General features: G+C 43.7%; 2 protein-coding genes, 1 non-coding gene and 1 pseudogene across 3 annotated transcripts; 1 reads left to right on the forward strand and 3 right to left on the reverse strand.

The window, feature by feature from the left end:
• Positions 1 to 8,695: 8,695 nt before the first annotated feature.
• Positions 8,696 to 87,640, reverse strand: TDRD9 (tudor domain containing 9). The gene is made up of 36 exons (XM_033138755.1): positions 87,444 to 87,640; positions 68,989 to 69,089; positions 64,440 to 64,540; positions 61,900 to 62,121; positions 61,278 to 61,400; positions 59,820 to 59,900; positions 56,718 to 56,885; positions 49,922 to 50,025; positions 44,066 to 44,136; positions 43,142 to 43,196; positions 41,019 to 41,103; positions 40,175 to 40,232; positions 36,396 to 36,500; positions 35,612 to 35,709; positions 34,046 to 34,177; positions 32,471 to 32,630; positions 32,070 to 32,133; positions 31,290 to 31,353; positions 30,406 to 30,450; positions 28,446 to 28,499; positions 24,470 to 24,586; positions 23,684 to 23,791; positions 23,407 to 23,507; positions 22,107 to 22,280; positions 21,023 to 21,134; positions 20,072 to 20,284; positions 18,794 to 18,883; positions 18,402 to 18,662; positions 17,411 to 17,566; positions 16,527 to 16,597; positions 13,295 to 13,404; positions 13,029 to 13,125; positions 11,887 to 12,025; positions 11,495 to 11,613; positions 10,047 to 10,119; positions 8,696 to 9,233 (listed from the first exon to the last, which is right to left on the reverse strand). The coding sequence occupies exons 1-36, from the start codon at positions 87,596 to 87,598 to the stop codon at positions 9,132 to 9,134; spliced, it is 4,089 nt and encodes a 1,362-aa protein (XP_032994646.1). The 5' UTR covers positions 87,599 to 87,640; the 3' UTR covers positions 8,696 to 9,131.
• On the reverse strand, positions 54,015 to 54,582 carry LOC117040763 (annotated as a pseudogene).
• TRNAI-GAU lies at positions 68,613 to 68,686 on the reverse strand. The gene has a single exon. It is a non-coding gene; the product is annotated as a tRNA-Ile (tRNA).
• Positions 79,805 to 83,230, forward strand: RD3L (retinal degeneration 3 like). The gene is made up of 3 exons (XM_033138733.1): positions 79,805 to 80,479; positions 81,116 to 81,422; positions 82,590 to 83,230. The coding sequence occupies exons 2-3, from the start codon at positions 81,124 to 81,126 to the stop codon at positions 82,885 to 82,887; spliced, it is 597 nt and encodes a 198-aa protein (XP_032994624.1). The 5' UTR covers positions 79,805 to 80,479; positions 81,116 to 81,123; the 3' UTR covers positions 82,888 to 83,230.
• Positions 87,641 to 110,937: the final 23,297 nt, after the last annotated feature.

Below are 110,937 nucleotides of genomic sequence, written 5' to 3' on the forward strand. Positions count from 1 at the left end.
TTCCATGTGCCTTTATAGAAAAAAGAAAGAAACATCAGTGTAATTATTGACAAATTCATAGTTAATAAGTTCCTTCAACAGTCCTTAGTGGAACTACCAGGGATGACTTGTTACAGGTGGGTAGCCGTGTTGGTCTGCCATAGTCGAAACAAAATAGAAAATTCTTTCCAGTAGCACCTTAGAGACCAACTGAGTTTGTTCTTGGTATGAGCTTTCGTGTGCATGCACACTTCTTCAGATACACTGAAACAGAAGTCACCAGATCCTTAAATATAGTGAGGGAGTGGGGAGGTGTATTACTCAGAAGGGTGGTGGGAATGGGTGATCAGCTGATAGGTGTGGAAAACCTGTTAACGACTGCAATTAGTCTTGCAGGGAAAGGCAAGGGGTGAGATGGCTAAAGATAGCATTGTTATGTATAATGAGATAAGAATCCAATGTCTTTGTTCAGACCAGGTTTCTTCATGGTTTTAAGTTTGGTGATTAGTTGCAATTAGTTGCAAAAAGAGAAGTGGCTGAATTGCAACTAATCACCAAACTTAAAACCATGGAGAAACCTGGTCTGAACAAAGACATTGGATTCTTATCTCATTATACATAACAAAGCTATCTTTAGCCATCTCACCCCTTGCCTTTCCCTGCAAGACTAATTGCAGCCGTTAAGAGTCGTCAACACACACACACACACACAGAGAGAGAGAGAGTATAAACACTTGCTCCACTTTTCAGCCAGCTTTGCATGCCCTTCGCTTGATGCAACATGAAGTGAGTGCGGCCATCATAATCTTTCACAGCTTAAGTTTTCTACCCTGCAAAAAAGAAACGCTGTAATGTACTTTTCAATAAGCTGAATTCACCTCATCAGGCCAGCAAAGCCAAAACTGAAATGTTGTAAAGGAGATTGTAGCTCAAAAGGTTACAGGTTCCGTATCTGGCACCTTCAGGAATAAAAGAACCTGGAGCCTTAGAAACCAGGGCAGGTGGGTAGATTTCAGCCTTGTAGGTCGTATTTTGTGGGGGGGGGGGGGGTTTCCAGGAACCCAAAGAACCACCAGCCAGAGTCAGGTGCAAAATAGTGGCTCAGCCTGCTGACATACATTAAGTGCACTTCCAGATCACCTGTTTATTGAACATTCATCCCGATTTGTTTGCAGGATGAATAATTGGCATAGGCTATTTAATGTGTTTGTTCTGATCAGTTTGAAGGAAGATTAGGCAACATTCCCTATTTCCATGAGCATTCAAGCTGTTTAGTTTGCAGGGAGATTAGACAATGTTGGCTATTTAATAAGCATTCGTCCCGATTTGTTTGCAGAGTGGTTAGAAGATTTTGGCTATTTAATTAGCACATATTCCACTTACTTTTCAAGGAAGCTAAATGATGTTGCATCAAAGTGAGCATTGTCCCACACTCCCCACAGTATTTGCCTGCCACTCCCATTAACAGGAAAATATTGGTATTCAGGGTAAGTTGAGTTAGTTGCGCAAGATATTCCGGTCAACAGCAATTATGCAATCTGAATTTGCTGGACTGTGATTGAATCACACCACAAAATAGCAATGGTTTGAAAACGCCCGTAGAGGAAGTCACAATTACAAATTGAGTATTTATCATTCTTCTGAGCAGGCTTCTGCTATTTTTATTTAACACTTATTCCATTGTTCTCAATGTATTCAGGTTACCATTTCTTGCTGCAACACAAACCATAGATGGAATTTGAGCTTCTAGCTCCTAAAGAACAACAAGAAAAATTAAAATAAAGATTATGTATACATTCCATTCCATTAAACAGTAACTGTATGGTATTTATATTTAAGGGACACGGGTGGCGCTGTGTGTTAAACCACAGAGCCTAAGGCTTGCTGATCAGAAGGTTGGCGGTTCGAACCCCCGCGATGGGGTGAGCTCCCGTTGCTTGGTCCCTGCTCCTGCCAACCTAGCAGTTCGAAAGCACGTCAAAGTGCAAGTAGATAAATAGGTACCGCTCTGGCAGGAAGGTAAACAGTATTTCCGTGCGCTGCTCTGGTTTGCCAGAAGCAGCTTAGTCATGCTGGCCACATGACCCAGAAGCTGTACGCCGCCTCCCTTGGACAATAAAGCGAGAGGAGCGCCACAACCCCAGAGTCGTCTGCGACTGGATCTAACAGTCAGGGGTCCCTTTACCTATTTATATTTTATTTATTTATTAAATTTCTGTAGCACCCTTCATTCAAGGATCACAGGGCAGTTTACAATATAAAAACACAAAAATAACATAACATAGTAAGAAATGAAAACAATAATCCCTCCACACAGAGTTTTAAAAGCCATAGATTAATACATCTTATCTGTGAGTACAACAGATATTTATATAAATATGGCAACACAGATATGTTACTGTATTGTTGTTTTAATTAACTGACACATTTGTCATGAATTGTGTTATTGCTGGGAGACACTGAGACTTTATTTTAGTAAAAAGCAGCACACTAATGGAATGAACAACAAATAATATTAGTGAAATTCCGAAATGAGAATGAGTGTGAGCAAAATAGGAAAAAGAAATACAGGGTTTTCAAGTTAATGTCATTACCATTTGAACTACCCAATACAATAACCAAGTTTTTCAGTCTACTTGGCATTTGTCTGAATTATTTATTATTTCTTAAATTTGTATTACCACCCTTCATCCGAAGATATCAGGGCAGCATAAAAATCAAAATTAAAAAAACCACTATTTTATATTCTCAGGTTTTAATCAACACACTGTGGCTGGTTTTTTTGAGCTGCTTTGGAACTGGAGCCTTATTTGCCCCTACGGGTTCCCACGGTTGCGCCCTGTGAGAAAACATGGAAGCAGAAAAGACACCTGAGGCTGCTGGCTTCAGAGAGAGAAAGATTTATTTTCTGCATGCAGAGGCACTTGCGGTGTTCAGACATCCAAGCAAGTACAAAACTAGTCAATTTTCAGACAGTTCTTATATATAGACAGTTCTCTGGCTCTCCCCACCCCAGGAATCTGCCTCTTGTACATCCTTGTCCATTTAAGGAACATTTCCTGTTGTACATTTCCTGTTGTACATATAAGGCAAAAGGACATTTAGCCCTGAGATGGTTCATGCGCTCTTCAGCAAGGCCATCCTATCTCTGACCTAGACAGTTCCAGATGGCCTTGCTCTTCTTTTAATAGTTGTTGATACGTTGCCCATTTGCTATCCATATTTTTCTTTTTGACAGATAACACTTCTAATGGTGCTATACACCATGGTGTTTTTGGCTCTAATAGTCTTCTGTGTCTATCCAAGACTTTATATAGTGCCCTTCTGATTATATGATTTAAAAAATATTTGTGTACCACTACTTTATTATATGCTAAATAGGCATGCCAGCCGAATCTGTTGTTCCATCCCTCAAGATCCAAAACATCAGTATTTTCTAGCATGATCCATTCTCTAGTCCAACACAAACAAGTGGCATCATAATAAATTCTCAGATCGGGGAGCAAGTGCTAGTGTTCTTAAAACTTAATCCTTTATATCCCCAGGTGTTGTTTTGGGTTTTTTGCTTATAAGTTGCTACATAAAACAAAAATCCACTAATTTTTCATAATTTCCTACTTAAAATTATCATCACAGAACCCAGCACAGTCTACTACAGTATTATAATTTTAACAAATTCTTCACCATGCACTTGTCCTTTTCATCACCCGTCTGGTTCCATGGGTTGAAGCCACAGATCCTTTCAAACACATTCTGCTCCATCGCTTGCTGAAACTCTTCCAGCAAATCGGGGTGGTTGTTTCCAGCAAATCGGAGCAGTTGTTTGGTGCATTGCCTCATCCTTAAGTTTCCAGTACGATTCCCTCCATGGGAGGCTGAAGAAAAGCCTTCACCTGACACCAGGAATGTAGAGATTAGATAAGCCTTTCTCAAAGTTATTAAAATTAAGGTCTAAGTGAAATCATGGTTTTCTTGATCGCCTCCCACACCAGTTCTATTTAACTGCTCCCCTCCTGTTCCCCTCCCTCGGATGCTCAGCGACAGCCTTAGAGGAGAAATGTCATCAATGGAACTCACAGCTCGCTAAGGAACAGCAAATTTATTAAAGTGATGACCAAATTTATAAACCTGCATGTGACAGGTTCTGGCAGATTGAGTGGATGAGACCAGTAGTGGGAGGCAGTTTCTGCACATGTTGTGGAGGGAAGTGAGGGACAGATGGCGCTTATCAACCTAGGAAGGTAGCCCATCTAGGAGATGGAAAGCTCTGATCCTAAACCTCTGCTGCCTCGCTGGATATATTTGGGAGGCTAAGGAGTAAACCCTACAAAAATCCCAAGTGGAGTCCCTAAACACACACATACAAAACACAATGCAACTAGCAGTGTATAGGTATAGGCATATTTTTGTACCTTGCTACACTAATGCAAGGACCCAGGTGGCGCTGTGGGTTAAACCACAGAGTCTAGGGCTTGCTGATCAGAAGGTCGGTGGTTCAAATCCCTGCCACGGGGTGAGCTCCCGTTGCTCGGTCCCAGCTCCTGCCCACCTAGCAGTTTGAAATCATGTCAAAGTGCAAGTAGATAAATAGGGACCAGAAACGGTGTTTCCGTGCGCTGCTCTGGTTCGCCAGAAGCGGCTTTGCCATGCTGGCCACATGACCCGGAAGCTGTCTGCGGACAAACGCCAGCTCCCACGGCCTACAGAGCGAGATAAGCGCCGCAACCCCCAAGTCAGACACGGCTGGACCTGATGGTCAGCGGTCCCTTTACCTATACTAATGCAATATGAAAATACTCAGTTTTGGAACAAAGTGGTTATAAAACTGTTTTACACCTCTCTTGCTCTGACTACATTAATCCATTTCCCCTTATTTATTATTCAGTTATCCTGTCTCCAAGTGTAGTTTTCCAGCTATGACAAATTAGTTACTTTTATTTTATTTTTTAAGGCCTCAAAGAGACTTGTGCAGTAGAAAAAATCCTAAACACAATTCGAAAACATACAATATCATCATCAATGAATACTACAATTACTATCAATTACTATACAGGTCGTATTGCACTCCTTTGCAAATGTCAAAAATGTTTTCTTCCATAGCACTTAATTGTTGGAGTTGCAATAAACTTGGTACATATTATCATTTATGGTTGGGAATGTCAGTTGGTGCAGAATTTTTGGGATTCATATTACTGAAGAAACGGTTGTTTGTTGTCCAGAATTAATGTTACTCGAATTTTTTTGGGATACCGATGTAAATATATTTTCAAAAGAATTGGTCTTATTTATATATGGGCTTGGCAGCAGGAATAGTAATTGCAACTCAGTGGAAAATAACCCTAATTCTTACACTGGATCCTTGGTACCCCTCACTCTGGAATATAGCTATAATGGAGGAAATTGTTCATAATTTGAGATTTCAACAAGGACTGGAACCTCCAGACACTTTTAATATGATTTGGCATTCCTTTTATGAAATATACAGGAGAGCCATCATTTTTAAGACAACCCTCATCACAAGCCTGGCAAATCTGGAACTATACTTGATGATCTGATCAAATTGATAGCGTTTATTTAGACATTATTTTAACTCAAGTGCAGCAACTCATTCTATGTGCCCATTTTATCCCCCTCTTCCCCTCAAAGTGCTACAATTACTAGAGTGCGCTCTTGAACTTTCAGCTCTGTGACTCTCAGTACCCTTAACTAACTTCAGTTCCCAGGATTCTTTGGTCGGAGCCATGACTGTTTAGAGTGATACGATATTGCTTTCAAAGCATAGTGCAGATGGGGCCTAACTCTTGCATTCTGGTTACAGGTAGGTAGCCGTGTTGGTCTGCCATAGTCAAAACACAATAAAATAAAAAAATCCTTCCAGTAGCACCTTAAGAGATCTCTAAGGTGCTACTGGAAGGAATTTTTTATTTTATTTTGTCTTGCATTCTGGTCATCCTTCCTGCTGGCAGTTGATGAAAATCCATTCTGTCCACCAGGTGGCAGCAGATTCCCAGCAGAGCAGAAAATTGTATTTCCCTTGAATTTCTGTTTGGTGATGCTGCTGGGAGGACCAGGCTGCGGGTGATTGCAGTCAAACCTACCGGTAACTATGCACGACTGCTAGTTATTGCATGAAGGGGTTAAGGACCAGAGAGTTGTAGTGAGACTCGGGTTATGTCTAAGCCTTTCTACCCCCCCTCCCTCTGTGCATCATATAACCATTGAAGAAGGATGTGTGTAAACTTGCTCCTGAGCTTACAGCACGTGTTTGGAACTATATTCTGCATTTTCTAGTCAATAGTATGTTGCCTGTATTATCATTGCTGCAGCATGGAACAATGCATGACTGAGACCTTGAATCTGTAAGTAAAATATTTTTACCTTAACTGTGTGTGAACTGCTCATTGCAAGAGGGGTAGAAAGAGGTCAGCTGCTGTATGGAGCTGAATGAGAGGTTTAACAACCTGTATTCCTAAACCTTTAATGGGCTGCTTATTTTGTGATTTAAACTGGGGCTCTGTGTGTTAGCCCCCACGTTTTGAATCCACTCAGCCGTTTCTTTTTGCTCTTCACACGCAAACGCATATATTTCATAAATTCCATTTCCCCCCATACAGGGCAAGGTCTTCTGAACCCTTCTGCTTCCTCTCCAGGGAGAGGAGTCATCAATCTCTCCAGACCAGGCAAGGCAGGTAACTCCTCAACTAGAGGCTTTGCAAATGCTGCACAGACCTGTGTTTTAAACTCTGCTGGGGACTGTTTTGGCCTAAGAGTGAGTCAAGCCCCGATTGTGCTTTTTTAAATTCAGACAGTCAGCCATTTTTTCTTGGTAGTCCCACACGCGTGGGGCTTGCAGGATTAACTGGTATTCCCAGTTATTTCCCAGCAGTAACAATGTACCTCTTGTTTCTTTTGGAAACAAGGTTCTAATTATTACATCAGGCAGTTGGTCTTCAACAAACGGAAAACTGATAGGATATTTGTGTTTTAATAGATCAAACAGTATCTTGGATCTAGAGAGTATCTTGGATCTAGAGGTGTCCATCTACTATAAGACTTTTTCCAGACTTTATATGCAATGCATTGAGTCAAGGGCAGCACATCAACGTAATCTATGTCTCGTTTCTTGTGCAAGGAAAGGAGGGTATCTTGCTCTAGAGTACAATTTCTGGAACATCTGGATTAATTGAAAATTGGGTCACTGAAATATTGCAAAAACAAGTAGCTGGCCACAAGTTTGGGGTTTTTTCTTGTTACTTATTGGCTTTGCCTCAGAAAAGGTAAATCCAGATTTTGGGGCGGGGAGGGGGTGAGAGTTACAGGCTGGCATTTGGAGGCCAATGATGCCATGCTGATGCTGTTCTTTCAGTCCGTCAAAGCCCTGCCCCACAGGTAGGCCTTCATTGGCCGATTTAGATTTTAAATTTAGGCAACCTATCCTGTCACCCTCTGTGGCTGCAACCATCACCCACCTTAAAAGGTAAGTGGTCTTTCCTGCACTGATGGGAGAGAACTGACCAGAATCCCTCCCAAGATTGATTGCAGTATTTTTCCTTTGGTTGCCAAACCACATTCTGTGGTCTGTACTAAGATTATGATCTTGCTAATCAGCTCTAACTGATTCTATAAAATTGCCCTTTGTGTTTCTTGCTTTAGTGTTGCTATTTGTTTTGGTTATATTTCCACTGCAAACTTCTATAAAGGCATGTCTCTCTCTCCCCCCCCCCTTCGAGCTAGGAAGAAACAAATTACAATTTCCATCATGCTGTGTGAATGGAAAAAGGAACAACAGATTTGATATAATCTACGCTGTTCTATTTGCCCCAAATGTATTTTAAAAGACACAAAAATCAGAGTGTATTAAAACTCATTGGATTTATTTTTTCAAAGCAACTTGGCAATTGCAGATATGGCTAATAACAGAAAGCAAATATTTAAATGGAACACTTAAAACTTGAAATGCAGTTTAATCCAAAGGCAAAACCAAAACGTTATCCTCCTATTTGGCCGCTGTGAATGCTAACTACGAGCTAAACTGAAGCTGATTAATTATATGCACTTCACATTCTTTAAAGAATCTGTCGCAGCTAAACCCTGCTGTCAAAACTAAAGATTCCAAGAATCTTAGGCATAGAAACTTGTATGCATGTTTATAGCAGGGATAGGGAACTTTTGTCCCTCCAGAACCAGTAAGACCAATCGTCATGGCTGATGGGAGCTGTAGATCAACAACATCCGGGGAGGCCAAAGGTTCCCCAAGCCCTGTTTTGAGCTCAAGAAGAGAAACATCATGGGCAGGGTTAAATGGAGAAAGTTGTGGAGGACTCCTCCTCCTGGCACTGCCCACCATGGCAACAACCCACTCTGCTCCCACTCTTCCTACAGCTGCCTGGCTCCATCCCTTCAACTTCTGTACATCAGGCAGAAACAGTTTGCTTTGTGGGGCAGAGTCATTACATTAGCTCCCCGGTGACAGATGGGTCACTGCTGCTTACTGGGAGGGAAAGTGGCAAGGGAGGTTGGCACGGTGCAAACATGCAAGCAGGAGCACCAGATTGGCTCTGCCTGTGCGTCTGCACTGCACCAGACCCCTTGTCATCTTGCCCCTCTCACAGTAAGCAACATTGATCCACCTGCCAGGAAACTGGCGCAGCAGCTTCACTCTGAACCCTCCTGACACTGAACCCTCCCCTCCCCCAATGCCAGGAACCAAGAGTGATCAGGGCTCTCAGGTGTATGAAAAAACCTAAGCGTGTACAGTCCCCCCACCAACCCTGGCATTCAGAACTTTACTGAATGCATATAGGTTAGAGAGGTGAAGCCAGGTAGCCTAATGTTAGGGATAAGCCTCATGTGGCTAATAAGTGAGCAGCACTGAAGTTCTTCCAATTTCAAAAACTGTACTGCATAAACTTGTGTCATTTTCTGGGGGCTTCTTGTTTGTTTGTTTGAATTAGGAAAACAAGACAAACAGTTAAACTGGTAAGTCACATTTTTAAACACATCTTTTATATTTTTCTATAACAGAATAGGTTTTTTTAAAACAACAACAACAACAACAACAACATTCTGATCCTAAACACGCTTAATTGGAAGCAAATTGCACCAGGTCTAATGGGACTTTCTTCCAGTGAAGGACGATGAGTGCTGAAGCCTTAGGCATTTAACAAAATCAACTTATGCAGCTGGTACAAGGAATCAGTCCTCGCTCGTGCATCTTGTGGTTCACACTGGTCAATGACAATGCTTGACTGTGGCTAAATGAGAAAGAAAAACATGAGAACAATGTCCAAACAATGTAACTTAGTACATGCAAGTAATGAACATTTTCTTGTTTGTTCTTTTAAAGTGAAGGTTTAATGCTTTGAATGGTAGGGAAGGTTTTCTGGTGAGGTTGAAGGGGGGGAGGGGTGTCTGTTCCATATCTTTTTTCTCCTGGGCAGAGCTTATAACTCACAGAGGAGGATAGATGGATAGATGGATGGATGGGTAGGTAGGTAGGTAGGTAGATGTGGATACAGAATGTTAAAATTATCTCTAGCACTTGGCAGGATGGTACAGGCACAACTACAAACTAACACAACGACATAGGGGTAGAGATGGACATGTCTGTATATTATTTTAATTAGTATGTTCATTTTTGAACATAAGCATTTCTTGACTAGAGAACTGCATCGCAAAATCTGGGGAAGTGTGTGAATTTTGAATGATGGCTGCAGTTCGGTTTACATATTTTTTTTTCAGAAAGTGTTTAGTTTCATTTTGGGGGACCTTTTTAAGCTGGTCACTACGTCTCAAAATTCAGAGAAGAGTGGAATGCAAAGGATAAATGTGCTCCCATCCACTCCGAAGTCCAGGTGCTGTGGATCAGGACAGGTCACACTGAAATTCACTGAAACAAATTCGTCATGTATCCCCAACCAGAACACCCCAGATTCAATCCCTGGCATCTTCAGTAAAACAGTCATGTAGTATGTGGTCTGCTGGAGACTGTGCAGAGTCACCATACCTGAGGCTAGAAGGGTTGGGACTGCTGTTATTGAGGTCCAAATTTGGAAAGCAAATCTTACCTGACTCCATTCATATGGCTTCGGATAGAATTTGGGAGGAACAACTTCACGAGGTTTTGATTTGCAAATCAGGCTGAGAGAGTGGGGAGAAGGAAAGTAAAGAAAAATCTTATTAGTAGGACAGACATTTAAAGCACTCTTATACCACTTGAACAGTCATGGAGAATCTACATGTGCAAAACTACTATTCCCAGGATTCTTTGTGGGGAAAGTCAAAACTACTAAGTGGTGTAAGACAGCTTTATATGCATGGTGTGACTGAAGCCCAACAGGCCTCTAACAGTGTTTTTGCCTTGCAAGGGGAGGTGAGTAGCCAGGCTCCCCAGCAGGTGGGTAGGCAGAGGCTACACAAAGGGCAGGAAGGAGATTCCAGGGCCCACCAGTTGCCAACCTTACTTTGTTGGGAAGCAGCTCAGGGGGGGAAATTCAGCGTCATACAGAATCTGGTACCCTAATTATGGGAAGGGGAGGCGTTAAAGGGGTCCTTAATGAAAGCCAGAAAGCCCACTTCCAACATTCCCCAACTGTAGCCAAATCCTGCCCCCTTCCTAACCTTCATTAGGAGGACAGCTCCCCCTGCCCCTTTCTAATTCTAGCCCCGACTGAGCTAATTTATTACGAGTATTTTGACAAGGCAAGCATTTAAAACATCATAATTTAAGTTGATCTCCCAGTGCCAATGTTTGCATCAGCCGAGTGTGTACACGTGCATGTGCCCGAATTTGTCTAGGCAGATCTAATCCTAGCTATTTTGGGAATGTTTTGTCGTGTGTGACAACTCGATTACTACAGACTCCCCGTCTGCCATCTCCTGTCTCCCTGAGCTGTGCAAAGTACGGCAGTGATACGTTTTAATTCATCCTGTCTAGACATGTTTTTCAAACGCGCAGTTTCCCGTTAAGTAGTGATGACATATGGTAAATACAATTAACTTAAAACTGCAGATGCACGGATGCCCCGAATACATAATGATACATTTAGGTTCTTTCGCTTCTACAGGAACAGCTAATCACCCATTCCTACCACCCTTCTGAGTAATACCCCTCCCCACCCTCTCACTATATATAAGGGTCTGTTGACTTCTGTTTCAGTGTATCTGAAGAAGTGTGCATGTACACAAAAGCTCATACCAATAACAAACTTAGTTGGTCTCTAAGGTGCTACTGGAAGGAATTTTTTTTTTATTTTGTTTCTCCAGGACTGTTACATTTGTGCCCAGCCTTCTCCAACCTGGTGCCCACCAGATGTTTGAAACCACAGCTCCCACCATCACTGATCCATGACCCATGCTGGATGGGGCTGGTGGGAGTTCTAAACATCTGGAAGGCACCAGGCTAGGGAAAGCTGAGTTAGCGCTTCGTTAGATTTGTAATGCACGCTCTTCTCCTGCTGTGTGCTATAAAAATGAATGCAACTTCCTATGGCAAGAAAAAAAGAAGGTAATTTACCCTAAAAGCTTCTGGCGAGCAGCATCCTGCAACTGTGCAATTCTCTCTTGCCCAAAATGCATCAGGCCATTTGGGCCATCCGAGACCAGCTTGTTAATGGCGATCCTTATAATGTTTATCTGTGAATAAAAGACGGTCGTTTTTTTGAAAGCAGCAGAGATGGCGACTGGTTGAATAGTTGAGCTTTTGAGGAAACTACTTTTCTGATTCAAACTTTTAAACCAGATCTGTTAAAAGAATTTGTTAGCTTAATCGTCTACCCAAATACAGGATTACTTTCCAAGGTGTGGCTCAATCTCATCGCACATAAATTAGCCAAGGCAGTTGGGTTCGCTTCCAAGAAACCTGGGGGGGGGGGCAGCATGAATGGGATGAACTGGTGCGGATTTTACCTGGGTTATGTCATCTGCATCAATCTTCACATCAAACATAAACTCCATGTCATGGTCGGAGAGGATGGGGACTCCCAGCGAGTGGTTCCATCCCAAGCCACAAAGGACACCAATGTATCTGCTTCTGCTTTCATCAACCCTAATGAGAGCAACAAGCCTTTTAATGACCAAGTAATTTATACAGTAAACTGGCCTGTGATCCTCAGATGAGGGGCGGTATATAAAATAAACAAGTGTAGGAACTTTATATGACATCATAGCCGAATACTGCTCGCTTGCACACAATGGCCCTGTTTGTATGTAACTGTAAACCATAAAGCATGAATGAGCAGTGTTCTAGGCATGCTGAATCGCTCCCATTTCACTCCGAGAGCAACAAGCTTGGTTGTTTTCCCCCGAATGACCCATGATCCATAGGCCAGGAGCAAACCTTGGCTTACCACTATGGTTTGTCTGGAGAGAGACAAACCACGAGTGCCGGTTCACACCTTAAAGTAAGCACATTCGTGGTCTATTGCCCCAAACTCAAGGAAAGGAGGACCTAGACAAGAATGATTCAGCAGCATGCTCATTCACAGTAAGCCATGCAGATTTCTTGAAATCCTATCCTTCCTGATCCCTTTACACCTGAGCTTCTGTGATTTGGGCAAACCCTACCCACAGAGCTTTCACATCTTTCTTTAGACAAATATGATTCCCAGGATAGCAAATTTTCAGTATCACCTTCTGAACTTTAAATATGGCAGGTTACAAGCTTTTAAATTCGGCAACATTTGCGAATTAATTGCTTTAAATATGCACATGCCTGGGAGTAAGCATAGCCCTGGATTTGAAAAAAAAAAAGATAAATGTTTACTATCAGTGTGGGGGAATGCATTTATGTCACACAACATGAAGTCTTTGGAAACAGTTACAGGTAGGTAGCCATGTTGGTCTGTCATAGTGTGTATCTGAAGATGTGTGCATGCACACGAAAGCTCATACCAATAACAAACTTAGTTGGTCTCTAAGGTGCTACTGGAAGGAATTTTTTGTTGTTGTTTGGAAAGAGTGTTGTACATTCTGTCGGGGAACTATAAAGGAAGCCGCACAAGCATTTGTTAAGTTGACTGCGATGCCCTTGCTTAGAAATGTGCACATACCTGAGATCTATCACAGGAGCAAACAGCATGGCAAGCAGTGCTGGAAGTCCTGGAATATGAGGCATCAGAGATGTCTCCCTTAGCAACATTGTGGATCCTGTTATCAGAAAACAACAGTAGCAGTGATAATAATATTTGGCCATTTTAAAGAATGCAATGATTTTGCAAATGTAAGATCCAATGGTAACAGAACTACAGTGCAGGCACAAGTGATCGATCAGCTCTTTATCAATGCTCTATTTACCCAGGAATAGTACACCATTTACCTGTTGCGTTTACTGTCACAGAGGCAGCAACCAGCATCTGTTGAAACGAGTCTTCAGGAGCATCAACCACCACCACCGAGTTCACACTCTCCTTCTCCACGAAGACTGCTCTGGGGGGGGGGGGAGGAGAGGGAGAGAGAAAAGCAATTCAGTTCATTTAAATACCAGCCTTGCACAGAATTCCTAATATGGAGCAGAAGAATTCCAATGCCGTGAAATTGTCACTGACTAATTAGCGAAATTTTTCTCTTAAACACCTTTCCTACTAAAAAGGTTCTATCAAACATCTTTTCTTTTTTTCTTTTGCATGGACAAGTATAATGCAAATCTGAAACTCGCTTATACAAAATATAGTAGGTCGAAAATTGCAATCATCAATTGATAATGATTTGTTATGGTGATGTACTACATATCCTTTGGGGTTTTATCACTTTCGTTTTTTCTCTCTCCTCTCTCTCTCTGAAGCAGGCATAGGCAAACCCAGCCCTCCAGATGTTTTGAGACTACAATTCCCATCATCCCTGACCACTGGTCCTGTTAGCTAGGGATGATGGGAGTTGTAGTCCCAAAACATCTGGAGGGCCGAGTTTGCCTATGCCTGCTTTAAAGCCACCTTTGTATGTGTTGAAAATCATCCTCATCTTCTATGTACAAGCATTTACATAGAACTTCTGCTGCCAAGGGGCATCATTCTTCAGTCTTCCCTGTGGAGGAAAGGGCTTCTCTTCAAGACAGTTCCTACTGTGGCATCTGTGCACAATCCCTTGCTAGAAAAGGCACATCTGAGCACAGCTATATGTGCCTGGGTGACCTATGATTTGATTACCACAATGCATTCTCCCTGCGGATACCCTAGAGGAGTGTTTGGAACCTCCAGCCGGTGGCAAAATGCTAGGGCTATTTAATGTCACGCTAGTATCTTAACAGCTTAGGGCTGCAATATGGTGTTGCCATCACTCAAGGCTGCCCAGCTGGCGTTTCCCCATAACAGGACCTTCTTGGTAGCAATTCTCCATTTGTGGGATCCCCTCCCTGGTGAGATGCACCTGTTTCCTTCATTGTTCACTTTTAGGGGGAACTTAAAAACATTCCTGTTTCCCAGGCATTTGATGGCAGAAAGATACTAAATAGGCTGGATGAGATGGTTTTAAAAAATATTTTTAGTTATTTTAAACATGTTTTATGTCCGTTTTAATTGTATTTTTCAAACATGTTGGTGCTTGCTGCGCCCTGAGCATCTTTGGGAAGATGGATGGAATAGAAATTTAATAAATAATAGTAATTATTATCTGAAAGAACACCATGTGAATCCGCCTAGATGGAACAGATCATCTTCGTTGGCCCTACTGAAGTAACTTTAGCTGGCAGGAATGTGCGACAAAGGCTTCTTTGCAGCTACAATGTTAAGAGAATTTCACACTAAGCAGGTATTGTAATTCCTTCTGTCCATGTGTTCAGAACAGTGTGTTGCTGGGTTAAAAAAAAAAGTTTGCAAGTGAGATGGCTAACCCTCCGAAGATTTATAAGTTGGTGCAGATCGGGACTTTTAAAAGTGGAAAAATATATGAAATATAAAAAAGAAGAAGATGGCGACCGCCTAAATGTGACTTTTGGATTTCAACCAGCAAGGGCGAAGGAAGGAATGTGGAGTACAGACTTAAAACCACACAGCGATACTGTTTGTTTGGACTTATCTTACTTGTTGGATATGTCAGCGGCTGCGAAAATATTGGAATGTGAAAGCAAAGCAATAGTTATGATAATAGAGCCTCTGGAATTTGAAGCATGGGAAGCCTTAAATAAAATTTAAAGTAATAATTTGGACAATTTGGAACCTTTTTTTTGTTTTATAATTGGAGAAATAATTTGGAATGTAATTTGGAATGTTTCATACGATTCTGTTTTATTGGAAACCTCAATAAATATGATTTGTAAAAAAAAAAAAAGTTTGCAAATTATACGTGTTTACTGTCCTATTTTCTGACATGTTGCTTTGTGCTTTGTTTAACGTTCCCTGGCTGCTGTCATGAAGCTCAACAGAGGTCTAGAACCTTGCAGGGGGCAGGTAACTGATTTGCTTTGGAAGAGTGAAGTCTCAAGGTGTGAGAAAACCCTCAGGAAAACCTTTGCACTTCCTACTTAAGAGGGACTGTGTTCTTAGACAGGAGTTTATTCACTTGCACACAAACCCACCCACCCTGTGAAGAAGCAAAAATCCAGAAGCACAAAATACCTGCACACCTTGAAAAAATGCATGTAAAATACAAGCTCAGACCTGTAAACTGCTACTCAGGTTGGGACCAAGTAAATAATTTAATCTCATGAGCCCTTAATGCACTGCAGTTGTCTAAATGAGATTAGGTGCTTGAGTGAGGAGGGGTGTTTAGGAGGGGAGGGTCAGTGAGATGCAGAGAATGGCTGCCCACTGTTAACATTTAAATACTTAAATATTGTGAAATCAGGTACAAATGGGCTCTGGGTCTTAATTAACCGCAACAAAGGACTACATCAGGAAACGCAAATACGGAACACATGAAATAGCTGGTGTGAAATCACATAATGGAACATGGCAATAGTACGACCAAAAAAAAATGTGTAAAATTCTGCCTGTAAGTGGAATGTGAGATGATAATGTCACAGCTGGCAGAAGTCAAACTGCAGAAAAACTGAATTGGCTCTGGCTATGACAAATTCATGTCAGAATGGACATTGGTTTTGGAATTTTCTCCCAAAGGAAGGTGAGACTAGCCCCATCCCCGATGCTGTTTTAGGTGAGCACTGAAAATGTTCTTATTCTGCATGGATTTTAATGTATTATTGAAGCTTTTAACTCTGCTTCGTTGGATTTTAAGGTTTTAGTTTTACTTTATTTTGTTACCTGATAATCAATTTTTGGCTTGGTTCTTTTTGTAAAACTGCTGGGGTGGGGGCTTATTAGGGCAGGAATGCAGAATTAAATAACCTGAATAGCAAAGCAAGTATGCCGCCTTTTTCTCCAGAAATACCACTTCAATGAAGGCCAGGTTTATGCAGATTTGGCAAATTAATGCATTGAAAGTCACACAATTAATTGATTATGCTTTCGTCAAATTTGGAGGCAGCCCTAATGAGAATTATGAGAGCCAAGGGACATAATTTTGTACATGAGCTGGAAGGACATTGATAGTAAGTCCAGTTCAGCCTGAATGTCACGGAGTGGACCTTGAACAAAGCACAGTACATGCCATCCTACCTAAATCTGGAGATTCTGGTCATGCTGCTGAATTTCATGCAGTAGGGGTTGTATGGGCCAATAAGCCTCGCCTTAGGAGGAAAAAAATTAGAGCAGAACATAAAACACCCAAATTAGTCCATTTCAGATTTTCTTCTTATGGTAGTAAAGTGTGGCTCATGTTTTGGGGTAGGAAGGGTAAATATGGAGGCATCAAAATAACCCCCTCACCCCGACCCCTTAAAATCAGTTCATGAGTAACATGAAACCACGGTTTACTGGTGCAAGGGTGAGCCTGGGGGTCACACACACCCTTCTTTCAGCACAGCCACCAAAAGACTCTGCTTGAGATTAACCACAGTTAAGTGTGCCATCCATTCCTTAAACATAGTTAAATTTAACTAAGGTTTATTGAATCAATCCATCTTCTTAAAACTATGACTTGACGTTCGCTTGGTTTCAACAAGCAAACAGCGAAGACTAACCACACTTTGTCAAGTTTGGATGGCATACAAGATGTTGCTGAAACAAAATCCTATTTGCGGGGAGCGTGAAACTTGCTCCAGTTCCTTCTCATACACACTAAACCATGGTTTAGCAGTACTGTCAATGCGGCCTCTTAGAGCTCAGAAAACCCAAAGCATAAAAACGGCTTGCACGAAATCTCAAGTTTGCATGAACATTATGCGTTTTGTCATTTCGCTCAGCTGCTCTCACACGTTTCTGTAGCGATGGAGCGATCTCCCACCCCCAAAGTAACCTTCACCAGCCACGTGGTTTCAGTGATGAAGAAACCTGGTATTAATAGACACTTTGATGGAAAAGCAGCATTACGTCCTTCAGGGCACCCACATCATACCACTCTGAAAGCAGGGGAAAGTAATGACCGTGCCTCTTAAGCTTACCTTGCAGTTTGGCGCACTAAACTTATTGGCAGAGGCGTTCTCCAAGAGCATTTCAATCAAGCGATTCTCCTCGTCACTCGAGCTCCTCTGGAGAGAAGCATCCCTCTTCCTTTCTTCTGGCTTTGAAAACAGTTCTTTAAGATTTTCGTGGCTGATCTAAGGGAAATTCAAAAGAAAACATTTTGAGAATTATTGGACGGGGGCAGAGGTAGGAAAGAGACTTAGTTATACTTCACAGGGCATGAGAACTATACTTAAGCCAGGCATCCCCAACCTTCGGCCCTCCAGATGTTTTGGACTGCAATTCCCATCATCCCTGACCACTGGTCCTGTTAGCTAGGGATCATGGGAGTTGTAGGCCAAAACATCTGGAGGGCCGCAGGTTGGGGATGCCTGACTTAAGCTTTGCTTTGTTGGGAGGTGAGCCTGGGGCCAGACTCCCCTTCTTCAGGGTATAACACTGAGTGGGAGAGTGGACAGCCCTCAGAGCCATTCCCCAGAAGCACCATAAGATGTGTCTGTAGTCCCTGTCAACTCGTAACCTAAGGCAGTGGACTCCAGTTCAGAAGCCGTAACACAACCATAACATCCCCTGCTGCCTTGGAGTCAATAAATGCTAAAAGTAGGGTGGGGCTCCTTTCAGCGAAGATGGAGCCAGTTGCTAGGACAAAATAACAAAATCAGAGTTGATAGATGGTCATCATCTATCTGCTTCAACCCCCTGTCATGCAGGAGGTGCAACTTGTATTTAAGGCTTGGTCTGAGGGACTGTTGGTGCTGAAGCGATGTCTTGAGTTGTGCTCTCCAGCCTGAGCCCAGTGCAGAGCTGTCCAGGGAAACTTTTCCCTTGCAGCTCCGCCGACATCAGAACTCACAGCACGACAGAGGTCAATTCTGCAATGCCTTGCCTTCAATCTTCCTCTCCCCCCTGCTCTCGCAGCTTCAAAAAACCCTAAAATGCCAAGACTTCCTGTACTCGAGAAGGACACACTTTGGATTCATAGGAGTCTTCCGCCAGCTCGGCGTGGCCTTCCTGAATGAGTATATCGCGGACGTTCACAATGTCCAAAAGCCCAGAGTACCGAAGCACATCGACAAGCAGGATGCTGTGCACGATCGAGAAGACCTTCACCAGCAGAGCACAGCCACTGACCAAGGAAGCAAAGCTCTGGCTTGCAGCGTGACTCCACTGCTCTCCAGATACAAGGGACTGGGCAGAAGGCCGCATTCTGCGCAGCTTGAATTCCAGAGCCTACACCAAAAAAAAAACAAAAAAAAAACACCAAACACGAATAATAGTAATTAAACACACACACACTCCTCCCTCCAAAACACGTAGCAGTGGCACGGTTCCTTGATTCTTAGAACAAAAAGGAATGTTACCTGGAAAGGAAGCTCTCGGAGATGGCTTGGAATCTCTCGCAAGTGTCCCAGAGCCACTTTTGATCTATTGCCATAATCTACATAGAAAACCTGGACGGTAAAACAACAGTAATGAATAGAAGGACTGGCAATTATTTCCAAAGCACAGAAGAAAATGGGCTTACAAATTCAGAGTAGCCGCCTGGTGCAAAAATTAGGCCCATTATTGCATCACGTGAAATTTTATGGCTAAGGCAGCCGTTTCAGCCAGTGCCCCCTTTGCTTAACATGACCGTGTGGAAGCTGCCTTGAATAGCTTCCCATGCAGCTGCAGTAGCTGATCCAAGGGCAAAGTGATTTGTGTGCAACGACGAGGCTGGGCGCCATTTTCCCCCACTATGAAACAACGGCAAGAATGTTTTTAATTGGTCAGGGAGCACCGAGCAGAAGTGAAGAGCCAATCTGCATAATGTGAGCATCCAGCACACCAGTGGGTCGCTGAACAAGTGCAGCTGTCACCAGGGCAAAGGACCATGGAGAACAACTCGGTGAGACAGCACAACCATTGTAGGCAGAAGATTCTGGGTTCGATCCCTAACTTCTCTAGGCAGACATGGAAAGCACTCATGCCTGAAACTCTGAAGACAGTGTGGTGTAGTGGTTAAGAGCGGTAGACTCGTAATCTGGGGAACCGGGTTCGCGTCTCCACTCCTCCACATGCAGCTGCTGGCTGACCTTGGGCTAGTCACACTTCTTTGAAGTCTCTCAGCCCCACTCACCTCACAGAGTGTTTGTTGTGGGGGAGGAAAGGAAAGGAAAATGTTAGCTGCTTTGAGACTCCTTAGGGTAGTGAAAAAGCGGGGATATCAAATCCAGACTCTTCTTCTTCTTAAGACAGAACAATGGTCCAACTCCATATGATAATGGCAGTCAACACGGTGCCCTCCAGATCCCTGACCACTGGGCCATGATGGCTGGGGCTAATGGGAGTTGGAGTCCAACAACAACTGGACAGCCCCATGTTGACTACTGCAGCTTAAGGAAACTTACTAGATTCCCAAGGATGCAATTTCTTAAAATGGTCGTGCGAAGTCAACCCAATTTGCCAGCATGAAAAAGTCTGCCCAACTATTTAATATATGTTAGCCTTCTCCAACCCCTCCAATCACTCTCTCCCAGCATTTACCAATCCTGCCCTTCCCCTGTTTTCTAGAGACCTCAGAGTTGATTCAGAGCTGCGTGTGCTTCCTTGGGTTTGAATTAAGCTGCAAACACAAGCATGCTTTAAAAAATATGTACCTCTGCATTCTCTCCAGATACATATAGGACTTGGGCTCTGTAGTATCTCTCATCTTCCCACTCAGTAAAGGGCGCCAGGCATACCAAATCTGGATAGGGGCGGACTAGCAGAGGGGTCAGCTGTAGCTGGTTGATCTCAGCAGTCACGTTGTTGAGCACAGCCATATTTTTCTCGTCAATTCTGTAACCCCAAAAGTGCCCAACTTCTACCACCTGAAGAGAGGGAAGGGAATAGATAGATAAATAAATGATAGATAGATGTTGAGTGTGTGGTCAAATTCTTACTTAATCATCCAGGATATCCAGCCAGCTGCTTTGCTGCTCCCTTTGCAGAAACAGGAAAGCCAGCAAAGGGTCAACAGTTAACTGCAGCTTCTCATTACGTGAGAAATGGGAAGCCACCATTAATGGCTTTTAAAGGTAGGGATAGGTGAAGAAATTTGGCTGAGTCTGCTTTTTAATGTAAACCTGCCCAGCAGCAGCTGACAGGGTGGTATTCCTTGCCTGGCTTCCCGGCAACTGCACATGGCTAGCAAGGCAATGGCTAGCCTGGCACAGTGCGGGCACAGCTAATCCCATGCTCGTGATGCTAAGCATGCACTGAGCTCCCTCCTGCCTTGCCCGTCCCATAACAAGGAGCATAAAACAGCATAAAACAAAAAAAATGTGTATATTAGGACAGCTGCACACTGAAATGCTTTCATGAGCACTTAACAGTTGACAGCTGATGCAGAAATGAGGGAGACCTCAACCAATGATTGGGGGGGGGGGATGAGAAGTGCAAAGAGGACTTATGCTGGCAAAGGAGTGGTCCTGGACCTAGTAATATGACCTAGACCCCAAATGGTCTAGACTCTGAATGTACACTAACAGCTGCATGACCTAGACCCCAAATGGTCTAGACTCTGAATGTACACTAACAGCTGCAGCATAGTTTTATGACATTTGTACCTCTGTGACACTGATAGATAAATCGAGGCTGCTGATGGTCTGCAGTTTTTCCAAAGGACTACTGAACTTCTCCATGGGAGACACTGTGTGTTTCTGAAAGTCCACATTCACTCTAAAAAGAAATGTGAAGCACAAAAGCAAACAGAACAGAAATCACTCACTGCTACCTTCTGCAGACTGCTCCCTCGATTGAAATGTTTATAGCGACTGGCCTAGGCAGAACAGAAGACTACGACTCCCATCATCCCTCTCCACAGGTCATGCTGGCTGGGCTGATGGGAGTTGTAGTCCAACAACATCTGCAGAGCCACAGGTTCCCCATCACTGGTTTAAGTAACCAGCAAACCTCAAACGATCTCTTCTCCTCTCATGGGCAAGGCCAGATTAGCCCTCAACGTAACAAAAGCAAAAACACTTGGCTTTTTAAGGCTGGAGCATCTAGTGGAGTTGAACAAAGCTGATTTGTTTTAAATACATTGAAAATGTTGTTCATACACTTGGCCAATCACCTAATAATAATAATAATGGCTCTGTTCCATTTTCAGAGCTAACCATGATGCAGTGTTGCATCTAGGCTGATTTTAAATGTGAACCATGGTTAGTTCTAAACCAGAGCTTGAAACCAAGTTAGAAACAGCTGGTTTGCAAAGCCTGGCTAGGTTAGCATTACCAGCTGCAATCACAACTGATGGAAATTTGCAAGTGCTATGTTTACATAGACGTGAATGATTACACAGCTTTCATTTTCATAGGTTTCTCTCCAATATTTTGTAAATCTAAATTTTAAAAAGCTAATACATCTTTTAAAAAAAGAAACAGAGCGTGTTCTATGAAATGTAAACCACTCTCCCCCATTTCCTTGACTTTTTAGGCACCCATAATAACTTGCTCTTTTCTTTATGTTCAGATTTCGGGATTATGTTTTTGTCTCACAAAGTTTCTGAACCCAAAGAATGAGCTGAGCAGAATTCACACCGTGCACTCACCGCTCCCGCCCCTGTTTATTTGCCAACAGAATAAATTTATGCAAAAGAGGCGCATGAGAATTTGCATTAATTTGAAAACTAATGAATCTGCATCATACTGGGAACCCCGCGCGAGCATGTTTGGTCCTCCTTCCATTTTCCCTTCAATCTCCTCCGGGGAATGTATATTAAGCTCCATTGGAGTCCGCAGCTGTGACATCTTAAGGGCCATATATACGGCAGAAAGTGTTTTAAAGCGTTCGGTTGGATTCCGGGAAAATTCTACAAAGGCTCTACAGGGAGAAAATGCAAAGTAAAAACAAGGTATATTCTGTGGGTTAGAACGAAGAAAATACTATGGCGGTAGGGCGTGTTGAATTTTTCAATGTTCAAATTCCAAAAATGAAGGGTGCTAGAAAGTTGTAATGTGATTTAAGAGATTCAAAGGGTATTTTGGTTAATATAATTTAGTTTTGCTTGGCAAGTAAAATGTGTGTAAAATCACAAAGAAATCATTCAAAATGATTGCCAAGTACTTGCAGTTATATATGACAGGCACACCAACCCAGAACATTTCAAACCCTTATGACTGTGAAGATACCTTTGAAAACGTGTAGGCAATCTTTTTACATTAGGTATTTATATATAGCCTTTTTGAAATATTTATCCTGGGGTAGTTGACTATGCAAAGTGAAATTAATAATAATAATAATGATGATGATGATGATGATGATGGACATAATAAAACAATTAAAAGAAAGAAAACAATTAGGACAATACACAAATTAAAATAGCAATTAAGACAGCGAAGTAGCAAATTAAATTCCAGCCATTCAAAAATAATACATCCTCCCAATAAAGGCAACAGCCAATTAATGTGCGTTCGAATGACGCACAGTGGCGCATGTGCACACGGTGCTGAACCGAGAAGCGACTTGAAAACATCGCTAAATGCATCACTAAAAGGGGGGATGGGGTGGGCTTGTGTGCACTCCGCCGATCATATGTCAGTGAGGGTGGAGGAAGCCCCAAAGAGACCAGAGATCCAGCTGGGCTTTGTTTAGGCTGCTCAGTCTCCCCGCCTAACAGCTGGTGTGTGGGGTAGCACAGCTGCAGCCGCTTTCCCATGTATCCTCCTGCCAGCCCCAGAGCTTCAATTCTAGTTGTGGATATATTTGGAAGCAGTATTTTTGGTATGGATTGAAGAGAGAAAAACAGAGAGGGCATTTAGAGGGTGCTCCCAACTTTACGCAATTCACTTACATGCATGGGGCCCCAGAACGTAACCCCCCAATTAAGTAGGGGGACACCTCTAACAGCAATATTAAAAATGCACAAGAGAGAAAAATGTTCTGCCCTGCCCATGATTAGCAAAACCAGAATGAATTATGCCCATGTTAAAAACGGAAGTTCACCTACTTGGTCCCATGATAGGAAATGGATTTCACTTGGCCACACTGTCTGAACAGGGACTGCAGTTGCTTATGGTAGAGGAAGCCGTATGGGGGAATATTCTTCAACTGTTAAGAAAATGTATGCCTTCAGATAGGTTAAATTTATACATTAAAAAACAACAACAGTGTGAGATAGATAGATATGAGAGAAATGTGATTATTAAAACAACAGTATTGGGGAAGAGGAAGGGACACTTCAACATGGCTTCACAAGGCAGAGTCAAAACTTAGTTAAGCTGTACCATTACAGTGGTTTTGGGATCTTTGCCAGACAGCTCCCGGACGGCGATTTCTTCATCATGTTCCGCCAAAGTAAAATAATTTGGATAGAAAGCTCCAGCCATTACAACCTAAGAAAGAAGGAAAAGTTAACAGCCACAGGAGAGGCGGCAGTTCTCCTGCACTAAGCCATTTGTCACACTGCTATGACACGTGCGTGATTACTTAATCACATGAGCCAAACTCTCTGGTTTCGTGGGGCTTGCAAATGTGTTTGCAGTTACGTAAATGCAATTTGCAACAACAGCAGAAGAGGTTCCACTTTGAAACCAAGCATTTATTTTTAAAACAAAATAAAATAAAAAAGTCCTTCTAGTAGCACCTTAGAGACCAACTAAGTTTGTTCTTGGTATGAGTTTTCATGTGCATGCACACTTCTTCAGATACACTGTGCATGCACACAAAAGCTCATACCAAGAACAAACTTAGTTGGTCTCTAAGGTGCTACTGGAAGGAATTTTTTATTTTGTTTTGACTATGGCAGACCAACATGGCTACCTACCTGTAACTGGAATTATGGAAGGCCATTTATTTTTAAGTCTCACAGATTTTCACTGAGACTCAGGTGTGGGGGGCCCTGACTGACTCCAGCTACAAAAGCTGAGGCTGCTGAACAGAATCTTGGGCTGGGGTGCTTTGGAAATTGTTGAGTTTTGTTGTGTATTTTTTTTTAAAAAAGTTTTATTTTACATATGTATATTACGTATTTGTATCTGGAAAAACATCTCTCAAACATCCAGACATCTCACCTGCAAAATGAATCGCTGCTTATACACATGGTCTTGATCCATAGCAGGGGGGTGAGGGTTGACCTGCATGTTAAACACGCCCATTCTCTTTTTCAGTTCCTCATACAACTCAGCCACCTAAAAAAAATCACATCTGGATATTAAGCACAATACATTCCAAGACCACCAAAAGGAGATTTCATTAAGGAAAACATCTCCCTCTCTTCTGCACAATGCAAAAACAAACAAACTCACACCTTACTATTTTATATTTTTTTACAAGATTTATAAAAAAGCTCACAGAAAATGCAAGTATAAAATATACGCCAAACGTAATACAATTAATGTAACAGCACAACACTAGAAGAGGATTTCTTATCTATTTATGTCACAGGCACCAAGGGCCTAGGCCAAAAGCTAAACTAATATTGGTAGGGGAAAAAACATTGTGGTTTATCTCCACATCCTAAAAACAGGGTTCCAGTCAGCGGCGTTGCAAGGGGGGCGGAGGGGGTGGGCCGCCCCGTGTTCCAGGGGAGGGGGGTGACACTTGGGCCGGCCCCACCCCGCCCCGCTGGCGGGCCCCGAGCAAGCCGTGGAGTGAGGCAGCCTCGCCCTACAGCCTGCTCACAAACCTGCTTGGTGGCCTGCAAGCAAGCCGCGGAGGCCGCTCCACCCCGCGGCCTGTGCGGGGCCCACCCGCTGGCGCCACTATGGGGCTGGGCCGCCCCTGCTGCTCGAGCCGCCGCGGAAGCAGCAGCGCCAGCCCAGGCGCATTGCGCACGTGCGAAATGTTACGCATGCACACTCTGTCTGGGCCGGCGCTTCCACGACGTTGCGAGCCCGCCAAGTGAAAAGGCGCCTTGTGGGACTGCCACGCGCGATCGGCAGCTCCCCACAAGCCGCCTTTTCGCTCGCAACGTCGCAGCACCAGCGGTGGAGTGCACATGCGCAACATTTCATGCATGTGCACTGAGTCCTGGTGTTGCGTCATGACATCACGGTGCCTCCGTTCGCCGCCCTGGGTGGCGATGAGGCTTCCTCAGCGTCTGGTTCCAGTCAGCCACAACCCAAATTTAAAGGCCATTCCCACCACCTTGACCAGTTTGCCAATTGGTACACCGTGGCTTCCAAGCATGCTCCGTCCCTCACTGGACCCCAAAGTGTTTTTTTGTGGGGGTGGAACTTAATGATTTTTTTACAATATTGTTTTTGTGCTTCTACAAGCCTTAGGATTTCCCCAAACATGCCGATACCCCTCTCACTTTTCAGTGGCCTTATTATTTTGGCACAATTTTCACTGGCAATCACCATTTGAGTGTGCTGTACATCTTATGAATGAGGGAATCCTAGAAGTTGAAGGAGGGAGGAGCCCTTTGCTAGGAACGTATGTCCTTAATAGGATGGCACCAAAATGGCCCACGAGTATTGCAGCCCTGTTTGTGGGCCACATGCTTCTCAAGGGAGGAACTAAACCGGAATTAGCCTCTTGCCTTAAGCACCAGTAACTGCAACAGCTTCATCCAGCTTTTATTTTGAGCTTCACTTTGCTGTCGCACTTGCCAGCAGCAACACAACTCCTCTCTCAGCCGCCATGCTTATTACTTGTTGCAGAAAAATGCCGCACCCAAGTCATCTTGGTGTTAAAAACAGTGCCTGTCCCACCAACAGGAGAGTTGCGTTGCAGCTGCTGCCAGCATGGGGAGCAGTGGAATTATTTTTAAATTATCTTTTTACAAATTATTTGCAATTTTGGAGTAGCACGTTGGTCTAAAAACTGCGGCAGGCCAAGACACAAAACTGCTTTGCCACAAGAACAATTCGTCGTGAGAGGGTATATTCTGAGTCCCACATTAAACGCTGCAGCAGTTCTCTGCAAGCTGCACTGAGAAGTTCCACTGCGTTCCTGTGTGTTGGATCAAAGGGCTTGTTTGCTTGGAGCAATGTTCCCAATTAAACTCTGAGCGGAGGAAAGGCATGTCCCTGCCAATGAAGGTTCCCCATTATTTCCTCTTTCAGGGTGCAACCCGTTACGTTCAAGCGGGGATACACAATTTCCGTTAAATGCTGGGGGTAACCTTAGTAACCGAGCACCGCGATTCAAGGGCACTCATTAGCGGCCTTTGTCTCTTGTTTGCAGCAGGAAATCTGAACAGTTTTTGCTAAGTTACGCATTGGCTTCTGTGGGCCTACATGAAACAAACTGCATCCGATCACACTTTCTTAAAAGCAGAACACTGTGGGGAGCAGGGAATGGCAGGGCAGGAAATGTCATTACTGGCTTAGTTTTTGTTTAATTTTTTTAAGAAAAAAAGGTGAAGGTACTCACCATGAAGTTGTTACAGGAAGTGCCATACTTTTAGCATTTGGGGGGTGGGAAAGGTGCCAGTGGTCTGTACTCTTGAGTACTTCCAGGAAAAAAGCACTGAGCTCTAGGAAATTAAACTTTTCATTACATTATCTTCCTTACTGAAAATGCCCTCTCCTGTTGAGGGGGCCTAGTAGGAATTTTTCCACCTGGCAAACTGGCGCTGGCCATTTGGTTTTCGCCTACCTCGTAGCAATCATCACAACTTTTGTAAGGTTTGGTGGTTAAGCACTGGTAAACCTTGGTTTTGGGGAGAGGAGGTGTAGCCATCACCTGTCCCTCCATGTTAAAGGGTATTCCGTTAAAAGGATCCGGGTGTGTGGATCTTTGTCCGAAGCCCGGGTAGGGCTAGGGCCATGCCACGATCCCATTGGGGACCCTGGGGGAGCTCTACTTCAGTGTTTTTCAACCTGCCTGGTGTGCCGTGGGAAAAATGGAAAAATTCAAGAGAATTACTTTATATATAGTCAATATAGGCACAGAGTTAAATTTCTTAACATTTTCTAATGGTGGTGTGCCTCGTGATTTTTTTCATGAAACAAGTGTGCCTTTGCCCAAAAAAGGTTGAAAAACACTGCTCTACTTGATGTACATCAGCAGGTTTCCCTCCATTGGTGGTTGACTCTTACTAGACTCCCTGCATGGTGGGCAGGAGTCAGATATAGTCGGTTCAATTCTAATGTCTAAGCCAGTGATGGCAAACCTAGCACTCCAGCTGTTTTTGGACTACAACTCCCATCATCCCTAGCTAACAAGACCAGTGGTCAAGGATGATGGGAATTGTAGTCCCAAAACAGCTGGAGGGCCAAGTCTGGCCATCACTGGCCTAAGCCAATACCACTCACATTCTGGAACCGAAGAAGTTGTGGCCTAAATTTGCCCATTTAACCTAAAATACTGTGTCCTGGTGTTATTATTCAACATAAGGGGGAGGCCTCAGGGTCTCGCAGCAACAACAACAACCACCAATAAAATTTATATATCACCCTTTATCCAAAGATCTCAGGGCAGTTTGCAAGATAAAAATGCAACATGAAAGCACAAATAGTTAGAACAAAAACAAAAAATGTAGTGTTGGGCTAGGACCAGGGCCCAAATGATGGCTCTCAGCACAACCTACCTCAAAGGGTTGTTGGGAAGATAAAACGAGGAAAAGTGGGGTAGCTGTGTGTGAAACCTAGAGCTCCCTCTGCAGGAAAGCCGAGGTATAAATGTAATGGTGAGACATAAATAAATGAAGCAAAAAAGCTGATCAGGAGGTTATCATAGGAACCCCATAGTCTGGTCTCACTTTGGAATTGTAAAATGTGATGTTTGTCTGAGGGGAGCTGCTTAAGAGCTCCTGGCATTGAAATGAGTAAGCGACCAACATCCCAAAAACAATGCGGGTGCTTGTATGGATTTCATGTGGATTATGTACGAAGGAATTTACACATGTGTGTGTGTGTAATACTCGCACATGCACAGCAGATACAGCTGCTGGGCTCATGTCTTGCTTGCGGGATTCCTGTAGGCATCTGATCAGCCAGATTGTTGGGCTAGATGGACCTTGGGTCTGATCCAGCAGGGCTCTTCTTGCCCAGGTACTTTGTATTATTGGGGGAAAGAAAAGACGCACATTCAACTCACCTCTCTAATTCTCTTGATGTGAATATAGTTGGAACGACCCCAGTCAAGCTCATCCTGCAGGAGAAAGCCAGGAAGCTAAGAGGCTAAAAAGCATGCAAAACCTCTTCACTCTCCACCACCTTCAGCAAAAAGGAGGCATTTGCAACTGGTCCATTCCAGTCCAAGCGGTCCATGGAAAGTTTCTTCAACCCCTTACACCCATCTGTGCTCATAAAGCATCCCATGGAGGTAATCTGGGATGGCTCAGTTGGTAGAGAATGAGACTCTTCATCTCTAGGTCGTGGGCTCAAGCCACACATTAGGCAAAACATAGATTCCTTCCTTGCAGTGAGTTGGACTAGATGACCCCCAGGGTCCCTTTCCAACTCTACTACTCCATGAATCTATGAGCTCATGTCAGCACCCAAACTTCCAGGATGTTGCCAGTAGGGATGGGTGGATACGTCAATTTGTCCCTGCCTACTGAGATCAAGCAGGCACTTTTACTGTACTTTTTTGGCCCCTGCCGAACACTGTCTTGCTTCGACAAACCTACCCAGATGCTTAGAAAGTTGAGGCAATTTGAATCTGTTGCAGTATTTTAACAGTTGTAAGGTTGTGAATTTTTATTGACTTTATTGTTTTATCTTCTGTGAACCACTTTGAGGTTCTTGGGGGTTTTTCACAATCAAGCAGTGTATTAAATTTTATGAATTAATTATAAATATGAATTTTTTAGCTTCTCGTTCTTCCAATCCTCCACATCTCCACATCATTTTGATTTATTCCCAACCCCCAAGTCCTCATGCAAATTCATCAGCATTTTAGGATAAAACTCTGCTAATTATACACATGTTTGCTAAGCAATTTCTTCTGAAATAATAATGCTTTTTCATATGGAGGTAGCAGTGGCTCCCATATAATCGGGGAAAGTGTATCTGTTCACTAGGGATGGAAATTCGGTTCAATTTGGGAAACTGCATTTCAAAAGTGTGTGTTAGGAGAAAGGCACACTAAAATGCTTTTGATGACTTTGGATGGCTTTATTTTATTTATTTTTAATGAAGAAGAGTTTGGATTTGATATCCCGCTTTTCACTACCCGAAGGAGTCTCAAAGCGGCTAACATTCTCCTTTCCCTTCCTCCCCCACAACAAACACTCTGTGAGGTGAGTTGGGCTGAGAGACTTCAGAGAAGTGTGAATAGCCCAAGGTCACCCAGCAGCTGCATGTGGAGGAGTGGAGACACGAACCCGGTTCCCCAGATTACGAGTCTACCACTCGTAACCACTACACCACACTGGCTCTCTGTGTGCAAACTGATGTGGCTATATGGAGAAATAAGGAGAGCAGAGTTTGAAAAAATGAGGTTGGGGGGGAGAGAAACCAGAATTGACAGATTTGGCCATGCCTGCTGTTCACCCAGGTGTTTGGAGGAATCTGATGAATGTTGAACTGAATTTTCCATTACAACAGATATTACAAGTCAAAATTACATAACTGCAAAGGAAAAAACAGAAGAGAGTGCAGAACGAATGCAAGAAGAGGACAATGTTACATCATAAACAAGCTTCTTTAGAGAAGGCACAGAGAGCAAAAGACGGTACGAGGAAAATAATGTATTGTAAAGTCAAAGGATCAGTCTGGTGTTAGGATCTAGCCATAAGGAGTTATGATTGTTCGAGGTCTTGGCATAATTTCTGGTTGCTGCAAGCTTTTTAATGTGTTGTTTTATTTTAACTTTCTGCTGCTAACATAGTGTTAGCATTTTATTCATGTTCTTATCGGTTGTGCATGGCAATGGCTCTGGTTTTAAACTCCTTCCTGGGATCCTGAATGTGGACCTAAAAGCTCAATAAATAAACCAACCACATTTCTGAAAGCCAGGCCTGGTACTACTCAAAAGGAAAGGATGGAGATAAAGCTAAGTTTGGGTGCCCAGCAATTAAACAGTCCAGACCTGACAGACAAGTGAAACTAACCTTAGGGTGTCTCAGTTTTCCTTTCTTCTTGCTTTCCTGCCATTCCTAAACAAGAAAGAAAAGGGGAATAGGTTTTTTTTATTAAAAAAAACAACCACACAATTTGGTAGTTTGCACTTCAACATAGCCTGGGCACAAAATACTCCACATGCATCAAGAGCGAGACCCGGGCTTTGTATAAACAACACACATTACGCCCCCAACTTCCCCCAAGGAATCTTGGGTGCTGGGAATTCCCTAAGAAGAGGGACTGAATGTTAACCTGCTCTCGGAATTGTGGGTCTGCGAGGGGAATGGGGTGTGTGTGTCTCCTAATCACTCTCAACATCTGGATCGATTTACAGTCTCCACGATTCTTTGGGGGGGGGGGAGCCATGACTATTTGAAATGGTGGGCAGTAAATGCACAGTAAACCCACCCAGCATGCTTTCCTCACTTACCGAGCTTTGGGAAGGGGACAGGAGAGCTCCAAGAGCATCCCGGAGACGTTGCACCACCTTCCCAAATCCTGGAAAGCAAGGTGTTCCTTACCCCAGTGTCTGGGAAAGAGGTGAGAGGGCTCTGGGAACATCCCAGAGGCTAATAAGGAAGGCGCTTACTCGCTTACAGGGAAGGTCGCACAACGGCTTCAGGAAGATCTCAGGGCCTTCCCAGATTTCAGTAAGCAGTCCTCTGCCTTATGGGGGGCGGGGAACAGTTCCAGAGGATCCTGATTTCGCCTTTGTGTGTGGACCCCTGGAAGCAAGCCCCCCCAACTAAGTGGTGGTCCCACTGCACAGTGTAGAGATGGCACCAAAATGCTTGCTCCCCCCCCCTTAATGGTGACACCAGTTATTAGTAGCAAATGGGAACATAATTTGCGGGTAGTGGAGGAAGACAGTTACCTTAAAGGCATCCAGAAGCGCAATACAGTCACTCTTGCTATTCCCAGAAAAATGCCGTTTATTCCTGTAAACAATTCACTGCAAACTGTTATAAAGTTAAAGAGCAGTCGGCACGTTTGTTGTTTTACAACACCATTACTTTTTTAAATACCGGTAAGTTTTTGGCTACTGCCTCTGAAACACGAAAGGAACACCAGTATGCAAGTAGCTGTTCTGCTAAAATAAAACAGCAGATTACGGTAAGTAACGTCCGTTCAGAAAGAAGATCCACTGCAACCAGACTTGGCTGCAAGGAAATTATGTTCAGGATTGCAGCCTCGACTGCAAAGTTTTAAATGTTTTTCTTCAGCCAAAATGGAAAATAGGTGAAGATACATAAGATAGAATCATAGAGTTGGAAGAGACCACAAGGGCCATCCAGTCCAACCCCCTGCCAAGCAGGAAAAAGATGGCGGATCGAAATATAACTTTGGTGTGGCTTCATGTTTTTTTGTTTTTGCGTAACAGGTCCAAACACACCAATTTCCTAGCTCTCCCCCCCCCCCCAGTTCATATAATAGACATTCTGTTCCCCTGCCCACCAACCTTCGAACAGCAGGGATTCACCCACCTCATGTGATACTAACATACATCATCTGAAAACAAAGCAAGCGTGCCATTTTCTTCCAACTATTTTTGTATTTATATGTGAGCTTATGTAGATTTCACTGGCTAACTGACCCACTGAAATTTTCTTTTAAAAAAAAATCAAAAATCAAATGACAGCCCATGGAAAAGTACCTGTATCCATCAAGATGCTGCCTAAAAGGTATTACAAAGAAGTTGTTCAAAGAGAGGGCAGCAGCTGAAACAAAGAGAAAGAAATGGGGTTTAATTCTAAAAATTGTGCTCCACCTTCTCCTTCACAAAAAGAGGTCTAGGATCCAAATTTTACTTCCATGTCATCCCTGACCACTGATCCTGCTAGATAGGGATGATGGGAGTTGTAGTCCAAAAGCACAACTCCCATCATCCCTTCTGTAAGCTCCTTTAGACAACAACCTTACTTAAAATTAAAAAGCACAATGACCTTTAAAGCACCATGAATACTGAGGTTACCAGGAAAATCTTTAGTAACCCAGGTATGCAACTTCCAGCTTAAGCCATTAACTATACTGTACTTACTCTGTTGCCCAACTTACCTATTATAATGCATTCTTCCAAGCACCCAAAGACATGGCCAACAACCATTAGTTTGCCAAGGTGCTGGTTCACGGGTAGCTGTGCCAACACCCTGCCTAGGAAGGTCAGCTCACCATCGTAAGGGTTTTTTGCTTCTGAATGGACAGCGAGTGCTCCTATCTATAGCAAAACGCAAGCAAAGATAGACGTTAACGGGAAACTGGTTTGCCAACAATCACGAAGCTCAAGGCTAAAATTACCGGTAAGAATCCCCTAAAATATATATTCCAAACCTGCAGATACTTATTAACGCCAGGCCTGCGCTATTGTACCCGTCCAAACCCACATACAACTGATGAATTAAGAGGGAACATGAACTCTTCCAGGGCATGTCGGCCTCGTCTTCTGATAACTTCAACACTTATTGAGTGCTTTATCCATTTCACAATGATGTGGTGCATGTTGGTTGTGTTCCTCCCTCCTCCCAGAGGTCTCAAGAGTGGCACACGGCACACTTTTTTTAAAAAAAAGAACCACCATTACTGTGAGCTTTCTATGTGAACCGCCCTGAGACCTCTGGGTATAGGGCGGTATATAAATTCAATAAATTAATAAATAATAATAATAATAATAATAATAAGTTTTTAAAAACTAAAAGAAAAGATAATGCAACAATACTGTAAAATTCAGTAACAGTCAGAAACCAAAGTTTTCAGTCTGGAGAAAATAAAAGTGCTCTGCTCACCATGTTCTTCTTCCTTATGCCTGCTTTTGCAGTTGTCAATGTTAAAAACAATACAGTGGTACCTCAGTTTACGAACTTAATCCGTTCCGGAAGTCCGTTCTTAAACCAAAACCATTCTTAAACCAAAGTGCGCTTTCCCTAACGAGGTCTCCCGCTGCCGGTGCCCTTCCACCGTTCGGATTCCGTTCTTAGAGCGAGGTAAAGTTCACAAACCGGGACACTACTTCTGGTTTTGTGGAGTTCGTAAACCGAATCGTTTGTAAACAGGGCTGTTCTTAAACCGAGGTACAACTGTACTATTTGAGCATGTACAACAACAACAAAAAAAGAGTTATTTCAACCGATTAGCACATGGGTGGGAAAGTGTTCTCAGACTGAGGGCCACAATGCCTTCTGGGGGCCACATGCCAGAGGCGAAAGTGGGCACAGCAGCTAATATAAATTTCACCTTTGTACAGCAGACTACATTCTACATACCGACACCCTTTATCCTAAATCCAAACAAGCAAGAAGCGTTCAGTTCATGGAGACATGGGGTGCCATTCAACATCATGGTGTTACGACCTTTCCACTGGAACAATCCTCCCCCACATGCTGCTCCAGGGGTTATTCCAACCCCCCACCCCGGAGCCAATTCCAGGGGACACGTGGGGAGAGGATAGGATTGGGCAAGGCAAGTCCCTGCAGAGAGCTTCTGCTGGGGGGGGGCACATTAGGTGAATCTTGCCCACTGAAGCCAAGCAAAAAACACGTGGGCCCAGGGAAGGGCATGGCTGAGGGATAGTGGATGTCGCCTGGGGAAGCGTTGCCCGTTTCTGAGGTTTAACGTATCAAAATAGAAGGGCCCAACCTCCTTGAGGTGCAGAACGGTGCGCTCAATATCGCTTATGCTGGGAGGCGACAGAGCGGTTGCTAGCAAGGCCCTTGGTTCACCCATGTCGAGCAGCTTCACCTTCAGCACGGTACTTTCCAGGGGGCGCCGCTGAAAGGAAGAATAAGAGCACAGTGACGACAAATGTGATTCTGTGTTGCAAATCTCTTCGTGGGCAGCTGGAAAGATGTTCGCCTTTACTTTCTGGGCTGAGCAAATCATATGGGGGGGGGGGAGGAGGCACAGTAAATCTCCTGGCTGTGTTCACACATCACTTCAAGCTGTGACTAAATGTGAATGCGCAGCATGCAAGCGCATGCTCAGGTCGTGGGTGCTTTGCTACTCTTCCGCTCCTGCCACGCTGCCAGGAATATGTCGTGGCCTGGCTTAGCGTTACGGCAGAAACCTGGGCTTGTGGTCCGTTTTCTCCAGGCAACCCATAAACAGCAAGCCATGAAAGCCTCTTTCGTTTTGTATATATTTATTAAATTTGCATACTGGCCCTTCATCTGTACATCTCAGGGCAGTTAAAAAAAGATAAGAAACACAAAATACATAATAAAAACAAGAACAAACCTTGGCTACTTGCTTGTGGTTTGCTTGGAGAGAAAACACATGTGAGTTCTGGTTTGGACAATGCATTAGGCCAGACCATGTCTAAACCACAGAGCCTAGGGCTTGCCGATCAGAAGGTCGGCGGTTCAAATCCCTGCGACGGGGTGAGCTCCTGTTGTTCGGTCCCTGCTCCTGCCAACCTAGCAGTTCGAAAGCACGTCAAAGTGCAAGTAGATAAATAGGTACCGCTCTGGCGGGAAGATAAACGGCGTTTCCATGCTCTGTTCTGGTTTGCCAGAAGTGGCTTAGTCATGCTGGCCACATGATCCGGAAGCTGTCTACAGACAAACGCCGGCTCCCTCGGCCTACAGAGCGAGATGAGCGCCGCAACCCCAGAGTCGTCCGCGACTGGACCTAATGGTCAGGCGTCCCTTTACCTTTACCACATTTTGAAGTGATGTACAAACCAGGGCCATCAATCTCCTGACAGACGTAGCAAGCAGGAAAGACAGGTTGCTCACCTGTAACTGGCTCCTTGGACATCTGCACTGTCCCACATTGGGGTTCGGTGCCTCCTCAGAAGATTGAAACCTTCTTGAGCTAAGTGAGGAATTGTTTTGTGAGGAAGCCCACCTGCGAGCCCCAGGGCACATACTCAAAGGGGCACGTCAACCCAATATGCATACCAAAACACAGCTACCCCTCAAAATTTGCACTCCTCCAAACAACGTGCACAAAAGTGCATTATATTTGAGTAAAGTGTGTATAAATATGCAAATACCAAAATGCACTATATTAGGGGAAACGGTTTGCAAAAATGTTTTTATATTACTCAAAACTGCATGCAAAAACGTGTTTATTGGGGAAGATCTGCAGTAAATTGCTGCCAAATTCTCATGGGAAGAAATTCACAAATTGTTGCAGAAATGTGGAGAACTGAATTTAGGATTTGGAAAAATGAGGAACTGAGAGAAACCAAAATTGGCTTACCATCATCTCAGGCAGGGTGGTTTCGGGTATACAGTTTTCCCAGAAGTCCTTGTACACTAGCCTGTAGCAGTATCCTTTAGAAACACGTCCAGCACGACCTTCACAGGAAAGACATAAGCTGCTTTGACTGATTACGTTTGCACTTAAAACTTCCTTAACAGTGCTACTCCTGAGAGGAGTGTGGATGAGTATATATTATTTATATATCTCAATCCCAGCTTGTGTGAGCAAGCTCCAAACTTAGCAGAGTCACATTCCCTTTTAAAACACAGCAGAAAACGGTTGCATAGGCTTGCTAAAGCCTCTAAGAAATATATATTCCTGGTATATTCCCCTTCTTCCCTCTTAAAAGCAAAGACACAATACAGTACTGATTATTAGATATAAAAGAGTTTACTTTCAATCATCCATGAGTCACAGTACAGGCTCAAAGAGGCAGATAAGTTTAGAGAAATCTATTTACATGTGGTGAAGCTGCTTCCATAAGGGAACAGGCTTCACCTCTGCTTCTCTCAGCTGTAAGCTGAGAGAGAGCATCCTGCTTGTTCAAAGGACGAGGCAAAATGGGGAGTCTTCTTTGGGATCTTGTTCCCAGGTAAGACCACACCTACTTCTGGTTCCTGTAACTCAGTCCAGGTAAACAGGAAGTTAAGCCTGGAGGACTGAGTTACCTTCATGTCCACTCTAGCAGTGTTGTGTTTGGCTGCTCTGTGTTTACATCCCACAATAACTTTACATCAGCACCATCCTTGCTGCAGCATTTTATACCCTGAAAACAACTTACCTCTCCTCTGATTACTGCTGCTTTTAGAAGCCCAGCACAGCCTCAAGCTTTGATAGTTGGTCTCTTCATCACAAACAAGATTTCTGGTCAAACAGAAATCAATAACTACAAAAATAAATAAATAAGAACGAACAAAGTTTAGGGAATAAAACTGTGCTTCTGCAATGCAAATGTTTGTTGGTTTAATGTAAGATAACACAATACAAAAGAGAGGTAGAGACTATGCAAAACAGAGGAGCGATGATCTGAAATGGCATGTTGCATTACAAGAAACTGTGTTCAACTTGGCTCAGCTGGAGGCAGTCATAACTTTTCATGGTCAAAATTTGGGGGGAAAGTGTGGCTTATATTCGGGCTGTCACATGGAAGACAGAGCAAGCTTGTTTCCCCCTGCTCCGGAGGATAAGACCCAAACAAAGTGATTCAAGTTACGTGAAAGGAGATTCCGACTAAGCATCAGAAAGAACTTTATGAAGGCAAGAGCTGTTCAGCAGTGAAACAGACTTCCACAATATGTGGTCGACTCTCCTCCTTTGGAGGTTTTAAAGCAGAGGTTGGATGGTCATCTGTCATGTATGATCTAGCTGAGATTCCTGCATTGCAGGGCGTTGGACTAGATGACCCTCAGAGTCCCTTCCAACTCTAGAATTCTAAAATTCTATGGTTCTAGGAGTCTGCAGCCCCCAACATCCCTGATCACTGTGGCCAGACTGGCTGGGGATGGTGGGAGTCAGAGTCCAGCAACTTCTGGAGGTCCACGGGTACCTAATCCCTGGGTTAGTAAGTTTGATGGTAACTGTGGAGGACCCGGGTTCAAATCCCACACAGACATGAAGCTCATATCAGTCACTGGCCCAGAATGCAAGCAATGCTATGCCAAACCATGACTTAGAATGAACAAGCAAAAAGATGTGGGTAACTCTCTAATTCATCTCAAGGGGCAGCTGTGAGAGGATAGTAAGAGGAGACAGAGAGTAAGAAACACGTATGCCTCCCTGAAGAGTAAAGATGGAGAATTCCAACAGAAACAGGAGCAGAAATTGCCAGTGTTCGCTTATTCGTCCCGTGTCCAGAATGAAAATCATTCCACTGAATACAATCTGCATTCACTGCTGTTGCTTTCAGTCTGCAAACAATAATTTAATTAATTAGATTTCCTCTTATTTGCATTGCACTTCCTTTGCACTCAAGTGAACAAAGTGGAACAACATTATGACAACGTAATTTCGCCACAGCAGAGAATGAGTAATGCGTGGGGGGTTTTTTTTGCAGAAGATTAACTGAAGCGGAACTGAAGCAGTGTTGCATGGGATAAATGCAGGGCGGAACAGGATATGATGGCTTCTTACGTCCCTGCTGAAGAATCGTAAGAGTGGGATAAACATGTGATTAACTAAAATAAGTGGCAGCAGTCTGAATCTCCTGCAAACTTTACACACACACACGAAAAGATATTTGTGTTTGATTTTGCTTGCATTTTAAAGAGGTAATCTCCTTTGCAGAAGATATATCTTTTTTTAGCTGCTAAACTGAAGACCAGATTTAAAATGGATGGAGCTATCTTTTCTAAAAGATACGCTTTTCAGCATGCAGAAGATTCTGACTACCCACTGAAAAAGCCTGTCCTCCTTTTAAAGAATCAAGCAACTGTGAATGGATTAAGACAAGGGCACAGACATTCTCCTCCTTACCTCATGGCTGGTGCTGCTGCTACCACCAGAGGTCATGAGAATATTGTCAGCTAAGCTTGGGGCTGCTGCCAGCGCAAAGGTCAAAAACAGCAATACTAAACCACCAGGCAAAATCAAGGAAGTGCCTGCGAGGAGGTGGGGGGGGGGGTAGGATGGAGAGTGGGATGTGAAAACAAGCCGCCTTCTCTCCTAGCAGGGACAGGGAGATCCCTTTTGTCGAGAAGCTGCTAGTGCCAATCGGAAGGTCTTGATCTTGCATTTGTGTTGCTCCGCATAATTGTTTAGATGCTTCATGCTGCTGCCAAACGTCAGCTCACACTTTATGGGCCTCAAAGCAGGTTTCCTCTCTAGCTACACAAACACACACAAATTCATCACTGCAACACAGCATTCGAAAGAGCTAGTTTTTAAAAAGCAATGCTCCTATCAGATTAGGCCTGTTGGTGCCTACAGCTCTAAAGCAAGGCTGCACATCTTGAGCATTAGAGCCCTTTCGTGCTGGTGTGATCATGTTTTTCTGCAACTGGCTGAAAGCAGACTTTCAAAAGATCACACAACACTTCATATGGTGCTATGTCATCAGGCAAGACCTTCCCCATGGTGAAGATGCTTGCTGTAATGTTTACTCATGATGCCTCTTATTCAACATAAGATCCCCTGCAAATTTAGTTAGAAGGTTCCTCTTCAAGGCTTCTTCCCCTTGCTTTCTTTTCTAAGGGTACTAAAGCACTAAATTGCAACTTAGTCTTCTCTCTTCTGAGCAGCCTGTGTGCTCTTCAATTCCTGGTTAAGTTTTCTTCACTTAAAAATGTAATTCAATGTAACCTATAAATAAGGCATGCATACTCAGTCAATAAAACGAGAGTCAATGATGCCGTATCTCCACTAGGCAGGAAGCAATGACCTGATAAGACGATAAATGGAGGAAACTTCAACTGAACAGTACAGTAGCGCTGAAAAGTTCGGCAGTCTTCCATTGACAGGCTGGAGTGACAATTCCATTTGAAGTGGACAAAATCTTCGCAAATCAGACGTGAAAGAGAAACACAGATACTATATATAGAACACACTAGAATGCACCAGGTTGCCAACAATATTGCCTGAATTCCCTATTTAAAGAAATGTGAGCGAACCAAGGATGGCAGTTCCAGACTAAACATCTAGTGTTGAAGCTACCAAAGTTAAAAAAATACAAAACACACTTTAATCTCACAGAAATCAAAAGCAGTTAAGAACCCAACTTGGGTCACCCATTTGCATACTTAGCATTCTTTGGTGTGAGGAATTGCTGTACAACCCAGAAGATGGAAGAATCTAAGTGCTGCTGAACTCTGATACTTTAAAAACAGTGTTGTAAGTGTCACTGGTTTCTGCACAAGTTTGGTATGGCTAATGGCCTCTGCCTTGTGACCATTATACTCCATGTGACATTATAATATTTGGCTTGCCAACAGCTGTCAATCTGTACTTTTAAAAGCTCAAGTTTCTAGCCCCTATGGTTAAAAAAAATGCAAGCAACTTGTCTGCAAAAGACTCAAAAAACCAGGCTTCTGTATACGTGAGGAGCTTCCTTATTTCTACTCAACACATCCTAACCACTGCATGAATACAATAAATGCTACTCCCAACTTCTTTACCTTTCTGGTGCTTACCAAACTAGCACCCAAAGCAACTGCATTTGATTTTATGCAAATTGAATGAATCACAGTAAATTAAAATAATATACCTAATTTAATGTGAGTAGTTATTGCCAAAAGCCATAAATAACTCCCTCTTCCTGACTTTCTCTCAGAACAAAATACAACTTTTCCTTGGGGCAGAATTTGAATTTTTGGCACAGAGAACACTCCATCCTAGTTTTAAATGTGCCTTTGAGAGAGCTCCGAGGCAAGGAGAAAAATACTTTAGCAATTCTGCCTTGCACAGTAAAACAGGGACCCAGGGACCTTATGTTCAAAGTTACTCTGAAACAAACAGCTCAAAGGGTTTTAAATGTTGATTTATCAATAATGCTAGGAGAAAAGAAAAGCAGAACATACAAATATTAATTTTTATTCCTATGACCATAATGCATCAAAACATGCTTACCGTATTTAACATCCGGAACTGTTACAGAGCTCTCTGCAATGTTTGTAGACAGAATGATCTACATAAAGGTTTTAAAAAAGAGGAAATAAGAAATGATTTATTTAATGATTTACATGATTTATTTAATTAACGGCATTTTAAAGGCTGCCCAACAATACAATTTACTAGCCTTAATATAAAAAAGCAAGCCTTTTAAAAAAAGAAATAATAATAATAATCACAGCAAAAATTATTACTGTTATTTATATACAGCATATATGACCAAGTAGAATGATAGAACTTTAGAGCTGGAAGGGATCCCAAGGGTCAACTAGTCCAACCCCCTTTCAATACAAGAATCTCAGCTAAAGCATCCATGACAGATATAAGAGAGACAAATACACCATCAGCAAAAGCAAAACCATAAACTGCGCCAAAAGATTAATTTCAAAGCCTGGGAGAAAATAAAAATCTGTTCACCAGGCATCCAAAGAACCATAATAACGTGGGCAGCAGGCAAGCACACTTTCTAACCAGGAGCCACCACCAAGAAGTCATTGTCTCCAGCAGCCATCCAGTGCCTCTTATTTGGATAAGGCACCTGGAGAAGGGGCTCAGAAACTGACCTCCTGTCCAGGTAGGCATCTATGGGAATAGATAATGTTTCAGGTATCCTAGCCCCAAGCTATTTAATGAGAAGACTATGTGGGTTGCATGTGGATCGTCTGCAATAGCTACTTTTTTAAAAAAAATTAAAAAACTAGGCATCTTAGCATGTTTGTAAATAAGCCTTGAGATGCACGCAAAAAGAGATTTATGAGTTAACAAATACCGTACTACTGAAGCCATTGTTCAAAAATCTCACCTTTCGGTAACCAGGAACTGGAGCCAAGAACACATTATTCTGTTCTTCTAAGGTGACGCTGGAATGCAGCGGATATACTTGCAACCTAAGGAAACGCATTTGAGAAACTTGCAGCTCTTCCAAACCACCTTATTGAGCATTCAACTCCACAGTATTTTTACAAAGTTTGCCGGGAGGTAATACGATGCCCACTGCATAGCTGTCAAGTTTCGGATTTGAAAATAAGGGATCAGCAGCCTCACCTATCCCAGGGACAGTCACATGGCAGTGGTGGGCGGAGCCAGAAGCAAAAGTGGGTGGCACTGGTGTGAATGCGCGCAGTAGGCTTACTGTATTTTGGAAACGCTGCCCGTGGGCTACGACGCCTGTAAGCGCGGGAAATGGCTCCCGCTTGCTTTGAGGCTGCAAGGAGGCAAGGTCTTCCCAGTCCCTGGCCAGCAGGGGGTGGGAGAGGAGCTGCTTCCTTTGAAAAAATGGGAAATTAAAGGGATATAAAAAAATAAGGAATAGCAGTGGGAAACTGCTTGAAATAAGGGAGATTCCCGTGGAAAACGGGATACTTGACAGCACTGGCCCACTGTTTACTGAGCTATCGCTGTGATTTGTTTGCACTGATATTATACCACCTCGAGAACCATTATCCCAGCGCACTTTGCTGCCACCTGCCTTAGTGCAGAAAGTCCTGCGGGGCGGAGACAGGTTTGTTGCACAAGAGCACCAACCCCACTTTAACTGTGCAAGCTAAATTTGACCGCATACAACTGAAACCCACTGGCAAAATAGCGACATTCTGGAAGTGGCGCCAGTAGCAATGGAAGGGCACAACCAGACACTGGCGCTGCCGGTCCCATGGTATGGAACAAACTTCCAGCAGAGATTTGGCAGGCATCCTTGCTTTTGACTTCCAAGCATCTCTCAAAGACTTTTTATTCCCATAAAAGGGCCCAAGCAGTTGTTTAAATTTTTCTTAAGTTGGTTTAACGATTGCTCTGTGTTGCTTTTGCAGTTTTTTATGTTGCTACACATCACCCTGACGTTTTGCAAGAGGGCAGTAAATAAGACTGGATCTTGTGCAGGGGTTATTTTCCGGGGGGGGGGGGTAGCGTGTAAAGCCGAAATCGCATATAGCCAGTCCCCTAGAACTACCCCTGCACAAGCATTCTTACCTTCCAGGGCCGTCTGAGATCTCACAAAGGCCTCCAGAGCCATGTAATACCTTGCCAGAGTTTACAAGGTCTCTGACTTGCTTACTGGGCTCTGGGAAACTCACACGGGCTCTGGAGGCCTTTGCAAGATCTCGGATGGCCACGCAAGGTAAGGCAGGTGGAGAGCAGGTTCGGAAAGAGTTTTTAAGCTCACTGCCTTACATGCATTTAATTTGTGTGATATCGGCCGGCCACCAAGCGCATAAAGCTGCGTTCACACAAGTAAAATGAGTACAATTTGCGCTCCTACTGTGAATAAACAAACAAGCGGCCCACAGTTGTAAAAGCGAACATGTAGGGTAATAGTTTCTTTCACCCTTCTGCTGCCCCAAACAGGATCTCTCAAGCTTTCTGTGCGATTACACCAAACTCTTATCTTCATCAAATGTGGCTGTGCAAATACCAGGCACTTAAACCACATCCACCCTCTCCCCATGGAATTGGGAACTATAGTTTGTTAATGGTGCTAGGAATTATATTTCTGTGAGGGGTAAACTACAGTTTCCAGCACTCCTTGGAGGAGTCATATGTTTTAAATATGTGTTAAATGTAGGGAGTGCATGCGGCCTTCGTTTAATTTTGTCCTATCCACGTAGCTTACTGCAGCTAAAGGCAAATATATTGGGGGGCAGGGAGAGAGAATGACCTTAATCCAGTGTTTTTCAACCACTGTTCCGTGGCACACTAGTGTGCCGCGAGATGTTGCCTGGTGTGCCGTGGGGAAAATTGAAAAATTACTTTATATATAGTCAATATAGGCACACAGTTAATTTTTTTTAACATTTTCAAATGGTGGTGTGCCTCGTGATTTTTTTCATGAAACAAGTGTGCCTTTGCCCAAAAAAGGTTGAAAAACACTGCCTTAATCTACAGGACTAGCACCACAGCACCTCTCACCATAAACAGATTAAGACTCACCTCTTGTGAGCCATGATCGTGAGAAGCTCATGCATGCGATTTATTTCTGCCAAACCTGGAGGGTGAAAAATAACGGATAAATAGCGCGCTGCATGTTTACTCGGAGCTAAAGAAGTACAAAATTGTTTATAGTCGTCCGGAAGATTGTTTATTCAACTGCAAGCGGCTTTCACCCCGAACAAACGTCATTCACACTTTTTGATTCTCCAGCCAAGTGCTAGGATTGTGGTTTACATTCGCATTTCACACCCCTGCTATCACGCTGTGTCCGTTGGATTCCCTATGACCTTCACCTAAGTTGTTAACATTTACTGCCCAGGATGTTCCAGACTTGGTTAAGAGGTTGAGTGGTGGTTGCCATATCTTGGAGCGTGTGTTCGGTTTCTAGAGCCTCAAATTAAGCAGGAAGATGGTCTCAGTTGACCAGGTGACGGCCGAAAGCTAGTATTTGCATCAGGCCTGACCAATTCAAAGGCTTCATACTCCTGGCCAATGGCAAAGGCCAATCTTGATGAAGCTGTTCCCTTTAGTTCCTGATGAAGGAGCCAAAGAATGAGCACACATAATCCACATTAGCTCATCCGGCTAGGCCCATTTGAAACTGGGAGTTTAAAGCGAGAGCCCATACATAAGAGTGCCTAGATAAGGTCCCAAGTTTAATAATCCCAGTTTAAATCTAAAAAGAGTGTGGCGGGGGGAGATCAGGTAGCAGGAAATTTGAAATACCTCTGCCTAAATCCTTGGAAAACCACTGCCAGGCAACTGGGCTATAAAGAACAAATAGTCTGGGCCATGTGTAAGGTTATCTGCCTAACTCTACACAAAGAAACCACAGCCCAAACGACAAAGATTTGGTGACATTTCCTCACATGTTAACAAACAGTTTCTCCTCCATCCAAAAAATAAAATAAAAACAAACCTCACCAGGTAAAAATGCCAGCACACTGCCACGCTCAGACATGAAGTCCAAACTCTGAATTTCTGCATGTGGTTTTCTGGTTTTAGGAAAAGAGACAGTATGCATTAGTTTCACGTTAGAAGCAACAATGATCTACTTTTCCAAAAAAAAGGCCTAAGGAACAGATTCGCTCACAACGCCAACGAGGGAAGCTTCCCCTTTGTGTTTAATGTTATTCGACTAATTGAACAGATGTGTTTACAAACTGTTACCTGGAGCTACAATTTCTGTAAAATACATGCATGAAGAAGCTAAGAGCAAGAAGCCTACAACAGCCTTAAGAGAAAGAGAAGCGTTCTTTTCCCCCATTATATTTCAAAATCTTGTTGCGTAACAAGCTTTTACAAACTCCCTCTTTACATCTCAGCAGCTCACACTGGAATGCATCTCCCAGAGATGGCAATGTAACAAATAGAATAGTTTTGATTTTTTTGGAGCAATTCTAGCACTCAAAAACAAAGACATATGCTTTTGAACTGTGTATCTACATTTTATTCACAATAGGAATCTGAGTGGCCTTCCCCATTTCCTAGCCAACCACCTCAGTCAGCATGGCCTACGGTCAGGGATGGTGGGCACTGTAGAACAACAACATTTCAAGGACACCAGATCAGGGAAATGGGTGCTCTGCAAAGTGGTACAGACTTTAATGTTACCTATCAGCTAACCATTGATTAGTGTGTTGCTGCAGTCCCCAGCACTCTCAAAATCTGAAATGTGACTGGTAGCGGATCTAGGGGTTCTGAGGCAGATTCTCTCCCCCCCCCCAATCACTTGCCACCTGGCCCCCTTTAAAAATGATTTTAGGTAACTTTTAATAGAACTCAAAACGGCACTCCGCAAAAACTATAAAGCTAAATCCATCTGACAAAAGTCACTCCCGCCGCCCCAATTATTAGCTTTTCTGATCAATTGGGGGGGGGGGGGAATGGACACTGCAAGCCTCTTTATAAGGGAATACAAAAGAAATCAGTTTTGCAAATCTCTTCCGCTTCATAGGAATAATTAGACCTCAATATGAAATGCTGCAGATATTCACTTCATTTACGGCATCCAGAGGATAAAGGTAAAGGGACCCCCTGACCATCAGGTCCAGTCGTGTCCGACTCTGGGGTTGCGGCGCTCATCTTGCTCTATAGGCCGAGGGAGCCGGTGTTTGTCCGCAGACAGCTTCCGGGTCATGTGGCCAGCATGACAAAGCCACTTCTGGCGAACCAGAGCAGCGCACGGAAACGCCGTTTACCTTCCCGCTGGAGTGGTCCCTATTTATTTACTTGCACTTTGATGTGCTTTCGAACTGCTAGGTGGGCAGGAGCTGGGACCGAGCAACGGGAGCTCACCCCGTGGCAGGGATTCGAACCGCCAACCTTCTGATCAGCAAGCCCTAGACTCTGTGGTTTAACCATAAGCACCTGGTAGCAGGGGCCATAAGCACCTGGTAGCAGGGGCCTTGCAATGCTGGAACATTCTTTTCACCTTGTTAAATACCTCCTTTTAGAATAAAAAATACTAAGGGAGGGATGGAAGTAAGTCTAGGATAATAATGACTTCCTTTTTTAAAGGAATATTTATTTGTTTACCATTCTTCAGTTCCCAAAAAGCTTCCAGAAAAGCGAACAATGAAAGCCAGTTATTTAAAACAGCCCTCTCCAACCTCGATTCCTGCAGATGTTCCAGGACTCCAACTTCCATCAGCCCCAGCCCACATGACCATGATGGGAGGAGTTGGAGGCCAATAACACCTGGAGGGCCCTAAACTGACTACCGCTGAGGTTGAGGAAACGTTCGTTTCTAACAATCTGGTTCCATTTTCCCCAGTCAAGGGCCATGCTCTGGGAGTGAATGTAGGGTCCCCTCCAGACATCCTTTTCATGGCACCCTCAAGACAATTTGTGCTCATGATCCTATTTTCAGTACTGTTTCGGGCAAACATATGACGTTCATTTCCGATCAAGTGCGTGAGTGCATATCCAGTAGCTCCCTGCAACTTTTTATACACCACAAATGTTCTGCTTAATCCCACCCCCCCATCCCCTTTTATTGTGTTATATTGCATTATTGCTGTCCGGAGAGGCACCCTCGTTTATTTGCTTTCTTCCTAAAATTATTGCAACAACACTGAGGAAGCACCGCAAAACAACTAATCGGGTGGTTTTCAAAGGGGCAGGGCTCCCAGCTGTCTGCAGAGGATTTGGAGACATACAGAAATCAGTTTGTGTCTTGGTTTCGCCATTGCTCTCGCACCAACAAGCGCATGCAACAAAGAATGCACCAAATATTCCTTCGTGGGGGTGGAGAGGACTAGTAAAGGTAGGCAGAAAGAGTTACAACATCCCATTCCAATCAGATGGCTCCAGTCACCTCAGCTTTCTTCATCTGTCAGTCAACCACCATAACTCAGGGATAGCACATAGGCTTTACATCAGGGGTGCAGAACCTCAAGCCCAGGAATGTAGGCCCCAGGCCTCCCTATATGGCGCTTAGGACTCTCCTCACGTGCCCCCACCCCACAACCTCCTCACCCACACCCTTCACTACATTGCCAGATTTAGGGTGTTGCAGGTGGTTCCCCCCATATAGGGCACCAAGCTGAGGGGGTGCAAAATATTAAGTTATTATTAATAATAATACCACCTATACTTATACAGGTAAAATACAAGTAAATATATGGATAAACCGTACCAAAAGAAATTATTGTGAAAAATAAGAAATTTCCTTGCTCAGGGCCCCTTATTACCAGTCTGCCCCTGCTTCCCTAGTCCGAAAATTTTTACACATCACTTGGGAAGACAGGTGAACTAATACCAGTGTACTGGAAGAAGCAAAGATCACCAGTGTTGAGGCAATGATTCTTCAACATCAACCTTGTTGGACTGGTCATGTTGTGTGGATGCCTGATTATCATCTTCCAAAGCAACTACTCTATTCTGAACTTCAAAATGGAAAGCGTAATGCTGGTGGTCAACGAAAGAGGTTTAAAAACCCTCTCATGGCAAATCTAAAAAAATGTAGTATAAACACCGACAACTGGGAAATACTGGCCTACAAGTGCTCCAATTGGAGAACAGCCTTTACCAAGGGTGTCATGGACTTTGAAGATGCTCAAACTCAGGACGAAAGGGAGAAACGCGCTAAGAGGAAGGCATGCTTGGCAAGCTCTCACCGTGATCAACTCCTACCTGGAGACCTATGTCCCCACTGTGGAAGGACGTGTGGATCCAGAATTGGCCTCCACGGTCACTTACGGAACCCACTGTTAAAACCGTGTTTATGGAAGACAATCTTACTTGGCTACGAGTGATCGCCAAAGAAGAAGTCGTCCTATTTAATACCCTCTGCTCAAATGTTTTGCACAACTGGAATGTCTGTAGGCTGCCTTGATGAAAGAAAGAGGGGGAGGTATCAGTGTGTGCAGAAACTACTGTATGAAGGTGAAATCTGAATTGTTGCTTTGCCCACTTTGGCCTCTGGGGTCGCCAATGATTGGCCTGCAGCCTCCTAAAGGTTCCCCGGAAGGGAATGTGGCTCTCTGTTTGAGAAGGGTGCCCCTTCTCTGTTTCAAATGCAGAAGCTGCCAGGTCCAATTCTTAGCATCACCAGCTAGGGCTGAGAAAGAAACACACACGCCTGAAATAATGGAAGGCCAATCACTGTCAACCATACTAAGCTAGGTGGAACAATCTTCCCAACCCTGAATAAGGCAATTTCCCATCTTCGCAGCTGCAATCTAAAACCTACTTGTTCTAGTGTAATTTTCCTTATCTCGATGAGATTATGACAGTAAAAAAAAAAAAAGTATTAGGATTGAGGTTAACAGCAGCTATTTTAAAAACAGTATTTTCTTCTGACTTGAAACTAGGTCAGATATCCAATGGAGGGGGGCAGTGCAGAGAAGCCATATTTCTCCCCCCCCCAAAAAAAGTGTCATACATTACCACGAAACAAAGCAATTATCTGTCCATGAATGTTTCCCCCTCTGTTTAATTTCTTATTATGAAAACGGCACTCTGATAAATACAAGGCAACCCTGGAAGTCTTGCAAGAACAAATTACTAGACTGTAAAAAAAAGAAGTTGACAGGGGACTCTGTTCTTTTGTACCGGTAATACATCTTAACAAGACGGTACTAAAAATCTCAATAGAATGCAATTTTAGGTTAGGAGCCGGCCTTATGAGGCTTTCAGATTTTTGCAGTCACTGCATGCCAGGCTACTCAAAACGATGCAGAGCACAGCAGATTACATTGCCTTAATTCGTTCTGCACTCTGAACTAACATGGACATTAAGTATCGAAATAAGATAAGATGAAAAGAAAGAGAGAGAGAGCGCTCAGGAGAAAGTGCATTGGGGTCCCCCCCATCCATATAAGAAGTTTTCGTTGCAATTTTTTCTCTCTGAAGATTTCATCCATAAACTACACACACAGAGAGAGATACAATCTTGCCCCTCAGCTATCAAAGCAAACTCTTCCATTTGACACAGCTTAGAGAGACACTCATACACAGATGTCCTTTTAAATGCAAACAATGCATTAAACAAAATCTGTAAACACGTATTAGTCTATGTAGAATTTGCATTAGCGTACAAAAACAGGCAAGAAGCAGCAGCAAGTATAGGGACATATTTTGGAATTTGGTGTCAAGACTTCGGATTTCCTAATCCATGTTTACATCCCTAATCTGGATCTGGGCAGGGGGGGAAATCAGGTGTGGGGGGGAGAGAAATGGTTGGCATATTTTATACCCACTCAACATAGGAGAGATGAAACATACAACTGGAAAATGTCACCAAGAAAACAAAGAACAGACATGCCCTTGATACTGCCAAGTCCAACCATTCAGAGGCTGTGCTAGTGATGATGCCCATCCCAGCTCACATATGGATGGAAATCAATAGAGCAAAAGACAGTCATGGGAATATGAATCTGCACAAAACAAATAAGGCACCGTGAAAATCCCTGAAACGAGGGGGAATGGACTTTAGTAATTATGTAAAAAGTAAGGCTAAGCGCATGAAGTGAATACAGGAAAAAACTAAAGAACTAAACAAGACCTTAACGGGATGCCAGCTACAAACCTTGTTTCACTGAACTATTCTGTTTCTTCAGAAGGAAATAAGATATTTAAATGACTAAGGTTCAAACGCAAAAAGGAGCAGTAATATAGGGTTGAGAACACGACTGTAAAAGTTCTAGTACTGCATTTACCAAGAAGGTTTGATGCAGAATTTAGGAATTCTGCATTAAAGGGGCTTGGTCACAGGAAAACTCGAGAGTGTTCCTCCAGAACTGACCCACAGCTGCAGGGAATGCTGGTTTCGTTATTGGGGAGCATTTAAGTCCCCACCTTCACAGTGCACTGAAGGAACCCTTTAAGGAACCCAGTAGAGGCTAGTCCATTAGGCTGAATGGGGCACTGCACCCCCAACCTCAGTCTGCCCTCAGCCGGGCAACACCTGCCTGATTTCTTACTCATAAGTCTGGGGGTAGCACTGCCTGTCAGCTTCTTTCTCCTCTGCCTCAGTGTTGCCCTTGTAGAATTCACTAGGAAGGAAGATGTGGACAAAACTGGAATTAGCTGGCTCTGTCATTGTTGAAGCCACCTGGAGCAGCTGGGGCAACCCAGTCAGCTGGGCGGCATATAATAAGACCATCATCTCTGGCGCCACCTACTGTTGAACTCCCTGCCTTCTGCCCTACCAGACACCATCCACTGCTGACAAAGCACCAATTTCCTGGTTGGAATGCTCCAAGGTCTCTTCTTCGGAGGCGCAGAGCCCACCTGTGCAACTCTGCACAGGGGGCAGGAAGAACAGAATCTCACCTGCTCTCTTTCATTTCCAACTCGTCAAACCACTGGATCAGAGAAACTGCAGCTCTGTACATCTCTTCAGGTATGACCGGGTCCTCAGTAACTTGCATAGGAATCTAGAGGGTAGAGCAAAAGAGATGGGGAGTTACTATTACTCTTGCTATTTATTTTTAAAAAATGCTGGCATAAGGAGGTGGGGCGGCACAGAAGGAATTATGACACCTTCCCTGCCTGAAGGGTCTTGCAAACAATGGTAAATGGACAGGGGATGCAGAAAGGTCAGTGATGTTAAGAGAAAACTATATGAAAATATATATATATGGTGTCTAACACCAAGTAAACTGGCAAAAATGTGTAAATCAAAATCTAAAGTGTTGGGAATGCAAAGAGAAAGAAGGTACTTTCTATCGTATGTGGTGGTCTTGCAGAAAGGTTAAAGCTTACTGGTAAATGATATATAATGAATTGAAAACGATGTTTAAAATAACATTTGGGGGGGAGCAGAAGCTTTCCTTCTGAGAATTGTAAGGGTAGAACTACTTAAACAGTATAGAAATTTATGTATGTATGTGACTACAGCAGCAAGAATGTTATTGGCCCAAAAATGGAAAGTAGTAGTAGTCCCAACGAAAGAAGAATGGATACAAAAACTCATGGACTATGCAGAAATGGCAAAACCTACTGGAAAAATAAGAAATCAAGACAACAAACTTTCTATAAAAGAATGGAAATGGTTTATTGAATATGTACAAATAAATTGTGAACAGATAAGGACATTGGCAGGATTATTGCAATAACCTGCAGTTTCGTAAGAGTAAATATAAAAGAATCAGTTAATTCAGAATATGCAGGAAATGATAAATATAAATTTAATCACAGAAAGAGTAGAAAGGAAGTAGAGTTTTGAAATGTTAAAATGACCGTAAAACTACTGAAATGTATATAACTGAAAATTACAAATAAAAATAAAAAAAGAGGTCAGGGATGGGTTGTGAAAGGCAGGGATGAGTGAAGGAAATCAGAGGAGACGTAGGACAGAAAGCAAGGTGAGACAGAACGGTTCACAGGATGGTAGCTCGGTGGAATAGCACCTGCATTGCATGCAAAAGATCACAGGTTCAATTCCCAGCATTCCTAGGTAGAGTGGGGGAGTGCCCCATGTTACGAGAATCCTGGAGAGCTGCTGCCAGTCTGTGTAAGCAATGCAGAGCTAGATAGACCAAAAAGTCTGTCTCCGTATAAGGCTGATATAGTTTGTTAATTGGTGTTGGGAATTATAGTTCGGTGATGCCCAAAATTCGGGAGGGGTGTGTGTGCTTAAATGCATAGCCATGGTGACAGTGGGTTCCCCCATCCCCCACCCCTACCCCACCAAGATACCGAAGGTTGGCAGCCAGAGAATATTTTATGATAAACGGAATTCCTGATACATTTCAAGCACAGCTGCTTTCCCTGTGGAAGGATTTCTAGTATGATTTTATTCTCTTCCCAATTGTGCCGAAGTTGACAGGCAGGAAGTACAAAAGGGCACATTCTGCTCCGGATTGCAGAACATAATGAAGCTGCTTCCATCGTTCTTTGGTAAGATATAGTCTATTTATGAGAAAGGAGCTTTTAGGTGAACATGAAGAAACTTGCAATTCTCAGCCAACACAAATCTTCCATCAGTACATTTTTCAAAGCCTAATTCACAATGTTAATTAACTGAAAGTCTGCTAAAAGGAGATGCGATTTGACCTGAGTGAACAGCCTTTGTTACCCTTGGCTAAAGAATGAATTATTTTCTAAGGTCAGAGAAACCTGGCTAATCAACATATTTAAAAATTGTGTGTAATACAAGTAGACTGATAGTGCAACAATGCTTTTTAAAGAGCGTTTGCTGGTTTTTACAAGTTCAAATTATGTACAGTTGTACCTTGGTTCCCGAACACCTTGGTACTCGTACGTTTTGGCTCCTGAATGCTGAAAACCCAGAAATGTTCCAGTTTTAGAACATTCTTTGGAAGCCAAACGTCCGACGTAGCTTCTGATTGAGTGCAGGAAGGTCCTGCAGCCAATTGGAAGCCACGCCTTGATTTTCAAATGGTTCCGGGAGTCTAATGGACTCTGGGAACGGATTAAGTTTGACAACCACTGTACTAAACTTGGTAGTCCCGAGACAGAAAAGCTGTGAACAATTTTTTTGGCGTACGTAGCACAGGCTATGCATGGTGTCCTACAGAGATGTGAATGCAGAATTGCAGAGCTGGAAGAGACCCCCCAAGGGTCATCCAACCCCCTGCAATGTTGGAAACAACAAATCACAATATAAAGTATGCTAGACTGTTAGCAAACAGACAAAAAACCATGTTGCACAGCGGAGATGGGGAACCTGCGGCCCTCCCAATGACGTTGTACCCCAACTGCCACCAGCCCGTGAGCATGGCTAATGGTCAGGGATGGAGAGAATTGAGATCCACAACATCTGGAGAGGTTCCCTGACCCTGTTGCTCAATGACCATTAACCCAAAGCCTTGTGTGAAGATGTTAGTTTCATCTGAACAGTTGCATATATTTAACCTAAGGCAGCGAGACTAGATGGTCGGGATGGGTTGGTGAACCATTTTATGAAGGCTACAGGCCGTTTCATCTTCTATCTTTCCCAACGATTATTCCAGTCTTACTTGTTAGAATGTAAAAGCCATCAGTTTGAGTTTCTCTGCTTCAGTAGCTTTCAGAGCTCGAGTTTCCACCTTCCTGAAGCTTCCACGCTTTTTTCTTTTTTGCTATCTCCAAAGACAAGAGCTGCCAAGGCGTTTTACCAGGGAAGTTCACAGTTTGACAAATACAAGAGTCCACAAGTGGTATCCCGGCTGCCAGAAGTAACCCATTCAAAATGGAATCTGATGGAGACAGCTTTACCGAACACAATGCAGGCTTCTTACGAGCCCAGCACAGAAATAAAAAATAAGAGAGAATCATTTTAAATGATTTTGCCTTTTAAAAACCAAAGTACTCCCAAGTTGCTCTACTCTCAAGGAAAAGCAGCTGCTGGGATCCAACAACAATTCATGCAAGGAAGCCTGTTCACCCAGGCTCCCCCCTAGGGGTGATCCAGTTATGTTGATTCATTATAATCCGATCTACTGATTTGTGACGCGCTTTGCATTTGGTTTTATTGATGAAACTTTATTGCTGATTTCTGTGCTGCTCATCACAACAGCACTTTTTCTTAATGTTGATGGTACAGAACATTTTGCAAACAAGTACCAATAAGTAAATGAGGTGGGGGTTTTTTGAAAGAAAGAAAATAACGAAACTCTCCTCAGATAAGAGAAATAAAACTTTTGACATGCTTTGTGTTTATGTAAATCTTTCCATGTTGCAAGCCACCTTGAGCATGGTTCCAACTTCTTTTCTGGCGATCACTCGTAGCCGAGTAAGATTGTCTTCCATAAACACGGTTTTAACGATGAGTCCGTAAGTGACTGTGGAGGCCAATTCTGGATCCACACGTCCTTCCAAAGTGGGGACATTGGTTTCCGGGCGGGAGTTGGTCGCGGTATGGTTCTAACTATGGAAAGGTAGCATACAAATAGCAGGGCTTCTCTTAAAAGGAATCCCCCCCCCCCAGACCAGTGGCGTTCCTGAGTGGTGACAGCATTCTGCTACTGGCAAAAGTAGTCGAGGGGGTTTCAAGCACCGGGATGTAGACACAAACTAAAAATGGAGCCTTGTACAGAGTAACCAATGACAAGCAAGTAGGTCTGCACCCTGTAGGCATAAGGAAAGGGGGTGGTGCAGTATTTTCACTGAAAACGAGTATTCCAAATTTGTGCATCATTCTAACTTTACCTCTTCCGAGCTGCAACTCCCATAATACAGAAATTTAACAAATAATAATAATAATCACGCTATTCCTCCTCATATTCATAAAAGTTATACTGGCATAGCTGCCTGGGGTAGGTGGGACTTATAAACCAAGGGCACGAGGTTGGGAAAGGCTGCTCTAAGCTTTACTTAGCACTGATGCTTTCTGCTCAGCCTCAGAACCTGCCTATGCAGTGTAGTGCAACATCAGGCTCCAAGCCTTTGTGTACGTTTATTTTTTATTTTTTTATTTTTTTTGACAGGAAATATCTATAATATCAGAAGTCTACAGAAACACTTTGTTAAGCAGCCGCAAATCTTCTACATAACAGATGTATCCTGATGACAACTCTTAAATTCTCCCAGAATTACCATAGAGCTAGTTGCATTCACTTTCATATCACACGTCCAGAGCTGCATGTTTACTCAAACTGAACAGACTCAGGTTTTCATCAGCTATGCATGAGGAGGACACAGGCTTATATTAACATTTATTTAAATTTGCTGAAGAGTTTATGAGCCACACAATGGTCTCCAGCATGTAAGAAGTCAAAGAGTTATTCTGTACACTTCTCCTCTGTATGGGACTTGGATGACACTCGAGCATTACACTCCTCTAAACGTTCCCGAGCTTTCACACATTTCTCAATCTGTTCACAATGCTCCCTGACAGTAGTTAAAGGATCCACAAGCTCCTCTTCCTCCTCCTCCTCCTCCTCCTCGGGGTCCCTGCTCCAGCCCTCCAGCGCTTTCTCGTCCTGCCACCCCATCGCCGCAAATCTCCCTCAAGCCTCGCTCCGCTTCCCCAGAAGGACGCCGAAGGGTCACCCCCTTTGTGTACGTTTATGAAAACACAAAAAGAAGCTGTAGCTGTTCTAACCCATCTGTGCCAGATTTCCACAGCAGCCAGCCAGCCAGCCAGGCTAGTAGTTGCAGCACCATGGATAGCTCCCATAGCTCTGACACAGGCCAGAGGTAAAGGGAGAGACTGTGGTTCTTAAAGGGCCAACCCGCTGTTCCCTGCGTCACTGGGCAGAACAGGTAGCCGATTCGTGTGACGAGTCAGGCTCAGAGGACAAGCATCTGTGTAGGCTCCAGACCACCAGCGCTGAACTCTGTTGGTTCTCAACACATCAGCATGAGGAGCCTGATCCAATTCTCCAGTTGGAGGCTGAGTAGTATCCGTGGACCCACCTCCTCTGACTGTGAGGCCAGAGCACCAGTTTCCAACTGGCATCCAACCCCATTACATAAAGTTGCATCCAATGCAGCGCCACTAGTACAGCGGCACTTACTCTCCTTCCAAAATGCTTCTCCAGAGTGTTGCCCAATCCTCTGGGGCTGATCTTGAGGGTGGGCTGGGGGCCGCTAGCTCAAGTGCCCTGCATCAGCAGAACTAAAGTGTTCGATACCGCCCACAGCTGTCAGCTTATATATGTGTGTGTGTGTGTGTGTGCGCAAAACCCTTCATAAAATAGCAAACGAAGCTTGGTGCCTTTTCTCCTAGGAAAACTGCACAAGGGCTCCACCACTATTATCAAAGCTGCTCCAGAGTTGCCCTAAAGGTACTGTACAAAGCACAACTGCCTGTACCATCCTATTTGTTCCTCCCTACTAAGCAAATAAGAAGGGCCGCAAGCCAGGAAGGGCGGAAGGGGGAGTGAGAAGAGGGGAAGGAAATACAGCAGCAATAATGGGAGGATTAAAGCTGTACAATCTTTTCAGAAGGCTGTGTTTTCAGAAGGTAGAGGAGCCAGGATCCTAAAGCAGCCCCTTTCCCTTACATGAAGGTGTCAGGATTGAAATCAAATTGGTAAGGAAACCTAATTGACAGAAGCAGTAACACGTCTGACAGATCCAATCCTGGAAGTTTTTTAAAAAGCAGATTTTCCAAATGCACAAATTCTCCATCAGACACCCCACCCACTTAAAAAAAGGGGGGGAGATAGTCGGTGTATAGTCTACTATACAACAACTACCTGCCTTAGGTCAGCAACTAACAGGTGCAAAACAAGAATTTTATGAGGAAGAAGGTGACAAAGTGTTACCTGCTGAAAGGTGAATGTGAAGAAGAAGAGGTTCCAGCCAAAGAAAGAAAAAAAAATGTTTTAAAATACAGTTTGGGCTGATTCTTTTAAGTACGGAAACTGTGTGTCCTACCCTTATATAATTTTTGTGTGTTATGCCCGACATTGCTTGTCGTTTAAGCAATTGATAAACATGTAACACCTAATGTGCCTGATTCCCCCACACGGTTTCAAACTGCACATTATCAGCTTCCCAGCTGCAAATCCCCCCAACTACACACATTTTGTGTCCAACCACACACTAAAGAAACCTCGATCTGACCCGATAGGGAGAGACTTCCTAGTCAACTTTCCTGACTCTCTTACTTGCCACGCATCACCAGGAATCTTTCGCAAACATCCAGAAGGATTATATAAGCGTCCCTCCCTGTTCTGTCCATGGGTGTTGCCAACACGCTGCTGTCAAATACATGAATGCTGACGGGACATTGTTATAACAGGACAGAGACTCTTTGTTCTGCGTATCGGGACTTCGATGACTGCAGGAGTCTATCAGCTTGCCTTTGATCGGCACTCTTGCTTGTTAATGGATACGCCTGCCTGGAGTGTACAGCCAATTAATTTTCTCCTCTCCCACTGGCCCCTTCCCCCTCCCCGCTGAATTAAGTCCGAAACCATTAAATCAATGCTTCGGCGGGATTCACTTGTTAGATCACATTACACTGACAATGCAGAATCTGAAACTTGGTTTAAAATGAAGATGTTATGTTGGGGAGGGGGGGAATCTCTACTTTAAACCTCTCTTACCTCCTGAAGCTACTATGCACATGCCAGAAGAGGGGAAAATTATTGGGGTTTTAAGCCCATCTTGTTACCCTTAATACCCCGAAGTTATTCTAGACAGAGAGACCAAAGCCAGTTGTTTTCCATACCCTGATATGACTGATAATAGGCCTCAGGTCATCAAGGTAATATTCTTCAATAGCATAAGGCTTGCCTTCTACTTCAAACACATATGCCGGATACAGCCTGTTGCGGACTGGGATAGCAAAATAGTCTGCAAATTCTTGGCAGTTGATTGTCGCAGACATCAGAATTACCTGTGGAAAGGGAGAAGTATGAAAACGAGCTTAGGAAGGCTTTACAGCTTGAATTACTACTGTGTACTGAATTTTTTTTTTGGGGTGGTGAAGAAGAAGAAGAGTTTGGATTTGATATCCCGCTTTATCACTACCCGAAGGAGTCTCAAAGCGGCTAACATTCTCCTTTCCCTTCCCCCCCCACAACAAACACTCTGAGGTGAGTGGGGCTGAGAGACTTCAGAGAAGTGTGACTAGCCCAAGGTCACCCAGCAGCTGCATGTGGAGGAGGGGAGACGCGAACCCGGTTCCCCAGATAACGAGTCTGCCGCTCTTAACCAATATACCACACTGGCTCTCCACTGGTGGTGGTGGTGGTATTGTTTTCGTTTGTCAGTATGTTATGCATTTTTATGTTTTCATTTTGTAAACTGCCATGTGTTCCTCGGATAAAGGGTGCTGTGGAAATTTAATAATGATAAAGCTGTTTGCATCTGACACCGTGTGTGTGTTTTGAGAAGAGATGTGGGTATAGTTTCAAACGTTGACTACATTTGATCTTGTACATACAAGAAAAAAAAGCACGACGCGTTTACTCAATGTGCACAATAGGAAGATTAAAAAAAAAACCTTGGGGCACAATATTGCTGCAACACGCGTGTCTCTTGTTAATAGATATGAAGTGTCACAAAATCAGAGTCGGAAGGCGGGGTGCTGCTTCCAAATGTCATTCTGCTAGTGTCATGCGATCCCCCTCTTGTGTAAATGTCATCTCTAGGATTCGTCACCAACATGATCAGGCCACAAAATGTAAGAGCAGCCCTGCCAGTGGCCTCTCTAGTCCAGCATCCTGTTCCCAGAGGCATCTGGTTTGCCAGTGTGAGAAGCTCCCAAGTAGGACTGCTCAATTGCAATTCCCAGCAACTAGTATTTAGAGGCTTACTGCCAGTTAAGGAGGAGGTTTCTGCATGCACTGTAAAAAGTAGTGAGGGGCAGATGGGGCTCGTCAAACTGGGAAGGTAGCCCAGCTAAAACAAGGAAAACTCTGGTCCTAAACCTTGATTATTTATTATTATTATTATTATTATTATTATTATTATTATTGCCTGCAGGATATCCTCAGGAGAAGAAAAGGCTAAGTAGTAAGCCCTACACAAATCCAGAGTGGACTCCCTAAGGCAGTTGGATGGTGCCTTGTATGCCTCCTTCCGGCAACTCCTGCAGCCAAGCTGGTGCCAAATGTATAGCCCTGCTTTCCTTTGAACCACATCAATAACAATAATAATTAAATTTATATCCCGCCCATCTGGCTGGGTTTCCCCAGCCACTCTGGGCAGCTTACAACATAAATAAAAACACAACAAAGCATCAAACATTAAAAAACAAAATATCCTATAAGAGCAACAAACAAATCAATAGAAACAAATAACAACAATAAACAATTTGCAGTTATACCCAAATTAAAATAACCGCCAACCACAACTGAACATTTAACCAACATCAACCCAACAAAAAACATATAACAAAAATTAGAACTGTTTAAAACAGTTTAGCCAGTTGCCCCAACCCAAGAGTGCATGCCTGAGAAAGTAATGTGGGGGATTTCTAGATCTGAATAACGAAGGACCCGACTTCCAGTTTTGATGATGTTGCGTCCTGGTGGCACGTTTTGGCGATCCTCTGATACATACTTGGTGCATATATCTTTCCCCCACTATAATATGCACCTCCAATGTTATTTCCTTGTTCTTTGCAAACGTTGCAAGTAGCAACAGAACGTATTGCAGCAGAGTGGGCAGAGGGGGTTGGAACGAGGCTTGTTGTCTGGGCAGCCCAGGACCTCCATATATACTGCCCAGGTTTGAACCCCGGAGAGGTCACTCCGGTGCTGCTAACACAGCAGTTTGACCACCCTCAGAGGTGCAATCTATCGTCTCTTGAGACAGACAGATTTCAACAACAACCTCAACCGTTTCCAACAGTGGAGGTAGAATATAGCCTTATCCTCCTATAGCTGCCTCCGTTGTGCCTCTGTCTACTACAACAGCCTCTCCCAACCTCTGAATGTTTCGCACTGCAACTCCTATCAGCCCCAGCCAACACAGCTGTTGTATTTGTAGTCCAAAACTTCCAGAGGCCCCCCCAATCAGGGAAAGGCTGTCCTAGAGCAACAGCTACCCATCACCGTTGGGTGCCTGAAGCAGCCCTGGAAGCCTGTTAACTTTTATCAGAAGAGATGGCATGATTTTCAATAGTTATTTACGCAGCACATCAATGCTTTCCACCATTTTGCGGCCTTTTCATCCAACAGCAAAACTGTTCGAATCAGTTTTCATTATCGCTATTCTATGAACAGAGGGTTGAGCCGGAAAATATTGCAGAAGCACGAGGGGTACTCTGAAGCCTGCAGATGCTCCCAGAGGGACATTATTCCAGGGGAAACAGAATGCCCAACCGTGATGCACTCCAGCTGAAAACTCGCCAACCCCGATGTGAAGGGATTGCTCCGGGGCATTCCCAGCTGCGTCCCCTGGCTTTGAATAGGCCAGATTCAGCTGTGATGCCCTTTTCAGCTGGAGAACGAATGATAGTTGGCAGCAGATGGCATTGGTGAGAGGAAAAACAAGGGAACCTGGGAGGCGCAGGACTGGGGGGTGGGGGGTAGAGAGAGAGAAAACGTGTGCAAGTTGCAGGGTGGGCCTTAATTGACTTTCAAAAGCAACCAGATATCTCAGGATAGAGCTGTTTGTGATGCAAGCCAGATGTCCTTTGTCCCTGTATGCTGATGTCTAAGTCCTGTGCTGTTACTACTTTCGAGAGCCTGGTAGGCTGTTACACGACACCCCAACACCAAAACGCCAGCATCGCAGTATTAGGAGATTATTTCCATGCCACAGAATTACAATAAGCCGATCTCACGTTTTCAGAATGCATTAACTTGTAGTTTAAATTTACCTTCACAAATCGCGAATTGGTGCGCAACAGTTTACGGACCACCAGCAGTAAGAAATCCATCTCTTCAGTACGCTCGTGCACCTAAAGGGGGGGGGTCACAGCAGATGAGAGGGCTTAACACGAGTGACGTGAACTTTAGAGCTGGACTGGGCTCAGAGGTCAGCGTTCTCCCTGGCTAACTGTCAGGAGATCAGAAGGGTACCCCTCTGGCATGCACATTTCTCTTCCTCTTATCACCCCATCTTTCCTGGTTGCAGCTAAAAAGGTGCAGAGTTACCATTTGACCGTGGACCGGTTCAAAGTATGAAAGGAAAATAAAACAAATGAAAGGCAAAAAACGCAGTAGCCAGATTACTGGCTGGGGTGCGATTTAGGAACCACTTCACCCCTAAAGAAACTGCATTGGCTGCCATTTCATTTCCAGGCCCAATTCAAGGTGCTCACATTAATTTTTAAAGCCCTAAACAACTTAGGCCTGAAATCCTGACCCTACAGACCCTCCCAGGTGTTAAGAATAGCAGTGTGGCCCTATTGGTACCGTTCCACCACTCTTGGAAGTTGAGAATGGTGGCGGCAGCAGCCCAGGAAAGCTCAAATCTCTGTGGCAGCCCCTAAGTTGTAAAATTCCCCTCTAAACAGGGGTAAGCCTTGCTTCTTTGCTATACAGCTTTCGGTGTATGCTCAAGAAGCACCTCTTTACCCAGGCCACTGGGTGTTTTCAGGGCCCACCCTATTCGTGTCGTTGTAGCACGTTTGACTCATTCTGAATTTTAAATCACCGTAACCCTGGGACCTGCTGGTGAAGAGCAGGTAATAAAATTGATGACAATGATTTGCATTTCCATGGGGAGTGCACGCCAAAGATATGGTGCCACCACAGAGAAGGCCCTGGCCCCTGGTACCCACCAACCTGGGAGCTCTCAATGATGAACGCAGGAGCGTCTGCTCCCCCACCATTCAGCCCGGACACTGAGATCCAGCTCCGAGGGCCTTCTGGCGGTTCCCTCACTGCGAGAAGCAAAGCTACAGGGAACCAGGCAGAGGGTCTTCTTGGTAGTGGCGCCCGCCCTGTGGAACTCCCTCCCTTCAGATGTCAAAGACATAGACAACTACCAGACATTTAGAGGACATCTGAAGGCAGTCCTGTTTAGGAAGCTTTTAATGTGTGATATTTTAATGTATTTGAAATTTTTGTTGGAAGCCGCCCAGAGTGGCTGGGGAAATCCAGCCAGATGGGCGGGGTACAAATAATAATAATAATAATAATAATAATAATAATAATAATAATAATAATAATTATTATTATTATTATTATTATTATTATTATTATTATTATTATTATTATTACAGGCACCCGAGCGCTATTCTCATGCAGAAGGTGTCAGATTTAAGAGCCCGGCGGAAACATTTCCTACGAAAAGCAGCTTTGATGCAATCTTTTACCTTCCCTCAACTTACTTCATCTATGAAGATGTGAGTGAACTCCAAAAGACTTTTGGACCCCACTATTTTCTGAAGGAGAACTCCCGTCGTCATGTAAATCAGCCTCGTGTCCTTGGATGCAACTTTTTCTAAACCAACCTAAAAACCATTGAAAAATATAAACACCACACATTTTGCTTCAGACACGTATCATGAAAACATTAGTGGCAGTCAACGAATTTTGGTTGAAATTTGGTTCCCACGCACAGGAAGAGCTGGTATGAATGGCGCTCTATAATGCAACCTTGTTTGTCCCAAGCATCACCTGAGCATAATGAAAAAGAGGCTGTTCTGGAACAGAAACGCCCTCAGAAGAACAAGCAACAAGGTATTAAATTGCGGCCCTTTCTGAAAACACCTAAAATTGGTGATCATTCATTAGGGAAACTTGAGCCACAGACCTGCAGCAGGACGGCAAATGCCTTTTCTGCACAGGAGACTGGGATTCGACTAAGCCTCTATTTCAGTGCACAACAAAGACTGCCTAGGAATCAGATGATTTGGCCCGTCCAATCCAAGAGGGAAGAAGGTGAAAAGAGAGTCAGGTGGGTTCTTTACACAACAGGCGCTTTAATGTTGGTTTAACATGCCACTGTACCTGGTAGCCCACATGTTCCCCCAGGGGCCACGACCGCTGCTTACTAATCCACCTCGCAATACTGCTGGCACCAATTTTCCTAGGCTGAGTCACTACGATGTTGCAGTAGGTGGAGCGCTGCACGCAGTGGTCCAGAACAAACTGTGGAAGCTGAGTGCTTTTGCCGCTGCCGGTAGATCCACGCACGATTAGCACAGAGTTGCTTTCTATCAAGGAGATCATCTAAACAAACAAACAAAAAAACCAATACAGAACCATAACTTAAAGACACGTCTGCAGGCCACGATCTTTAAGAACCCTCTCTGGATTTTGATCATCTTCTCAGTTCTTTCACTCTAAAAAAGAGAAAAAGATCCACATTTGGTTCATTTTGTTGCCCGCTGATGGATTCAGAGGGTTGGTCAAGAGAAGTTTCTCCTCTGTCCCACTTGCAAATGTTATCCTCAACATAAAGTGCTTCTCCTCTCCTTTATGGGATGTAAAACACAGGAGCAGTCAAACACAACACTGCTAGAGTGGACATGAAGGGGGTCTCAGTCCACCAGCTGGAACTTCCTGTTTATTCTGGGCTGGGATGGGCTTCCTCTGTGTAACTGGAGATGGGTGTGGCCTCACCTGTGCAGGTAAACACAAAATCCCTGGGCTGGCCACCATCTTTCTCTCTTTCCGACCGTCTTTCAACAGAGCAACATGTGCTTATGCAAGCTGCTCTCTTGGCCTCCAGCCAAGAGACTAGAAGGCACTATCGCCCTTAAGGAATAGCCTCCTAATGTATATTATATTTTGTAAGCTAAAAGTCTGCCTTCTGGGATCCGATTGTGAACAGATGATATCTTGTAAGTAAACTCTTTATATGCTTTTATAGAAGACTGTGTCATGTCTTATCGTTTAGGAGGGATTAAGGGGAAGATACCAGGACAGTATTATTATAGAGACTCCAGCGAGTCTGAGCAAGCTTTCTGCTATGTGTGTTTACAAAGGGGAATGTAAAACTCTGCTAAGTTCCAGGACTTGTTAACACAAGTTGGAATAGGATATAATAAACAATATATCCTCTCCTGCATCCCTAAACATTCCCACATCCTTTAAGTCAGGGGTGGGGAACCTGTGACCCTCCAAATGCAGTTGGACTCCAGCTCCCATCAGCATGCCCTCTGGCCAGAGAGGGCAGAAACTGCAGTCCAGCAAACAATGAGGCCAGCAAACAATCCATTTCAAATCCTATGCTACTTCAAATCCTATGCATGGCCTTGCCTTACTCTTTCAGTCCGTGTTCCCTTGCACATGACCTTCCATTGCAGGGTGTTGGACCAGGGTTAGAAACTCAGATATATAAACTAGACGCCAAATGGCTCCTTAAACCAGGGTTAGACTCACCAAAACGGAATGTCTAGCAGCTGCCATTTTGGGGTCAGACAGCTCAAAAGTTGTATTTTTCCATTCCAGTTTTTGGTTCCTGAAATTGGTTCCAATTGTGCAGATAAAATATCAGGGGTGGAATTCTACAGGATGCGTCGTTGAGTGTGTGAAAACGGGCGAGATCCAAGGATCCTCAGGCATGCACCTCCAGATGGTGGAGACACCAGGCGCCATCCTGGCACCCAGGCATCTTCACTTGGTCACAAGTGGCCGAATTTTGCCCGGCGAATTTCGAACTCTGAGTTGGGACTACATGACCCTCCACACTTCCAACTCCACAGTAGGGTTCTGTGATTCAATCCCAGCAACTTCAGTTGCCATAATTTCTTCCCTGACACTGTCCAAAATGAAAAAAGCCCATGTCCTTGCTGAATATTACCAAAGCATAGATTGCTACAGTGAGATCCTCTTTACCCAAAAAATTATGCAGTGGGCACACTAAGATTTAATGGATGAAAAGGAATTGATGCAATGGCAGAAACTATCTGGGGCATCCAAAGTAAAGGGGGGGGGGCTAATAGTGCTCAAGTTGTGAACCTATTCCTTAAGTGGCATTGTGATGCTCATTCAGAATAGGCCAAAAAACCAACTCCCTGGTCCATTAATCTCATCTACATGCATACGTGGGTGGCGCTGTGGGTTAAACCACAGAGCCTAGGGCTTGCCGATCGGCAGTTTGAATCCCTGCGACGGGGTGAGCTGCCGTTGCTCGGTCCCAGCTCTTGCCCACCTAGCAGTTCGAAAGCATGTCAAAGTGCAAGTAGATAAATAGGTACCTCTCCGGTGGGAAGGTAAATGGTGTTTCCATGCACGGCTTAGTCATGCTGGCCACATGACCTGGAAGCTGTATGCTGGCTCCCTTGGCCAGTAAAGCGAGATGAGCGCCGCAACCCCAGAGTTGTCCGCGGCTGGACCTACCTTTACCTTTACATGCATAAACAGAGAAGCTTGAGACAGATATACATGAGAAGAAGCTATTAATGAATTACAAACACCAAAGGCAAGAAAACCCTTTACAATACCTGTTTTAGCGCAAGTGAAAACCAAGCAGACAGTAGCTTGGCAATGGGAGAAAGACAACACAGCGTAACTTTATAAAACCAAGATGCAACATCATTTACCTCTTCTCTGTATCTTGATATGGGCAGATCAGGATAGATGTAATTGCTGACTGGTATGCAAGTTGCAGGACTGGATTCACACTGGGATGGTTGGAGTAGAGCTGGAGACACAGTCAAAAAGGTTAAGAAAATGCATGTCAAGTCAAAATGTTAACCAAGTCGGGTGGGCAAATTTGTCAGTTTCTCATTTTTTCCAATCTTAAATTCTGTTCTCCACATCAGTTTGAAATAAATAAATAAAAGTCCTTTTGAAAATCCATCAGCTTTTAAAGCAAATTTCTCCCAATGTACACAGGCTTATATGCAATTTTACCTAAAATACAATTATTAATTTTTTTTGCAAAGCAGATTCTACTAAAATAATCCATGTTCGTATGCTGTTTTGTATGCCAAGACCTGGCTTAGTTACATGAACTATGTTGCCTCTGCATTTATTAAAAAGATGCTCTTGCATCCGAAGCAACTTTTTTGAAAAAAGCACTTTGCTTACTCCTGTTTATAGCTGGCTATAAATAATCTGGATTCATTTCTGTTCTATACATCTTTTGAATCGTTCACCTCCTCTGCGCCCACCCCCACAAAGAGTATTCTTTCCCAAAAAAAATCCACGCTTTGAAATGAGGATTAACTGGATTTCCTCATATTTGCAGAGCTTGCATTATTCATGGCTTCTTGAAAGATCTGTTTTTTTCTGGTGGCAAAAATCTGGACTTTTTGAAAGCACACAGACAGACACACAAGCAAAATCCTTTGCCCTTGCTGATACAATGTGTAAATTATTGGAGAATACAAACAAGATTTGGCAGCTGAATCAGCTGCAGACTTCTACCAAGTATTATTTACAATCCTATTTCCCAAAATTACATGGGGGAGAAAAAAAGACCCACTTGATTTAGGGGAACTTAAATTAAAATCCTGTTTAGCCAGGTATTTGATGGCCAAATGTTCTTATTTTGTATTTTTATATAGTGAACTGCCCTGTGATCTTTGGATGAAGGGCAGCATACGAATTAAATTAGTAGTAGTAGTATTAAATATATAATGTTCTTTGCAACTTGAAACTATTAGATGTGAGGGTAAGTGACTGTTCAAAATGTTTTTACTTGTTCTCATGTTCTTAGATGGTTTCATTGTTTTTAAATGTTTGAAACGTGCTTTTATTTTTAAATATTATTGATTTAACGTTTTGGCTTTGCTGCCCTGGACTCCTCTGGGAGGAAGCGCAAGAATAGAAATGTAAATAACAACAATAGTAAATAAACAACTACCTGTCATTTAGAAAATACCTGAAGGCAGCCCTGTTTAGGGAAGTTTTTAATTTGTGACTTTGTATTGTATTTTGGTATTTGTTGGAGGCCGCCCAGAGTGGCTGGGGAGACCCGGCCAGATGGGCGGGGTATAAATAATAAATTATTAGTAGTAGTAGTAGTAATATTTTAAAAAACCAAAAAACTGAGTCCTAAAATGGCTTTCCTCCGAAAGTATTATAATGAGCATGTGCTGAGCGTCAAATAGCCCCACCCACAGAAGCTACATGGCACCCTGGTGTGGATGGAACGACGCACAATATTGATTGTGTACAAACTGAACTGAAATTCCGCTTGCAGTTTACAACAGAAGAGCCACAGTAGGAGCGGTATACCTGTCTGGAATCAGCCGGAATGCAGCAGTCTGGTCCCTAACTGAGAAGAGTGCAACAGCCCAGCTTGAACAACCACACTTCAGTTTAATACTTCAACCATACTTCCATCAGATTCGGCTGGTGGCCCAGCTGTGCCCTTATATGGACAGGGATAGCCTTTTTTTTTTTTTTGTCCATGCTCTGGTAACCTCTCTCTTGTGAAACACAGCAAAGTAAGAAACAAAATAGAAAATTCTTTCCAGTAGCACCTTAGAGACCAACTGAGTTTGTTCTTGGTATGAGCTTTCGTGTGCATGCACACGAAAGCTCATACCAAGAACAAACTCAGTTGGTCTCTAAGGTGCTACTGGAAAGAATTTTCTATTATTATTTTTTTCGACTATGGCAGACCAACACGGCTACCCACCTGTAACAGCAAAGTAAGAAGAAAACTTAACAGAATCAGAGTGTCGAAACAAATAGAAAATTCTTTCCAGTAGCACCTTAGAGACCAACTGAGTACCAAGAACAAACTCAGTTGGTCTCTAAGGTGCTACTGGAAAGAATTTTCTATTTTGTTTCGACTATGGCTGACCAACACGGCTACCCACCTGTAACTAGAATCAGAGAGTGGTCATGTTCACACCATTCACCTACTGTCCATGCAGCTAAGTTTCTAAGGAGGCTCAGAGCAAGTCCTTGCTTATGGGAAGACCTGAAGGCTTACTTTAAAAAAAAAAAAAAGCATCTCTCCTTCAACCGGTCATAATCCCATGTCTGAGATTCTCCCTAGCTTCAAAGTCAGAAAGAGAAATTGGGAGTTGGCAACAACTCACTCGGAAGTAAACCACTTCCTAACCTCTTCTCTGCTTAGACGAGAAAGGTGAGGGCACACACCGGACTGTTACAGGATGTTAACAGGAAATTATGGTTAACTCAAGACTTCCTACACTTCACTGATGCACACCATGAAGGGAGGAAAGAAGCAGATGTATGAACAGGGAAAAGGCTGATGAATGTCTCAGCTTATTAAGTCAAGGCATGAACGTGCAACTTGGGTCACTGTGCTGTTGCCCAGGCTGGGTGGCCATCTGCCATGTAGGCTTTAACTGAGATTCCTGCATTGCAGAGGGTTGGGCTAGATGACCCTCAGGGTACCTCCCAATGCTACACTTTTTATGATTCTGTGATTCTAAAACTTTATATATATGCAACTAGTCTTAACAATCAGTCCCCTTCCAACAAGGTGAATGGCATTTAAAGGTGATTAACTTCAGCTAGATTGTGCCCCTAATGAGCAGTAATACGTGTCTCCTCCTTTTAATAACATTTTCTGGCCAGGATTCTTCTTAATATAATCCTTGGGAAAACTCATGTGCACTACAGCATTCTGTCACAACAGTACAATGCTTGCTGGCTACCCAGCCTCTGGCAAATTCAGAGATGTCAGTATGGAAACATCAACAGCTCTGCATGATTTGACCAGTGCTGGAAGATATTTTAAGCTGCTAGGAGAAAATGATTCTGGCAGCATTGGAAAAATCCCAAGAGATTCATTGCCAGGTGCCTAGAAGTTGGTTGGTGACACCCAGGATCCTGAATTTCATGTTGTTTCTAAGCTCTAAGTAGGATCTATGGGGGAAATGTTGACACTGGGTCTTTAAGGGCTTAATATTGGCATCCAATACAAATTTCTCCACAGCACAAATGGTTGCCAGGGAACACATTTTTTCTTCACACAGAAGTGCAACACTCACCCTCTTGTGAAATGTGACACAGCAAAGTGGGTAGCATTATAAGATGGTGGGGGTTAAGCCAGTGAGCCCCCAAACCTTTGATCAGGGTAGGGGCTGAGACCTCTTGTCAAGTTTTGCTAAGTTTACAGCTGTGGGTGAAGTTATTATGGGTGAAGTTGAGGGTTCAGGCCGGGGAGAGGCATTTCTCACGTAGAATCCTCTTGCCTTTGCAGAAAGACAAAAAGGGAAGACCAAACCAACTGCCCTCAAGATTCTGTAGACTGAACCAACTGTCCCAAGGGTTCTGTGGACCCTGGGAAACATATAACTTCCTCCTCCATGTCAAAGATAAGCAAATGTGATCGCTTCAGGAGCGGGATCAGAAGAATTCCAATGGACTTGGGCTGAGGGGAGAATCATTCCTCCCACGATTCCAAAACTGTTGCTACATCCCTTCCTTTGGGCCAAGGAAAATCCTCATAACAGTTTCAATGGTGATGGATCAGCTGGTGGTAAAGCATGGTCCAGAGAAAACTGGCCTTCTGCAGACGTGATGCTTGGACAGAATGCAAGGTATTTCACCTGTTGGGTGGCAAACGATGAAGGAGCACTGCACTCTGCTCACCCCAAGTTACTGTTGAAGACACTTAACAAGGCACCCCCAAACTCGGCCCTCCAGATGTTTTGGGACAATTCCCATCATCCCCGACCACTAGTCCTGTTAGCTAGGGACCAGACTTCATCACAGAATCATAGTGTTTGAAGGGACCCCGAAGATCATCTAGTCCAACCCCCTGCAATGCAGGAATATGCTGCTGTCCCATACAGGGATTGAACCTGCAACCTTGGCGTTATCAGCAACAGGCTCTAACCAACTGAGCTATCCAGACTTCCACCAGCCCCAACTAACATGGTTAATACGCCGGGGACAATGCGGAATACAATCCAGCAACCTCTGAGATCATGCATTTTCAGTCCAGGAAAATACGCGCTCCTCCTGTTTATTCTTGTGCACAAGTGATGCACATGTACACAAACACACTGCAAATAGGCACCACTTCAAGTTCACATACATGATCTTAATCCAGCCTCTACCAAATGCAGCATTTCACAATCCCTTCTCACAATTTACGCATGGCTGCGTAAGGTGTCTTTAAAGATAAGGAGGAGAATATATATATATATATTTTACCTGGTTCACAGGGAGGCCAACTGCTGTCTGATGCATCGAGTTCATCGGACTCCAGTTGTCTGTATCTTTCAACATATTCAACTCCAGCACTCTGTCGAGCTCTGTCAGGTGGGAAGGGAAGACAAAATACAGTCTCACTCTTATTTCATAAACTCAAATAAAACTTTAATTTTTAAAAAGTTTTACAAGTTGTGTGTCTTTGTCTCGCAATTTGATATTTTTACACGGTTCTGTATGTACTGTGGCATTTTATGTGTTGTGACTTGCAGTTGTTTTTATCGATCATAGATTAGCAGTTACTTACTGCAATTGTAAAGAGTGAGTTTCTGTTTAATTATTATTTGCCAATGCTTTGAGAGTACAGTTGTACCTTGGTTCTCAAATTTAATCCTTTCCAGGAGTCCGTTCAATTCCCAAAACGGTTCGAAAACCAAGGCGTGGCTTCCGATTGGGTGCAGGAGCTTCCTGCACCCAATCAGAAGCTGCGTTGGACGTTCGGCTTCCAAAAAATGTTTGCAAACCAGAACACTCACTTCTGGGTTTGCGACATTCGGGAGCCGATTTGTTCAACGACTAAGGCATTCGACTACCAATATTTTATTGTGTGCTATTGTATTCTAATCAATTATTAAATATTACTTTGTTTGATAAAAGTCATTACATTTTAAAGTTATGCTTTATGGTGAATTTTTGTATTGGGTCAGATTATTATAAGGTGTGTGTTGTATATTTTGTTGCCATAAACTGCTTTGTGCATAGTAATATACAAAGGTGGTATACAAATCAGAAGTGAAATGAAATGGGGCACTCCTGTTAAGTGATGGAGAAGGATGCAGCAAGTTGTAAATGGCAACTGGGGATGCTCACTGGACCAGGTTTGGTCCCTGCACCACAGGGCCGGTCCTACCATTAGGCAGACTGAGGTGATTTTCAACTGTCATAAAAAGACCATGAAATTACATGCAATCTATCATTATTATAATAAACATCATATTTTTAAAGTCATGATACCTCAGGTATCATAATAACCTGAACAGTTTTGGACATATTATGCCTTTCTGCCTCAGACAGCAAGATGCCTTAGGCCAACCCTATGTGAAGATAAAAGTAAGTTTTCAATTCTTTTCTATTCTGGTGTAAATGATACAATAGTAAGCAAGCATTTGTTTAACCCAACGAGTTTTGCTGAGTGGGCTGGGCTTTTTTTAAAAAATCCAAGGGCTTTAAAAACTATTTCCAAGCAACTCTTAAGGCTATTTTTCCCCCTTGCCTGCTTGCTTGCTGGTATCAAGAAACAGCTATTAAGCACTAACCACAAAAATAACATCAAATTAACGAAAGGAATGCCAGCTTGTCCCTTCAGAGGAATTACTGGGAGGGAAACACCATTTAACACTAAAAATAATTGGCACATTTGTACTAAATATACTCCCACAATAACACGTTAGGCTTTAAATGAATTCACGGATTTCAAAAGGTCTTCCCTGACTTAAAGCTATGAAATGACCTCAGAAAAGGTTGTGAGCCAGTGCCAGCAAAAGGGGGGGGGTAGAGAACTGAACCCATACAAAGGAAACATCAGAAACACATAAGTACATATTTCACACATATACATCATACATATTTCAAAAGTGAGGAGAGGGATATACAAATGGCACAGCTATAATGTTCACATTTCTTAAACATCTGCACTGCAATTTTTATTATGCTATGCAAGAGATGCAGTTGCAACAACTGCACACAATGAAAAACAGGGACCACCCCAGTATATGAAGAATTTCTACTATCTTAAACAATTTCTCATCCAAAAGCTGGAAGACTTTGCGGCTCTGAAACAATCTCACTGCAAGAAGTTGCTGTGGAAGTTGAAGAGCTAATAAATGAAGGCTTAATCTAGACAAGGCACTGATGGCTCCCTAGACCAGATGGATCCATGGCAGCCTGCTCAAGATGGGGTTACACTCCTCCTGAAGGAGCAGGTACATAACTTGTAGGATCCAGATCCAGGTGACCTCAGTGGCTCCGACTTGTGGTTCCAGCTGTGCCCCTACATGAACAGAAGCAGCCCAACCTCTGCTGTCTATGCTCTGGTAACTTCTAGGCTGGACTACTGCAAGGCATTAATATGTTGAGCTGCTTTTGAAGACAGCATGTAAACTGCAGCTGACCCAGTCAAATTACTGAGTGAGGCAAGATGGATGGAACATATTGACACCAATTCTGGCACTGGTTTTGACCTATGAAGCCTTATACCGCAAGGACAGCGTCTCCCCACATGAACGAACCCAGACCCTGCGATCACCACCAGAGGCCCTTCTTCATGTGCCCCCTTCATGGGAGGTTTGGAGGATGGCAACACAAACAGGTGGACTTTTCAGTGGTGGTCCCGCTTATGAAAACTCCACGGGGAGGCACACCTGGAGCCATCTTTATCCAGTCTTAGGTGCCAGGCAAAGGCTTTTCTTTTCGCCCAGCCTCTTAGCCCTTAATCTGAAGGATGGCATTGTGGCCTCTTAGCAGGGCAGGACTTGTAGCCCTGCCTTTTGGTTTAACTGTTTTCAGTCCTTCATTTGACTTTTTAATTTTCATTGTTGTTTTTAACAGATGTAGGTCACTTTGAGTTAGCTTTTAAGAAAAGCAACTAACATAGTAAATAGTGGTAGCAAAGTTCCCCAAAGGAAAACAAAGGTTTTCAAACTACACATCCAAACTCTCGTTGCACTCCGAAGAAGACACCTTTGGGGTTGCATCCACCAGCAGCACAAATCAGTGCCACTTCTCCAGTGCCAAAGCAAGGGGTTCCAGTTCTCAGAGTGCTACACAATCAGGATACTGGTTCCTGCGGCTGGAGTAGGGTAGCAGATTTCAGCTTCGCAATGAATGAAACATAGTTTATTGGAGATCTGCAATGTGGCAATTTAAGGGGGGAAAGGCCCCCCCAAAATGAAGACTGAACGAAAACCTACACCAAATCCATTAAACACCAGAACTTAATATATAAAAACATGTTGTGGGACTAGCTATTCTAACATGGAATTTTCAACATACAAGATGGCTGGTCTTGACCTATAATGCTCTCGATAATATAAAGTGACAGGGTGCTAAGGCAGCACATGAACAATGGGAATTTAAGTGGAAGTAGTAAGATGTACCAAAGCCACTGGAAATCGTAACTCTGAATGCAAGCACTTGTGACAGCATCCCATCTTCCACAAGCCTGGATATTTCTGAGGCCCTTATTTTTCCACTTTAATACCCAATTCTCCAACCCTACATCAATGTTTTTGTTAGCAAGAGACTAGGAGTTTTACTTAATACTGATGCCAGCATCGATCAACCCAGAGGTTGTGCTTTCATCTGTATGGATGCTCTTACAAACACTGCTCCCATTCCAGCACCAGTGTCTTCCTCATCACTCACAGCTGCTTCAGTTATAGCTGGCGAAGGGCTGAACAACAATGTTAAGCGCAGTGTGAGGTCACTGCTGAAAGTGGATGCCCCGTGTCAAATTTGCCCCTCCCCAAGTTTACACTGAGGTGCACGTACCTGCCATTGAAGCAGGTGCCTATTGGGACTGATTGGGCAGAAGTTCAACAGTAGGGGGAGCCAGAGACAACGAGAGGCAAAAATGTTGTTTTCCTTTTGATTAATTTACTCTGGTGTTGGGGGATGAGTGTTCAGACTTGTGAGGTGCCTCAGGGTTCTGTCCTCTCCTCCATGCTTTTTAACATCTATATAAAGCCGCTGGGAGAGATCATCAGAGGGTTTGGGCTGGGTGTTCATCAGTATACGGATGATATCCAGCTCTACCTCTCTTTCAAATCGGAACCAGTGAAGGCCCTGCGTGAGTGCCTGGAGGCGGTTGAAGGATGGGTGGCGGCTAACAGATTGAGGTTGAATCCTGACAGAAGTACTGTTTTGGGGGGGGACAGGGGGCGGGCGGGTGTGGAGGACTCCCTGGGGCAACTGTACCCCTGAAGGAGCAGGTGCGCAGCCTGGAGTCATTTTGGACTCACCGCTGTCCATGGGGGCGCAGGTCAATTCTGTGTCCAGGGCAGCTGTCTACCAGCTCCATCTGGTGCGCAGGCTGAGGGCCTTTTCGGTAGTGGCGCCCACCCTGTGGAACGCTCCCCCCCATCAGATGTCAAGGAAATAAACAACTGACTTTAATAATATTTTATGAAGTCTAATGTTTTACCATTTTTTACATGCTGTAAGCCACCCAGAGTAGCTGGGGAAACTCAGCCAGATGGGCAGGGCATAATTAATATTACTACTACTACTACTACTACTACTACTTTAAATGTGTACTAGTAGCGATTTCCAGAAAAAGAAGTGCCGGAACTCACCGCCACAATCGCCAACGCCGGCGCCATCTTGAAACCAAAATCACATGACTAGATGCTGGGCTATACCGTCTTATAGGGAGATTCGGATTAGTTCCCCCCTCAAATCGGTGCATCACAAAAAGGATGAGCAACACAGTGCACCAATATGGGGTTGCCCACACTTGCCTTACTTTAACCTACTGGCCGACAGCTTCTTTTCTTGATTGGCTCCTGACGCTCTTCGTGAAAGAGCCCCCGCCCACCCCTCGCCGTTTCCGATTGGTAAAACGTTCACTCTTTCAGCATCGATTATTCTGCAACTGCGTCTTGTTGCCTTCTTTGGTAAAGAACACCTGTTGGTGCTACGCAGGGTTGCACGAGCCTAATCCGGCAGCGATACTCTTGCTTTGCTTTTGACGTGTGTGTGGGCAGCCTAGCAACGTCGGATCTCCCACCGTGCTTTGCGCCGCTGGCATCACCATCACTCCCCACCATGCTCCGGGGCGCGAACGCTCAAGGCAGGGAGGATGGCGAAGGTGGTGGTGGCACAAGGCAGGGGCCAAGAAAGGATGCCGGAACTGGGTTCCGGCACGTTCCGCCAGAAGAAGAAAAAAGCACTGTGTACTAGACATGGCAACGGCAGCAGGTCTCTGAACTATCCGCCACTGGAGAAAATGGGAGAGTGCTCTTGTGCTCCTAAAAGACAACTCCTGCTGGATCAGGCCAAGGTCCTATCTAGTTCAGACTCCTGTCCTCACAGTGACCAACAAGATGCCTCAACAGGAAACCTGCAAGGAACAGCATTCTCCCCAACAACCTTCCCTAAAAACTGATATTCAGTGACAAATGCCACCTTTGACATTGGTGGAAGTACACAGCTGTCTTAGCTAGTGGCCACTGAAAACCTTATCATCCATGAAATTAATCTAGTCCTCCATTAAAGCGATAAAAATCTGTGGCCTTCACTACATACTACAGGAGTTCCACCATTCAACTATGTCCTGTTTGATTGCCTTCCCAAGTCTTCTGGCTGGTCACTGTGGGACACGGTATGTGTTACTACAGGGGTCAGCAAACTTTTTCAGCAGGGGGCCGGTCCAGTATCCCTCAGACCTTGTGGGGGGCTGGACTATATTTTTGGGGGGGGGATGAATTCCTATGCCCCACAAATAACCAAGATGCATTTTAAATAAAAGGACACATTCTACTCATGTAAAAACACGCTGATTCCTGGACCATCCACGGGCCGGATTTAGAAGGTGATTGGGCTGGATCCGGCCCCCGGGCCTTAGTTTGCCTACCCATGTATTAGTATACATGCCTTTAGTGCAGGAGTCAGCAACCTTTTTCAGCCGTGGGCCAATCTACAATCCCTCAGACCATGTCGTAGGCCAGACTATATTTGGGGGGGGGGGTGAATAAATTCCTATGCCGCACAAATAACCCAGAGATGCATTTTAAATAAAAGCACACATTCTACTCATGTAAAAACATGCTGATTCCCGGACGATTGGGTCACATCCGGCCCCCAGGCCTTAGGTTGCCTACCCCTGCTTTAGTGTGATCCAGCAGTGTTGCTATTATATTAACAACAACAACAACAACAACAATAATAATAATAATAATAATACACTCGCTGAAGAGTTTTCAACTGATGTAAACGGCAGACAGGGGCTGTGGCCTTTCCTTTAGTAGACAAGGTAGCATTCAAAACTGGAAGACGCTTGAATTCAGCTACTAAAATAGGCTGATTCGGGAAAGGAAGGGGAGGAATGGAAAACTCATTAATTCAAAAACCCTAATGCGCCACTGCATTAACTAGCGTGACGCGTACCTTTTCAGAATTTCAAAGCTTCAGGCTTAACAGTTATAAATATTGAAGACTATGTAGAACTGCAGAATAAAATCTAAATTCTTAACCCAAAAGGGGGGTGGGTTTCAGTGCTAACTATACAAGCTACGTACAAAAGGTGTGCAGCTTACAGGCCTTGCATTCAACCTGCCCAGTCACCACTTCTAGGCCCAGAATGACTTTAATATTCCCTGATCTCACAGCCATCTTATTCCACAAATTTCTGACCATAGTTTATCTGTTGAGTCTTGCCTACCATTCTCATTTTTTCCCTTGGAAAGGACCACAGCATCATTTAAGTGAAGGTTTGTTTTGAGGAGGGAGGGGGAAGAGAGAAATCAATCGCAACTCAGGTACACACCCCTTGCTTCACTTCTGAATGTGAAAAATATATAGAAAAGAACCCCTTGGCAGTTAAAGAGTTCTCTTGAAGGGCAAGCTCACATTTGTACATTATAAAGCCTGCAACACCCCCCACCCCCCACCAATGAGATGGCCATCAACTTAACCTTGTCAGTCAGCTGTCATGTCCAGGCTTTCAGCTTTCAGCCCAAAGCAGCTCAAGCACATAGCCAAGACATGTCAATCATAAGCCCTAAATAGGACTACTAGGGGTCATTCTGACATAGGAATTGTACTGAAGAGTTTTAATGTCTCCATTAATAATTAGTCCAGGGAGTTTTAAAATTTGCAGGCCACAGACCACCAGTGGTTAGATCGCACCTAGAAAGACCACAGAAGACACTGCTGATGGTTTCTCTTGAGTAAAAAATGCTGGTGACTGTAAAATAAAAACTTAAGACTTCACCCCTCTGATGCAGCTGTACGCAACACCAAACCTATAAAAGGTTATGGGATTTCAGCAGGAACATACTGGATACACACTGATTGGAAATGAAGCAGTGTGACTGCCCCAAAACTCTTCCAGGAACAAACAGCACTAAAAGTGGGATTACGTATGACCACCTTGATACCATCATGATCACAAATCGTCACAAAAGCCTGATAAACAGGACACCGGGAAACACCCTTATTAATGCAATCCGAGTGTTGTGCTACTGCAGCAGTTCAGTGCCAACTTAGCTTTGAGGCTGTGCTATTTGGGTTTCATACACTGTACTATTTTGACCAGGCATAGGCCAATTCGGCCCTCCAGATGTTTTGGGACTACAACTCCCACCATCCCTAGCTAACAGGACCAGTGGTCAGGGATGATGGGAGTTGTAGTCCCAAAACATCTGGAGGGCCGATTTTGCCTATGCCTGATTTTGACTGACAGATTGCTTTATTGTTTGTTTTGTAAACCGCTGGGACCAGGCATGATGAAAACTGCTCTCTCTACACTGGAAATAAATAAAACTGCAGCCCAATTTTTAAAGTGTTTGGTTTTGTTTTTTTACTGTCAAGGAAGGACAATTTCTACCTCTAGTGCAAAGCCTATTATGCACTTTAACTTTGGGGAAGTGGGGGGGGGAGAGCAATTGGTGCTCTGTCACAGACAGCGACACATCTCAGGCCAGCCTTGCCCAAAATCCAGGCAGCCTACCTGGGATAAGAGTCCTTTTTTATACTGTGCCCCCATCTCCTTCTAATCTAACCACAATTTTCTGTGACTTTCCCCGGCTTCCAAAGCTATTTAAAATTTCTTCTTAAGAAGGCACATTTGGTCCATAGAACATTATGTCCAACTTCTACCTAGTGCCATCACCCTAGTGCCTCACAACATTGGAAGTTGCCTTATACCCCATGATGCTTCTTTTCAAAATAGCCCAATACTGCCTACTCTGACTGGCAGCAGCTCTCCGGGAACCTAGGCCAGGGGTTGTCTACACAGCAGAAACAGGTGCCCGTGTCCCTGCAATTACCTCCCATGTGGTGCCTGATAAAGGTCTCGGCAAATAATCCCCTCAAAAATACGCCGTATGCGAGAGCCTGTTTGCTCTGGCCTCTCCTACGCATGCTCCCATTTCGAAGGGATGCCAGAATGGGGCAAGCACCATCCCTCCCATTTTGAACAAAGAAGAGATGCAAAGAGCTTCTCTCAGGGAATGAATTGGGTGGTGGCTGATGTAGGTGTCTTTTTTGCCCACCAATGTGTGGTGAGGGAATACTATATTGTGTTGCCATTTCTTTTTTCCTGCTCTTTTAGATGCAGCAGACGTTTAGAGTTACGCAACACCCACCACGGCGGCCATTTTGTGGCACTTCCCCAGAAAACATTCATTAGTCTGCGGGAGGGGGGGGGTGTCTCTCTTTTGGTTTTGCGTTCTTATTATGCCTTTTGTGTTTTTATCTGCTTTGCTTCCATTTTGAGCCACCCTGAGATCTACGAATCAAGGGTGCTATACAAATACTAATTAAAAGCCTTCATCTAGTACAGTTAATATAGCACATATGTCTTTAAAAAGCAACAAAGATAGAGGGGAAGCCTTATGTAAGTAAGGAGGCCAGCTCTACTTACTGCTCCAGATTAAAAAAAATAAAGAAATCTTAAGTTAATACTTCAGGCCATGAGTCATTTGCCAGCTGAGATCAAGCAGAGTTGTTTTCTTCATAACGTGCTACAAGAGAGCATCACTTTATCTGAAACAAGGGAGGGACACTGAAATCGTAGCAGGTTTAAATTTGCCTGCTCCGCAGATTTCAGAACTTTTTGTCTGTTCGTGTCAGGACCAAGTAGCACAAGCGAACTTAGCAAAAGTTGCATCGAAACACATTTGGAGACGGTAGAGTATCGCTGCACAGCAGAGAGTCACTTTCAGTAATGTCCTCCTGGTTATGACCACATGGCAACAGGGCCATTACAAAAAGAGATTACAGCTATTTCACCCGCCCCACCCCGCAAAAAAAGCGTGCTAAATTACCCCAAAGCCAGCATGGTATAACAGTCTGGGTGTCACGCCAGGGTCAATTTTGGGAACATGAAGTGCAAAGAGAGCATCCAGCCCTTTGAATTCACACAACCATAAATTATTTCATTATTAGTTAGCACTTTCTGAAATGATCTACCTACCTATGAAAATACATAGGGGTGTGTGGAGAAGAGAATCCAGTTTTTCCATGGAAGCATTAGCACTTATGCCAACGCAGCAGGTCTGTCAAACTAAATTCCTACCTGAGCTTTGCTTTGCTGCATCCAGCCATTGGGGGGGGGGGGGGAGGAATGCCAGACATTTACAATTTCTACCCACACTATAGACATTTTAAGTAAACCTATTATCTCCAGCAGATTGCTCACTGAACATACATGTTACAGAATTTACTCAGTCCTTTTGCAAAAGAATCGCATTCTCCAAGGGAATGTGTAACAGGGTAGTGGTTTTCTTAAAAAAAGAACTTTCTAGTTGCAGTACAGGTTTCTTTTTTTGTTTTTTACAAAAATAAAAATAAAAAAGAGTGCAGGGACCCTGGCAACTCTGCTGGAGAAGTTGGCAGGGAACATTTTAATTCCATCTGAAATTTTGCAAAGGCAGCTGTGGCACTGGAAGTCCAGTCTCTTCCCCGTTTTTTGTGTTGCTGTTTTTTTTGTACTGCCCCAAACACAATGCAATGTGAAAGCCTCCCTATTGAGGATGATTAATACTGACACCTGAATTTTTCCAACATATAAGTAACATCGGCTTTAATAACAGCCACACACGTCACCCTTTATATTGCATGACATCCAGGCCAGATCTGCATGGCCGTTCTACCACACGACGCAGTTCAATACAACACAACGGAGGGGGAAGGGGGCTGGCTGGGAGAGACCAACACTTATAAAAGAGAATATTGTCACTGAAAATTACAGCAGCGGGAGGGGAAAACGGAATAGACTTGTATTCTACACTTTCTGTTCAGGTTTATGGTAGGAAATGCAATAAAAGGTTTGGCAAAACGGCCATTTAAGACTTTTTGCACGAACAACACATATAATGAATCTGAAAGGGGGTATTTCTCCCCTCCCCAATCAGCCAGTCAGCAGAGGCAGACTAAGGAAGAAGTCATATTCACATAATGGAGGAGAAAAGTCTGCAGTAAGACCTGGGTATTGTTTCTTAAAAGAGTCTGGGATCTAGGTTTCTTGGAGGGGGCCATCGTTCAATAATTAAGATCGTGTTTTGGAAGCAGAAGGCTCACAGGTTTCCGGGCATCCCCTTTTGAACAAAACAGGTAAGCCAAGGATAAGAAAGCTCTCTCTGCTTGAGATCTGGAAGGCCACTGCCAGGCAGAGAAGAAAACACTGAGATAGGTGGACATACTGAAGACTGCCTCATCCTAGGCCAGGCTACACGCATTTACTTCCAAATCCTAGCTAGGATTTTTATTTTTCAAAACCAAGTTTCTCATGGCTTATTGGAGGTGCTAGCAAAGCAAGCTGCTTCTTTAAATACCTTCATCATGTTAAAAAAAAAACCCCACAAAACCGTTAACAGCTGCGGACTATAAATAAGAACTACGCAAATACTAAGAGATTAATTTAATCAGGGGAAGTATAGACTAGGAATCTCTCTGTGTGCAAGTAGCCCTCAACTGGCACAAATCCAGTTTGGATAAGCTATCGCAAGGCTGTATTGGTTTGTTATATATGTGTGTATTAACTGTGGATAGGTAAACAGAGCAGCTGCTCTGACCTGTCCTCTTCTTCCTCTACCCCAAGTCTAACAGGAGGGGACAAAGGGGGGGGGGGGAATCCAGCATCAAAATGGCCTGAAAGTTTAGTTCGACAACGAAAGCAACGTGGTTATTTTTAGAGCACTACAGGCATAGAAATAGAGCGCCAAACTGTGACCTACAGCTATGCACATCCAAGCATCGCATCATCCAACCGACAGTCTTAACTTTAGCTAGAAGCACATCTGGCATGACTTCAGACCATCGTTGTTCATCCGGCTACCAACAATAACTTTGGATGCGTATCACAGCTGTAACAAGCTTCTGAAATCCTCGCCCTTGCCTTTATTTTTTAAAACAAAACAAAGCCCACATAACAGATCAACTACTGCTCAAGACAAAACTGTATAAAAGTCAGAAGCCCTGAATGGACTTTGGGAGAAGGATTTCGGAAGGATCCACGTCCAAGTGCACAGGCTCTCTCTCCTGTAAGAAGAAGCAAATTAAGCAACCTCAGAAGCTGGAAAAGGATGCATGTGCCATCTTCAGTGCTCTTTTCTCAAGTGGGTAGAGTGAGGAATGCTTGTCTGCTTTTTTACAGAATGTGCAACTGCCTGTAAAAGAGAACGATGCTGGAATAAACAGCCTTCACGTCGAGCAAAACTCATCCACAGCCACATTGGGGAAAGATACGCCTTTCAATAAGTACAGTAAGTAGGTGAGTCATTTCACTCAAAACTTAACAAAATGAAAATTAAAAGCACAGTAGTTGTATTGACTTTAGAAATTGTATTGACTAAAAATGAAACAAAGGATATAGAAGCCTCAGAAATGACCAATGTCGTGCATGGGAAGGGTAGTGATCTGGACTTCCAGATTTCTAACAGTTTAGTAAACTGCAGGAATCCACATGTGTGTCTGTATTCATGTTCTGTACATGCATATCTTAATAACTGGAACCATTAAATTCAGTGGAAAAACTTTTCTATCTCTGTGCTGTAAAAGATCACATTTGTGAAGTTTTTGGGCTTTGCTTAGCTACCTCTTCATATAGTGCAAAAAGCTTACACATAAAACATACACACAGCATAATCTGACCCAATCCAAACATTTTTGAGTCCAATTGGTTGTAAAGGGGGAGCAAGCTGATATGTCCAGATTGTTACCAAATAGTGTGAGCCTATAGATGTCTACTCAGGTACAAGGCCCACTGAGTTCAATGGGCCTTGCTCCTAGGTAAAGTGTGTACAGGATTTCCGCCTCCATGTGTCAGATTGTGTGGTAATTTACGCATGTTGTAACTGCACCAAACAAACCTGAAGGAAAAACCTTCTCTCTCATCTTTTTAAATCAGCTGCCAAAATGCCATTCTTTGGCTGGATGAAATGGCCAAAAAACTATTCCTACAAGACCGGACAGTACCCTGGCTCAGAAGTTGTGACCAAGACCCTCCTGAGGGAACTGAAATGGCACCTCAAGGAACGCGAGCGCCTGATACAGGAGATAGAAAATGAACAAAAAGTTCAGAAAACTAGTGTGGATTACAACTGGCTGAAGAGCCAGCAAAGTCCTCAGATAACTATCCCAGCTACTGAACAAAGACAGCTTGAAGTCCTTTGCTCCCAAATCCAACCGTGCCAAACTGGAATCATTCTCAGCAGGTAACACCGTTTTATTTACCTAGTGTCTGCAAAAAAAATCAAGTACTGTAAAGACTTTTCCTTGCAGTTTCATCTTAATAATGCTTCTGGAAAGTAAACCCCAGGTAGATAGTCCTCAGTGTGGTTACATGGTTCATTGCAAGTATGCTCTCTAGACTCTAGCCTTAGCTTATCCCTCCAAGTTCAATGGGTCACCTCAAGCTAAGTGTGCATAGGAGCGATTTTGACAAATTTAACTGTACAAGTTAAATGCAGGTTGATTAACTTTCAAGGTTTATCTGTTCCCAGAATGTGATGAACAAAAAGTCAATGCTAAAGCCTTCTAGAAACAAAACTTTAGCTTTGCTACACAAATTCAATGCCTATTAAAAGGTCGTTATTATTTAAAAATCAGGTGCATGCACTATCTTTGCTAGACATGATATGTATCGACATATGAATGAACTACCCTTCCCACCAGTGTGTATAGCTTAAAATTGGCTTGGTTATCACTGTGGCTGTGAAACTAGTGACTCGCGATCCAAATTCATACACTTGCTGGTAAAGCGAACATGTTCTACTCACAAAAGCAGCCTATTAAAAAAAGCTCTCCATTAAAACATTCCTAATTCTATACATACAATTTTTCACCCACAGGTAGTGTACAGGAATTCAAAAAAGAAAATCAGAACAATCCTATGCTCTCTTTTTGAGCCCAGTAAAAGGCTGGAGGGCAACGTCAGTTTGAATCAACTTGCTCAGACAGCTTAATATGGGAAGGGGGAGAAGAACAGCTTCCACTGTTGTATGACATCAAGATGTATTACAAGCGCCATTCTCCCCTTTTTCTTGATGGTGTCTTTAGAAAGCAACCACAAAAAGGACAGAACACCTTTCTCTGCTGCCACCAAAAACAAAAACAGATAGAAGCAATAGGCACATACCAGCAAATTCAGGTTGCTCATGTACAGTTGATTGGGAGGTATCAAGCAACAAAACCACTTCCCCAAAACATCAGACTTTTGCAATAAGTGATGGGGAAAATCTACTGGAAATTCCCTTCCATGCAATAGCCAGCAAAGGAATCAGAACGAATGCTCAATTTAATTTAATTTTTTTAAAAAAAGTTGTCTGGAAGCAACCTTAGAATTCAGGTTGTTTGGGTTTCCCCCCTCCTCTTCTTTCTAGATTCCGTGAGGTTCTGGCAGAAAACGACGTTCTACCTTGGGAAATTGTGTACATATTCAAGCAAGTTTTAAAAGAGTTCCTAACCAATCTGGAGAGAGAGGCTCAACAGGAGCAGCTGGCCGACGTTTGGAATACAAATTGCTCCATGCACTTTGCAGCACCTGGCGACAACTCAGGCAAAACAGACAAAGAGGAGATCCCGACTGTGTCTAGTTATGTTGACAAGAACACACAGGGCATGTTTCCAACTTTCTCCCACAGAATTTGGAATCTTCCCTATTACTACCCATCAAGTTAAGTTTCCCTCTCTTCCCAAGGTTGCCTCCGATATCCCTCGGTTACCAGCTTTCAGCAAGATTCAACAACTCTGAAGAAATCACAAAATTTTACACCACTCCAGCCCCATTGCTGCAAATTCAGAATGTTAAACCTGTTACAACTTGCATATAATTTACAGTCCTTAGGATAATTAGAATGCCAGCCTCTTTCTACTGTTTTGCTAGCTAACCATGTTGTGTAAAAGAACCTTCCTAACCCAATGCATACTGTAGAGTAGACCTTTTTAATGAGATGTCCGAAGTATGCTGTTCATAATGTTCCTATAAGCATGTACGGTAGCAAACTTCAGTTTGCAATATTTTTTAAATGAAATCACTGTATAAATAATAAATTATTATGTTAGAGAATAACTACCAGACTTTTAGAAGACAACTGAAGGCAGCCCTGTTTAGGGAAGCTTTTAATGTTTGATGGACTACTGTATTTTAATATTTTGTTGGAAGCCGCCCAGAGTGGCTGGGGAAACCTAGCCAGATGGTCAGGGTATAAATAATAAATAATTATTATTATTACTGTGAAAAGCAATAGCAACGAGGGAAGGGGAGATTGTTCTGTCGTCGGCAGGCATGCAAATCCTTCCCAAAGTAAGTCATTTACTCTCTGAAATGAAAACTCAACAGTAAAAAAGGGAAAAATTAAACAGCCTTTCCTCTTATTTATAAACGTTGGTCTTCAGCAGATAGGAAGCACTCTGGTCTAAGGCAAATCACAAAACAATGGACACCACTATTTGCTTTTTCAAGGAGAGGCAGGGAAAGAAAACAACAACCAAGGACAGTACTCATTTACTATTGTTAATAGTTGTGTAAGAACGATGCAGCACTTCCACACCGTTTAACAAATTTAAGAGCTCTGATCTTCTCTGCTTCTAGTCATCCTAAAGTAGAAAAATACTGGTACCTAAAGGGGAGGGCGGGCATGAGGTAGAAATAAACCACAAGTCCTATGCTGCAGTGTGGGGTTAAAAAGTGGATTACAGATCTGTTAAGTCTGATTGCCACAGCACATGGCAGCCTACACAATTTTTGTGAAATAAAAAAAGGGAGGACAGGTATCTGATCCAAAGGAGCTTAAGCATTAACCAGGGCTACAAACCCCAAAAACTGAAACCAGCTAGCATCTGGTTCTTTGAACACATTTGATGTGGAGTTTGGAAACTTTGGAGTTTCAAGTTTTTCTCTACCTCTGCTTGAAATTTAAATAAATAAATACAGTCCCTGCATGCTTCATCCATGGTCGTAATACTTATTTTTCTGTGGTTTAAACAGGCTTACGTTACCTTACAAGACTGTATTTTCTAATACAGAGTTAATGGATAATTTAAAAAAATAAAAGATTCCCTACACAGCAAAATTCCAGGTTAGATCTAGAAACAAACCAACTTGTGATACATACGTATAAACACTCCAATCTTGCTTGCTTTTATATACATGCTGCTCGTCTGTTTTTAAACACTTCAATATATGCTTTTCCCCTCAAGCATTTGTTGTGGGGGGTCATGCAGAAGGGCTGTCCTCCCCCCGCCCCCCATAGCTTGAAATTGACATGTGGGAACTGTGGCCACAACTGACATAAGTAGAGCAGAAAATCAATGAAAATAGTTGCCAGAATTGACTTTTCCGCAAACATATCCAAGCTAAATTTAACTCCCACCATTACGGAGCAGCAACTAACACGCGTGCAATTTTAGGGTTATGCTACCAGATAGCAAAGGCAAAGTCGAGAGGCAAAATCTGCAATCCTAACCCCACTTCACCTGAAAATAAGTCCCACTGAATTCAATAGGACTTGCTTTTAAGTAAAAACGGGACTCTAGTTTCCTACTGCATACACACATTTCTTCTGCCCCAATGCCTAGGATAAAATAAATTGTGCAGGTTGAATCCAACGCACTCCTAGCATGAGGAAAAAAACTGTTCATGCAAGCAAGCTGATCTCTAGAGTTCCGTCGATTCCCCTTTGCAGCACGATCTTGATTTTCTGCCTTTTACGCACCTATCCTTTTTATTTAAATAAAGCCCTCCCAAAGAAATGAAGGCTTATTCCCCAAAATTTATCTTCCAGACACACACACCCCCAAAAAACCCCTGCAACAACCTACGGTTCCACAGCAGGATATGCAAAGACCTCCACAAACAGTAGTGAATGTGCAGCCTGCAATTATGGTGTTGGGAGGGCCAGAGAATCGATGGCCCTGTAGATAGCATTGGACTACAAATCACATCAGCTCCTTATAATCACTGCCAGTGGTCAGAGATATCGGGACCAAGTCCAATACTCTAACCACTACACCCAACTGACTCCGACCTGTTGACTGAATGGAGGGGGGTGGAGAGAATTTCTCTCAGCTGCTATCGTACTGTTAATCCTTGGAAGAGAAGAATGTAAGCAGAGCCCTGCTGGATCAGGCCAAAGGCCCAACAAACCCCACCTTGGGCAAAAAATCCTGCATTTCAGGGGGTTGGACTAGATGACCCATGTGGTCCCTTCCAACACTACAGTTCTATGATCCTATTCTCACAGCAGCCAGCCAGAAGATGCTTGCCTGTGGGGGAACCCAAAAACATATATATCATTTTCCCTTCCCACTCCCACATGCCTCTCTTAAGTATTTTTTACCCCCCTCTTTTAATTTCTTCTCCCTTTCTCCTTTCACACTCAGCTTGTACCTTATTCCCTGCCCCCAAAACTCCCATTTATTCCACCATCCCTCCTCTATGATCCAATTACATTTCTGCTCCATCCCTTCCCTTTTGGTTTCCAGTCTATTGTTATTATTAGTAAATATTAAACCTTTTCTCACACATTCTAATTTACTTCACTTCTTCCTCAAGCTCTTTCCTCACTTAGGAGAGAGAACTTTATAAATCAGTCTTGTGACTTTTGAGAGAGAGCACACACCTGTCAGGTTTTATTTGACCATGACATACCTTACCCACTGGTATTTTTAAATGTATGCCGCTTAAAGAATCCTGGCTTTGAAGTTTTGAACTGTAATTCTAATTCATACATCTTAGATTTTAATTTTATTGACTCCCATGTTGCTGTTGTTGCTGCTGCTGTTTTTAGATTATTGTACGTTAGCTTTTGCTTTCATTCCAAAAACTGTCTGCAGGGCCAAAGTGGGCAAGTGAAGTGCTGATCACCTGGTGGTAACATGATTAGCTTGGAAATCAAACAATCTATCAAGTAAGTACCTAAGAGAGCATATCAAAAGCACATCTAGTCCAGCATCCTCTCTCAAAGGGGCCAAAGAGATGCCTTCAAAAAGGTCACAAACAGTAGTTAACACATTAGCCATGTTACCAGGGAGCATGGGCATAGTGGGAGTGGGGCAGGGAGGGGCAACTGCCCCCCCCCACCAATAAAAATAAAAATAAAAAATACATAGCTAACAGTTTCTGCCCGCCCCAACAAAAGGCCTGCACCCCCCCCCAACAAAAATCCTGGCTATGCCCATGCCAGGTAATCAGCCTCAACCACCTGCTTTTCCCGGCGACTGAGGTGGGGTCATACCCCTAAAATACTCCCCCCCCTTTCCCCTTCTGTTTCTAACAAAACACATAACATACACTCTGGGGCCTCAAATGTCTTTAGAGTACTCCTAAGAGGCTATTTCTCTTGGACAGTGGGCTTCACACACCTGCCTGCAATGAGGAACAAATAATCTTAACAACAAAAGCAGCAATCCTGCCCCCCTACCTGGGAGTAAGGCCCCTGTGAACTCCACAGCACTTACTTCTTGAGTAAGCACATACAGGATTGTGGTCCAGCCTATTTATCCTTACAAAGCAGTCCTGAAGAGAACACTTCATCAGCTGCCTGGAATATTTTATTGGAAAAAAGCAATTTTTCCTTTGAACAAATTAAATAATCTATGGCTTTTTAACCTGCGGGGGGGGGGGGGTATTTTTACTATGTTACACATTTTTGTGTTTTTATACAGTATTGTAAACTGCCCTGTGATAACGGTAAGTAATAAATAAAAATAGATTGTGCAGATTAGCCTGCAAGCCCCCAACTCTTCTAAGGGATTAACGTACTCCAATAATTATTATTTATTAAATTTGAATGCTGTCCATCAAAAAAACCTCTGGGCAATTCACAGCCTAAAAACACAGAATAGAACCACAAAAACAGTACATAATAAAAACAAGAACAAAACAAACCAGTAAACACCCCCCTCCATATATATCCCTGGGCTCCTATGGAGAAAGTTGTTCAGCTTTTTTTGGGGGGGGGGGTGTTCTTACAAATAAAGCTAATAAATAACGGTAAATTACATTAAGGTCTTGTTAGCTACAATAACAAGCTCCCCCCTCTTTTTTTGTAATGTACTCAATACTATTTTTTTGTTCCTTTTTGTTTTCTACATGGGTACTGTTTCTTGTTGTCTTATCTTACTCTGTGCACGTGTCGTTTTGTGCTTTTTCATTCTTTCAGTAAAGCACACAAAATAAAATAAAATATAAATAAATAACGGGGAGCAACAACCTGTCCCGCAGAAATACATACGCATTGGCAGAAGGGGCCTGCTCTTTCGCAGACCCCCCCGGGCTGTGAGCCGGTCCACCAGCCTGGGGCTGCCCCCCCAAGAACTCTACTCCGCTGACGGCCTTGCCAATGGTGAACCAGTCGCTGATCTGGTCCAAGGTGAGCTTCCGCAACATCTCTGCCCCCTCACCAAGCCAAGACACCCCAGCAGGGACAGCGCCCACGTCGCCACACAGCACCCCTTAAGAACCCAGGTTAATTGCTAGGCGCCGCCCCCAGCCACGTGCCAAACATTCCGCGGGCAGAATTCTGCAAGTCCTCTTTAATGGGCGTGGCTTCCGGTACAGAGCTCTCCATCGCAGATCTGCTCAGAAGTAACTGCCGCCGCGTTCAAACTGGGCTTGCGCCCAGTTTAGTCGCGCGCGCGCACGTGCGTACGGACTGCACAAGCCAGTTTGAATCCGAAGTCCAACTTAAACTCAAGCGCGTTTAGGCCTGCTGCAAGCAACCTTGCAGTACAACCTTCTTTCCGCACCTTTACTCGAATGTAAGCCTTGCAGTGTGACCTGCGTCATTTAGCCTACCGTCTCACACTTGCTTAAAACCATCCGGTGAATGTTCGTGTTTTTGCAACCGGCTGCTCTTTCCTCCCTAAATTGGAAACTGCTGCAAAGAGCTAAGGGTGTGTGTTTGTTGGACTACAACTCCCATCAATGCCTAGCTAGCAGGAGCAGTGGTCAGGGATGATGGGAACTGTAGTCCAACAACTTCGGGGGGGGCGCAGTGTTGATGAGAAAGGCTGACAGGTAAAACCCACAATATACGGTTTATCTATACTTCTGTGGTCGTTCTCGCAAAATGCAGTTATCTCGTCGCTTTTTCTTCCACCCACCGGGAGTTTACTTCTGAGTAAACGTGCCTACGGGGTCGGCTCGCTTTTACTCTTTTCTTTCGCAATTCTAAATAAAAATGCAATTACCTTCTGCAGAGTAAAGGGGGCGACTAGTCTTTTGGGGGATGGAGCAATGCAGCGGCGGATGGAGCAATGCAGTGGGGACCACTTTGCACTCTTGCACGCACAGCTGATCTCCAAGGATGTGTCATTCTTCCAGCTAATTAAATGAAAATCTGATCTTCCGAGACTAGACGATTTGCATCCCATCAGCTTGCTTGCGCTGCACGGAGGAGTTTCTACCCAAATATTTTTATTTGTATTGCTGCTGCGCTATTATGGGTGGATATATTATTATTAAATTTCTATACTGCCCTCTTCCAAAGATCACAGGGCGGTTTGCAATATAAAAACACAAAAGTGCATACCATAATAAGCCACTCTGCTAAAGGGAAAACATGCACTTCGTACGCACTTTTTTAGTTACAATGAGGTTAGCAGGCAGGCGGCAGTCCAGTTTAGCCCACAAACAGCGCCATCCTGTGCAGTGTGGTACAGCGGTTACAGCATCGGACTACAGATGAGGAAGACCCACCCAGGTTCAAGGAATACCCCCCCCAAAAAAAAATCTGTAATGATGCTCGTTGGGTGATCTTAGGCCAGCCACTTGTTTCTCAGCCTAGCCTACCTCGCAGGGCTGTCGCGAATATAAAACGGCAGGAGGGAAATCTCGTACACCTGCTTGAGGTCCTTGGAGAAGTGGCAGGATATACATATAAAAATAAAGAAATATAGGTGTATGTTTGCTCAGAAGTACTGTAAGTCCCACTGTGCCCAGTGGCTCCTACTAATACAGCTGCCTGGTATGTACTTCAAATCCATTCTCAACAACCTGCATTTTGCGATCATCCTCAAATAACTTCAGCAAAATAATTACAGTACTGAGCGGCTGCAAGAGAAGTAGAATTTCAGCATCTGTGCCTGTTTACAGTACACGTGTCAAGCTCACTGGATCACGTGGGGCCAGCCACTGCCTCTCAGCCTAACCTACCTCGCAAGACAAAATAAAAAATAAAAAAAATTCCTTCCAGTAGCACCTTAGAGCAAACCTTAGTTTGTTCTTGGTATGAGCTTTCGTGTGCATGCACACTTCTTCAGATACCATGCACACGAAAGCTCATACCAAGAACAAACTTAGTTGGTCTCTAAGGTGCTACTGGAAGGAATTTTTTTATTTTTTATTTTGTCCTGACTATGGCAGACCAACACGGCTACCTACCTCTACCTCGCAAGGTTGGTGTGAGGCATTAAAATTAAAACTACGTGCGCCACCTTGAGCACCTTGGCGAACCTGCCACACCGGTAACCTATGCTGCTATTGCTATTGGGAGGAGACAAGCTCTTGCAGTGAAAAATAAAAAATATGACAGCCTGGGCAAGCAGGTTTAAGACTCATAAATTAAGAAGCATGTGGATCGCACTTCGAACTGCCCCAGTCCATGCAACCCTATTCCGAGGGAAGTTTTGATGAATTCAGTGGGACTTATTTTATTCCCATGTTGCACAGTGATGTCTCCAAAGATGCGGGTCTTAGTGGTTCAAACAGATGCGGCGTTGTTGTTGTTGTTGTTGTTTTAAAGAGGTTTTATTCCAGCCCGATCCTATGCATTATCAGAAGAAAAATCCCACGCACGGAATTTAATAGGCTTCATCCTCACTCCGAGTAAGATTGCAGTCTTACTTGAGAGCAAGCCCCATTGGACTTACTTCCCTGTAACCATGCACATGGATCTGGCTCTAATTTGAAAGCGAACACGATTTGAGACCATTCCAGCTGAATTCTGAGCGACCGGGGAAAGCTCGAGCGGCGCAGGAATTAATTCCTGTGCTGGGAACTCTTGTCCAGGCGATTTTTTTTTTTATGCTGCTCCTAGTCTTGCTTAATGCAATGGACTCCGCTCGCAAACCCGGCTCGCGTCAAAACGCAGCTTTTCGTATCTGGAAGCAGTAGATTGAAATTGGTGGGAGCGGCAGCTTCGAAGCAAAACTTTCTGCAATCGTTTTTTGTAATTTATGGCTGTAAATTTGCCTTGCGCAACCGCTTCGAGGTTTTTCCCCCTACAGTCAAGCGACATAAAATAAAATAAAATGCGAATCATCCCTATTACTGTAAAATGTGCTGCCCTAGGAAAAGCGGCGGCTGTCGTGCGAGCTCCTCTGGGGTAGGGGGCGCTGCAAGCGGAAGGAAGCTGGCGAAGAGGCGCTCTAGGCAGACACTCGTTCTTCTCCCGGCAGGCCTTGCGACGATCAGCGGCGGCTGTGGCGGCAGCTTTGTGACCTTCGCCTTCGCCGTTCTCCTTTGTCGCGTCACAGGCTTCGAGGTAGGCCCGGCCTTTTGCTTTGAGCCTTCGGAAGGCTTTGCCCTATTCTCCCGGCGGCGTCGGCGGCGTCGAGGGCCTTCGTCCCCGCGCCTTGGTGGTCGCCCGGGCGGAAGGGCGAACGGGGTTGCCTTGGCTACGGGACTGTGGGGGAGTGGAGAGAGAGAGACCGAGACTTAAACTCAGGAGCCAAGCCCAAGGGGGCAACCGCAGAAGCTGGCTTGGCGGGTGAGGCCGGTTTGAGAATCAGTCCCGGAATCGTGGAGATGGGAGGGGCCCCCCGAGGGTCATCTAGTCCAACCCCCGCTGCGGTGCAGGAATCGCAGCTGAAGGATCCCTTACAGATGGCCATTCAACCCACTGAGCAAAAAAAAAAAAAAAATCCTATGAACGAGAGTCTATCCCCCAGCTTCCACTGCTGAACAGCTCTTAAAATTGTAGAGTTGGGAGAGATCCCCAACGGTCACCTAGCCCAACCCCCTTGCAAAGCAGGAATCTCAAACAGCCATGACAGATGACCACCCAACCTCCGCTTAAAAACCTCCAAGGAAGGAGAGGCCACCACCTCCTGAGGGAGTCTGAGCCACTGTGAGGCATTCTTTCCTAAGGGAGGTGGGCAACATAAGGCAAAGGCCTTGCTTCTTTTACAGTGTGTGTGTATGTGTATGTGTGTTTTATATATATTCTCAACATTGGGTCCTCGGATGTTCTTGAAATGCCGCTCCCATAATCCCTGGTCATGATGGCTTGGAATGATGGGAGTTGTAGTCCCAACATGTGAGGCCCCGATATTGAGAAAAGCTGCCTAGCCCTAATGTTGCTTACGCCCAAAGTATCTGAAAACCTCCTCCTCCCCACTCAGCTCTGAAGTCCTACGTCAAGGTCAGGTCGGCTACCATAAATCAAGTGGTGGGTGCGTCCTCCTCCAGAGATGGCCCAGCATCTCACTTTTCCTGCAGAGACAGCAGCAGCAATTTGCAGAGCAGGAAGAGATGGTAGAAGTTTTACTTGCTCTGAAGTTGTTCTGGCTGCCCAGAAGTTAGAAAGTCAACTCAGTGGGGCTTACTCTCATGATGGTGCATATAGGATTGCATCCATCAACAGTTGCCACCTGTCTCATCTCTTGGTGCTCTGACCTCACAGAAGGGCGTCCAACAATGATCTTAGTGTGCAGTTCGTCCAGCACTCCTTCAGTTATCTAGAGCTCAAGTTGTGTGAGAGCTTTAAAGGTAAACAAAAACAATTATGCCTAGAAATGGACTGGCAAAGAGCTTTCAGAATCGGTGAGAGATATTCCCACTAGACCAATTAACAACATGGCAGATTTATTTTGACATTTCAAGTGTGCATGATATCTGCATATTAGACCATTTTCTTCATGTTGACTTTTCCTCTCTAAAAAGATGACACCTCAGAATATGTCAGATGAGCAAACAGCATTTGAAGAGGCATTTGACAGCCGTTGGTAGAATTCCTGCATTATCATCTGTGTTCAAAATCATATGACCATGTTCACTGGCAAAATCTGTTCTTGAGAATCATTCCACATTTTGATTAAAGCTATCTCACACCTCTAAATGTTGCAGTGACTGAACTCTTAAGCAAAAGTTTTTAAGCCTGCCCTGTGGTGGTTGGGGCTGCCCTGTGGTTGGGAAGTTGTAGTCCAAAACATCTAGAGGGCACCAGGTTGGGGAAGGCTGCCATATACCTTGGAGTTAAAAAGACCATATTGAAAGTAACACATTACCAAAAAAATGCAATTAAACCTTGATTGGAGTTGGGCATGTTGCTAAGCATTCTCTTGATTTTAAGTACGTACAGTGGTATCTTAGGTTACGAACTTAATTCATACCAGAGGTCCGTTCTTAACCCGAAACTGTTATTAATCCAAGGTGCACTTTCGCTAATGGGGACTCCCGCTGCCGCTGCAGCACCAGCGCACAATTTCCATTCTCATCCTGGGGCAAAGTTCGCCACCCGGAGCAACTACTTCCGGGTTAGCAGAGTTTATAACCCGAAGTGTTTGTAACCTGAGGTACCACTGTACCTGTAATGAGACCTATGCCTGTAACTCAGGGGTGGGGAACCTGTGGCCCTCCCAAGTATTGTTGGAGTCTAACTCCCATTAGTCCCAGCCAGCATTACCAATGGTGAGGAATGTTAGGAGTTGATAGCAACATATGGACAGCCACAGGTTCCCCACTCCTTTTTTTCAAAAACAACAACTATATCCTTAATGTTAGACATTTGCTAACTTCAAAATACTACCATTCTGTTCCAACTTACAGATGTTTAAGAGTGCTTTGACAAGATGGTGGGACTTGCAAAAGATTTACCACACTCAAGTTTACCAAGAACTATGGGTTGGTATCATCTTAACTGGCATCGTCTATTACAAAATCTCCTATGGAGGTAAGTTTCTCTTCTAAAGTTGCAATTATAGGTGTCAGCTAAAATTGGCTTAGGGAGGATATTAGCCCAACAGAACTATAATGATAGTGAGCTACTGAATCAAAACAAAATGGATTAGGTTTGTGATTATATGTAAACAATTTTATACAGAAGCAGCTTTCATTAATTTGAATGCAAAATAGCAAGGTACAACTTGTATAAACTATCATATTAATAGCAAAATTACCAGTATTCTGAGAGGTGCCATCCTTAACTAGGGCCTAACTTCAAATAAGAAATTTTATTCCAAAATGCCGGCTCCCTCGGCCTATAGAGCAAGATGAGCGCCGCAATCCCAGAGTCGTCCATAACTGGACCTAACGGTCAGGGGTACCTTTACCTTTTTACACTATGATAGGCCTAGGGTAAATCTTGGATTCTTCTTGTAAAAGATTAACAGATTCCCACACTTCAGTCTTGTATTAGTTTCATGATTTATTCAAGTACATGTGCCATTACAAAATAGTTTGAATAATCCCTTATTGTATGGTCCATATTTACCAATTTGCACAGCAGTATTTTCTTACTCTTTCCAATAAGTTGTGTAAATGTTGTGCATCTCAATCCTATGCGTGTTTACTGTGAAGACTATCCCAAACTCATGGAGATTTATTCCCAGGCCACTGCATAGGACTTCAGCCTTAATAAAAACTTCAGGTGTAGAATTGCCTCACTTAAGAATGATTAGAAACTGGTAAACTGGGTAGTCTTGAATTTTTACCTCTGATGTAGATGTAGTAAGGTAAAGGTAAAGCGACCTCTGACCGTTAGGTCCAGTCGTGGACGACTGGGGTTGCGGCGCTCATCTCTCTTTACTGGCCAGCGCCCAGCTTCCAGGTCATGTGGCCAGCATGACTAAGCCGCTTCTGGCGAACCAGAGCAGCGCACGGAAACGCCAGGCTTTGACGTGCTTTCAAACTGCTAGGTTGGCAGGAGCAGGGACTGAGCAACGGGAGCTCAACCTGTCGCGGGGATTCGAACTGCTGACCTTCTGATTGGCAAGCCCTAGGCTCTGTGGTTTAAACCACAGCGCCACCCGCATCCCTAGAGTAGATGTAGTAGTCATGTTTAAAACGTGGCTTAAATCTGGCTTTTTCATTGTGCCTAAATGTGACGAGAACTGTTAATGAGTAGTTTTCAAATTAATTTCTTCTTTTTCTTAGGTAAAAAAAAGTCACTGGAAGACAGTAAGAGTAAGTACTGACAGCTTTTCTTTTGTGAAATGTTTAATTAGTCAAGACAGAGCTTGGAATAGCTCAAAAATTTTTATAAAATAATTCCTAGTCATTGATGCTGAGGGTGTGCACAAAACTCTGAAAATGCTGCTGGCACTTCTGAAATGTTCTGAACAAAAATCATTTATAACCAACTACTGTATATTGCAGGTATTTGCCCATAATATTTTAAAACTAAACCTACATGCTGCTATATTTATCATCCAGCCAGCTAGAACCTAATTGGTATTAAAATAAATAAATAGTCACTGTGCCAGATCAACAAAACTGATGGCCCTTACGAACCTCTTGTGCTCTTGAGTGCTGCAGAGGGCATAGCTTGTGCAACAGCTGCCCAACTGCTGCGGGCATCAGCAGTGTCTCCTTGCTAGAAGCCACTGAACTGCAGCATCCCATTTCTTCTCTGGCAATTGTTGCAACTGCTCTAGTTAGTGTTTGCTTGTTGTCACCAGGGTGGAGATTGCATCAGCACAGCTAAGGGGCTCTCAGACTAATCTTAAATACACTTGCTAGAAAGTAAGCCTCCTTGTACGCAGTAGTCATGCGTAGGATTGTGCTGCTGTCTACCTAGATTTTAGCGTACTGTGCGTTTTGATTAAAAAAATAAGATGAACTTAGGTATCCTTTTACTAATATAGTCATTAAAAGTACTAGTTTCTCATAAACATAACTAGCAAAGGGGGAAAGTTGTTGGAGAAAACTCACTAACACATTTTCTAAAGGTGTTGCCAGGTTTCATATGTGTTCGCACCAAGTTGATGGGGACGGTAGAATGTGTTCCACTAGTTGATCTGCAATATTTTTCAGTGGCTAAACATGGCAATGTAGAAGTTGAATGCAAATGGCTTCCTGAAAACTGCTCAATCAATTGTGTTTGTCTGTGTGTGTTGTTTCAGAACCCTCTTCTGGCCACCATTAAATGTTCTTCAGTATGAATTTGAACCGCCATCCTGACTGTAGATGAAGCTAGCTGCCACCATGGAAAATTAACTGTGTACAGCGTTAGCACAGTGGTAATCTGCCACGGACTGAATAAATGTGTTGCTCAATAAATGTGCTGTCGATTATTAGTGCAACTTGTATTACCTTAATCACGTGCCACTTCCAAACATGATCAAAATCTCTTATGTGTGACTTTTGTTTATTTCTGCTTATTATATGCTGCATTTCAATTCTGCAGTACAACACAATAGCAGAGTAGGGCATTAGTATGTTGACATAACACATACTGTAATAATACGTCTGGCATCTATTATATGGGCTTAAACCACAGCCTTCAGTCAGATTCCCAGGGTAGCTTACAGAATCTCAGAATATAAGAAGGCTGACAGCCGACAAAAACACTAAAAAAAAAAAGCAGAATCTGTAAAAACGGCATAAGAAACTGCCAGCCAAGAGAAAACAAATTAAAGGGTCTGAGAAAATAAAAGACATTGGCTTGGTGCTGAAATGTCATCAGTGTAGGTGCCAGGTAAATCTCACCAGGGGAGAGCATTCCACAACTAGGGTTCCATTACTTTTGCAATACCTCAGAAGGTAGGGGAACCTGGAGAAAGGCCTCTGAACATCTTGGGAAATGAGTAGAGAACCTCCTGTTGCTGTGGACTAGAACTGTCATCTCTCACCATTGGCAATGCTGGCTGGAGCTGATGGGAGTTGGTAGTCTGACAGGTTCCCTACTACTAGTGTACAGAGTGGCAAGTGGTTTTTAAGGTACGCTGGTCCGAAACCTGTACTATTCTAAATGTGAATTTGCCATTTGTTCAAGTGGTTTCACACATTCTTCTGTTCCATTCGTTAGACTGTTACTTTATACTCGAGGTCAGCAACCTAAGGCCTATGGGCTGGTTCTGGCCCATGAGCTTCCTGGAACCGGCCCACAGCCATTCCATGGATCAGCGTGGGGATTCCGTGCTCCCCCCCCCCCGCAGCGCCATTTTTTTCTCGCTACGGGGACCAACTTCCAGGTCAGAAGAGCACCGGAAATAGCGTGTGCTCCAGGGATCCCTGAGATTTGCAGAGGTATGAATACCTGAACCACACATACCCCCAATAAAGAATAAAAGTCAGGTGAAAGCAAATTACCAAAAATAGCTCAATGAGGACTGAGCATGGACTGGTTGGGAAAACATCAGAATATTGAATTAGGACATGAATGGACTGGAGTGACTTGATTTTAATGCAACTGCAATTGGGCACTACTGTGTTTATCTCACCTGACAAAGAGCAGAAAATGTTTGCTGCTACTTCTTGGTGCATATTTACTGTGATTTAAAAACAACCACCACCACCCTACTAATACAAATTCCAAAGCAAATGTAGTTCATTGTCCCCATAGGGGTTGTGGCTGGGAGAGAATGGCTTATGCCAGCCTTAGACTGTGGTTAAGACTGCATACTGCAGGTCAGGGTCTTCAGTTAGTGGTATTAAATCCTTATTGCACATTGGGAATTGGGCCGAAGCTGAGAGTGTACAACAACCCTGCAGTGTTAAGCATTGATTTTATTTCCAAATTGCAGGTTGGGCTGAGATTGGTATACAACAAGCTGGGATAGCCAGTTGTTAGGGCATCGGACTCTTAACCTCAGAGTTGTGGGTTCAAACCTCATTCATTGCAGGGAATTGGACTAGATTACCCTTGTCCCAACTCTGATTCTAAGCATGTGGCGCAGTTAACTTGTTTTATCCCTTTTGCTGTGTGGAGGGGCTATGCTGAGAATAGCTTACAGCAGCCCTGCAATGTAGTCCACTGTTAATATTGCAGGTCAGAGGTGAGGCTGAGGCCAGTTGCGATTCTCAATTTGAAAAAACAACATACCTATCAGGTTGCAACAAAGGTCAAATTTACAGTATTTTAACTTCCCCCTTGGACCTCCCATGCCCAATCAAGCACTTGGATGCATGCAGAAACCTCATGCTCTCTTGACCTGTGTGCATTTTTAAATGCTTGAAAACTAAGCAGGCTCTCTTGCCTTTAGTGCTAATTTATTTTAACTGGCTCAGCCAGATTCATTGCAACTTGTTATTGCTAGCACGTGTTGGGTATCTTATTACCATGATGCATCTATGATAAAAGGCAACTAGAATAATTGGAGATCTATGATTGAACTATGGCTTCAGTTGTCCCATGAAACAAAATATTGCTGCCACTATGGAATCTGCTAAATTCCATAAATCCTGGTGAACAGATGTTATCAGAACACTTTCCATATAATGTATGTATTTAGCTGAGGGACCATTTCAGATTAATCCAAAGACTTGTACCCAAGCTGACTGTTCCTCCATTTCATGAGGCAAACTTCCCTTAGTTTCAAAGGTGTTTTGCAATGAAATGTGAGGAAAATAGAGGAATGATGCTATTTAAAGGAGAAAACCAAAACACCAGTGGTTCCTTGGATCTGATTAAATACTGGCATAATCCAAGTTTGACTCTGTGCCATGTAAACTGGGATATGACGATGAATTCTGGATTGTTTCCATTCCTGCTTGCTAGAATTCTGCAGTGCTGGTTTAGTCACAAAGCAACAAATACTAAACGTCAGACCCAGGTGTCACCTCTGTATGATCTCATATCAGCTGGCGCCTGAAGTGAAATTCAACAAAAGAGAGGAAGCCTGCCTGTAACAGCTGCATTGTTGTAATCCTGAAAGTTTGAAAATCTGTTCAAACGGAAGCTAACAAGATTGGAGATTTCCCCTGAGCTTTGATTTGCTGATTACAAAGTTGGCAGATTGGAGAAACTAAATATTAGCAGTTAATCCTCATGAAACCTCTTCATCGTATAGCATAAGGCTCTAGCAATTAACAGGAAGTTAAAAAAAACACACACACACACAGTCACTGTGAGGCTTTACGAGCAGCTTCTGAGAACTAGAAATTCAGGAATTCTAATTGTGGCAAATTGAGACCTTTCTAACTTCTAGTCACTAAAGTGGATTGGCCTTCCCTGTTTGCTTTCCATCTTTCATTTTTGACACAAATGAATTCTACATGTAGGTAGTCATTATTCGGCCCCATGTTACATAACTGGGCTTCGTTTATTTCACTGTACAGTAGATTCTAGTTTGCTGCTGCTAAACTTTTTCTAGCTACTGCCTGCTCAGAGAAAGGGCTGTTTCCTGATTCAGATAAAAGTGGGATAATTCAGAGAGGCAAACCCACATTCAGAGTGGTAAGCAGTTCCAAATAAATTTCTGAAAGTGCCACACAATGACAGCAACATTACTCTAGTGACTTGAAGGATTCACATGTGTTGGGCTATTAAATCTGTTCACACCTTTATTGGATTTACTCCTCAACTTGTGTCTACAAGTGAAACAATTTATACTACTTGAGTGTGTCCCGTAGCCCTGAATACATCTGAAATTTTAATTGCAGGGAGGCCGCATCTTTGTGTTCCAAAACAGCCAAAAAGAACAGCACTCCCAGCTTAAAAATGTCACTACAACCTGTGCAACTAATTTAAAATATTTTATGGACAGTGGCAGCTTAGAAAAAGCATAAAATCAGATGAACATAGGCATAGCCAATATAACAGCTAAAAAAGGAGAACTAAACAATTTTAAAAATCACCATAAAAACCCTTTTGGGAACCAAGTCTTGAAGGTCTGCAAAGCTAAGAACACAAATCATAGGTCTTGCTGGATCAGACTAAAGATGCATCTCATTTAGCATATTGTTTTGAACAGTGGCGGGCCAGATTCCTATGGGAAGCCTGGCAAGCAGAATATGAAGCCAATAGCCCTCTTCCACACTTGTTTCCTAGCAAATTGGTATTCAGATAAATTCTGTCTCTGACTCTGGAGGTAGTATAGCCACTTGAGAGAAAGCCACCTGCCACCATCAGACCTTGGGCCAGCAACTTCCTTAAATTGTGTGTCAAGCATTTATAGTTGTGGTCATTCTGCTTTGCGCCTTTGCCTCATTTACGACAAACTACCTCCTGTTCTAGTAACAGGTAGGTAGTCGTGTTGGTCTGCCATAGTCAAAACAAAATAAAAAATTAAAAAATCCTTCCAGTAGCACCTTAGGGAGAACAAACTTAGTTGGCTCCAGTACTTTGGCCACCTCATGAGAACAGAAGACTCCCTAGAAAAGACCCTGATGTTGGGAAAGATGGAGGGCACAAGGAGAAGGGGACGACAGAGGATGAGATGGTTGGACAGTGTTCTCGAAGCGACTGGCGTGAGTTTGGCCAAACTGCGAGAGGCAGTGAAAGATAGGCGTGCCTGGCGTGCTCTGGTCCATGGGGTCACGAAGAGTCGGACACGACTGAACAACAACAACAAGGTGCTGCTGGAAGGATTTTTTGTTTTTTGTTTTTTATTTTACCTCCTGTTCTGCCACATTTGCTTTAATCATAGAATCACAGAATCGTAGAGTTGGAAGAAACCTCAAGAGCCATCTCGCCCAATCCCCTGCAATGCAGGAATCTCAACTAATGCATCCAAGACAGATGCTTTAATCCAACCTCTGCTTAAAAACCTCTAAGGAAGGAGAGTCCACAACCTCCCGAGGGAGTTCAGTCCACCGTCGAAGCTTAGCTTTAAAGCGCTAGGTTCAGAATCCTCATGTGGACCAGGACAAGAATCTTCAAGATTAGGACCAGGGCTTGTTCCAGATTTTGGGAATGCCCTCAGCCAAACTTCCTCTGACTTACCTGTATCTTAGCATCTACTTGCTGGCTCAGAAAGCCAGCAGATAAGCGAGTAAGCATCAGTAGATAGAGGAGGGGGAGCACAGAAGGGACAGCCAAAATTCTTTCCAGGGTGTTGAGGCCCCAACAGCTCCAGCACTGGTTAGGAGGACTCCCCCAGTGGAGATGGAGCTTTAGGGTGCAATCTTATACACTAGGAGTGGGGCACCTGTGGCCATGCAGTGTCGCTGGACTACACTGCTTAGAGACAACTGTGGTTAAGTGGTTTACAAATAGTTATCTTTCTTTTGACTATCACCTCATGCTGGCTGAGGCTGATGGGAATCTGAGCGCCACGACATCTGAAGGACCACAGGTAGTTCTCACTCCAGCTATGGACGCTTAGCTGGGAGAAAATCCCATACAACTTAATGGTCCTTACTTCTCAGCAGACTTTTCTCCGGACTCTGCATCTTTTAAGTTACTTCACTAAAGTAAACGAAAACACAGATATTAGGGTTGTCAGACCACCCTGAAAGTTGTTGAGCTTTATTGCGATTTTTCGATTGACTTGCCTAAGATCCAGGACAAAGCGCCGCCTTTCGGAAATACCCCCCCCCCCCCCGGACGTCAATTCCACCCTTGAGATTCCAGACATATGGCAGCCCAAGCACATATACAGTCCTTGAACGATACACGTGTGGCTCAGGCAGCAAAGACCGGGTTTCTAAGAAGGGGAATTAACAATGAAATAAAAATATAACAGAACTTGGAGCAACAGTAGGAAAAAAAATTCAGTCCCTGAGGCTTGCATTCCCTTGGAGACAACTCTCTGGGACCACATTCCAATGGTGGGCGGGGACAGAGGGAAAAGTAGGCTAGACCTTATAGCTCAGTCGGTAGAGCATGAGATCTTATAATCTCAGGGCTGTGGCTTTGAGCCCCACATTGGGTGAAAGGTTCCTGCATTGCAAGGGGTTGGATTAGATGACCCTCAGGGTGTGGAAGTGAGAGGAACTGACCCAGACCCTGCGTTTGTCATCCGAGGCCCTCCTCTATGTCCCTCCATCCCAGAGAAGTTCAGAAGGTGACAACAGGAGAACGGGCCTTTTCTGTAGTGGCTCCCCAATTGCGGAATGCTCTCCCCAGAGAGGCTCGCCTGGCGCCATTGTTACATTTCTTTAGAAGAAGAAGAAGAGTTTGGATTTGATATCCCGCTTTTTACTACCCGAAGGAGTCTCAAAGTGGCTAACATTCTCCTTTCCCTTCCTCCCCCACAACAAACACTCTGTGAGGTGAGTGGGGCTGAGAGACTTCAGAGAAGTGTGACTAGCGCCCAAGGTCACCCAGCAGCTGCATGTGGAGGAGTGGAGACGCGAACCCGGTTCCCCAGATAACGAGTCTACCGCTCTTAACCACTACACCACACTGGCTCTCCAGATGTCAGGCAAAAACATTCCTCTTTACCCAGGCTTCTGGCTATTGAATAATCTATGGCCTGGGAAAGTGTGGTGGAGAAGGCTGTTATTGTGATGACTATTTCATTATTAGGCTGTCTGTCAGTATGCTTGTTATGAGGTTTTTATCACTGATGTTCTGTAATGTGTTTTTAACATTGTACACTGCCCTGGGATCTTTTGATAAAGGGCGGTATATAAATTGAAATAATAATAATAATAATAATAATAATAATAATAATAATAATAATAACAACAACAACAACAACAACAACATGGCCTGGTAAGAATATTGGCGGCCACATAGGCCTGCAGGGACACAGCCAGCCACCTTGCTTGAAGCTCCCCACTTTTAATTTAATATTAAGTTTATGCTTGGATAGCTCAGTTGGTTAGAGCGTGGTGCTGATAACGCCAAGGCGGCAGGTTCGATCCCTGTATGGGACAGCTGCAGGAGATTGGACTACTAGATGATCCTCAGGGTCCCTTCCAACACTACAAATCTCTGATTCTCTATTATTACATAGCCAGTCACGGCAGAGGAGGGGAGGGGAGGGGGAGTATAGGAGCCCAGGAAAGCTAGGAGTTCCCATAATAATAAACCGTCCTTTATTGTGACATCCAAGCATAGCCAACAAGCTCATAAAGCTCCCCGCACCCACTAGGGAGACTTTACTACCTGCTATTTGGGAATTGCTGGCTTAAGGTAACATAACAGTCTAGCAACATTTGAGAGTCCCAGCAGGCCCAAAGTTTGCTCTCGTTCCATGAGCATATTGTGTCAGAACAGATGCTCCTTGTTCGCTGAAACAAAATATTCAGCTTGAAAAATGTTGCTGAGTGGAGGATTGGTAGAAAACACGGCTTTGGTATTTCTGTTAATCATTCCCTAAGGTCTCCATGAGTAATGAAGTTATTATGCACGTTTGGCTTTGCAAACAGGTTTGACCTTCAGCTGTTTGGCACTTAATGGCACCAGGTAAATCTTCATGGAAAAGAAATACCGGTATATTTAACAAACCTCAGGTTCAAGCATTGCGTAATTATAGTGCGTGGAAGAAAATTAAATTGTTTATTTGCTTAGGTGGTTCCCCTCCCCCTCCCTTCATTTAGCACTTGAAGTGCTGCTACTGTGGTTGTGTGAGATGCTGAGCCAATGCACATTTTTGTTTTTCCTGGTGAAGTATACAAGAAAAAAAAAACTCCTGATCTTTCAGCATTTTGTTAAAATGTCTTTGGACTGTTCTAACTGGGAGCGTTCCAATCTGCTGAGTTCCCCTCTCCGCTAAAGTCAAGTGGATAAGGTAGTCTTAATTTTCTTTCCTAAGCTTCTGGGAGCGTTTTGTGTGGCTGTTAAGAACTCCTCATTCCCGCAGGATGTAAAGCCATTATGTAAACAGATTGTGAAAAGGCTGTCTAATGAGCACTGATGAAGCCCCTCTCTTGTTCAGTGTGCTGTTAACCCCCGCATAGCTTTGGGGATAATCGCTCTGCCACACGGCAGCTGGTGTGCTGGGTTACGTGGGGTTCCACTTTGTCATTGGTATTAATGGTTGAATAGTGTTGTTTAATATCAGGGATGGAGAACCTGTGGCTTTCCAAATGAACCCAGCTCTCGCCTGCCCTACCCAGAACGGCCAGTGCGGTCAGGAGGAATGAAAAAACTTGTAGCCCAAAAACATCTAATCTGCAGGAAGAGATGACCTGGCACTTTGTAGCATAGCATTGCAAGTATTCAGATAACACCCATAGCTAGATTTCTGTGACCAAACTGTCAAAAGCTGCTGTTTCATTGCTGGACTAGTAGTATTTGGAACTGGAAGCCACGATCAAGTGGATACAAGATGGTCAGCATAAGCATACTACAAAGGAATTTCAGAAATAGACTGGAAAGAGAAGTTGCTGAATTGCAACTCATTACCAAACTTAAAACCATGGAGAGACCTGGTCTGAACAAAGACACTGGATTCTTATCTCATTATACATGACAAAGCTATCTTTAACCATCTCACCCCTTGCTTTTTCCTGTAAGACCAATTGCAGTCGTTAACAGTCGTCAACAGGTTTGCCACACCTATCAGCCAATCACCCATTCCCACCACCCTTCTGAGTAATACCCCTCCCCACTCTCTCAGTATATATAAGGCGTCTGGTGACTTCTGTTTCAGCGTATCTGAAGAAGTGTGCATGCACACGAAAGCTCATACCAATAACAAACTTAGTTGGTCTCTAAGGTGCTACTGGAAGGATTTTTTATTTATTTTTTTAGCATAAGCTAAAGTTAGACACAAAGGAGGCAGTGCCCATCCCTAACCATTGGGGTGTGAGTTAATGATGAGTCAGCAATTGCTTGATCATTCTAGGGCTTCCTCTGAATCAGCATGTAATCGGTTTCATTTTCCAATTACAACAGGGCATGGCAACTGTAGAGTGTGGATCTTGTCATTGTTGTTCATCCCCTCGTAATCTTTATGACTATTTTAAGATGTCTCAAAACATAAGGATTTCCTGTCCAGGCCTAGAGCTGGGAGATAAGAGCATCGACAACCTTGTGTTGGTTTTAATCTTTAAAGCTCTTCACAGACTAGGATTAGCATACCTCATACAGTGTCAATATCATTCCTTCTCACTCTCTGAGATTTGATGGATGAGGAGCCCTGCTCCGTGGCTCCTCTGCTGGAGAAGCAGCATCAGCAAGACCCAAGAGGAAGTTGTCCCAAAATTTTGCAATCAGTTTTTGGAAGAAGTGCACCAGCACACCTTCCTTTTAACCAGCTCCAAAGCATACATTCTGCGCATAAAAAGTCTCAGCACGATCCTTGGCGCCTCCTATTAAAGGATCGTGGCCAAGGCAGCAAGGAAAGGTCTCTGCTTATGAGAGCTGCTGCCACATAGAATCATAGAGTTGGAAGAGACCACAAGGGCCATCCAGTCCAACCCCCTGCCAAGCAGGAAGGCATGGCTATCCTAGGCTGACAAGCCAGTGATCTAACCTCGTAACTTCATATGTTGATATATCTTCACACTTGGAATGGAGTAGCCTAAAGCACTTTGCAGAGGTTTCTTAGGAAGCTGTCTTATAGGAAGTCATTGGTCCCTCTTTCTCAGCACTGTGTACAGCAGAGGTGAGGCATTTTGGGCCTTACAGCTGATGCTGAACTATAGCTCCCAAGAAAAAAGTGCACCAAGAACTCTGGCCAGTAAATTTCAATGGAGGGAATAAATCCTACTCACAAGTTCAAAAGTCATCCGTATACTGTAACGAATTATTGTGCCACACATACTATTGTGAGTTTGAAGCTGTGATCTTTGTTTAAGTTTGTATTTTTTGTTTAAGTTTGTAATTCTTTTCAGAATACATACTTTTGACTTGTGAGTAGGATTGAGAGTTCTTGGTGAGTAGGATGTGAGAGTTCTTGGTGCACTTTTTTCTTGGTATATTTAATAACAAGTACTCCAATTTATTGAACTATAGCTCCCAGCATCTCCAGCCATTGCCATACTTGCTGTGGCTGATGGGAGTTGTAGTTTAGCAATGTCTGGAGAGCCCTTGTTGTTGTTGTTCAGTCGTTCAGTCGTGTCCGACTCTTCGTGACCCCATGGACCAGAGCACGCCAGGCACCCCTATCCTTCACTGCCTCTCGCAGTTTGGCCAAACTCATGTTAGTAGCTTCGAGAACACTGTCCAACCAACTCATCCTCTGTCGTCCCCTTCTCCTTGTGCCCTCCATCTTTCCCAACATCAGGGTCTTTTCCAGGGAGTCTTCTCTTCTCATGAGGTGGCCAAAGTACTGGAGCCTCAACTTCATCTGTCCTTCTAGTGAGCACTCAGGGCCGATTTCCTTGAGAATGGATAGGTTTGATCTTCTTGCAGTCCATGGGACTCTTAAGAGTCTCCTCCAGCACCATAATTCAAAAGCATCAATTCTTCGGCGATCAGCCTTCTTGATGGTCCAGCTCTCACTTCCGTACATTACTACTGGGAAAACCATAGCTTTAACTATACGGACCTTTGTCGGCAAGGTGATGTCTTTGCTTTTTAAGATGCTGTGTAGGTTTTTAAGATGCTGTCTGGAGAGCCCAAAGTTCCCCAACTGTGGCCTACAGTGAAAAGCAGTGGCCTTCCGGGATTTCAAGAAGCAGTCTTTCCCAGCCCTACCTGGGATTGAACCCTGGACTTTTTGCATGCAAAGCAGATCCTCTGATACTGGGCCCTACATAGCCCTTTCCCTTGCAAATACCTTCTAGGATTTGTATTTCACATCTGTACAGAAGTTAAGGTTTCAAATAATTATTTCCAGTACTTTCCCCACCTCCAAGCTCCTTTTGTTGAACTAAATTTCAGCCATATGCAAGCACTGTCTGATGCGCAGTAGAACATGGAAATGTGTTTTTTTTCCTTTAAAACTCCAACTCCACTGATTTAAAGAAAAGCAGAATGGTACGCAATCTCTTTAGCAAGCTTCCAATCAGTCCGGCCCAGCTGTATAATCCAGCAGAAGGAGTTTATCTAAATTAAAGTCAAGTGGTGCTCTCTAAATTACATATTCTTTTAGGCTAACCAGTCATATCCTTCTTGAACACAAGCTGGTACTTTAAGCAGTTGTTCATTTAGGGCCCAGAAGACAAAAATAGAAAACAAGGATAAACACATCTATGGAAAGAGGACCTATGTGCCAATTTTGATTAAATATTTTTCTCTGTTTGTCTGGTTTCGACAATTACAGGAAGCTGCCTTCTAGTACAGAAGTGACACACCTGTGGTCTTCAGATGTTGTGGGACTTCCACCAGTCCAGCCATCATTATCAATAGTTAGGGAGGATGTGGGAGCTGCAGTCCATCAATGTCTAGAAGATCACAGGTTAGCCACCTCTGGTTGAAATGTTTCCTTGAAAACTAGTCCCAGATGAAGTCAAAAATGAATGCCATGTGGTGAAGGTTTCAAAAAACAGGGAGCAGTAAGGAGGGTGAAAAGGATGCAGCTGGGCAATTTAAGAGACAGATTTGGCTTGATGGAGAAGTGCAGCAGAGGAACGAATAGACCAAGAAAGGGAGGAGGGGAGTTGAAGAATAGCCAGGCAAATGGAAACAATAAAAACAATGACATTTGAAAGGATATAAAATCAAGACCCGCTGTTCTTCTCTGTTCCCTGCTGCACCTTAAAGAATTTTGTGTGGCTCCCGATCCCTGAATTCCACCTTGCAGAACGAGTTGTGCATAATGCTTGTTTCTCTACATCCATGCAGTGGAAGATAGTCTTGGTTGGATGGATGGCTTTTATTGTCCGTAAATGCACAGTCCCCTGGATGGAGTCCAATTATTTTATGTGGTACGGTGCTTAACTGATTAATTCATCTCTTCTAAAGTGGGATTAGCCTATTTGTATTCCGTGCACCTGCTAAGATTTATATTGAACGAGTACCTTTTTTTCTAGATTCAAAACTCAGTTAGGCTTGTTTTGGAAAATTCTTTTCAATTGCAACAGTGTTTTTGGCTTGCAGCCTAGGCCTGAAATCTTGCCTCCTTTTAAAATCAGCAAGTTTGCCAATTAACCTTAACAGGGGCAAGATTTTGCATTCAGTTTGCAGAGTTTGCTCTCTTTCTCTCTCATTCACTTGTTAACTATTTTGAGGGTTGTGATGTGCCTTTTCGCTCCCATTATTTCACATAAAAGGGAACAAGGGGAGGGGGAAATGTGTTTATGTAACACCCCATGATAACTCTTTGGCACACAGATCACCTACTACTGCACATGTTGAAGATTTCCAGGCTAATGATCTTACAAGTCTGCAAATCTAACATAGGCATTCCCTTTGTTCCACGTTCATGCTTTCAACATCGCGTGCCCAGGCCTACGCACACAATTGATGGTATTCATAAGAATTACATCCCATCACCAATTAATCCAGGATGTTTAAAAGTAGGGCAGTAGTTATAAGAAAGAGTTGTGGTTGCTGCATTGGTCTACGGAAATATATGTTGCAAGACAGGGGGAAACGGTTGCCCAGTTACACTTCAGTATTTTATATTTGCACGCTTTCTCCCAGGAGGACACAATAGACCTGCAGATGTTGAGTCATTATGAACAATATAATAACAATAATAATTATAATCATCATAATAAATAGTATACTGCGCTTCATCCAAAGTTCTCAGGGCTGTTTGCAGCATAAAAATACAGAGTAAAACCACAAACAACTGTGCTTAATAAAAACATTAACAAAAACAGAACAAACCCTTTATGACTCCAGCCCCACCCCATATATCTTCCATACATCTTGCTGGGCTCTTTTGGTGAAACAAGCAACAGCTGAAGATCATTCTCTCTCACCAACTATTAGCCATCATGCTCTGCCTTTACAGGCAGCAATGCTTCTGAAGACCAGTTGTCTGAAACTGCAGAAGGGGAAGATGTTCCTGTGTTTTGGTTCCACTTGCAAGCTTCCCATAGGCACCTGGTTGGCCGCTGGACGAGATGGGCCTTTGGCCTGATCCAGCATGGCTCATCTTACGTTCTTATTTTCTCCCTGCCCTGCTAGACAACATGGCTCCTTCATTCTTCCTTCCCACGGAGACTCATCAAGCAAGACTGAGTAAGCACAAACTTCGGCCAGTTTCTCCCTACCCTTTAGGCATGGAGAGTCCTACTCCTACCAGGGCTGGCTGGTGCCCATTGGGGCTGGTAGGATGGAAAGCAGGGAAAACATCCGCAGGTGCAGCCAGAGCCAATGACAGGCAAAGCCAACTAATTATAAATTTGTCCTCCCTGCTGAGTTTTACGAGAGGCGACACGTCCACACCATACATTTGAATGGCTCCCTCCAAAGAACCCTGGGAACTGTAGTTTAAGGGTGCCGGGAATTGTGAGAAGTAAACTACAGTTGTTGCGATTAAATGGGGGAGCCATACACTTTAAGTGACCGATGGCAGAGGAAGCGGACAGGAAGTGACGCCCTTGGACTGGTTGTAGATAAACGAGGCAGGCGTGCGAGAGCAAACTGAGGTTGATGAGGACAATGTTCCATTTGTCCAATGGGCCAGCCTCCACCGACTCATTCCCCAATTCATCAGAAGTCTGGGTCTGTTCCCTGCTGCCTTTCTATGTCAGAATGCATGACCTAACGGCAGTGACACAGAAACTATTGTGATACTTGTGGGTGCCACCCATCTCTTTGGGCTTACTCAAGATACAGCTTTTACAACACACTTTTCAAGGGAGATTCCAAGAACCAGAACTTACCTATTGCTGGCCCCATGGCTGAGTCGGGGCGGCGGCTAGAGGGAAGGCGGGGGAATACAGATGTATCAATAATCACTATCCCAGGATGGACAGCATACTGAGGCTGCACATCCCCCCACCCACTGAGGCATCTCTGGTTTCTTCCCGCATTTGGAATGCGAATGACAGACATACTAGTAGCTGAAATGCCAAAAGTCTTCTCATCCTTTTTTCTAAGGCACTGCATGAACACTGATTAAATGTGCATTCATCTATTGCTACTTGTGGGCTGAAGTCTGATATGCATTCACCTGCAAGTAAACCTCACTCAGCTGAACGGAGCCAATTTCTGTGGACAGGATTGCACTTTTTAAAGGATTTAAAACGGTTGAAAACAATGCCTGTTTTAAGACATTGGTGATCGCTTCTGCGAAATATGTCATCTCCTTCTGTGCCTTACTTTAAACTTAATTTCTTTTTTGTTCTCTCGCTAGAAAGCTATGGAATGGGGGGAACACTTCCTTTTATGAGTTTGTGGGGTGCAAGGCACCCTAAATTCCTGGGTCTGATAACAGAATTAATCAAGGTTTGGGGAGTTGAACTGCAAGCAATGATCTCCCAGATCGAGTAGGGACTCAGGTTGGAAATAGCAACGGCCAGTTTCCTGATGAGGTTCACCTGATGATGGCTGGTCCTTAATCTAATAAAATATGAGCCATCAGGGCATTCAGTACCAGGGTGACAATTCACAGGGTTAGCAGTGAGAAGGAAGAAGGAGAGGGGCAAGGAGAACTATGTGGGCTGGCTGTGACAGGCTACAACAAAGAGACAGAGAACATGGCTGATTTCTCTGTTCTGCTGCACCTATAGAAGCCAGAGACCTTCTTGGAAAGACAATGCTCTGGACTCCCTCCATCTAGGCTCAGGTTTTATATATGTATAAATAAACCATACATTATAAAGACACCACAATTTCTGCTGTTGGGAGTTGCAGACCCAAAATCTGGAAGGAACCAGATAAGGTATGTTTTCTGAAGAATCAGTAATGCACTTAATTCCATGGGCACTTTTAACTTTTCAATAAATCTAAACTTCTGTTTAGCACCCTATCTTATCCTTTCCCAGGTGTTTATTCTAGGTGCACTGGGATCATAACATTTTGGTCGGCACACGTAACACATTGGATGGGTTCCAAATAATGACTTTCAGGTGCGCCCAGGGTTTTGGGTGTGACTAGCTGCTTTTTTTTTTTTTTAACATGTTTCATTTGAGTGGTGATACTCAAACACATATTACATAATCTAGTTTCCTGTCTGGGGAAGAATGCAGCTTACAGGGTGAGGGAGATTTTCAGCAGACAGACAAACCATAGGGGAAGCTAGAAAGGTGCATTAAAAACAGTCAGTCCATTGGTCCTTCAACTGAGTTCTGTCCACCCCAGGGTCTTCAGAAGTGGTTGATATTGATCCCCTGGGGGTGAATGAAGACTTAGGGATCAAAAGAGCTTGGGAGTGGGGGAAAGAACTTGGTGAGGTGTTGCTCCTCACCTAAGGTACTTCAAATATCTCAAGGGCTGTCACAAGGAAGATGGAACAAGCTTGTTTTCTGCTCCTCTGGAGGGCAGGACACAAACCAAAGGCTTCAAGTTACAAGAAAGAAGATCCCTACAAAACATGAGGAAGAACTTTCTGACAGTAAGGGTTGTTTGACGGTGAAGTGGACTCCCTTGGGAGGTTGTAGACTCTCCTTCATTGGAGGTTTTGAAGCAGAGGTTGGGTAGCCATCTGTCATGGATGCTTTAGTTGAGATTCTTGCATTGCAAGGGGTTGGACTAGATGGCCCTTGGGGTGCCTTCCAATTCTGCAGTTTTGTGATTCTATGTCGGGAAAAGGTTCACCTCTTAAAACTCCAGCAATGCAAGGAAAACTGCTGGAAGATACAGGCAGCATGAAAATGGGAGCCAGAACAGTACAACATATGTTTCAAGCACATTCTTTCCTCCAAAGAATCCCGGGAACTGCAATTTGTGGTACTGTAGCTCTGTGAGGGGCAGGTGTGCTAACTTGAATAAAATATGGGGGAAGCAGGTAAGTTTGACCCCACAAAATCGATCACAAGGAACACTGTTTGAATGGCAATGCCCAATAACTTTGGAGGGGCCGGTCTCCTCAGATATTTTATTGGGTCCCTAGGAGTTGGGTCCTATGTTGAGGGGTGTAAACTACAGTTCCTGGGATTCTTTGAGA

Source organism: Lacerta agilis, chromosome 1 (assembly GCF_009819535.1).
Source record: "Lacerta agilis isolate rLacAgi1 chromosome 1, rLacAgi1.pri, whole genome shotgun sequence".
NCBI lineage: Eukaryota > Metazoa > Chordata > Lepidosauria > Squamata > Lacertidae > Lacerta > Lacerta agilis.

Coding starts and splice junctions, on each gene's coding strand:
- RD3L (XM_033138733.1), top strand. CDS start 81,124: ATGCCATTCTTTGGCTGGATGAAATGGCCAAAAAACTATTCCTACAAG. Junction 81,423..82,589: donor ACTGGAATCATTCTCAGCAG/GTAACACCGTTT, acceptor TCTTCTTTCTAG/ATTCCGTGAGGTTCTGGCAG.
- TDRD9 (XM_033138755.1), bottom strand. CDS start 87,598: ATGTTGCGGAAGCTCACCTTGGACCAGATCAGCGACTGGTTCACCATT. Junction 62,122..64,439: donor TATCAAGATACAGAGAAGAG/GTAAATGATGTT, acceptor TTGTTTGTTTAG/ATGATCTCCTTGATAGAAAG. Junction 18,884..20,071: donor TATCTGGAGAGAATGCAGAG/GTACATATTTTT, acceptor TTTACCGTCCAG/GTTTTCTATGTAGATTATGG.